We start from the raw sequence: 142,767 nt of genomic DNA, 5'->3' as shown, positions 1-142,767 counted from the left end.
ACTGGTGTCCTCTTCCTTCTGAAGTCAGTCAATAGTTCCTTGGTCTTGTCAACGTTCAGGAGCAGATGGTTTGCCTGTGATCACTCCACAGAGTTTGCAATCAGTGTCCTGTACTCCAGCTCCTGTCCATCTCTGATACACCCAACCACTGCAGAGTCATCAGAGAACTTCTGTATGTGACAGGACCCGGAGCTGTACTGGAAATCAGAACTAACGCTCACAAGTGTGAAGTGGGGTACACTGTTTGCCAACTGCTAATTATTTAACAGTGTAATTTTAGAGTTTATTCCTACATTATTGTTAGTATTTTATTAACACACAGAGGCGCAGCAGCAGTGAGCAGACACAGCCAAGCCTTGAAAATGGTGCACCTGAATCCCATCGAGCGATTCATCACTGGAGTGTGCACCTGTGTCTGACAAGTGGAGACGTCTGCCATGAGCGCGCTGCAGACAGTCCACAGAAATACACAGTGTAATGGGCTTTATGCTGCAGAGACAGTCGTGCTAATCAGGCTAATTTATAAGGAAAACAAAGACAACACCTGGCTCCACACGTAATTAACCTTGTATGAACACAAGCGCCGCACCATTATTCTGTCTACAATTACAACGTGGCAAACTCATATTAAACTGTGCTGAAATTAATTAGCAAGTCAAATCCTTTACCTACATATAGAATACAATTATGCTGCTGTATTAGATTGCTCTGTTAAAACAATTTATCATACCTACCCACACCATTTAAAACTGAACATGGACTAAAAGCTAACTTGGATTTGTCTGTGTTAAACCACCTGCTTGTCTCCATGGAGATTACTGCTTTGCCTGAAATGGTTCACAATCAGATATAAAACTGTCTTGAAGAGAATTAGGTGACAATACTAGGCCAGGTTACAGGTCAGATCTGTGGTGAGGCGAGCTTACAGTAAGAATGGATGTTTTCAACATATTTTTGAGCGATAAAAGCACCCATATTGCAATATATTTAGGTCTAATGCCATACTATGGAACCTGCCAGACTACATGTGTAAAAACATCAAAATATCAATATATTGTATTGCTTAATGTGCTGATACAGTATGGATATCGTGGACTGCTGTATTGATATATCACCAAGAGTATTTTTTGGTATATTTTACTAAATGATTTTGTTTCAGCGCTACAGTTTTGTTGCTTGTTTAGAGGAAAGAAACTTGTTTATGCAACAAATTTGACATTTTTACTGTTTTGATGGTTAAAATGTTTGTGTATCATATGAACTTTGCACAAAAAAGTGGTTTAGACCTTTAGTATCACATCCATGATTTAGCTTTTATTTTTTATTGAATCGATTTGAAATATATCGTATCAAATCGAAAGTTCTCTGTATCGATATATGTATCGTGGCCGATATATCTCGGTATGTATTGTATCGGCAACTTCTTAATGATACCCAGCCTTATTCTAGACAAACAATAACACCAGCTTACCCTCAGTTGATAATTTGCAGTGACATCGCGCTGGGGGTGTTCTACATGTATGTGTATTGACAGAATGTTAATCAGTTTCCATGGAGCCACTGATGGTCTGAAAACTCAAGAAAAAGTGCAAAATGAATTTAAACATCACATTTTCAGGAGCCTAGCTTATGAACTGTAATTTTATGGACTTTTAGGGACTTGTTAAACTGCACATATCAGCTTACCTGCAGCTATTCCGACTCCAACTCTTTATCTTCACATTGTGTTGAAATAAATTGAATATTTGAATTGAATTGAATTAAAGCTCAGATTAAAGTCTAACAAGCCACAGACAGAGCAGTGCTTACAGTTATCATCACACCCCCAGGCATTGCCGAATATTATCAATATTAGAAATGTTACATACTGTTCCTTTAATGGCAAACCTATTGAAATGCAAGCCTCATTTGGATTAGTATACAACACTGTTCTATTTTCATACCATTGTATAAAGATCGCATCCTACATTTCCATAATTTCCATATTTTATGTGAAGAAAAAGAGACAGATGGTAAGACAGTTCAATCAGCGCCAATACAGATAATCTTTGTTTTGTCTTTGTTCTTAAGCGATATAATTAGCTTTTAAAGAATAGTGGGTTTTTAGACATTTAATGCATCGCCTGTCAAGCTGAGTATTACGTTTTGTTCCATATGTCCTATTATTCCCTATAGGCTTATCTCCACTGCCAGAGAGCTCCAGACAGTATATGTTTAAGAGGCTTGAATCTGCTGTTCAGTATGTAACACAATGCTTCTTTCAGCAGACCATTCAGAGTCAGGGAAAAGTAATAACCTTGTATAGAAGTCGAAAAGGTAATTTATGAATGCCACAATTTCATTCTGTCTGCCACTCATTTACATTCGAAAGAAAGAACGCAGCAAACCTCATTTCACCAGTTGCAGCTGTTGACATTAGATTTTCAAAGCAAATGTATCTGAAGTGCCTGAGTGACTGTTAGCTTAGCAGTGTAAGGACGCACAAATACTGTTCGCTTGTTTTGCATGTATTAAGAGCTTGATAGAAAATGTTCGAAAACTTTTTTGTTCTTCGTCCCTGAGTAGTTTTCCAATAGAATTTCATTTATTTTAACACGCTTTCTTTCAGTTGGGGAATGTGGGTGGTTGTGGCCGCAGAGAACTGTGCTTGTGTTTTTAAATTGCCTGAAACAGTGAGAACAAGTCACTTCCACTTAGTCCAATTTGTTGTGCGTCTACTCCAAGTTTTCTACCTCAAGGATAATGGAACTTGACTAACCAAGCTCAACGGGCAGTAAGTGTGTAATATAAAGAGTAAAATAAAAAATACAAAAATAAAAACTACATATATACAAAGAGTTCATGTGCAAAGATGAGTGTCTCATTAAAGGTGCACTGTGTAACTTTTCTGGTAGAGGTTCCACCACCTGTTTGTCTCCACTGGTGGGTGATTGTTTGCTTGCAGTTTTTCACAGTACGCCAGTGGTCCCCAACCCCTGGTCCGGAAACTGGTAAACTGGTACCAAGCCGTGGGTCGTCTGGTACCTGGCCCCCCCCCCTCTAAACTATAACTTAAACCAGACCTAAAACCAGACATAAACCAAGACTAAACTAGGTCTAAACCAGGTCTAAACAAGGTCTAAACAAGGTCTAAACCAGGTCTAAACCAGGATTAAACCAGGTCTAAACCAGGTCTAAACCAAGACTTAAAACGTGTCTAAAACAGGTCTAAAACAGGGTTTAAAGCCGGGTCTAAAACCGGTCTAAAACATGGTTTAAAACCAGTCTACAACAGGTCTAAAACCAGGACTAAAAAAGGACTAAAACAAGATTTGGCCAGGACTTAACCCTGCTGCGGGACTGCACACCACGCCTCCTCCCATCCCCAACTCCCTGTGGTCCACGAAATATTGTCGGATATAAAACTAGTCCGTGGCGCAAAAAAGGTTGGGAACCACTGCAGTACACTATTAAACTTGTCTATTTTCTGTTTATTCCATTACAGGTGTTTTTATTGCTTAAAAATACCATGAAAAACAGGTGTTCTTACAATACTCTGAAATGCCTTTACATAGATCTGATCTGTATCTTGCCCTTATTGTGTTTCTGCTCATCTTCATGGAGATAGATGAGTTTAATATTTTACTATTGACCATTCCAGGCAAAACAATAACAGCTCCATGGAGACAAGCTGATGGCAGACCCTCCACCAGAAAAGTTACACAGTGCACCTTTAAAAAGTAATTGGAGTATTGCAGTTTTCTCTTTGTATAGCAATGTTTTCAAAAGCCAAATATATTTTACAGGAATTAAAAATCATTCCATCCCTCCTTGGTAAAATCCACTCAACATAATTTTCATTCATAATAACTGCTGAAGATGAGTGCTTATAATGGATGTTAATGGGAATGTTTGTAGGTTTTTATGCCATGGGAAAGCAACACAATTTGGCATTTTTCCTGCAGTCACTAATGGCAGTGTTGGACGGAACTTTCAAACTGTGATCTATGGCGTTTCTGTAGGCTCATCAGAAGAACCAGCATGAAACCCCACGGGCCATCCACTGCCTTTCACATCTAACACCTGTGCTGGTTCACTACTAATGGGAACTGACCACTGCAAGAGCTGGAGATATTTAGATCCAGTTGTGTAACCATGACGCACTGAAATAATGTAGATTCCAGCTTTTAACTCATTATCTGAGTTGAAACTTTTCACCTCAATTAATACAATATGTGCTGTGTTGTGTATTAGGGCTGGCAAAAATTGAAGTTGTGTTATTAAACTCTTCTTTTCCAAAATTACACCATAATGCAAATAGCAAACTGTTAAAGGTCCTGTATTACACAAAATTGACTCTTGAGACCATTAAGCCATTTTAGAATGTTATTATCACCAAAAAATAACCTGGAGTTATGTTTTGTTTGAGTAACCTTTTATTATTTGTCTGTTTACATCTCCAAAAGGCTCTGTTCCACCTTGTAATGTCATGAAGCAGTAATTTTCAAGTTTAACAGATAATTTTTACCATAGAGATGGGCAATTCCAGGGTTTAAATCATCTAAATGTTTGTAGTGAAAGTGTATAGACTTTAAAAACACATTGTAGCACACAGGTGATCACACGGTGGAACAAAGTATTGTGAAAAACTCAGCCTAAATATGCAGATGTATGTGTCAAACATATGTGAATGAAACAAAACTCTCCAGGTATGTTTTTGATGAGAAGACATTATAATTATAATTAATCGGAAAAGAGCAGAATATGGACTCTAAGCAATGCTATTATAGTCTAAGGTCACCACAAGAATTTCTCTGTTACGGCAATGATTTCAAGTGAATTTTGTTTTGTTTTTTGTTTACACACCCTTATTATTTACAATATAGCATAATCCCTCCTTTGTACAGGCATGGTCCATAGAGACATAAACAGACCTACTGACCCACGAGTTGGCGATGTGATTCCAGTTCCCACAGATGAATGCTGTTGTTGTGTCCTTTAGCAAGACACTTAACCCACCTTGCCTTAAGAGTGAAGCTGCCCTGCTGTTGTTATTATTTATAGGCCTATAACTCTTTTGCCTGAAGTCATGTGATTGCAGTGACTGTAAAAGTGGATATTCAACCATTTGTTTTTGTTTTTGTTGTTTTTTGTTGTCTGCCAAGCACCAGATGTGAGATGTGTACTGCTGCCTCTTCTTTTTTCTAATATACTTTTTATTGTACATTCTTATAACTGTATCAGACCCTCTAAACTTCTGCTTTCTCAAATAACATAACAGTAATTTTTCATTTTGTTCTTTGCCATTGGTCTTTTTAAATTGACACCGTCTGTGAGCTTTTCTATACACTATTATTGACTCCCCTCCCATTTCAGTGCGCTCTCGAGTATATTCCCTCTGGACAAAACTGAGCATGTGAAAGTAGGCCCTTGATCTTCTGATGTTTGGGTTTCATTCTCCTCCACCGCACAGTAAATACAATGCCTGTTTGACTTACCTTAACGTACCGTAATAATCCATCTTGCTTTGACAGTCGGAGTTCAATCCGTTGCCCTTATCATATTTTCTCCTTTCCGTAATTGCCTTTTCTTTCTATTTCTCAGCCTCCGAAGAGGGAATTGATTAAATTGCGAATCTCGGGCGGCAAAGAAGATGGAAAAAAACTCAAGTGAAAGAAAAATACGGTAATGCCCCAGAGGCTGTGTATGTCTGGAATAATGTATCTTTATCTGTGACTAATGGCACAACTTCTTTGAAACTCTCATTACTGCAGTGGCCTTTGCTTTGTCTCCCATAGGACAGATATTTGAGTGGGACTGTACAAACGTATATAAAAACCTACATCCTATTGGCAGAACATCCTTTCAGATAGAGCTGTGTAATTAATCCAATTTGAATCAATTCAGTCATCTCTAATTGTCGATGCTTGGATCTTTTTAAGGTCCACAGCCAATCCTCTGTCAGTATAAGTATATGATTTAGAAATATTTAGATAGCTTTAGTTTTAAAGGTGTACTATGCATGGTGGATGGTCCTTCACATAGATGGACATATCTAGCTCGTCAGATTCCAAATAGGAAGTGTTCATGGAGGTGTTTCCCCCGACACTGACTCTGCCTTCACAGTATCCTGGTCTTTTAATAGCACTATTTTGAATGTAAAATCCTACACCTATGGACCTGGCTCCAACCACAAGCATCTTCATTTGACTGGAGCTGAACACTGTGAGTGATGTCACACTCCCTTAGTCCACTTTTTATACAGTCTGTGGTCCATCACGCGCTTGTATCCTTGGAGATGTTGGTTTAAATGGAATGTTTCACAGTACGGCATTAAACGTTCAATCCTCACCTAAAGAAGCAAGTGACAAAGCCAGGTCAAGTTACATGTCATGGAGAGGTGAGCCCTCACAGTAAGAATATGTGATTTTTTTCAAGGTATTTTTAGCAACAAAGACACTTGAACTTGAATATCATACTGAGAAACTTTCTAGGCAAACTACAGAATTTCTATGGAGACAGGCAGGTAGGGGTAGTCTGATTCATCAGCCGGTTTCACTTCATGGAAACTGTCTGACCTCACAGCATTAGGATTAATTTGCTCGACGGTACTTATTTATTTAACCAATCACTGCTATTTGGTCGTGACATATGCAATACCCCAAATCCCATAGGAAGAAGGACAATAGTGTCTTTCCCGTTGATAAAATTCACCAAACATTCTCTTTGTTTGGCTCCTCCTTGATCCTCGATCTTGGGAATCATTGCAAACACAGAATGTAGGGCTTCATCTACATCCATCCTGACCGCTTTATTTACTGTTGGGCTCTGCCACAAAAGGGACACAGACAGGTGCTTGGGTTTGACGTCATGGCTTCACAACTCTTCAATGACTGGCTGGTGCGCGGTTTACAACTTCTGAGGTTCTTGCAAACCATCTAGTGTATTCCGATTCCTGACCTAGTCACTGGAGAGAAATGAAATTGAGCAGAAGCACTAGGTGGCTCCTGCCTGGCAAAGGTAGCGGACCCTCCAACTGAAAATGTAGATAGTGCACCTTTAAATGGCAATTATATATTGTCTTCTTCAGGAAATGTATATCGCTACTTTTATCTGTTGTTAGTAAGATAAGATAGAAAATCGTGATTGATCAATATACAGTATATATCCAGTCCAAATTTCAGGCTCAGTGCCCTTTGACCTCTAAATGTTGAAACCCCTAAATAGAGTTAAAAACAAATGGCGTTTATGGAATACTAGGAGCTGTAATTGGCTGGAGTGGCTTTTTAACGATCAAGGAAAAAACGAATCCCAAGTACTTTCGACTACTTCTTCTACAAGCTACTTCTTGGCTCACCCCTGCTCGCCCCCGCCGCCCTTCTGGAGGCTCTCGCAACCTATTTCCCCAGCATAAAATCAATCAATTAGAGGTGTGTTCCAAGAGGAGGGGAAAATCGAATAATTAAGGGTGGCAAGGGGGGCCTAGCCACAGAGATGAGCCTGTCCAATCACTTAACAACTTGTCTTCTTAATATTCCTTGGAGGTGGTCCTGTGTCACGGTACAGATAACCTTTTAAAACAGCAATTTACTTTTCACAATAATTTAGGCCTTGCTCTATTAGCTAAATTACCGTCTTGGAGTGATCTGGCTGCACACCTTGTAAGCTATAGTATCGGCCATGCATGCAAATTAGTTTTTTAAGTGGTGATATTGAGAAAACGTCTGATGTATTTAAGGCAATGTTTGGACATGAAGTAGCAGAAGGTACACCAGCGCTATACATAACCCATATTTATTTTTTTTCTCGTCAACAGATTGGGAACAGATGCATCAAATATTTCTTCCAATTGGTGACATCTGGAACCTGAGAGAGTAAAATTGCTGCGCCTTGGACTTTTCCCTCTATCTGTTCTGCCAGGCTTCGTGAGTAATGGTGTAAGCAGGTCCCCAGAGAAATGACATCCATCTTGACATTTCCGAGGTAACACCAAACATTTCAGAAACACCATTTTGTTCTGTGTCCTTTCAGTTGTACCCTGAATTATGTACCTGAACTGATGTACCCCCTAGACTGATATTGCTTTGGTAAAGTTGTTGTTGGTAAAGTTTATTAGACTTAGACAAACTTTACTGATCCACAAGGGAAATTATTTGGACACAGTAGCTGACAAATCACATCACATCAATGTATTATAATAACAAAGAATAAAATAAAATAAATGGTGATAATGCATTCAAAATAAGTAGCACAAATAATGAAAACTGGTGTCAATAAGGCATAATTATATGAATGTATGTGTATAAGTGAAAATAAAAAATATAGAAATCTAGTAATACAAATATAACTCAGCTGTATATAAGAGGTCATAAAAAAAGCAGCACAAAGGTGATATAATGATTGACAGGACATAGGGTTATCTGTTATATAAGGGTGAGTTGTTGTACAGTTGTATGGAGTATGATATGAACGTAGTCCTCCATCTCTCTGTTTGAGCGGAGCTGTAGGAGCCTGTTTGAGAATTAGAAGATCATTGCAAATACCACTCATGAAATTACTTACAGCAACAAAAAATAATCGCGTTTCTTTCCTTGTATTGATCAACCACAAATTTGGATCCAGTGTTGTTTGGTTTTTATTCAAAACAAATAATTATGGCTTTCAATCTTTATTTCAAAACAGGCTTTTAATCAGTTGCCATTTAACACTTAAATCACATTTTCCTCCCAAAATCCAAACTCCTAACCAAACAACATGGGTTTACTGACAAAGAAATGGTTTCAAAGAGACCTATTATGCAAAATCAATTCAGCGCTTTTAACTATTATACCATTATAATTGTTTTCCCTTCTAATTTACCCACTCAAAGTTGTATTTGAGTGATTCATGCATGTTTGAGTAATCTTTGTTCTCCTGCATCAAGGCGTCATTGCTCTAATCTATCCCCTTTTTCACCAATACCGGTACACGCCCAGTCCTATTTTTATTTCCTTAATCAGTGATACATTTAAGCTTCAGCACTGTCACATAGCCAGTCTAGCTCAAATGAAAAATTCTGCTGCTTCCTAGCATAATCTGTAGCTAAACATAGGTCCAACAGCATACAGCACTTTGTTGTGATGACTGTAAGTGCCTATGACATGTTAGACTACTTATTTAACTAAAACATAGCCAAGATCATTATATTTTTGCAAAAACATTCAAATTCATTTTTCTCAATTTCGCAGTTTTTTTTAGGTTTAAAACTTCTCTTCCTGGTTGGAAATTGTGACATCACACAGGGGGATTATATAACTGTTACCAAGCAAAACTCCTCTAATGTACAGAGACGCTATTATCTGACAAATTTAAAACATATTTATGCTGTTGAAATCATGTTTTAAGCATCAGGAAAAAAAAATTTCTTGTAACTGTGCCGAATTGTTCGATATATTTCTCCCTAGTATGACAACATCAGTGTGTTTTAGATTCAACATATTTTTCTACTTTTCTTCGCAAATTGCTTCTTGATTGTGTAAAACTGTTATTTATATTTACAACAGGTATTTCCCCACCATATTAAATCAAAATGAGAGAACCATAAAAATCTGTCATATGCAATATACACTGACGAATTGTAAAGGGGCAGGCAAAAATCAGCTCACATTGGGCTTCTTTTCTTTCCAACACAGCAGTCATCGTGCTTCTTTCATTTATTTATCTATTTATTTTGTATTAATTTGAACATTTAGCAAAACAATATAAAAGACAGAACAAAAACAAAACCCTTCCACCCCTCTCTGCACACATGATATTTCAAAAGTCCAGTCTCAGCCGTATGGCCAAGAAAGAAGTCCATATATGTTCGAAGTCTTGTTGTTTCTCCTTCACAAAGTGCAGATTCTTTTCTGAAGTACAGTAAGATAATAAATTGTTCATTATTCCAATTTGTCTGACTGGGAGGAGCAGAGACTTTCCAATTTTTAAGATACTTCTTTCTTTTATTAAGTAGTTTTAGATATATTGCAATTTAGCAGACAAAAGCACAATATGTCTTCTTTAAATGTCTAAGCCAGATTTCTTGTGAGATTGATGAAATAGCTAAAGTCTACCTCATTTATATGTATCACTTTTCACTGTGTTCTCATTGTAACAAATCATCCTTTTTACTGCTCTTGCTCCTACTCGCTCATTTCAGTCAGCCAAAAGTAAAAACTATTAAAGGGCCCATATTACACAATTTTTTTAATCTATGTTGTATGTTGTTTCCTCATCATAAACATATCTGGAACTGTGTTTTGTTTCATTCACACATGCTGAACACGTGGTAATACTGGAAGTGCTCTAGAGTGTTTTTAAACTTCATACACATTCACTAGAATAATTTGGATAATTTCAGGTATGGAATTTACACTCTCTATACTGGATTAAAATCGAAAACTACCACTTCATGACATCACAAGGTAGAACAGAGCATGCTGAGCTTTGGAGATGTCAACAGACTAATAATAAAGGATTAATCAAAAATGTGTGAATGAAACAAAACACAACTCCAGGTATGTTTCTGAGGAGGTAAAATCATTCTAACATTGTTTAAAGCTCACAAGAGTAAATTTTGCATAATATAGGACCTTTAATGATTCCTATTTGAATATGCTAAAAGATTTAAAAACTGTTTTCCTCTGATCCAAGAAAAAAGTCATGTAGTTTAGCTTCAAGCCGCCTCTACATTATCGCAATAAATATGTAACTCTAATTTTAGAACAAGTCCGCTTTCCTCCCCTGCCCAAACACATCACCACAGGCTTTTGATGTGCAGTCAGCAGCTCGCCAGCCTCTTTGCACCAAATCTAATTGAAGCCAAGCGAAGAGTGCACAAGCCAACAGGGAAATGGACAAATCAAAGACTAATGAACAGAGCACAGGCCAATATGGACAAAACCGCAGCACCATACCAACAATACTGCCTCAAGTTTCAGGTCAGAGGAGGAGAGTTTTTTTTTTTTTTTATTTCTCCAGGGACAGTATTCGATCTGTTAATTTGCTTTGTTCTACGCTGCACACTTTAAAGTGCCTCCTTCACATAGCCCCAATGAGAAGGCTCCGCTCAAGGCTTGTCTTGCAGTAATTGTGTACTAACCTCAATGACGAATACTTGTAGGTAGCCTAACCTCAGCTATAACAATATTACATTTAAAGTGAAACTAAACACTAAATCAACTTTTATGCTCCTTTTATGCTTTGTATGTGATGTTTTAATAGCACTGTCTACTGTTCCTTGGAAATTCGAGTGCAAAGTAGATATATTTGCAGCTACCTGGTAAAAAAAAAACAAGCTAAAGACTGACTACCTCCAATGGCCACTGCAATTTCAAGTACTATGTGACATCATACAAGACTTGTTTGATTACGGGGGCAGAGTTTGACGTATGTTTACCTGTTGGACCAAGCACACTGTTCCTATACCCCCAGACCCTGCCCCTCATCTCCCCCTCTCTAGCAGTTCTATTTGAATTGTGATGAGGTGGAGTTTAGGTGTTTAGTCTCACTTTAAAGTGGTTGTATAATGCAAAATTTACTTTTATGTACTTTTTATCATTATAACAGTGTTCTGAGTCTTGAATTCAAGGCTTGATTGCTCAGAAAAATAACAATCTATGTGAAAAGGGGGTGTATTATAGAGGTTTTTTTTTTAGCTTTCTACCATGTTATATTGTTTTTCTCTAATCAAAAATATGCCTGAAGAGGTTATAGATGTCATCCATGCATGTGTGAATATTTTAGCGATCTCTCCTGGGCCTTGTTCCAACCCTTCTTACTGATTAGCTGTAAAATTGTGCAATGCTCAGCCCACAAGCCACGACATCCATGCTCCCACATGACAATTCTTGGTAATTACACAAAAGCATGATACAAAACTGTACACAACAACTTCAAAAACCTGATGTGATGTGCAGTAGTTTCATTAACGGGATGCACGCTGATTGTCATGTGACAGTCCTTTGAAGGGAGAGTGACTTATCGCATGGAGCTATATGTTGATCTAAATATGGTATGTGTTAGGAGTTAAAACCCCACAGAAGTAAAATACCCCTTCTTTAATTCTAAATACCCTGAATAAGCATAGTATGTCCTCTTTAATGGATTTCACACTGCAGTCACTTTTTATTTTTGCTGACAGTTGTGAATAGCACATTTCTCACAGCGCACACTCTTCGCTGAGGGGGCTTGTTGCAAAGATCTAAGAAGCGGCAGCATGGACACAGACATGTTGACAGACGCCCCAGATGTTTTTTCCACCATGTTTTTTTTTTTTTTTTTTGGTCAGATTTTCTCCTTCTATTTAAGATGCAGGCTTAATTGGAACAGTCTGTTCTCTGAGCTGCATTAAAGGGAAAATAAGTTAAGTAGAATATAGACAACGCGCTTCGCAATAGATGACAGTAGTGTTAGATATAATGCGTATGAAAAAGGAGTAACAAATTAACTATTAACTGTCATTTTTACAGCTTTAAAGGTGCACTATGTAACTTTTTGGTTCAGGGTCAGTGGCCTGCTTGTTTCTGTGGATATGTCATCTGCTCAGAATGTTCCACAGCATGACATTAAACAGCTTTACCTTACATTTATTAAATTACACTTTTATAACTCATTCTGACACTGAACGGGGTTGCCTCTCCACAGATCTGACCTGTAACTTGGTCTTATTTAGTTACATGATGATAAAAAGGTTTAATACCATTCTCTGAAACATTACAGACAAAGCAATAATTTGTCCATGGAGAAAAGCTTCTGACGCACACCCTCCACCAGAAAAGTTTCACACTGCAACTTTAAATGTGAAAAACAGAACAGTAATTAACAATTATTCCTTACTTAACTTATGAATGATCATCCTAATTATTCACCATGATGAGTTAATAAGTGCTTTTCACAATTTTTGGATACCAGTGCCAGACGGTAATGTCAACAACAACAAGCATACCAAGCATTTCCTTTACAATCAGGTACAGACAGTCCACAGCTGACTTATTTTGACCTCAAGAGCAGCTTATACAATATATATCTGTATTGGAGCAAGTCAAATTTTGCTCAAATACAGGGAAAAGAATCAGGTACAGGCCCTTTAAAACCTTATTCGTTTCAATGCACAAAAACACCATGAAAAGTAAATACCATCAAATTCCCCTGCCGCTAGTTATTTCCGGTTGCATATCAACAGAAGACTCAATAGCTTTTCTATCTCAAAGCAGATAAACAACTTGTTCCAGCAAATGAAGGGAGTCTGGATGTAATGAAAAACTGAAAGAAGCCGGCCACAGCGGCGAGACAAAATCAAAGGCAGAAACTCCATTAGGGACAGGTGCTCATATAAGCAAAAGGCATCTTCACCTTGGCGTTTTGCCCCCGCTCTGAGACTTCCATTTGGAGTGTGCCAGCACGTCTGTTGATACATTGCAACTGATGTCGTCAATATTCCCTGGGGGTGTGAAGCTAACTAAAAGCACTACTCTGTCTGAAGATGTGTCATTCAAGTTAGACTTTAATCAGATTTTTTTTCCCAACACAATCTGACCAGAAAGAGCTGATTTAACACATCAAATTACAATCTAGATAGCATTAGCCTACAGTCTTTCAGTTAGCCACGCTCACCTTTTTGTTGAAAATCAAACTCCTAATCAGGACCGTGATCGCTCGTATTGATCACAGGCTTCTGAAAATGTGCTGTTAAAATTCATTTTGCATTTCTTGTTTTCAGACAATATTAAAACTTTTTTGTTAACATGTACATTGTGTCACCATGGTACATTTACAGCTGAACATTCTGCCAATAGAGATACATGTAGAACACCTCCAGCATGGGGTATTGTACATGTGTTACATGTTCTGCACCCCAGCGTGGGAGATGTGTCGCCTCAGGAGTCACCTCTACTGGCAGAATGTTCATCTATTACCATGATGACGCAAAGCAACCAATAGCAAACACAGACAAAAATGTTTGAAAATTATTTGAAATTTTAAGAAAAACATACAAAATGGATTTAAACAAGACATTTTAGGAGCCTGTGATTCATGGCCCTGTTTAGGAGTGTGATTTTCAACAAAAATGGTGGTGGTGGGGACACTAGCTCTTCCTAGAATGGCCAGTGCTCTGCCATAGCTCCCTCAAAAATATCTGTTCAACTTTCATAGGACATCCAATCTCAACTAAAAATGTTCAAATGGGAACCACAGAGTGTTCAAAAAGACTCATTAGACAGCGCTAACTACATTTAAGCTTGTTTAAAACAGCAAAGCAAACATGGTAGGGAGTGGGCAGTGCACTCCATTGTTAAAAGTTAAAATTAACATGTTAAGTGAGCATCCCCATTGAAGACCTGAGCAACCCCTAAGCTCCTTCAACTAAAAAGGTCTGGCGTCACCCGCGGAGAGGGACTAACTGAAAAACTGTTAACTAAGGTAAAGATAAATCAGTTCTTTATGGTCAGATTGTGTTAAAATAAAGTTCAGATTAAAGTGTAACAGGCCTCAGATAGATCAGTGCTTACAGTTAGCGTCACACCCCAAAGGAATATTGATGACATCAGCTGCAAAGTATAAATTGTGAGAGTTTTCCAGCACATCTATAACCTCAGAGTCAGCCCAGAGACTTCTCCACGCCCGATTGGGAGATGTGTGTTGTTGTCAGGAGTCACCTCTGAGCCACAGTCTGCTCTGAGCTCAGATGCACACTTCAGCAATCTCCGGTCACATTTAGACATAGCCGCGCATTACATTTGGTGTTTCTGACTTGCACTAGGCCTGTGGGAGTTAAGATTCAACTTTTATTTATTCATGGATTTTAGCTTCCTTTTCTATGTAGCATTTTGAGGTTCTTTAAAAAATGTGTTCATGAAATAATTCAACATCTAATTCTTAAGTGGTCATCTGTTTAACATGGGTTGTACTATGGATAGTATTCTAGTTGGAACGTGTATTGGGAAAAGATTTCAGCTTTCAGAAATTCAAATTTAAGTTTTCAATAATAACTAGTTTGCTCACATTTCTGAGGACCCAAATAGTTCATTTTAAAGATGGGGTATTTTACTTCTATGGAGTATTATTAAGCATGTATTTTGCTATTTTCAGACCTATTGTATAACGTTGTTTTCTAGGGATGTAACAATTTCCAAATATCTCGGTATGATATTATCACAATAATGGATCTCACGGTACGATATTTATTGCGATATTTTGGAGAGGCAAATGTAAATACAGATAAGACACTTTTTTTGCTTTTAAAATATCTTTACAAGATTTTGGTGTGAATTATTTCTGTCATAATCCCAAGAATTCAAGTAAAAAACGTATCTTTTCATGTTGTCTGCACTGAAATAAATCATGGGATATGTAGTTTCCAATGTTCATAAGGTGGTGCTACTATAAAACCATGCATTTAAGCAAATGAACTTGTAATTTGATATATTGTGAGAGCCCACAATATTATTGTCACACTTTTAGCGATGGGACATCACGATATTTTGTTATTGTTACATCCCTATTGTTTACTCATCAAAAACCTACCTGGAGTTTTGTTTTGCTTCAGTCACATACAAACCCGACATATATTGTATAGGCTCAGTTCTTCTTTCAAACTGAAAACACTGTTCCACCTTGTGATGTCATGTGGTAATATAGGAACTCCATACACCTTCACAACAATCATTTGGATAATTTCAGCCCTGGAAAACTACCACTACAACATTTAACAACATTATAACATGGCTTAAAGCTCTCAAGAGTCAAGTTTGTGTAATATAGGACCTTTAACTGCTAACACATAACATAAATCACCATGTTACCTTTTATAGTTTTAAAAATGCTATAGTCAAGTCCTACAGCTAACCGTGGATGTTTCGAATAGGACCCAGGAGAGATCACACAAATACTCAAACATGCATGAATGACATCTTAAATCTCTTCATGTTTTTGATGATTGAACAACTTTATAACATGGTAAAAAGCTCAGAAAAGTCGACTTTGCATAATGCCCCTCTTACATTCATGGATTTCATTTTTCTCTTTCATCGAACATTTCAAGGACTTGTTCCCATTCAAAAGATATAATATTTTGTTTCAATGGTTGTAATTGATTATTCTGAAACCCACGGAAACGCAACATAAAACATGACATGACAGGGTAGATTTCATTTTCATATTTTAATCCTTTCAGAAATCACAAGCATAGACCTACCAAATTTATGGCTCATGCACACCTATCTTAGCAACCTGAACAACACATAATGATTTATACAGGGCTTGTATCCAACTGAGAGCCCACCAGACCAACAGAAAATCTTTAAACCTGTGATTTCAGATATTACAGCCTGCATCATGACTTTTGCTTCTCTTCATGCCTCTTGAGAAACACTGCATCTAGTTTGGATGAAAAAAATCCATAGTGTGGTATTTGGGAAAAGGTAGACAGCTAACCCCTTCTAATAACTTCTGATAGCTCAATTTGTTTGTGGTACAATCTGAATCTAAGGGAGGGCTTCTTTTTCTGTAGACTCTACTCCAGCTTTGAATCAGTGAGCAACATGTTTGTATAAGATAAATGGGGCATATAATTCAAAATGATGACCTTTTAACATTTTTGTAATAGTTTTCTCTCGTCAATAGCTTACTCAAGAGTTGTATTTTGATGCATGCATGTTTGAGTGATAGTACAGTATATTATCCTGCATTCAATTCTTCAAGGCTGTCTTCGCCCACTGTTGTGTTCTTACTTGTGGTATTAAAAAGAAAAACAGACTTCAAGTCATTCAGGTACATGGAGGATTAAAAAAATATCACAAAATTGTTAATATTGTCATTAATAGCTTGTTAATAGCAACACAAATAAATGAGAATTCACTGATTGCTATGGTACAATTTCAAAAAGAGGACAGTTTTTAATGGAGTGAAATCAATGGGCCAGTTTCAATATTGTGGTTCATAATGAAAACCGTAAAATGATTGTCTACAGATGTTAGAATTTAATTGTAAATACAGAAAAGCGCTGTATTTTTTTTTTTAAAGGTAACTGAAAGCTACGAGTCAATATTCAGTTGAATTCTAAATTAGTTTACCATTGCCAGCACTTCACAGGTGCTGTCTAAAATGGCACACCAAACCAAACAAGCCCAAACCAAAAAGAGATAAACAAAATATAGTGGATCTGGCAACCGCGCAGTCAGCGATGTTCAGTTTTCTTTAGCCTCTGTTGCTCTCCATCAGGGCAGATCAGGCCAAGCCCTGGACTCAAAAGACAGCAAAAAATACGGAGTTTTTCCCTTTCATAGCACAAAGAACAAAATGGATTGGAAAGCAGCTGCATTTATTTTAGTTAATATTACGGTTGGTACATTGGATAATGTGTTTTCTGCAGGTGGACAATTACTTTTAATAGATACTGCTACTCGAGTAAATGTTACTTGAATAGCTGTGCTCTTGAGAAGGGCTTACAGTGGGAAGAATAGTAACAAAAGTTCGCTCACAGGATGACCTTCATTGGATCCTACTGTGCTTTGATATATGAAATCTGAGTACCCAGTGGAAATCACCAGACACAAGTTGAACATGCAGCCACACATATAGTCGTGGGATCTTCTTGGTGTGAAGCGTGAGTGCTATCCACTCTATTTACATGTAGTTAAATAAACTTTATATTTGTGAGATTAATCACAATCAAATTGTTATTGTAATTTCATTGGTTAAGCTTTGTGTAGAATAAATCACAAAGCTTATTTGCAGTTATTTTCTTCTTATCACCTTTAAATCTTTTCTTGAGTAAAACCTGCTAATAATTTAGTTTTTAGCAAAAACTAGAGGTTCTAATATACATGTGGTTCTTGTATTAGATTAGCAGTTCATACAGTATTTCAGTCTTCTTAGTCTTAGTCTTTTAAGTATTAATGTTCCTGAACATGATAAAATGTGCGCACTGGAGTGAATCATGAAATATAAAATAATACATTGCAAAACAATTGCAATAAAAATAAATCCTATTAAGTACATTTCACAATGGTCTGGTTCTATTTAATATTCATAAACTAAGTATTCATAATTATACATTTTCTGACCACTGTACATCTAAAAACACGTTTTGTAATATTTTATGGTGTTGTGTTATGTGGGATAAGTTCTTTTGTACAATAATATTCTTGTAAGCACAAAGAGATGTAGTTTGGTGCATTGCGTTCAATAGTTCAAAATGACTTTTCTTGATACCACCACAGATAGAAAAAGAATAGTATTCAATAACAGTTGTGTGAGAAAGAGAGCCCTGTCACTCTGCCTTTGTGCTGGTCTCTAAATAGACTGTTCTGCAGACACACAGTGTTATTATCATGGCCAATAGAATCTATTGATCTCACTGCTGTTATGAAAGAACATTTCTGCCTTTTGGAGTCAGAGCTCTCAGCTCAGAGCTGGTTCCTTTTGCATTGCCTTGTCTCCATCTAGTGGTACAAATGTGCCACAGCACTCACAAGTTATCAGCAAATAAAACTAGTACACTCACCTTCACAGTGTCAGTCACAGCTTTACATTAACATATGAAACAAGTACACACATGTCTAAGGCATTTTTCTGATCTTTCACTGATAAGATTTTACTGTGTAGGCTTGTTCTTGTTCAGGGTAAAATGTTTTATGTAAAGGTCTCTCTAAAACTAATAAATAATTTCTAGACTGCTCCCTCGTGAACACAGTTCACATATTTTGTCCTCAAATATGTAAATCTTGTAATTTTTTTTCATATTTTTTGAATGATTATGAGTAGATAACATTGCTTGACCTGATTGTTCCGCATTATGTGATTATAACCTCATTAATAAGGTTACTCTACCAGACTAAGTTACAAGTCAGATCTGTGGAGAGGCAGCCCAACTCAGAATCAGGGATACATGTTTTTTTAATCAGCAATATTAACAGATGAATACATGCAACACTAGATGACTGGACTAGAAGATGATCAGTTTTTTTTTTAAAGTTACATGGTGCATCTTTAAAGGTGCACTGCCTCTCCACAGATCTGACATATAACTTGACCTTGCGGTGTCACGTGCTGTCTTCATAGAGATAAATAAGTGTAACCACCAGAAAAGTTACACGGTGCATCTTTAACATTACATAAGTTACAGTAACATTTGTACCATTCCAGTAAATTGCAACATGCGAATTGTGCAACCTGGAATGTAATTTATTTTACTTCTTTTAGACACCTCAATGTGTTTTATAATCTGTTTGTTTCTACTTGTCAGTTTGTCAGCTCATATTTCCAACACCTTCACCGATGATGTCACTTTAGCTTGAGCGTGTTTGTGCGTCTCCATAATGTGTTACATCGAGTGTGTAATGAAAATCTACATGCATCCTCCTCACTGAAGGGGCTGACTCATTCTCATATATCACATAAACACACCCTTATGTTCTGACACTGTTGCGCTCATGTTTTCTTGTTTTCATTCCATTAGCTTTGCCAGCGGGAGATGTCAGGGGGGCGGACCCGTCTGAAGAAGCGATGTATCACTGGCACGCTCACATGTCAGAGGAGTGAAGTAAATCCTCAGGTGAGTCACATTGTAAAAACAGCAGCTCGGAGAAGAGAATTCCTTTAAATAACAACGGCTTGCTCTGGCGGATTTGTCTGATATATGCAAGTGACCCTGAGTAAAAGGCCCTATATTACACAAAACTGACTGACCTTTAAGTCATGTTAAAATGTTGTTACCTCTTCAAAACATACCTGGAGTTGTGTTTTGTTTCATTCACACATGTTTTAGTAACTCTTTATTAATAGTATGGCTACTTCTCCAAAGCTCAAAATGCTCCTAGAATGCTCTTAAAATGCAGCTGCGTTTTAATTTTAATTCAGTAGAGATTGGCAATTCCAGGGCTGAAATTATCAAAATGATTTTATTGAAGGTGTATAGAGTTAAAAACACAGTACAGAGTACAGAGTACTTTCTGTATTACTATATGACATCACAAGGTGGAATAGAGTGTTTTCTGTTTGAGAGAAGAACTAAATATACAGGGTTTGTGTTAAATATGTGTGAATGAAACAAAACACAACTCCAAATATGTTTGTGATGAGGAAACAACATTATAACATGGATCAGAAAATAGCATAATAAATGTGTGGACAAAATGGATTGTAGGGAACATGCGGCATCAGTTATATGAAAAACTATTCTGCTCATTTGTCCATTGAGGTTAAAGGGCCCATATTACGCTATTGTCTGATCTATGCCATAATGTTGTTTCCTCATCACAGACATTCCTGGAGTTGTGTTTTGTTTCATTTACACATGTTTTATGCACAAACCTTGCATATTTTGAATATGCAATTCCAGTTTGATGTCATGTGGTAATACAGGAAGTGCTTCATTGTGTTTTTACCCTCCATACACCTTCACTAGAATCAGTTGGATGATTTCAGCCCTGGAATTACCTGTCTCTACTGAACTACAGAAAAAACATAGCTGTTAATTTACAAACTACCACTTCATGACATCACAAGGTACAACAATAGACAGACTAATAATAAAGGATTGCTCAGATATGTGTTAATGAAACAAAAAACAACACCAAATATGTTTTTGATAATGTAACACCATGGCTTAAAGCTCACACAAATCTATTTTGCGTAATATAGGACCTCTAAAGTAGTATTCAACTATGCTTCACTGTCCTTCTATGGAATTGTGTTCCCAGCATAGAGACAGAAATAGATACAATTTATATAAAATCAGTTAAATTTACTGTAGTAACTTAAGTTGTACTTAATTGCACTTCTCTATCAGAAAAATTACAGAGTGCTTCTTAAAGTAGGTCATAAGGTAAAAGTCTGGGACATGCTCAGGTCTGATCAAATTGGCTAATGCAACTTTAAGTATAGGTTCTTTGATACAAAAATGAGATCTCAAATGCCTGTATTGAGCTGTTTTGGTTATTCAAATTAAATGTTAAGTTAAAGCTGTTAATATACAGTTTGGTGTCATATTTTTATTACTGGAGAAACATTTACACTATTTAAATGTAAAATCTGCTGCTGAAACAAGCTTGCAAAAACGCACATAAACCAATACCTACGATAACAATAATTATGTACTATTATAAGTCTGAACATTAAGTAATTGCATAGCTCTACTGGTCCACTTTTACTCTGTATGTCCTTGAAGACCCAAACAAGTCCATAAACCGCCACAATACGACAAGAAGTGTGTGATCGAGCCAAAGAGGGAGGAGAGAGAGACATGCCGTCACAGAGCGCTGCCAGTCACTCTCATCTCTCACTATAGTGACTCAAGCTTTCCCACTGATTCATGTCTGTGAAAAGACCCCACCACCAGCTCTCCTCCTGGGGCTGCAAGATTAATCGCAATCGAATCAAATTCCAATTTGAATGAACACAATTAGCAAATCGCAAAGGATGCAGTTTTTGAAGTAGTGTAATTTCCTCCACAAACAACATATCCGGTCTTACATTGCATAAAAATAGCTTAGTCTGTAGTTTAGATCTGTACAAACATGTTCTGCAATATGATTCTTGTTCTAGTTTGCCAGTTCATATTTTAGCCTTTTTGTAATTGCTTCTGGATGTGTTTAAAATGTGAACAAAATTGTGTTATTAAAACAGAAATTGCAAATCTTAACCCACTTGCAATACTTATGGGTTATTTTGTCAGTGGCATAAAGCAGTTGGAAGATTATCCAAGCAAGAGTACTGTTACAGAATACAGAATACAGAATACTGAAAATTACAGAATAATGAATTCCTGGATTAAAATGTATTTTGTTAGATGTTGTATTACAATTACTATTATCTGGTACAATCAGAGTACTGTATCCTGAATACTTGCATTTAAATTATAATGCAAAAACACAACATAGGATTAAAACTATTCTGTTTGTTTTACCCTTTGTATTTAATTTGTGTATCACTAATTGGAGAAGGACAAATCACATGTAGACTCTCAACAAGAGTGGTGTTTTAATCACTTATTTGGTGCAATTTGAAGCCTGAATTACATGATCAAATGCCATGATGTATTCCTTTGATTTGAAAAGTAACTGTACTGGAGTACAGTTACTCAGAAATAGTATTCTTTATATGTATTTTCAGTACACGTAATCAGTTACTTCCCAGCACTGTCTATATATCTCACTTCAGAATCTGTTATTGTGACTGGCCTCTTTGCTGTGGACCTCCAGGATGTTCAAAAGTGGCTCAGGTTGTGGTGCACCTGCAGGCCCATGCTCACAGACAGGGGATTTCACCACCATGATGACGGGGCACACTCTTCCTTCCTGAGCCCACATAAATCTGTCGGTGGTTCTGTCCCGGGCTCTAATATTATACCTGTTTTCCATTACCTTTGGCCTGCAGGAGAGAGAAAGCTTTTGTTGATGTACAGGTTGTGTTTTTTTTACTCATTTGTGTGTAGTGTTGTTGACCAGACCTATGGGTAAATGTATACTGGATCTATACAACTGCCTTTGCTTTATATCACAGTCCCATGTGGATATGAGCATTAGGGCAGAACAATTTTGGAAAAATATTTAATAATAATTGCTATTAGATTTGTGATTTCTCTCGTAATAATAGATTCTGTTTGAAGTTCACATTTTCAATTGACAAAAGCAGAACTGACAAAAAGACTGAAATATGAACTAATAAACTAATTGAAGAATGACACTTCAGAACATTTTTCTGCAGATCTAAACTACAGGGTTAAGTTAACAGTTTTTTGTTTTTTTTTGCAGAATAATACACTGTTGTTTGTGGAGAAAATTATGGAGGTGACACTGCTCACAGTCAGTTTTAAGTGCATTTTATAAGTAATATAAATACCTACAAATGGACAAAAACATGATAAATAGATTAAACACCATGTGACATCATGGTCAAAAGCAATATCGTTTTCATAGATTCAAGCAGGAACCAGCCCTCCCCCCGAACAGTTACATGGTGATTCTGCAGTGATCATTGATTTTGCTGCACCAGGTAAGGCAGTGTTGTCCTTCCCCTAATGGGCTGTGTGTTTTATAGCTTTGTGTAAATAGCACCTTCTCTCCCCTCTCACAAAAATGACATGAATGGACTTGTAAGGACATTTCTCAACAGTGAAGGACCTCTGTCATCTCTGCAGCAGAGCGACCCAGGGCTATAATCAACCACACACCGCCCCTCACATGGACACATGCACTCTACACTACACTGCACTACACACTATTGTTGTTTGTTTGGCAAAACTTAAAATAGCAAAGACTCTAATATTATATTTTAAAGATTTATTTAAAATGCCATATATATTTAACAATACAATAAAAAACTGGAAATAATAAAATAATAAATACATTTACAAAACTTGGTGCCATAAGTCACATTTTAGTTTGTGCATTTTGATCAGTGTAATACAGTGGGGTTTTGTCAAGTGCAGGACCATATGTACAATGCATATTCATCATGTAGCATTTTAACAACATGAATGTTGTGTTTGTCATAACCACAATGAAACTATTCAGGAGATAAAAGAGACCGTCATCAGAGAACAACAGGCATTTCTGCAGTGTTTACAACATTCTGTGGTCTAGATGCCATCGCTCATTTACACGTTTTTGTACCATCACTCTGAGTTCAGTGGTTCACAGTCCAGCCCTGTGCTCCTCAGTGCATGCGCCTATAGCACACTGACAGGACACTGACAGGACTCTAGTAAGAGTTTGTGCAGTGCAGAGTCACAGTGTACACTCTGTTAAAGTATCTCTGTGCACAGTGACAGGCTGTGATCAGGCTCCTGCAGGTAGCCCACAGGCCAGTGAAGTCCCGGCGCTGGTTCTACAAACTGATCTATGTATCCTTGTGTACAGGAGGCCCAGACTGCAGACTGGTAGCCCAGGCCTTCCCCAGGTTGTGAGTACCTGAGGGGGCTGGGGGGGTGCTCATGGGGGCTTCCACAGTGTCCGTGTGTGGAGTAGAGCTGTGCCTCTGGAGGATAGCAGGGGTAGTGCGGGGATGGAGGGCACGAGGACCCTGAGGTGTCCATGTAGATGTGAGGCTCAGCAGATAACCTGTGCAGGTGAGACCCTGGCTGTGCCCTCTGATGGGGCATGGGCATGTGCCAGGGGACGTAATTCTGCTGCTCCACTCGGGGCCCAGGGGCCCGGCTCTGCTCCGTGCGAGGGGCCCCTGTGCCACGGTTACACTCACGGTGACTGCAGGGTTTACTCGGTGGATTGGAGCTTAAGGTACACAGACAGTGCAGAGATGCGGTTGATGGCTTTCTGTAGAGTGGCGATCTTGGATAGGCGTTTTCCACTGAGGTCATGGTTCAGGGCAACCCTGAGGGCGTTGAAGGCCTGGTTGTAGTCCATGATACGTTTACGCTCACGGACATTAGCTGCCATCCTCCGAGCTTTGGAGCGCACCGGGCGGTTGCGTTTCTTGGTCTGACCTTCTTCTGCTTCACTGGGGCTGGTGGAGCTCTCACTGTCCTGGAAGGATCCTTTAGGACTTCCCTCGTCTTCACCTTGGCCCAAAGTGCACAGTTCCAACTCTTCCTCAGAGAACTCTGAGCCGGCCACACTGCTGCAGCTCATGGTGCAAACAGTGACAAAACACCAGAAAAAAAGCCTTTAAAATAACAAAAATCTATTTAATGTTTGTGTCAGGTTATCTGGTCTTGTGTGATGGGCTGTCGGTGTGTCCCCTGTGCCGACAGCCCTGGTATTCTTCTACTCTGACTGCTCCTGTTGCTGTCTTGTGATTACTTGTAACTGAGCCGTCAGGTCGGCCTGCCTTTTAAAGCAGCTGTGGTCACATGACTCAGGTACCTGTGAGGATCTGTGCACTCTCTCCATCTCCTGGTTTATGAGAGCCCTCAGGCCAAATGGCACTGTCACCTCCTCCTCTGACTCTCTCTTCTATCTCTTACATGATCTAACACAATCACTTTAGTGTAATGTTGTATACAAAACACACTTAGTCAACTTCAAACTTACTTGATCTATTTGTGCATTTAAAAATTACATAAGTTTAAAGCCTTATAGTTATAGTCTAAATGAACCCATTACATAAATCTGGTTTGATACTGTATAATAATTATCAAGACTACCTTTGATAAGGAAATACTTCCTTTGACAGAAAATACTTGATTGAACTGAATGGACATCATACACATTCTAGGCCATGGCCATGTATCATGTGAGCTACAGTTGTTTGTGTTGTCCTTCTCAGGTGTGGGAAGAGAGGAACCTTCTTATCTGTGGTGGTTTAGATTTGTCCTTACAATTAGCTGTCTTCAGAATGTCCATTCTCCCCTGTGTATCTCTCTGCGCTTAGGCTTAAGGGCCATGTAATTTAGAGGAGCTCCGCTGGAACCTCTCCCATAAATCAGGCCTGGGCAGCACCTGAGGACAGAAGCCGAACAAACGCAAGACTTCAAAGACACTGAAAAACAAGGGCAAATATTTTACAATTAGGACCTACAATTGCTGCTGGCTTAAACCATCGATCTTTCATTGACAGGATATTAACATTACTAAGATGTTTTCATTTCATATTATGAAGCCCAGGTTAATGAATAAGGCATCATTAATCCATTGCTAATAGTAGTAGTCTGTAACATGACAGTGACTAAATATCAACATAAACAAATTGTCTAGATTAGAACTGAGAGGAGCCCAAATAATCACTAAATAATCACCAAATAATAGATATTGTAGGATTGAGGATGGGGAGATGTCACTGCACTGACCTTTAGCTAAGCTCCTGGCCAAGTGCAGCAGGTCAGGTAAGTAAACGTCCTTCTGTCAGATACTGAGCCAGGGGTCGTTCACAAGCATTGCTTCCTTCCTGCTCATGACTTTTTATTGTACGTGTTGCGGCTTTGAGACGCCAACCTTTAAAACAATTACAGCCCAGTGCTGCAGCTCTCAGAGTACAACTATTGATTTGAGGTCTAGCCATTTTACTGCTTTCTTCATGGGGTTAGCCTAACTGTGAGTTTTACTCATTATACTGCCCTTTTCCCACCCAGTGCAATGCTATTTTCTAATGCAAATGTATGCATGTTATAGAGATAAGTCCACAGTGCATTTTATGCAGCAAGCCTCTACTGAAACATGAAGGCAACTCCCAGGCTCTAATACATCTGCTCTACATGCATACAGACTAGTGTTAAGAGTAACAAAGGGTCTTTTTAGTGATCTGTCAGTTTCAATCAGAATGCTCATTACCTCATTAACACCTTTAACTTTCACTGATTAAAAAACTCAGTACATTGTAATGTGTTGTTTTAAGTGAGGTTTTGACTCTTTTCAAAGAAAATCTGATGTAACTAAAATAACTGTGGTCTGTACTTAAGTGCTCGCAAATCTCCCACTGATAACAGTGGCAATGATGGGGTTTGAGCTTTGAGCTTTGATGGACTTAGGGGAGACATTTTCTTATCTCTTTCACTCTAAAAGTATCACTTGGACATCTCCACTTGCACACCTTTGTGTCAGGCAGCCCTTCCTGTGTTGTTAGATCCATTTTAACAGTCTTTAACAGTATCAGGCGCAGCGCTGTGTTCAGAGGAGCTGTGATTTATGGCTTCACAAACATGTCAGATTTACTGCTGTGGTGTAAAGAGCACAGAGACTACAGCCTCGGACTCTCCCTGTCCATTCATTTTGACAGGTGACAAGACACCAGTAATTATCAGCCGCCAAGAATAAATCATACGATTTTATCACACGGTTCGGCGTGTCCTTGATGGGATAACCATTTTCAAGTGAGGGGGGGCTGTCCAACACCGCTGAACCCTAGATTTGTAAATCTCCTCCTCAAGCCCCCATAATGACTGGTTGTTAGCCACTTGTTATTAGAGGTCTGTGTGCCAAAAGTTATAGATGTATATTTCCAAAGGGGTAGTTAGGCCTAATAAGTGAGTAAGTTCGCTAACCTTGGCTTTGCAGTGGTATGTTAATGCATGTTTTTGGTGTCTGCTATGGAATTTTCTCACCTTGATAAAAGCTTCCACTTAGGACAAAGTTATTGATAATCTCACCTCACCAATATTGGTTATACCACCATTATGACTGGAGTAATCAACATTATCAGCTTTACTATTCCAATCTGTGGAGGGTTATTATTTTTTTCCATTTAGTGCTAAGGGATTACTACTGTACAGTGGGGTCACATTTAGCCAAATTTCACTCATCATTTGTGCATAATGTCATGTGACCCACCCAGGGGAGTTGACGGGGGACAAAGGGGTGTGTGTCCCTGGGCCCAAGTGTCTTAGGGCCCTCAATTGGACCCTCTTCCTATTAATTTATATTAGAGGGGGACCATGCGAGGATTCTTGCCCCAGACCCACAAATCTCTGTCGACTGTCCTGGACCAACCCATTTTTTCTTTTAAAGAAACAGTATGTAAAATTTTGTTAGCCTGTAAAATCCATAAATATGACCTAGCTGTGATTCTCTTATTTTGGTTGCCAGTTGCAATGCTGAAATACATCTAATCTCTCTGATCTGAATCCTCACTACCTAAACCCCAGCATCTGCAGTCAATCATTAGGCAGTGCTAGTGCAGCCTTTGCAGCTAAGTAAGGGAATTGTGGAGTTTTTGAGCTTTCCCATGAGGCATGGCCTGTCCATATACTGAGAATGAGAAAAACTTCTATGTGTCCTATTTGCAGGTTAAGGCACGAGCACCCCAGGTTCAGTTGTGATTGTAAACCTTTTATAAAACTGTAAGAGCACATACATTTTATTCATACGTTTCTTCTTTCGTTATTTCCACCTCTTGATGCAGAACCACAGACAGGTCATACACATGTTAACCTGTATTGTACAGCAGTATATATACACTTGGAGTGGAGATACAGTTTATAGGGTTTACAGTGCTCTTAAATTCCTGGTATTGTTCAAGCCTAGGCCTGTGATGTGATGTTTCTTGTTCTGACGCTTGTCTTGTGCTACATGAGGTTCTGTCGGCATCGTTGAAGGACACTCGTCTGTCCAGTGAGTCCATCTGTCAGTGTGATCTCTGCTGTCAGCGCTGGTGTCCGTCATGGCTCAATGTACCAGACATCTGCCTCTGAAGAAGGAGGCCTCTGCTTTGACTCATGCTTTCCTCTGAGCTACACTCAAACGCTGCATAAGAAGGATTTGTGTTGAGGGGTGAAAGTACCAAATTACGTATACTCCAGATACTGTAACTGAGTATATATTAAGTATATTTTAATTATTGATTATAATTCTACCCATGTGATTATATAGTTAGTTTTAAATCATAGGAGTTCCTGAGTGCGGCACAAATCCTTCACCACTCTTTGCTGTTAGTGCTCTTTCAGCACTGTGAGAGAAATTAGATTTTGTTCAAAATGATGAGTGACCAATGAGCTCTTTCATTTCACGTGTGTCACTGAAATAAACTAATCTGATTGCATGGCAGTGCTTAAGCCTTTCCTGGCAAACTTTTTATTTTTCATGTGTATGTTTTATATTTACGTAAAGAGTCTATGTTACACTAAATTGACTCTTATGAGCTTTAAGCCATGTTAGAATGTTATTACCTCATCAGAAACATGGAGTTGTGTTTCATTCACACATGTCTGAGTAACGTTTTATTATTAGTCTATTATTTTCAAGTTAACACCTGCCTCATAGCTTTAGTTCTGTAGAAACAATTCCAGGGCTGAAACCATCCAAATGATTCTAGTGAAGGTGCATGGACTTTAAAAACACAGTGGAGCACTTCCAGTATTACCACATGGCATCACAAGGTGGAACACAACCAAAATATGCAGGGTTTGTGTGGTAAACAAGTGTGAAAGTTCCAGGTATGTTTTTGACGAGGAAAGAACATTATAACAAAGATTAGAAAATAATGAAATTTGGGCCCTTTAAGTAAAATTTTGGCAGCATTATCTGTAATTTTACTGATGTGCAGATTTCCACCAGCACTCTTTCCACCACTTTATATTTCATTTGAATGCTTAGTTTACACAAGGCCAAACATGTGGCTTTGATATGAGGTACAGTCTAGCCTATCTTTTGTTGTTGTCTGTCACCATGCACCATGCACACAGGCACGCACGCACACACACACACACACACACACACTTGTAATACGTCTACATTGCTGTATGACTCCACATACACAAAAAGTGACAAGAGGAGACTCCTGACAGCACATTTGTGAATCATTCAGTCTGAAATTACTGGCACTTATTTGCTGTTGACTGCTGTAATACCTCTCCGTGTACGACCGCTATAAAACCTGTTGGTGAGAAACAGTGCCTCAGGTCCTACAGCAGATGCAGCTCGGCACAGAAAATGTTATTCACCAAATCTGTCGTAGTCCTGGCCGTTAATCATAGAGTTATTCTGCAGCATTAAAGGTGTCTCCAAAGGTTTACTGCGCTTGTGATTTATGAGGGGAAAAACAAGAGGTAAAACTGAAAAGATGAAAACACGAAAGCATAGTATTGGATTATGTTAATTTAGTTACTAGAGCCATTGTCGAGTCTGAATTGAGATCATTTCAAATCGGTAATAGTATGCTTTGGTATTTTTAATGGTATGTGGTTTAGAGTTCAAACTATTTTATGTATTTAAGGTACTATATAATGCAAAATGTACTCTTATGAGGTTTTAGCCATGTTATAATGTGGTTACGTGCCCAAAAACAGACCTGGAGTTGTATTTTATTTCATTCATACATGTTTCAGTAATCTTTTAATATTAGTCTGTCTACATATCCAAAGCTCAAAATGCTTTGTTCCACCTTGTGATGTCATGAAGTTCAAGTTAACTTTTTAGCTAACTTTTCTCTTTTATCTGTAGAGATAGGCAATTTACTGAAAGTATCCAAATTAATTCTAAATAGTGATGGTGTATGGAGTTTAAAAACACAGTGGAGCACTTCCTGTGTTACCACATAGCATCAGGTGGAGTGTTTTTAGTTTCAGCGTAAGTATGCAGGGTTTGTGTTAGACAGTGTTTTTGACAAGGAATCAACATTAGAACATGGATTTGAAAAGAGCATAAGATGGGCCCTTTAAATGGTAACGAGTTAAAGTCTATATTAAAATTCTAATGCTTAACTTTTTAGCCAAAAAAGTAGACTAATTTTGATTGTATGTATTGCATTGAAAAAGTATAAAAACATGCATCCTTACTGTGAGCGGGCTTGCATTTCCACAAACCTGACTCTAATTTGGGCTGGAGGAGGGCTCCCTCCTGCTTGTTTCTATGGAAATGTTATTAATTTGACTATAATCTAAACATAAAAATATAACATAAATTAAGTTGTGTTCAATCAATCAATATGAATAAAATGTATTAATAATTGATTATTGTTGTACTATAGCCCAATCCTATTTACATTTTAATTTACAGGAAGAATGAAAAATATTTTTGATTGACAGGTTTTATTGCCAAACTGTTGCTATGCAGAGAAAAACAGCATAGTTTTTGCCACTAACAATACTTTACCCTTTAATTTAGCCATATGCTGCTGAGCACTACTACTACTCCCCTTTAAGTGATTTATAAGTTGTAACCGAACCATGCAAATCTGTCAGTACATAATGTCATGACATGTCTAACTGTTTCCTTCACACCGGAATGTCTGCACACTTCCGCCCCTGCCCCAAAAATGTTAATTTTCTTTACAAACTGATCATTTTAAACCACTGTCAAATAATATTAAAGTGCATATAGACTACTCATTTAGGATTTCACCAAAAAAAAATGTGTAAAATTGTGTAATTTTACTTCCTGTTTGGACACATTCAGTAGATATGACATATGTAGAGGTTCATAACTTTTACCTACCAGCCCTAATGTTAACCAGGGTCTAAATTACACTGTAGTTATGATTATATTAATTAGATTATTTTTTCAGACCAAGGTTTAGTTTGTTTTGTTTGTTTGTTAGACATTTAGTGGTCTTCCTCAGAGTGGTCACATGATGTTGCTGTGACTGATTTAAATTTGGTTTTGACTTCTTACAGGTGGAAGCAGGATGACAGCGCCATCTGCAGTCCAACTTCTTCAAGAAAGTATCCCAGGTGTGTGAGCATAAAAAAGCCCCCTCCTCCCTGTTCATAATCCCATGGGCACATTTCTGTATTTCGATTGCCTCCTTAATCCAGTGACGGTGTTTGTTGTCCTGTCTGAACGTCCCAGTCCATAATGTGGTTCTCTTTTTAACAGTGGTCAAAAATGGCTGATATATGAGATACTCCTGTTCTGCTTCGTGTTATGTTGCTTGTGTTTATGCCTTTGGTGTTTCCTTCCTTCCTTATTTTTTATTGTTGTTTCATAGCGTTATTCATTTTAGAAATCACTGCTCCTGCTACTGTATTTTACTCACTAACTCACTAACTTTTTATGGGTGGAACAACAATTCCAAGGAACCAAACAGGTGAAGGCCAAATATGAATCAGGCCTGTGGAACTGCAAGCCCGATCAGAGTAAGGACACATGTTTTCTGAAGTTCTTACAGTGCAAAAAAACAACCAAAATGAAAAAAACATGCTTTTATTTTAGTCTATTTTAAGCGATAAGTATTTACCACAGATTTTCTCCCACCAAACCAAGTAGTAATTAGAAAAACATGAAAACCTCTCATATGCGCTTTAACCATAAAATCCATTATTGTGTAGGACAAATAGCCCACATATAGCTAATAGTTAAATGTATTGTAGTAAAAATGTAGCACAAATTCTGGGGTCGCACTGTACATTCATACCAGTGCATTCTTTCCAAAGAGAAGTCAGTCATTATACTATAGGTTGTCATTATAGGGTCCATTTGGGGTGTTGGGACATGTGACCAAGGTTAACTCGCCGTAGACTAGTTCCCACACAGCTCCCTACTGCTAAAATGATGTGACCATAGTCAAATGCTTCTAATAGGTTTACAGCCTCGCTAAAGACATGTTTGTGTAGGTTAAGATCTATAAAATAACAACTCAAACTGGTGCATTAAAGCAGCAGTAAATGACACAGTCTCATTGAAAATATACAACAGGATGGTCGGAAGCAGTGGTGGAAAATAAAGGAAAAAGGAAAGTTTGAAATCCCCAGTCATTCGTAATTATAGTGTTGTGGTTTAGATGGTGCCTCCAGCATCCTATGACTTCATAACCTTATGCTCGCTCTGGTCATTAACCCCTGCATCCCAGAAGAGAGAGGAGTTACTAGATATTATTGATTAACAAAGACTATTTAGGCATTTTTATTAACAGAGGGCTATGACTGCTAAAAACATGGCATCCTGAATATGTCATTTTTATTATGATTTATTCATTTTTTGGTACTCATACATACACGTTATTGTAAATTTGCAAGCAGTGGATCTTCCTTCATGATTTTTTTATCATTTCGAAAAATGGCTGCATGTAATGTTTTAACCCAATGACCTAGATTCAGATTTTTTAAATATGTTTTTTAATATTTTACATGAGAAGAGGGTAAGTGAAAACAGACATTTTCTCAGCACTCAAGCCTTACATGCATGACAATACTAGATTACTCAAACATGCATGAATCAATGGAAATATAACTATGAATGAGATAATGATGAAGGCACACTATGCATAGGGAAAACACTGCTTTTAAATATATCATCATTGCTTCTGTCACTCTCATCTTTTCAGTGTCAGCACCATCTGTATTGAGTTCATTCACTGTTTTGTTCTAGTTTTGTAAAACCTTTGATTTAATGTGGAAATATTGCCCTCTACTGACTGAAAAAAAATCCCCTATCTAACAAAAACAATTGTCATGTTGGTAGACTCATAGTAATCAATGGCATTTTATTTGGGTATCTTTTGGCAGAAATTGTACTTTTGAGAGTTGCTTAATTGTTTTTGTACTTAATAATGTTTTTGTACATAATAATAGTCTATATTTAAGTTTTTCTGACTTTGATAAAATGTTTGGTTTGTTTTCCCATATGAGTAACTCTTAAATGACAAAAGCTTTATGTTGGCATGATGTTAGGCTGTAGTTTTCTGTGTCAGATTACATCAACACTAAATCACATGTTTGGATAGTTAATAGTCACTTGAGTAGTATTAAGACCATCACTTGTCTTACTATAGTAATTTAGATAATTTCTACTTTGACTCAACAATTACATCCTCAACTTAAGGAACAAGGAGTACGATGTTTTGTCCTTAGTCATGCCAGTAAGAACTTTTTAATATAAAATCAAATTCTATTAAAAGAGAGCAAGTTGTTGATGGGGCATGTAGAGACAGATTTGTAAAATTTAAGATCATAACTGCAATAACACTGCATTATTTTCAGTTTTTTGGTCTTTATCAACTTGCAACATGCAGATAGAGATTAAAAACAAAAGGTGTCAACATAGACAATCAGTTCAGCCAAATTGCCTTGATTTCTTTACAAGGATAAAAAAAAAATCAAATGTTTTCTATATAAATTTTACTTTATATTGAATTCATTTGACTCCACTGAAAATATGACACATTCTCTAAAAACGTGGGATGAGAGGCAGAGACCCAAATAGCTGTGAAGGATAATCAAAACAGGGAGGAAGATTTTTGACCAGTGGATGAAGTACCTCAGTTTGTCCAGTAGAGGGTGTCAGCGTGCTGCATTAGCTTTTTGCTAGAAATGAGGGCGATTCCAATGGATATTCCTTATGGTGATGTCTCTGTTGTATCCGTGTATCCATGCTTTTTGTTTATATAATGTTAATGCAAATAGTCATAGATATTATGTGTTCAGAATCTGTTCTGAGGTGATAATGTATTGATTTTATTGATTGTAGGCTAGATATCCACTAGAGTTTTGTCAGTTACCAAGCACTCTACATCCTTTATTTGGTGATTAACCTATAGACTCTTTAAAATTTATTTTTATTTTTTCAGGTATTGTTTACTTTAGGGACCTCATATGTATTACTATCTACTACCAGTGTTTAAATATGTCTCTGTTAGTATTTATGAAGGACTTTTTTTCTTTTTAGTTTTCCGCCATTAACTATTTTTGGTCCATTACCTGTTCATTAACATTTTTAGCAAGATATGATTTTTACACTTTTCCTTTTGTACTAAATTAGGATGAATACTTGAATGCTTTTACGCGTACAACTAATAGCTGCTGAATAACCACTTACATACCACTTCCTTTAGTTAGCGACTAATATTTTTAATTTGTGATCTTTTCTTTATTGGGCAGAACAATTAGCAGTATGATGGCGTAATAAATGAGGTAATGAATGGAGAGAGACATTCAGCAAACTGGAATTAATTTCTGGACACCAAAGCCTGCACAAAGCTTGGAATATGTGCACTGATCCAACCCTGTGGCCAAAGGACTGTACAGGTATGCAATGTTGGAAATTATTCCCTGAGATTAGGTTGACAGGGATTTTACTGGAGTATTTAGTGTGATCTACTTAAATTAAGCATATGCCAAGAATAATCTACCATAACTAGCACCAGGTGGCACCAAATCCTCCTCTTTGCAACCTTCACACATCATTTATAAATCTGTAGTAGCATTTATGTAGCAGAGTTGTATTTACTGTAGTTGAGTCATTTTACAGTCAATTTTGAGAAAAACATAATATAGAATCAAATATAATGATTGTACTTATGTATTATTATTTGCATGTGGTGCTATGAAAATGTATTATTTTTATGTCATCCCTTTATTTACCAATGTAATTCAATTATTTTACACTTTCCTAATCACTATATTTAATACATATAGCCAATGTAAGAGTGGTCCTTCATTATCTCTGCAGATCATTTTTAGACCTCCTACAACATATTGCTTATATAAAAAAAAGGTATTGACTTGAAAACAAATTCTTCTTCTTTACATGTATGTATAATTCATGTGAAATGTAACCTAATAGTGGCTTCTCGTGCTTCTGTCCTCAGCTGTGTGAATCGTGTGGGGAGAACAGTGATCCGAATCAGTCAGCTGCACCGTGGACCATGTGCGCACACATCTTTTCCCCCCCTCTCATTCAGCTGTTTTAAAACGACACCTCCCCCCTTTCCTTCCTCCCTCCATCCCCCTTCCCTCCATCCCAAATCCTGCTCCTGCTCCGAGTGCAGTCATTTCTAGTGCAGAGAAATGTCCCTGGTGACACCGATGGATGACGCAGGCTCTCTCTTCTCTTTTTTGAATCCACTACCCCCAAAACAGCAACCCCATCTTTTCCTCCTCTTTTCACTTGCTCTATCTGCTTCCTTTTTTATTTATTTATTTATTTATTTTTTGTGCACACTCTCTTCTCCCTCTCTCCATTTCCTCTCCTCCTGGCTGTCCCCCTCCCCTCCCTCCTTCCTTCTTTCCCTCCCTCTCTCCCTCTCTCTCTCTCTCTCAGCCTCTCTGCTCCGGCACTGCAGTGCTGATTGTGATTGCACACACACACGTACACACACACGGCGTAGCTGAGAGGCAAGGACTGCAGCAGCATGCACCAAGCACCGCTGAGCTGTTCGGGGACACGGGGAAGGGGAGCTGAGGAGAGGAAATAGTGTAAGATCTCACAGCATCCAGCGCCGCATCTTTGGAACATGGGAACAATGCTTTTGAGGAGAGGATAGCTTATGTTATCCGGCCTTCACTGCACTGCCTCTGCATCCTGGGCGCCCTGCTCCTCCCACTCCAACTCTTCCTCCTCCTCCTGTCTACGGCATCATTAGACTGGACTACAGATTGACCTGGGCTGGCTAGTACTGGACAGTCCTGGTCACCCTGGCTCGATCATTCTTCGTGGCTATGCTACATTGCCACCGTTCCTAATGGATGGATTGTAATTGACATTTGGTGCTAGAAGAAAACCCACAACCCACTGGGCATCTTGGATTCTAGTGTCATTCTTTAGCGGTGTTGTCATTGGTGCATTTCCTCTATTTGGCTGCTTGTTTTTTGCCTTCTCCCAGACTGGCTAGCAGGCACTGCAGCATCAGGACCGCAAGACCCATGAAGCGGTAGGGCATGAGGACCCAGGGGCGACTGAGTGGAAGGGCTTGAGTTCTTCCATTGCTACCACTGCTGTTGAGGTGCTTATCTTGATTTTTTCTCCCAGAAAAGGGTGTCTGGTGGGGGTGAGGGTGGGTGGTGACAGCACAGGTACCCAGGCCCCTACTGAGAGGAGCTGGTGGGCCTAGCGTAGAAGAGGCAGGCAGGACGTCCTGTGGGAAAGGGGGGGAGAGCATTGGGCTCCTGATGGTGGCTATTTTTGTCTCCCCTAGCTGAGTGAGTGGGACAGCAGGAGCAGGAGAAGATGCTTATGGCCCGAGACACGGCGCGGGATGAGGCCCAGAAGCTGCACAGGAAGTGGCTGAAGCACCAGGCCTTTATGGCAGAGCTGGCCCGCAACAAGGAATGGCTGGCCAAGATAGAACAGGTGAGTGGAGGTGAGCGGGGCAAGAGGGGGGTGTACAGAAGAGGGGGTCACGGAGGAGCACAGCAGGTGAGTATGGTGTGAAAGGTGTCATCCCTCTGTTTTCATTTCATCACTTTGCTTGGGGACATCCTGAATTACACAGTCAAGGTTACTGCTGAGGTGGATGTGTTGTTTTCAGTCACAGATGATGAGATCCATGTGCTATCAAGGTTTTTTCTGTCCCATTTCCTTATATTTGAGAAACACCTATGTGGCCTATTGCTAATAGCTGTGCTTGTATTTTTGCTGTCGATATCTTCACACACGTTTCTCCCAGGACACTCATAATGCTTTGCTGGTTTGATAGAGCATCTAGTCATAGATATAGTACTTATGAGGTACGCACATGGTATGTTTCTGGATTCATTAATAATTGCACATACAACATACTAGCCTTTAGCCATATACTGCATACTGTACTTGGGTTATTGGCTAAATGGAAGACTCTAACAAAATACATTTGTCTTTAATCAATTATATTCCCAAAGGATTAATTTAAGCAATTTAATAAACTCTCCTTGTTGCCAGTGATTTCTTATGGGAGTATTAAGGCAGTTCACAATAGCCACGTTGTAATGTCATAATTTATACATAATATTAACATTTCATAGCTCCATATAGAATAGAAGTGGATTTTAATTGGAGGGAATTTACTACACATTTCACTTGACATCTGCTATTTGATCAACTATTATGAAATCTATCTTTAACAAATGTTCATATCAGGTTTTAGGTCACTGTCTTAATCTTGCTTGATTTAATCCTGTATCAAATGACTCTGCATGTTCATCAAGGATTATAGATGTTGGCACTTTGTGAATAAGATCAAATATGTTCTTGCTTGTGTTTCTAATTATTATATTGCTTTATATGCCCTATTGAATACAGAGAGGCTAGTAATTCTGGAAATAGCTATGATTATGAGAAAGGGCACTCATAGTTGGTCAGGTATTTCACATATGTTAGTAATGTGATTCTTTATTCTGCTGTTTGTGAATTATTGTGGAGTTTGACTGTACTGACATAGTAAGTTAGTGTCTTTTTACAACATTGCCAAACAAAAAAAAATGTCACTGTTTAAAAGTATACAAATTGGAATGCTGTGGGTCACGTTTGATTGTCTTAAATTTCATTATAAGTAAAGTTTTGATGAGGTCTCTGTTAGCTCTTATCTTTTGGTCTTGTTTTAAATCTGCTACATGACTATAGCTCTAATATATTGATGGACACTTTTACGTGATTTTGTGCTACGATATAGAAATCATGGTGTCACCTAAGAGTTACTAACTATTCATTTGTTGGGTAATAGTGTCAAATTGGTTTGTGGTCTGCACCAGTTTGTACAAATACTTATTAATGTACATGAAGAGAGTATAGTTGTAGTACATGGGTGTTTGTGAGCAGATAAAGCATTAATGTGTTTTAGATTCTTAGTTACATTTATTTGCATGCAAATTTTAGACCGTTTTGAATGTAGTAGTAAACATAACATTAATTCAACCTTGTTATGTGGCTGGAAACCATAAAACTCATCGATAAATGCTGTGGCTATAACATTTGTAGTCGCGAATAATGCAGCTAGTTTATGTACATGTGTAAAACAGAGAGAGGCTATCGGCCAAGAATAACATCTCAGCTTGAAATGAAAATGAACTGAAACAGGATCCTGCTTCTTTTCTGAATGATCAGCGCATTTGTATAACCTCCTGCCTAATACCAGATGAAAAAAGCAAAGGCACTGACACTGTGAGCTGAAGATGGCTGCTCGCTGTAGCTGGGCCCGTGTGCTGACTGGCAGGATTTTCCTTAAGTTCCTGTGTGTAGCTCAATGCAGCGTCTCAGAAGGGCCTTTATAGCCATAACACTAGCAGCTCCTCTGTGTTTTTAAGTCTGTCACGTTAATAACTGTATAGACTTATCATTCAATACATAATTTATTTTTTCACATGTACCTTTTCTTTGCACTAGTTATTTTTGTAGTTTTAAGCCTATAACACTGTTTTTAATGTCTCATGGTGCACTTGAAGCTTTTTGCCCATGTTATTCCTGTGTGGTTTTTAACTACAAATGACAAATAAACTTACCTTTTTAACTACTTATGGCAAATAAACATACCTAAACCTAAACTTGAGGTGTAGTTGGGTTAATAATTGACGTCTATGAAATATTATAGACACTCAAACTAGCATCTCAAGTGTTGAATTATGCTATTTATTTATTGCTGGACAAATTTGTACAATATAGTTTGCTTAGAAAAAGGTTCACTGGTATACTCCTGTTTAGGTTTATTGTATAGTGGTATAAATGAGTTTCAAAATGATTCTGTATCATGATATTTTTCTGTAGTAATATATCGCACTTCAAATTGTGTTGTGGTGAAAGGTCTATGGTTACCAGAGTAACACGGGGGGCACATGACACTGCGTCCCAGAACTCGGCGTCCTTTTGGAAGGGTTCCCACTCCGGCCCCTTCCCTCGATAATCTCAGTCCTTACTCAGCACATGAAGCTCCTCACGCCTGTCTCTGCTCTGTGCACTGTGGTGCTCTGTGCTCTGATCTGAGCTGCTCTCTGCTAGGGATGGGACAATAAACCAGAAAATTGTTTATTCTGATAAAAAGTATACACGATAAACATTCATGGCACATTTTATATAATCGTGATAATCGCCAACAAAGATAATGGCCATTTTTATCAGCAAAATGCGCAGAAAAAAGCTACTTACCATTGAAGTTCTCTTCTGTCATTATTGTTCATTTCACTTATTGTTGTTGTTTTCACTTATAACAGTGGATTTTTAAACAGCAACTATAATCATTATTGTGATACAGTCGTTAATCGCAGTTATTTTGGCTGTGATAATCGTGACGCCAGATTTCAGTATCATCCCACGCTTTGTTCTCTGTGCTCTGTCTCTGTGCTGCTCATAAACGGTATATATAAATGGACATAGCTAAGCCGCTAGCCGCTGCGTTCCAGATAGGAAGTTTGCATGTGGGTGCTTCTGGCTCCTTCTGACCCTGGCTCCCATTGACTTACACTTGACTATTGTCACCCCTCTCTTTGTAACTGCTGCTGTGAGCCTCGTCATTTTGGTCTTAAAATGTTTGTATTAACCTGCTCTACATGATCCTGGCATTTTTCTTCCACTATTTTGTCTGTTAAAAAGCCTATTTATAATATAGAACCCAGCTCCAAATTTGCTACTGTAACCACTAGCATCAAAAGCTTCATTTGACTAGAGCCAAACACTATGGGTGACATGGCACTCGCTAAGTCCACTTCTTTATTTATTGCTTTGTGCTGCTCTCTACTCTGTACCCTGTGCTGCTCTGTGCTCCTCTGTGCTCTATGCTGCTCTGTGTTGCTGCTCTCTGCTCTGTGCTCCTCTGTGCTCTGTGCTGCTCTGTACTCTGTGCTCTGCTCTGGACTCTGTGCTGCTTTGTGTTCATTTCTCTACTTTGTGCTGCTCTGTGCTCTGTGCTGCTCTGTGTAGTTCTGTGCTGCTCTGTGTAGTTCTGTGCTGCTCTGTGTAGTTCTGTGCTCTGTGCTGCTCTGTGTTCTGTGCTCTACTCTGTGCTCCTCTGTCCTCTATGCTCTATGATGCTTTGTATTCAGTGCTCTACTTTGTGCTGCTCTGTGCTCTGTGCTGTTCTGTGCTGCTCTGTGGTGCTCTGTGCCCTCTGATGCTCTGTAGTCTGTGCTCAGTGCTGCTCTGTACGCTGCTGCTCTGTGATGCTCTGTATGCACTCTGTGCTGTTCTATGCTGCTCTGTGCTGCTCTGTGCTGCTCTGTGCTGCTCTGTGCTGCTCTGTGCTGCTCTGTGCTGCTCTGTGCCCTGTGGTGCTCTGTGCTGCTCTGGGTGTGTTAGAGGAGCTGTCCTTGTGCCAAGCCTTACACAGGCTCAGGGGTCAGGCCTTTGTAAACAAACACATTAGACTAGAACACACTATAATTCACCAAATGCGCAGATGTATTTACAAGAAGATACTGGAAAATTAGCCAGTGAAATCTGGTAAATATTTATTGAAATACAAAATGAAGGAGGAGATAAAATACCATATTAGACATTGGGATTGTTTCATCACATCTCAGAGAATTTTCATTTAGCTTAATGTCAAACCAATAAAGCTTATAAGATGCTAAATACTAAACTAAGCTTTCATTCAAAACACTATAGTGTGTTAAATGTATTTACCAGTATTAATCCAACAGGTTAAGAGGTTTTTTGATAACTTTTAGTTAACTTTTTAAATATTGTTTTTATTAATGCATCTGGACTTCTGGCACATCCTGCTAGTAATGTTGTTTTTACATTCATTTATTTATGTTGTAGAATTTAATGTTGTTATAATTACAGAAGGAGGGCAGTAACCTATATAACTCTGTGGGTGATTTACTGTCATATCAACAAATCCACAAATGTTGAACCATGTTTTTGTCTGGGACCGGCTTGAATAATTTGAATAATGGCACTACATTCTGAAGCCAGTGTGTAAAATTATTTCTATTTTATTAATATTAAGATGACAGAGGAGACATTGAACTTTGTGCAGTTTTTTTTCTTGTGGATAATCCCAAACCAGGTCAGAAAATCTGCAAACCTGACGGTTAAATAAACAATTTACCACCATAGAATTCTGACTTGTCATCCAGCTCAATGTTAAACTTCTTGAATTCTTGTATTTTGTGATGTTGCATGAATGCAACCAATAATAGCTTGTAATTCCTTTTGATACTTGTAGTATTTAGGATTTTGCTTTATTAAGACTGTTTTATAGTCCCCAGTAATAACAAAACACACATCAAGTCCATAGACTTTGCAGAATGCAGTTCCATGTGTCTGGCACTATTTTGTGTTTTATACAATCCAGTTTTACTTAAATCTTTAGGGAGAGTGCAATTAAAACAGGCTGATTGTAAAATATCACTCAAACATATATCATCAGAATCAAACACTCCTAAGGTTAAGTACATAGATCGCCATTGGACACGAGTACAAGACTGAATAGTGGTAGCACTAATACCCAAAATGATTAATTGTGAAAGTTAATTTATTTGCAAGTGCCATACATTGATTCTCTTTGGACTCTCAAGAAACAACATTAGCACTGAGATGCCAATTAGATATTAGACAAATTATACAGTATAGATATATATAGTAGTATACTATACAGTAGTTTAAGACCAGTAAATTGTCGTTTGTCTATTTTATCAACAATCTTTCAGTTTTGACCTTGCATGAATTGTAAAAGCAAAAACTAAAACAATTTGGTAGAATTTAGAGATGTCAAGATTATTTGGTTAATCGATCACTATTCTGGTCACAACACAATCGCAAGACCTAAACCAATAATAATATTTAATCAAATGTATACTCCTTTTCATCTGACTGTTCAGGTCAGATTATCTTTACTTGTTTCATTTAGAAAGTTTGTTTTGTGAAGGCAATAGTAATGAAAAAAAGGATTTTTATAACACTAAAATTTGCTATCTTGATATCTCTTAAGACATTCTTCACCCTCATTGCCCAGTCTAGTCACATTAATGCGGCTGGCTGTGACAGGAAGGGCATCTGGCTTAAGTATCTGCTAAATCATGTGCAACTGAACTCTAATCAAAATGAGAGAAAGCAAAAAAAGGACAAAACAACATAATTCTGTGTTTTGATAAAATTAGTCATGTCATTTGTTGGTTACAGAAAGCTGAAATCTGCTCAGTCAGTTACATAACATAACTTCTGAATGTGCACCAGTTGTCTAGAGTTTTTATTTTTATTTTTTACTATACAGGCCCGTCGTCAGAAATTTGGCAGTTCCAGTTTTGGCAATTCCTCACATGGGTCCCTCTCTTATATAAATTAACAGAAAGAGGGTCCAGTTCTGGGCCAATTAAACTTTGGGGCCAAGGACTACAGACCCCTTTCTCACCCCCTGTCTACTGCCTTTTAGAAACACGTTGAAAATTGATGTGCTTCTTTTCAGAACCTGTAATATTGCTTTACTTAATAAATATCACTTTCATATTTTCCATCATGTTTGTGATGTTGTTGCAAACAACACCTTTGTTTTTCTTTGTAATTATGTTCTCATAATATTGATAGTTAATTATAACAATACCTGCAGAATAGAATTAAACTTGCATTGCAAAGAGCATGTGGTCATTTTCTTGCCTAGGCAGTAGAAAGCATGCTACTGTAGTGGGGTTCTGCAGATTTTGCGTAGTGCAGTGCTACTTTCTAGTGTACTGTGTGAACACATTTTGTTTGTGTCAGTACTATAAAGCCAGGCAGTCAATCCCTCCCACTATTTCACTATGCTGCATCAGCATTACTGGCCTGCAGATTTTGGGAACACAAAGCAGCCATTACAGCATAATTCATACGTGGTCATGTGATAAAAATACACTGCACATTTTACCAGCCAGCTTTAACCAGGAACCATGACTTACAGAAGCCCCTCAGATCTCTCCATTGCCTGTCTTTTGAATGTTTGAATCCATCCCCTCTCTCTCCCCCTCTCTCCACCCCCTCTCTGGTTTCTTCTTAGGCCATTCTGTGTGTCAGTAAAGCCAAGCAGGAGAGAGAGAGAGGCCTGCTTTCTGCTGGCTCTGCATTATGGGAGGGAGAGTGAGGCTGAGGGGAGATAGGAGCACCGGGATGGGAGAGTGAGCACTAGCAGCAGTTAAGCAGCAGGCCCGTGCCAAGAGGAGAAACGCAACACTGCATTATGAAAGCCATAGGATATACACAGGGTCCGAGTCTGTCAAGAGCTGTGTTGAGAAGTAACTGAATACATATACAGAGAATACAAATTTTGAGTAACTGTATTCAGGTACAGTTATTTTTTATTTGGTGGTATTCAGATTACAGTTACTTCTAAAATCAAAGGAGTACATGGCAGTCTTTTATCATGCAATTTAGGCTTCAAACTGCACAAAATTACTGAGAAAAAACAGAAAACATTGCTCTTATAGTGTGTGCCTGTGGGATTTTTTCTGTTTAGTGAGATGAAATGCAGATCAAATGATGAAACAAATATAAAGCTGTTTTTTAATGCTATGTTGCGTCTTTACTCTATAATTTAAATGCAACTCCAAGTATTCACAATACTGTACTCTGATTAGCCCATGTATCAAAATACTAGTACATTACAAAATACATTTTAAAGCAGGTATTCAGTATTCTGTAACTAAATACATTTTCAAAGTATTCTTCTCTTCACTGGTCAAGAGATGGAAGAGGAGCAGGGATTACAAGAATTTTGAATCGTCTCATGCTTTATGTGAACAAATATAGGTATTTCCTGTTGTCCATGAATATTGTATCCATCTCCCACTGTCAGTTGTAGCAAATGTGAACCCTGTACATCAGTGCCATAATAACTGCAAACCTCTTCCCTTATGTACCTAATATTGAAAGGAGGCTCCATATATGAGATATTGTACTTATATATAAATGAAATGCTATAATAAAACAAATTGTGGTTACAGATGATAGTGTACAAGTAAGGCAGTGGACTGAGCTGTTCCGTAACTTTCTTTTTATTAATGTGACATCATCTGGTGCTAATCCATTTTGGGCTTCTCTGTGTTTTTAAGTTCATGCCCCTTCTTCAAAGTGCCTTCACAACCACACATCTCTGAGAATTTGAATAGCATGGAGTTTGTTGTTTTTGCAGCTTCAGTCTCTTTGTCAAATTATTTTAGTTTAAACAAATCCATGTGCTCAGTCAGATCAGAGGGTATAGAAGCGCCAAAGGCTTTGATATGGGCATCAGCTGTTCCTGAACGCCTCATGGAGAAAGGCTGAGATACTCAAGAGGAGATGGAGACTGAAGAACAGAACAAAGCTCTATTAGAGTTACTATGTATGATTTTAGGTCAGCCCCAGGCCACGCTCTGCTTGTACACCTGCCCCATACCCTGTACAAGGCTTACACAGTCACACAAATATGTCTTGTCCCAAGTTATTTTTGGATGCACAGTGCAATAATTTATTTTCTTTTGCACCAAAAATGACACAATATGCTCACATACCACATCTCTGAAGGAGGCTTGTTTTTATGTAAATAATGTATTTCATTCAGGTCACAGGTTTCTTGTATTGAGTATTATATTTTAACCAATAAGAGCTGCCCCTTCAAGCAAAGACTGGCATTAAAGTGTGCACAAATGAGCAATCGCAAGTCACTCGAGCGGCAAATAACAGTCCAATGCACAGTCAGAGGAGTTAGATAAAGCAGGTGGTCCTCACTAACACCAACATGGGGGTGTCCTGATGTGTGTGCAGGAAGGGCAGGAGCTGATCCAGGAGAAGCCAGAGCTGCGCTCTGTGGTGCAGCAGAAGCTAGAGGAGATCAGGGAGTGCTGGTCTGATCTGGAGAACACCACAAAGGCCAAAGCTCGGCAGCTGTTTGAGAACAACAAGCCTGAGCCGGCTGTCAAGAGCTACTCAGATCTGGACAGTCAGCTCTCCCACCTGGAGCAGCAGCCCCCTCAGCTGGAGCAGGCCCACCACCTGCCCACCTTCAACCAGCAGCTGCAGAAGTTCCAGGTGAGCCTTCATCCTGGGAAACCTTAAGACAAGGTTTAATGCATAACATCAACTTTGTCTTACTGTCTATCACTGTATCAGTGAACAATGTTTAGAAATATGCAGGCACATCCCTCAAATTTTTTCTCCTTTTATGTCAGTTTTTCTCAACTGCATTTAAATGTTCTCTAAGTTGGTCCCACATCACATGTCATGGTGGTGTGTAACGTTTTGCAATGTAGAAATTGGCATGAAACAATTCAAGGAACATTTATTTCCTTTGTCAGTGGCTATAATATGTCCTTGTCCTTGTCCACTCCTCTGACACAGGCAATGGAGTCTCAGATTGGGGACTTCTATAAAGACGTGGGGGACCTGGGGGCCTTACAGGGGGTGTGCCTCCCGCAGAGAGGCCTGATGTCAGGAGAGCAGGAGGGAGCGGAGCAGCCCGGGATGGTTGAGACACGCATCGTCCGCCTCATCGAGCCCCTGAAGGAACGCCGCCGCATCCTGCTGGCCTCAAAGGAGATGCACCAAGTAGCACAGGACCTGGAGGATGAGATAGTGGGTGTTTTTCTCCCATTTACACTCACTGTGTTACTGCATATTCTAATGTTTAACCTCTTTTCAGTAGCTTCTGTATTTCTGTCCTCAGCCTATGCTGTCCTAATACGAGTGAAATGATTTTAACATGTCTTGTTGTTTGATAGCTGTGGATTCAGGAGAGACTTCCTTTGGCGTCATCTAAGGATTTTGGAAACAACCTGCAGAGTGTCCAGCAGCTTGTTAAGAAACACCAGGTACATGGGCTCTAAACAGCTGATCTCCTCTCTGCTCTCATATCTGTGAACTGTGTTCTCATCTGTTGCCTCTGCTTCACAGACCCTCCAGAGGGAGCTCACAGGGCGGCGTGCGCGGGTTGAGGAGGTGCTAGACCGTGCGGGCATCATCGCGTCGCTCCGGACGCCGGAGGTGGAGTTTGTGCGCGAGGGGGCGGGGCATGTGCGGCAGCTGTGGGAGGTGCTGCAGCTGGAAACAGAGAGGAGGGCTGTGCTCCTGGACGCCACGCTCCAGGCTCAGCAGTATTACACAGAGGCTGCCAAAGTGGAGTCCTGGCTCTCTGAGCAGAAGCTGCAGCTGGCCAATGAGGAGAAGGGCACGGTAAAACACTAATACACTGTACTCCGTATGTAGTCGCTTAAATGCAGATTTTACAGATTCTCTACTTTTCCAGGATGAGGCCAGCACGCTGCAGCTGTTGAAGGCTCATCTGGCTCTGGAGCAGACAGTGGAGACATACGCAGAGACAGTGGGCATGCTCTCCCAGCAGTGCCAGTGCCTTTTGGGCCTGGGACATCCTGACAGGTCAGCCATAGGGTGACATATATATGTACACAGTGAATTTCAGTAATACAGGAAAGATAACTCTCTTTCTTCAAACAGTGAGCAGATCACCAAACAACAGTCCCACATAGACCGGCTATACGTGTCTCTGAAGGACATGGTAGAACACAGGAAGACCAAGCTGGAGCAGCAGTACTGGCTCTATCAGCTCAATAAGGAGGTGGAGGAGCTGGAGAAGTGGATCACAGAACGGGAGACAGTGGCCAGCTCTACAGATCTCGGCAATGATCTAGAGGAAGTCACAGTATGTACAATATGAATGTGTAGTGTATGTAGTAATTACAAGAACAACAACAGGATATAGTGTGGAAAGAGTGTGGTTATCTGGCAACCTTCAACTTATAGGTCAACTGCTCTGCCATATAAGGCACTATTGTTTTGATTTGTAGAATGATTGGAATAAATGTTATCTTATTCAAATTTTATTTTACAAGCTACTATTACCTGAAGCTGATCTTTATGTTTCCAGTGGCGTCAGTGGCTTAGAGTAGAGTGTAGATGTACTTTGGTGTATAAATAATTATTTTTGCATATGAATAAACTCTAATATTTTGCACAGATCAAATGAACAGTTCGTAATAATATAACCCAAAAGTTAATTCACTTTTGTATCTAAAATGCTCAGAATTAAGTAATACATGATTTTTTTTTTTAAAGCATTCTGCTTTCGTGTTTTTTGTTTGTTTTTTTTACTTTTTTTTTTTTTTTACTTTTTTGCAGGTCCTTCAGGAGAAATTTACCAAATTTGCCACAGAAACTAACAATATTGGGCAGCAGCGGTTGGAACAGGTGAACAAAATGGTGAATGAGATGATAGACTGTGGGCACTCTGACGCTGCCACCATCGCCGAGTGGAAGGACGGCCTGAATGAGTCCTGGGCCGACCTCCTGGAGCTGATGGAGACCCGCAGACAAATGCTCGCTGCCTCACACCAACTACACAAGTTCTTCACTGACTGCAAAGAGGTATCTGTAAATTACCAATGTTTTCAAATACAGACACACACAAGAAAATTGACTTGATTTAGATGTTTCATTATTTCACAATGCTATTTTTACAGTGACATATGTAAGTGTACTTAAATTACTTAAACTCAAAAATATACTCTTCTACAATACAAGTTGTGCGTTTGGTCACTGGTTGTAGATAGGTGTGATTGACAGATAGATTAGCCAATGAGAAACATGTATAGTCTGTCTGTATCAAAACAAATATGACTGCTTATGGGGAAAAAAGAAAGGAAAAAAATAACATAGGTGACTGAAAAACATTGCAGATTTCTTTAGAATCAATGAATGAAGCACTAAACTCTTTGATTTAGTTAGATTTTTCTGTTCAAAATTATAGATGACCAATGAGTTAATTAAAGATGTGCTATGCAACTTTTTTGTTGGGAGACCGTTACCTGTTTCTTTCTATGGGTATGTCATTGCTCTGCCTGAAATGTTCCACAGTATGACTTTAAGTATCTCTTCCTTACATTTATGAATTTACAGGTAGTTTTATAGATCAAAAATAGACCAAAAAACAGACATTCTGGCTGTGAGCGGTTCCCTATTCACAGATCTGACCGGTAATTTAGGTCTGGTTTTGTCTCCATGAAGATAGAAAGGTTTAATGCCTTACTGGGAAACATTCCAGACAAAGCAATAACATCTCCACAGAGAAAAGCATTTGACAGACCCTTCACCACAAAAGTTACACAATGTACTTTTCTTTTTTTTTTTTTTTTTTTTTTACATGCGTCACTGAAATAGACAAATCTGATTGCACAGTACTGTCTGCTGAATCTGGCTTAAGGCGAATTGGGGGGGGGCTTTGACCAAGCTGATTCTGTTTAAAATCAAAATGAAACAATGTTGCTATATTTTGTTGGTGCCTGTGACGACGTTGCTGTCCTGTGTTGTAGATTTTGGCTCAAATCATGGGGAAGATGAAGCAGTTGCCAGAGGTGAGGGCGTGCCAAGCCAATATCACCAACCCAGCCACCCTGCAGAGACTCATGCACTCCTTTGAGCACGCCCTTCAACTCTTAGTTGCACAGGTATGCCACAGTGTACAATCTATCCACAACAAATCTGGTTAATAGAGTTTATGACTTTGCTGTGTTGGTTTTTTACAGTCTTACCAACTTGCTAGTTAGACTTTTAATAGTCTAGTAAAATTCTGGGTATATTATTCATACCCTAGCCCTAACTTCTAACCCTAACCAATAATAAACTAGTCATAATTAATTAAGTCTTTGTTCTTGCTTTATTACGGCTTCTTAAGGTGTGCTTATTATAAATTGGTACCAACTTGATATGAAAAATATTTCCCTTGCAGTGTTTCCTTCAGGTTTACTGACATTACAAGTGGCACAAGTTATCCATGTTTGAATCATTTTATTTTTAGAGTCACTTATTGTCTTACTGACTATAAAAGCACTGAGTTGCAGATTAAATATAGATTATGTCTATCCATGGGTTTCAGAATGATGACAAATTAGGACCATTGCAAACAATTTTAAAACTAAATATTATATCTTGAACGGGAAAAAGTCTTCAAAATTTTGCATGAAACAGTATGCTATGAAATGCTTATAACAATATTACAAGCTTAATTGATCATTTGCTGTACCCTTGTTTTGTTTTCCTCTGTATAAATAGGAATCACTGCCATGGTCCATCTAAACAATAATAAATAATAATGAATTCAATTTATATAGCACTTTTTGAACACTGAAAGATCTTTGACAGTGCATTATATCTACGAATGAATGACTGTGTTCAGATCCTTTCTGAAACCTCCATGTTTCTGGTGTTCAGGTGAGGCAGATGCAGGAGAACGCAGCCCAGCTCCGAACCATCTATGCTGGGGAGAAGGCAGAGGCCATCATGGTCAAAGAGCAGCAGATCATGGAGGCCTGGAGAGAGCTGCTGAGCTCCTGTGAGGCCAGCCGTGTCCAAGTCACCTCCGTCACCGACAAAGTCCAGTTCTTCTCTCTGGTCCGAGAACACCTCATGTGGATGGAAGGCGTCATGGGACAGATTATGTGGGATGAGCCAAGGTACAACACTGTGTACATAGAATCACGTCTGAGCAGTTAATTAAATTAAATTTTTTCCTCAGTCTGTGCTGTGGAGACAAGCAGATGACAGACCTTCCACTGGAAATGTTGTGCAGTGCATCTTTAACCAAAAGAAAATTTGAATGTCAAATAGTGTTTGCTTTATTGCTCAATCAAATAAAAGCTGATGAGCTGTAAAACCTTACTATATTAGAACTATGGATGAGCAATAAACTTTAGCTAATATCAATATAGGCCAATATCTGTATTTTTTATGTATCGATCAGATATGCTCCAGTTTCTATATGCCCTCATCTTGTCCTTTGTGCATCAGATTCTTCCTTTTAAACAGCTGAAATGGCTAAAAATCCACAGATTTAAAGGTCCTGTATTACACAAAATTGAGCTTTAAGACTCGTTATTGTGTTGTTACCTCATCAAAAACATACCTGGAGTTGTGTTTTATTTCATTCACATGTTTTGAGTATTATTGGTCTGTCTACATCTCCAAAGCTCAAAATGTGGCTTGCATACATCTTGTGATGTCATCAAGTTAACAGCTACCTTTTACCTTTTGTTAAGTGAACATTGGCAGTTCCAGGGCTCAAATTATCAAAAAATATTCTAATGAAGGTGTATGGAGTTTAAAAACATAGTGGACCACCTCCTGTATCACCACATGAGTTCACAAGGTGGAACAGAGTGTTTTCTGCTTGAGAGCCAGTCCTGCAAATTTGCATGAAGTGTGTGTTAAACATGTGTGAATGAAACAAAACACAACTTCAGGTATGTTTTTGATGAAGAAACAACATAAAACCAGATCAGTATTTAGCATAATATGGTCCCTTAAAAGATATGGTTGTATTATTTGTAGATAGATAGTGGTTCTGATTGATGTGGTTTGTGTATACTTTCTTAGGGATCAGACATCTTTGGAGCTAATGATGAGACAACACCAGGAACAAAAAGCCAAAATAGAAAACCGCAGCAAGACCATACAGCAATGTGCAGATCTGGGCAAAATCCTCATCGCTGCAGGCAATCCGGCATCTGAGGAGGTTAGTCTGTCAAGTTAACATTATCTTTACTGAGATAGGCAAGAATGCTATGTTGTGTACAAATGGGTCTAGTTATGATAGAAAACTACTATATTAACCATATTTTCATTACAGATCAAGGAGAAGTTGGACAGTCTTCTGGCAAAACAAAACGCTCTGAATGAGAAGTGGGAAAAACATCAAGAAAGATTGCTATGTAGTAAGTAGTCCCTGTTAAACATGTATCACTGCAGTCTCATGTAAATAATTAGTACATAGGCCTGTCGTGATAATTACTAAATTAGATTGCAAAAGGCCTGTGAATTTGAGATTATTGCTAAATTTGTCTCAGATGAAAAAGTGATCCGCCTGAAAGACATCCTCATGGAATATATCTCCAATTTTTTTTTCCATCAAAAACACAAACTCTATATGTTTCCTGTGTAATTTTTAAGTCAATCAAAAAACCTGATACCCAGGGACATGGCAGGTTTTAGAGTCTGTGTATAGTGCTGAAACAATTATTCGATTACTAAATGAATTAATGATTATCTGATTAATTGATTAACTTGTTTCACCCTTAGTCTTTTTTTTTTCCAGCAACATATCACACTTCAAAATGCATTATTGCGACAGGCCTAGCAGTGCACAGATACACAGTCACACATAACTGCAACATGTTGTTGTTGTGTCCATACAGAGCAGGAGCACTTCCAGTTTGCGCAGGAAACAGTGAAGGCAGAGGCGTGGCTAAAGGCCAAAGAGCCACTGATCACGTCCCGGGAGGAGGAGGGGGGGCAGGCCCAGGCCCAGACAGACGAGGTGGAGCAGCTCATCCTCCGTCATGAAGCCTTCCGCAAGGCTGCTGTAACCTGGAAAGAACGCTTCAGCTCCCTCCGCCAGCTTTCTGCAGTAAGCTTGACTGGAGATAAATGTTTAATCAGTTTGTGTTGGAGTCAAACTTTAATGGCCTTAAAAGAAAAAAGTGACCCAAGAAAATGCTTAGTAGGCGCGCTTTAGCATGCCATGACTTCACTACAGCTGTTTTGTCTTCTGCATGTGCTGCATTCACTGAACCTATTATTTATACATAACCATTACTTCCATAACCGCAAATTAAAAATATTGTAATTTTAAGATCCATCCATTGATGTGTACATTGATCAAATACAAATATTGATCAAAACATATATAGTAATAAATCGTTTTTTTAGGCTGAGAAGAAAAAGGAAGAGGAGAAGAAGATGCCTCTGTCCAGCCGTAGAATGTTCCCATTGTCCTGTCTGACTCCTGGTGCTTCCTCTTCTTCTACCTCTCCTTTCCTGAGGCAGACGGTACAGGCCCACATTGAACCCAAACCTTTACAGAGTGCTCTAGAGCTGGGAGCCACCCCTGCGTCCCAGAGACTGTCCGCAGCCCTGAGCGGCTACAACCCAGTCCTGAACGGATCAGGCTTCCACTCACTCGACCAGCAGGGAAGCGTCAAGATCAGCAGCTCCTCATATTTGGGGATGAACCACCTCACACCTGCCTCTGCCGTGGACACGGGTCTGTCTGCACTGACTGCTCATTGTGCAACAGCTGACGTCCCGTCTTATCTTGGATCAAACCATCAAACGGGAGCCATCGGGGAGACCTCTGGGTACTTTGGACTGACTGCTGCTGGTGGTTCTATCCAAAACCATTTAGGCAGTGGGAGACTGGGAAGCTCTGGAAATCTAGCCCAGCCTCCTGGAGGTGGAGGACTATCCAGTCCAGGCTTTCTCTCTCAGCCACAGAGCATGGGCAGTTCTGGATATCTGGCACAAACACAAAACATAGGAGGTTCTGGATATGTGGCTCAGCAGCCCAATTTAGGGAGTTCGGGATTCTTGGCACAACAGTCTCATTTGGGGAGTTCTGGATTCTTAGCACAGAATTATCAGGGCAGTGGGAGCTTGGGCAGCTCAGGCTTTCTGGCACAAAATCACTACAGCAGTGGCAGTCTGGGCAGTTCTGGTTACCTGGCCCAAAGCGGGGGCATTATGGACCCTAAAATGGCCTACGCGTGGCAGCACCTGAAGGCTGACTTCATGCAGCCCAGAATCAACCACATACACAAGGCAGTGAACCCGCTCCTGGAGGCCAGCAGGATCCAGCGTGAGCAGTATGGAGACATCCCCATGGCTGACATGGGCCCAGAGTCTGGGCTGGAGTTACTACACGGACGTCTGCAGAGGGACCCCCGTGGCAGCCGCTCTGACCCCCAGATGGACCATCTGCGGCGGGAGCGGGAGTACAAGCTGGGCCGTCAAACCTCCAGTGAGCAGGAGATTCAAGCCAGGCTCAACGAACTGCCCATGATTGTGCGACAGGAGCGCTACCGCAGACGATTAGAGAGGCAGTCGTCCAGTGAGCAAGAGGGGAGCGGCAAACAGCGGATACCGAGGCAAGACTCCAGCGACCTGGAGGGATCAGGGAAGGAGGGGTCTGACAAACGCTCAGGGTAGGGTGAACCTCATTGCAACATTCAGCTCATAATGTTTTAGACAGCAGTGTCCAGCACTAATGATTTAAAAATGACTTCAAATGATAAAAGTGACTCATGTGTGATGTCTCTGCAGAGAGAAGAGATCCACCATGGCAGAGATCGTAGAGCAGGTTCAGGAGCGAGAAGCTGCACATGTAAATATCCTCACAATACAAACACACAGTCTCATTTTGCCCTTGTTCATCATGTCCCTGTGTTTATTCTTCAGGCACGTGGGGAGCCTTATCGGCCTCCCAGCAGCCTCTCTGCTCCTGTCACCAGATTTGACGGGCGTCCTAGAGCCAGAGACCGGCCCAAACCCAGAAGAAGGCCCCGCCCAAAAGAACCAGAGGAGCCCAGGCGGTCCCGATCTGCTCCAGCCACCGGTGCACCCACTACGCCTCAGCCCCCCTCTCACACTGCCCAAAATGAAGGCTTCCTCTACCGCAAGAAAGCCACCACTGCTGAGCTAGAAGCTACGCAGAGGAGCCCCAACAGGTACTCAAGAATTTGATATATTCATTGAATTAATTTGGAGACTTATTTTATCTACATTTTATCTACATTTATCTAAATAGCAAATATAATATTAGTATAAATGTCTAATATACGTATGACCATGTTGGATCTAAATCAAATGCAATCACAAATGTTGTCTGAACTAAAAGGACATTATTTTTTAATTCTAGTAAGACCTGGGTGAATGTCTACTGTGTGCTGAAAGATGGGAAGTTGAGCTTCTACAAAGATGCAAGAAATCACAATACAACTTACAATGAAGAGCCATCTGTGGACATGTGCAACTGCACGTTTGACCCGTCCATGGGATACAAGAAGAAGAAGAACGTCTTCATCGTGCAGTAAGAGCTAGTTTGCCTTTTTAGAAATATCCAGCATTTCAAATAGTGTGTACATGAATCCATTACTTAAGCTAAAAGTGGTTATTGTTTTGTTATTTTTGTACCAGAGTGAACGATGGAAACAACTTTATATTCCATGCGAAAGATGAGGTGAGTGATCATTCTGATTTTTAACTTGTTTTTACAAGTGTAACTAGACAAATAGATACCTTTATGAATAACTTGTACATCGTCACATTGTTTACAATTTTAACATTATTAATTATTAACACTATTCATTGTGTTTGTGTAGGAGGACCTTAAGGCCTGGACATCTAACATCACCGCCGCTATATCAGAGCATGAGACCATGGCTAAGTGGGACCAGCCTGGTACCTCTGGTCTGGAGGCAGATCGCTCGGAGCGAAAGGAGAAATCGGAGGGTGACGCTGATGCCCGCTCAGAGCGCTCAGAACTGGTGGAGGGAGAGGAGCGTTCCGAGAAGGAGAGGTCAGAGAAAGGAGACGGCTCGGAGAAGCTAGACACATCAGAAATTGCAGATAAATATGAGGGTGGGGCTGGGGGCTCTAGCACCTCTGGAAAGAGCAAATGAGGAGTCCCAGTGACTTCACTAACTAAAGGTGTGGAGCTTTGGGTGGATTCACGGATGGATGTTGAGATGGACGGGGAGCATGCGCAGCTAGGTTTTAAGAGCCTCAGTGACTCTGGAACACACTGAGGCCATTGAACTGACTCAACTGTGACAGACTCATCTCAGCCCCTCCCCTTCACCCAGGCAATACAGGAGCGCCACCTGCTGGTAGAGAGGAGGTGGGCCGAGACACACAGTCAGACTCCAACATTTGTTCCAGGAATTAGTCACTGTCACGTCTCATTGTTGATAGTTTAATCTCTTGGATTCACAGCATTTTTCTGTATGTATCTTTGACTGATAATGTAATGCTCTGTCTATCTAGACAACTTGAGAAGTGGTGAATGACATTTCACAATATTTAAAAAAAAGTTTTTTGAAGCAATATACTTTTTTATTTATTCTCTTTGTTAGAGTGAGAAAATGGAAAGGAAACAAGAATTACTTGCAAATGTAAACTGATTTGTCACACCCACATAAGCAGTGGGGCACCTTAACACAGACCTGTGTAAAGTAAACATGTAATCCCATTGCACCACTAGCTTTGAGTGATGTTAATATAACGGAATGCTGGTGTAACTCTCTGAGCTCATCATGTCAGTAAATAGTCATGGCCACTATTCACTTTAAGTTCTGTTACTATCATCAAGATCTTTATAATTCTTATTTTCCTAATGCCAGGCGAAGAGTCTCTATCAAATTCAAATTTAATACATGAGGTGTGAAGTGACAATGCTCAAAGTAACAGTAAGCTTACGTAACACAATGCCTTTGTATACATGATGAAAACCCAAGCATTGCATGAAATAGTTTATTAGTGCTCCCGTTTAACTTGCTTTTATTTTACGTTATTGAAACCATTTGGGCAGAACAGAGCAGAACTGCAATAAGAGAATGTGAGGCGGAGAGTCTGTGCGCTGTTTGCAGTCGCTATTCAGAGGAGTGGGATGTATGGTCAGACCAGAGAAAAGTCTTTGATCTGTGACTTCTAGGCCAAAATGGCCACCTTATTGTTTGTAATATTGACTTTTATTCACAGAATGTAAAGAGTTCAGCTGTAAAATGTTGCACCACAGCTGATGCAGTGGTGCCCAAAATGGTAAACCACTAAACAACATAGAATGGACCACTCTGTGTTTGAATCCAGACATTCAGCAGATCGAAAAACTCTCCGCGAAAGACTAGTTTAAGTGTCATAAATTGTATATACTTATCTTTGTATTTATACCAATAAATCCTGTGCTCTAATAAAACAATACTCTGAAATGAAATGGATACAATTTAACATTTGTATTAATCCACAAAACTCAAAAGAAACAATCACTCTAATCTCCTAACGTTTATCACATAAAAATATGCAAATTAGGATTATGAAATTATACAGTGTATATAAGTACCCAATTATTACATTGTATGAAACATTTTACCAGGAAGACCAGCAGGCCATACTGTACTGTAGGTATGCTTGTTCTATTTTTATATGTCTATATATAATAACATCAGGTCTGTCAGATCCAGGAGTTTCCCTGTAGCCCCAATAAGATCACTATTAGTCAGTGTGTGTCTGTGACAAGATAGATGTATGTTACAAGTACAATAGTACATGTCCTCCTATACAAAGAAACATAACCAAATGTTTGAGGATTACTGAGTCTAGACAACTGTCTGCACAGGTGAAACAGCATTTTTCTTTGGCATAAAATTTCTAATTTTTGCAAAATGGTGCCATTCTTTTAAAAGACCGAATTCCAGCTGAGAAAGTGGCAAACCTTTTCTGATTGTAATGTGTTTTATGTTTAGTTTTTCCAGGCGAATGATCAGTCTCATACTTGTTTACAGTCTTCCTCTCTTAAAACACCAAAAGTACTTTGTGGACGTGAGTGCAATGGATGCTGCAGTGTTGAAATTCACTGTCATGAAGAGTGTTCTGATTCTGCCTGCATTAATGCTGTCTTATTTCAAATCTAAATAAGCTATGTTTTAATCGAAATGTTTTCATTTATTGCATTCATTTTTAACATAAGTGCCATGTCATGCAGTCTGCAAAAGTCTGAGAGTTTGGAAGAGAAAGTTATAGGTTTCTTGACAGTGGAACTAATTTGAGTAAACCAATCAAAACATTTGTCACTGCAATACATGTTTTTACCATAAGAGCTTAAGTATTTTCATGTGGCTGTGATTGTTCCTACTCATTGCTCATGGCAGATATTTAGCCTGCACCACTGTGTGTGTTTGAACTGTTTGCTTCTCATCACTTTTTCTGAGACACACAGGGCAATTTCAACTATGTTATAATGAACATAGTTATAACCAACGTAAATAAGAAGAGTAAACCGTGACCGAAGAAAAAATATTGTGAAACCTTTGTTTCCTTCATTGATTATCTTACAGTGTGTATGTCTTTGTTACTTTACAACTTGCTGCTATGACATTAAATAAACCTCCAAACTTGCTAATGCAAACTTGATGTCAAGTTAATGGTGACACATTTATCTCTGACACTTTTATACACCAACCTGAAACTGAAAATGATCAGTGCAAATAAGACTGTAATAAGATGAAATGATGATTATAGCTTTAGTCCAAGCTTTAAGACCTCTGAGTTATAATTGGTAACTTCTAATTCATCTGAGACATAGACTGTATAAAGAATGTACAGTCTATGATCTGAGACTAAAGATTAAATTCTTAATGTAGCTTCTCTGGTACAAGTCCAGCACCTGTTTGTGTCCATGGGTATATGTTAGGGAGATTGCTTTCCCTGGAATATACCACAGTAGGGAAATAAACTTGCTTGCTATTATTTGCTATTATTTAATTATACAGATTTGTAAATTGGCATGGTGCTTGATGATAAGTTTAATATCATACTGTGAAAAATTCTTGGTAACATCGTTTCCATGGCGGAAAGTTACACAGTGCACCTTTAAATGTTTTTTTTTTTTTTTTATGTATTTATTTTAAAAAGCCTTAGTGTTTTCTTTCTTTTTTTTAATTTGTTTTATTTAGTTGTAGTTTACATTGAGACCTGACTGTGGCCGTGCGTGCAGGTCTGGTGCAGTTGTCCGTTACGGAAGTGTTGGGTTGGGCTGCTGCTGTTAGCACGTCTGGTCTGCTGTTAGCTCTTTAGAAATGGCCAGCTGGGGAAGGGTCGCCTCTCTTTTTAGGGGGCTTTTACGTTCTCCTCGGAGCATTAAAGCTTTAGGTCTCCGTCGTGTTGTCGGCCCTGGTGTGCTGGGGTCTTTGGTTGGAGCCGGAGTCGTTTGTTATTACCAATATTTCCAAAGCAGCCGGACGCTTCCCTGCAGCGTGTACGCTAAGGAGGAGGAACAAAAAGTAGGCTAAGTATCTTACTAAAGTTGGTTAAACACTTCAAAGCGAGTAACTACTTTTATGCATTGTTTGTTTACGTAAAACAATGGCTGTTTATTACTAAAGTGTTTTAAATTATGTTCTAGTTAGTAAGTCATAGATGAGTAAGCAGTAACCCCGCCCCATTGCAGCTGTCAGCCTGAGCAGACATAAACAAACATTGCCATTGTATGTTGCATGTTGTATGTTGTATGTTGGTATTCATCTCGTAATATTTTTATGCTGTTGCTGTTTCAGGATGCTCTCGGTTCAAATCTGTCGGCGAGGAGGCTCCGTTTTATCCAGTTTGCCTCTGTGGTGTATCAGGGCGAGCCTTACATGACACCTAGGGACTTCCTGTACTCTGTGATGCTGGAGAATGTGGACAGTAAGCAACAGTCACTATCAGCACTAATACAACAATACTACTTTATCAGCTGGGGAAGAGTGAGCAGGTTTTCAACATTCAGAACTGGGACACACTAGGTTGGGATGGTTGGCCAGACGTCGCTATTTACCCAGGATAGTCCCAGTTTTGAGACCTGTGTCCCCTGTCCTAGTGGATTTATACAAAACCACTGATTTGTCCCAGTTTTATACAAGAAATGTCCCTGGTGTGCCTATTTTTGACCAATTTGATACTTGCCAACAGTAAAGAGAGGCATAAATTGTCTAGTTTTTTTTGTTTTAGGTTTTTGTTTAGGTAAAATTACAGAAAACAAAAAGAAAATATGACTATACTGCCTCACATGCTATCTTGAATAATTCGTGAACAGTTTTCTTTAATTGCGCACTCAACCACAACCAACTCGGGGTATCCCAGTTTTGGATTTTGAAAATGTGGTAACACTAGTATAAATAAAATTGTGAAAAGAGTGCGTAACATTGTCCATTCTCGACGCACTTGTGGATCAGTCATAACTTGAGGTACTTCTGTAAGTGCATTTTTGCTTTATGGTAATTTTCAAGCATGGTTTTCTGTATTTTAGCTAAACAAATTACAATATATTCCCCTCTTTACTGTTGGTGGGTTTCACATTGGTCAAAATAAGGACACCTGGGACATTTCTTGTATAAAACTGGGACAAATCAATGAAATGTGACCTGTGATTATAAAAACAACATTGGAACCACATACTTTGAACTATAGCCTACTTGACCATTCATAATCAGTGATGGCGAATTTAAGGTACAACAACTTTTTAGTGAGAAGTTGTTGCTTTTCCTGGAATGTTCCTCACTATGGCATTAATTTAATTTAATCAGTTACAGATGTTTTTATAGCTGAGAATGAGAAAGATGCCTAAACACATGCATTCTTATGTTGAGTGGGGTCACCGCTACAAAGATCTGATCTGTAACTTGCGCCTAATGGCGTCACCTGCTTGTTTCCGTAGAGATGGATATGTTTAATGTCCTAGTGTGGAACAACTCCATGGAAACAATAGATGACTGACCCTTTGCCAGAAAAGTTACATAGTGCAGCTTTAAATGTGGGGTTACATTTTAGTAGGCCCACTATTAAAGGTGCACTACATGGGCTAATATTTCTAACTTTTTATATCCATGGAGACATTATTGCTTTGCCTGGAATGTTCCACCGTGGCATTAAACTCTTATATCTCCATGGAGACAAGCAAGATGCTCTACCAGGGCAAGATACACGTCAGATGTGTGGAGAGGCGATCCTGCTTAAAGTAAGAATGATTTTGGGGCCATAAAAAAGGGAATTTAATTGAATATATTTGCGAGATAAATAAGTTCAACGCCATACTGTGGAACATTCTTGGAAAAGCCATAACATCTTCCTGGAGACAAACAGGTGGCATATGCTCCATCAGAAAGGTTGCACAGTGCACCTTTAAGTTATGGGTTATAAATCGACAACCATTTTAATGTTAAAGTAGACATGTAGCATCACATTATTCTGGTGGAGACTCATAATATTGGCTACTTAATAAGATGTCAGCTAATGTGAAGTTTGTCATAAGAACCATCCTTCCTGCGATATGGAAAGGAAAAACAAAAATAACCTCCTATAAACTATTGTCATTCACCAGTGGCTTCTGTGTGTTTTGCTTTTACAGGAAAGCTGCAGAAGAGGATTTTAACAGAACAGGTATGGATTCAAATATATTTATGTCATTACTCATTAGCCTAACCATTACAATTAAAGTGTCCATATTATACTATTTACAAACATCTAGAGTTGTGTTTTGTTGAACACACAAATATTTAGGTTATTTTCTTAAACAGAAAACACTCTGTTCCACCTTGTGATTTCATGTGGTAGTACTGGAAATGCTACAGTGTGTTTTTAAACACTATACTCTTTTACTAGAATAATTTGGATAATTTCAGCCTTGGAGTTTGCAATCTCTACTGAACAAGAGGTACAAGGTAGCTGTTACTTTGAAAACTACCTCTTCATGACATCACACAGTGGAACAGAGCATTTTGAGCTTTGGAGTTGTACATAGACTAAAAATAAAGGGTTACTCATGTGTGAATGAAACAAAATACAACTCCAAATGTGTTTTAGATGAGGTAACAACATTATTGTGTCCTGTAGGAGGTACAAAAAATGTTGACAGCAGCCTCCAAAGCCAGAGCAGGGGATTCTCTGTTTCGGAGCCTGGGGGACAATGGTAAGTTAAGTTCTAGTGTCTTTATTTTATTAGATTTTTTTTTACTGTGTTTTACTGTGGTCATCTATATAAGCTCTGAGCTAAATCTGTGTGTTTTCAGGTCTGATATCCTACACAGAGTATCTCTTTCTATTGACAATCCTCACAAGTACGTTTCTTTTTTTACTAAATCAATATACTTGTTTTATTTTGCTGCACTGAATTAAGGTGAAAGGGACATAAACATCACCTCTTTAAGTAGCACATAAACTAAACTTGCCACTCTATTACTCAACAAGATTTTTAAGGATTGTACAGAAGGTTTGTTTATTTCTCATTCTAAGATTGATTTTACGTCTAAAGAATTAGGCAAAATTTGAATTTTTACATCAATTAGTTTACTCAAAATGTAAATACGATATCCACAATCCCCTGTTTTTTATCTAATATGTCAAGAGACTGAACCCTGGCTCAAAATTTTTTTTTCAGATTTATATGTCCCAAATAAACGTAAATTCTATAATCTATGCTGTTTTTAGAGCCACGCACCGGATTTCACATTGCTTTCAAAATGCTGGATGTGGACGGCAATGAACACGTGGACAAAAAGGAATTCTTAAAGGTGAGAAATGAAACCTTACATCTGATAACAGAGCATAAATAGTAAAAATGTCCTTAATTTCCAATTGTTGCTATTCTTAACGCTGCCTAAGTCCAGATGCTACATTGTAGTATCTTGACTGTTGTGACTTCAGTCCCAGTGAAAGGTGAGGGACATGTGCCTGTTACGTGTTTGCATTAGTTTGTCTCTCCTCTTCACATTTGAGCCCTTGCTTCAGCCAGACTCCCATGTCAAGAGGAAACCTGTTTAAATAGATCAGGTTGAGGCTAGTTTTATTTCTTTATGACGCATGTTGGTACCTGCCTTGTTGCTACAGGTTTTGACTTGGTTCAACAAAACGCGTTCAGTGATCAAAACAAGTACAGATGCATGGTTGCCATTATTAAATATTTTGCTTAATTTCATTGATTTAAGTCTGGTATTCTAAGTTTTCTATGCTATTGAATAAATCTAATTCATAAACAATTTAATTTTGATAATTTTTGCCCATTTTCTTTTTGTTACTAAAGCTCAAGAAAATAATTGCAAAAAGCAGAAAAGTGCCACGGCCAGTGGCCAAGGAAAATGTTGAGGTGGGTACATTCATCCTTGTCATAAAAACAGATTTGTCACTCCATTAACATTTGGAAAATGCTTATATTAATATTATATTCAGACATTCCTTTAGTCTATTTGTGTCCTCTCACCAGAGCCCAGCAGAGGAAGTGGTTGTGAACACCACGCTTCAGGTGCATTTCTTTGGTCAGAAAGGACAAAACAAGTTGCAGTATCAGGACTTCCACAGGTAATGTATAGTAACAAAATGTAAATGTAACCAGTTTCCAATTGAATCTGCCAGAGACAACTGAACCAAACAGTATAATATTATTGCTTACTTAAACATTATTGGCATTTGGGAGTATGTTCTTGAATCTTTGGTATCTACAGGTTCATGGAGAACCTCCAGGCTGAAGTCCAGGAGATGGAGTTCCTGCAGTTCTCCAAAGGAATGGACACTATGAGACGAGAGGACTTTGCTGAGTGGCTGTTGCACTACACCAATGAGGAAGACAATGAGGTTTACTGGCAGAACATGAGGAAGAAGATCCCTGCTGGACAAGTAACCCACTTCTTAGCTTCTGTTCACAGTTCTGTAAACTATTTTGTGACTAAAGAATACATTTGCGTTGTCTTTTTAGAGTATCACTTTTGAAGAGTTCAGAGCCTTCTGTCTTTTCACAAATAATCTGGAGGATTTTGCCGTTTCTATGAAAATGGTCACAGAAGCAAATCGTCCAGTTGGGATGGGTAAGATGGTTATTTGAATGATATAGCCACATGTGTAATGTTGTTAAGGTAGTTTTCTAACATGTTAAATGCAGCTCAGTTCAAGCGGGCAGTCCGAATCGCCACAGGACATGATCTGTCCGATAATGTCCTGGACACTGTGTTCAAACTCTTCGACATGGATGGAGACAACTGCTTGAGCCATAAAGAGTTTATTAATGTGATGACGGACAGAGTGCTGCGTGGTCTCAAGGTAAACTGCTCAGAGAACATTTTGACTTTAATATTTTGATCAAACCTCTATCTTTGAATCACATAGGTTCAGCCTCAGACTGGCATCTCTGGCTACTGGAAGTGTGTGAAACGAGAGACACTGAAGGGCGCTAAGGAGGCTCTTACCGACAGGTGCCCCATTTAGAACCAGTGTGATGATGATTATGAAGATACACCAATCACTGCCTGTACAGTGGAACACAAGACATGAATGTTTGAAATGTGAGCACTAGTTAAGAACCACTTTATCCTAATAGTGTTTACACTAATGCTGTGGCAATCGATTACTGGGTTTGATATTAAATAAGGACTAAATCCAGCTTTTTTACTACTTTAAATTGGAATAGTGAATTGTGATTTCGAATGATCTGTGGTCTGTACAAATGTAAGAAATGTCATATGAATTCACTGCCTGTATCATGCTTTTTAAAAATAAAATAACTCCCAACAAAATAAAACCAGCTATACCTATTTATCTTTTATTATAGAGCTGACCAAGTACGATCACGAGTGTGGGTTAACCATTTGAAGTTACCATACATATAATTCAAAAAGTAAATAAAGACAAAGCAAGCTTACATCTGTGATGAACAAATTAGTGACAAATGCCAAGGTTGACAGTAAATACAAGATACACAGCTACAATACAGAAATTACATTGAGCATGAAGCCATCTTTGGTCTTCTCGAAACTATAAACAAATGCATATAAATTTGTATTGTATCAAAAATAGAAATTACAGAGCCATATTGAAAGTAAATTCACATTTTTGATATATAATAAAAGACAGACAATGGGGGTATAGCTCACACGTTGATGTTTAAGGACCTCATGGTTTTGCCACATTTTGGACATTCATCTTCTTACTTTTAGAGAAGTGTATTGTGTCAGGCCGTTTATCAGTGTCATCTGTCAGTATAGGACAATATGCAAAAGTATATGTTAACACAAAAAGATTGTCATTCATAAAAGAAGCATGTGCTTTTGTTCCTGGGTGTTTGAAATGACCAGCCTCTGCAACTCCTGATGGAGGTTTAGACGGAAACATTCAGGGGCACTGCACCAGGTGAGCGCCGCCCTCGAGTGAGTGGGCCGTAGATTCTGTTCTCCTGGATATAAAGGCCCACAGCACCGCAGCCACAGCGCACCTCTGCTTGACGATATGGGAAGTGCTTTCAGTTTACGCTCCGCTGTAAAACAGGCATTTTTAGGCAATGTGCAAATAGCCAACCATTAACAAACATTGTAGCAGTGTAAATATACATGGCTCTTACCAGTGACCACACGTCAAGGGTCACTCTCCTTTTTAACCGTCACATCTGCGTCAGCTGCCAGGATGGTGGAGATCTCTCCTTGCATGAATGCCCAGGGCACGTTGGAGCCCACTAGGGGACAGCGCTCTCCGCTGGGGCAGTACACTTCGTTGCCCTGGCCTTGGCTCCGGATGAATCCGCGTGTGCATGGGAAACAGAACTTATGGTGTGGCACAGAGGGACACTGGACAAAGTGTGTGTCCTCCAGGCGCTCTCGACACAGAGTGCAGCAGAGCAGAGCGGGCTGGGCTCCACTGCTCGACTCGCCCGCTGTAGTGTTACTGGAAGCTCCAGAGGCGGAGCCTTGGCCCATAGCGGCCTGGGACACAGACGTGGAGGCTGTGGAAGGGCTGCTGCTGGGGGGGCGACCCACTGAGGAGGTGTGCCCAGCAGACATGTTGGGACTGTCCCGGGCGAGCTGGCTGGAGCTCAGGCTGTCTGCTACTCCCATGAGTGCTGAGATGGGTGAAGGCTGGCTGTGAAGGCGAGGGGGACCGTCAGGAGGATGGGTATCCATGCCAGGGTATCCTCCCCTGGGCCAGGCCTCTCTGCCCAAGTGCTCTGGGCGCCCTTCACTCTCACCATTCTCTGAGCCCGGAGAGGCCTTGCGACGCCGACTAGCACTTTTAGATGACACAGGGCGTCCGGTGGCGGCCATGGAAAGAACTGGGTCTGGCTGAGGCAAAACTTCAGGAATAGGGGGCTCTTTGAAGAGACGCACACCATCGTTCAGGAGCTCAGATAAGCCGCGCCAATCCCCACTGTTGTGTCTCTTTTCATATTCCACATAACGCAGCCCAGAGTTCACTGCTTTCCCAGCATCCTTTGCTGAATCCCGAAACATCTGCCTTACCAGGTCTGGCACTCCAGAAAAGACCATCCCAGAGCCACAGGGGTACTCCACAAACACTTTGAGCTCAAACTCTGGAGTGGATGTGGAATCAAAGCCCAGGACTTTGCCCATTAGGTTGTGATCTTTCCTAAAGCGCACAGTGAACGGGACACAGCTGTTGAGTGCTACAAGTACATCCCGCACTGCTTTAGGACGATTCGGCCAACCTTCCACACGATTTCGTGCAATCTCATTGAGTTCAGCCATAACTTCATTATTTCTCCACACGGCTGGATCTATACCCATAGCAGAGGTGCTAGCCCCGACCCCCAGGGGCACAGGCTGCCTTCTGGCACCATCACCCATTATAGGACCCGCAGATACAGCTATGGGAGCACTCCCTGCTCTAGAACCTGATAAGGGGGCTAATAGGCCATGAGGAGCAGCGACCAGGCCCTGGGCTATGAGAGCATGAGCAGGTAGAGCCCCGTGGAGACTCGGCATTGTCCCAACAATGGCCCGCCGAGTATTTGGGCTCTGGCGGCTTCCCTCTGACAAAGCCACATCTTCTGCTCTATGGAGGCCGTTGGGGAGACGTGAAGATGTCCCGTAGTCCCCCCTCCCCCTGTCTGTGCGCTCCCCGTGCTGCCTACCCGCTTCAATGGGTCCAGAGGAGCTGGGTTTGCTCTGTTGTGGACCGGGAGACCTGCCGTCTAAAACACCATGTGAGCTTTTTAACTGGCGCGCGGTCTCAATCAGCAGCTCTATCCTGTCCGCGCCGTCGTAGTTGACACAGCCCCGGCACACAGCCTCGCTAAACTCCCACAGCATGGCCCATGGCATCTTGGGCAGGTCGCAGAGGTAGCACCACTGCCGTCTAGAGGAAGACTGCGAGGCGGAGGACATGTTGTTTACAGGGCCGCGACCAAACTTTCTTCGGAGGCCTTCGCGCTAGAGTCTACTTTTACCAACAATTCTTCGGTACGTAGCCACTACTTACCACATTCTGTAATGTTTATGGTAAGAAACTGGGCAAAATGAAGTAGAATACACGCGTGTTGACAACAGCATTGGAAAGTTAACGATGTCTTCTTTTTTGGTTTGTTCGTGTCGGTCTGTGTAGAAGGAAGTAAAATGTTAAAAGACACCGGAAACACCTACGCCACTCGGGTCACGCAGCATTGTGGGATTTGTAGTTTAAAAAAAAAACATGATGAACGTAACATTAGAAACATATATGTAGATGACAGATGATCGTATATAGATCCTCTTTCCACTCATTGATCAAACCACAAATGCCAAATCATGGCTAGCGATTTAAAGCAAATAAATAATACTTCATTATTTATTTGAGCATGCGTCTGGTTCATGGTCTGGCTGTAAGTGCGCCCTCTCATGATTGGTTGAAGCTCCAGACCTACGGATAAACGTTTAATAACTAAATTTCAAGAAGTGGTTTATGTATGTATGAATGCATATATGTATGTATATGTGTGTGTATATCTATCTTATCTCTATCTCTATATAGTCAGTTTAAATCCATTTGGCTAGCTATAACCTTAATCTAATACAACACTTAACCAGTCTTTTCTTTTCATAAAGCAATCTTTTTTTAAATTTATGGCGATTTAGATTTTTATTGAGAGGAAAAAAAACATTAACTAAACCAGCAGTATTAATCAAGACAATTTGTATATAGCATTAATATCCATGAAACTATAAGGGTACTGTCCACTTTATTTAAAAATACAAGACTTGGGTGCACATTACATGTTAATTTACATAACAATGCAATACTTCGCTGAACAATTGTAAAAACTCAAATTGTACATGAATGATATAAAACTTGTGGAAACACATTAAAGCAGTTATTCCTAAACTTTGTAGATAGATTGCCATGTGGGAAGCAACAGTCCAACACTCAACACAAAAATCAAATACAGTATTATAGTTAGGAGTCTGGAGACGATTCTTTAGTTGGCATGATGTGTGGTAGAGAAGCAGAGCTTCAGTGTATAGGGATAAGGTCCACCTGAATCAAATTTAAAAGTAAGACAAATGCATTTGAATAAATTATAATTTTGGTTTAGGGTGGCTTACTTGAATTTTTCATGAGATAATGGTTCAGCAAAGCAAGGGCTTCCATGGCATCATTGATTGATTCCCACTCAAGCAAACCAGATGAACTCCGCTCACCTATTTGGGTAAAATGGAAAAGGTACTTTCAATTGGCACAATTTTTGAAATATAAAGAATGTCCCATTTTAGAACATGAACTTTTACAAAACTTACTTTTACCAGAAAACACTTTCACACTTGAGGGACTTTTGACCCCTAGCTCTTCACAGACCTGTCAGAAACAAAATGTGCGATACCGACAGATAAGAAATGGGTATATTTTTAAAAATGTGTTTTTTGGTGATTATTTAAATTTACCTGTGTGAAGAACTCCTCAGTAATATCTGGTGCTGCGTTAAAAAAGTGCAGGACATTGCTGGGGTGCTGGATGCGGTTTTTCGCTGCCTGCTCTGGAGATGTGAAGCGATTGTTGCGTGAGCCATGGAAATCTTTGAAGCTGCTGGTGTTGTCATCCAACTGATAGCACTGGCCTGGCACAATTGCCTGCTGCTTTGAGACACTATAATGTCAACATACAAAAATACATTCAGTTAGATTTCAATTTGCACAGTCTGTGTGTGTAGACCCTAACATGTTTTGCAGTTTGTACCAAACATTGAGCTTCTGTCCAAAAAGAAAGGTGTTGTTGAGATGAGTGATGGCTCTGTCCACTGCATAACAGTCTCCCATCTCCACCATTGCAGCTCCAGGCTTACTCTTCATGAACTTGACCTTCAACAGAAAATCAAAAGGAAACATTTGAGTTGGGGTAGAGCGCAGGCTCAATCTCACGTGTTCAATCTGACTCACCCTTTCTACGTTGCCATAGAGACAGAATATGTTAAAAACTTTGTCTGCATTGATTTTAGTTGATTCAAGGCCATAAACCATGAGAACTGGTGATTCAGCATGGGGTCCATACTCAGGGGGCGGGGGTCCATACCCTGGACCATAGCGCTGACTTCCACGGCCCCGGCTCCCCATGCCCGCACCCATACGGTGAGGAGGGGGAGGCCCATAGCTATCATCACCATAGCCATGATAACCACTTTGAGGACCTCCTAAAAGCAAAATATAATGTATAATTCACACATGCACATACTCTACGTTAACTAAGGAGGAAGCTTTACCATAATCTGGAGGATGATCTCCCAGGAGAGCTGGCTGTCTCTGGCGTTTGTTAGGGTTGGCGTTAGGATCTAAAACCACAAAGACATTGCCAATCAAACTGTATTTCTGTTTCCATTCCTATCAGTCAAGATAAAGAGGGTCCTAAAAACATTCACATGAAATAAGTGAAAAAAAACAAACAAAAAAAACATGTTTTTGATTGGCATGCAACAGGGGCTAATATGAAATTGGATTTAGTCTGCCTTCTTCCAGTTACATAATGGAGATTTATATACCAGAAGTCAACCTTTTCATACAAAATCTTATTTATGTACCATCTTTGTATTTCCACACACACCTTGTGAATTGTTCCAATTGCCTTCACCATCAGCATCTGTGCAGGACGGTACACATACACATGTCAAAACCAAAACAGACAAACTGTCCTATATTGAACTACACACAATGCTTTGCATTATAAGCAGATAGGTCACTACCAGGCAGAGGTTTTATTTAAATAAAACCAGTTAAATTCATCAGTTTTTTTTTCATTGGAGCATATTTATTATACTGTTAAAACATTTGAAAAACTACCCTACGCCGGAGTTCCAAAAAAGATTACATGACAATAAGTGACAACCCAATCATTCAGAATGCGTTTGGATGTGGCTGTGCAGTTTTGTGTCATGTCTCAGAAATACTTACAGCACCACACATGAAGCACAGGACACAGTGGGCAGGCAGGGGGCAGTCTTCTGCAAGGATGCCTCCAGCCAACCTTTTCACTGGATCTTCAACTCATTCTCTTGCTTCAAATTTGTCGTCTTTTCTTGCTTTCTCACCACCAGATAGCATAGTCTGACCACAAGTTCATACTTGCTTTTCACTTTCTTCTTGGGGTTTTCAAAGTTTCCATCTTACCATGCTCTGACCACTTAGCAGGACATTTGCACCGTTTAGAGAGCGGGCTGTCTGTCCACAGAAACACTGAGCCAAACCTGCATCACACGGGAGGTGTTAAGGCATCACTATGGGCCAGTGCAAAAAGGGAAAATGAAACAAGAACAACACAAGAAAAGCACAGAGGAGGGAGGTGGAGAAAGGGGACAGGAAATACAGAATAGAAGAGAGTCCATAAGAGGGAGCTTTGGGAAACATATCTGATCTGTTTGAGTCTGTGCTGTATGCTTGGCTCGTGTCTCTTCATAGGCCCCCCTGTGGATGTTTCTTCTTTGTGTAACACTGGCCTCTCATGGACGTAGTGCTTACATTTTAGTGCAAAGTGAAAAAGGAGTCTAGTGCAGAGGAGTAAGACATCTGGAATATCTGCGTGTGGATGTGCAGTAGAGCTCAGCTCTATGCATGTAGTTTCTCATGTTGTGTTCGGCACTGGAGGCAGGAGGAGAGCTGTATTGAGAGCGTATGTGTCCACGTCTGTTGCCTGGACAACAGTGTGTTTGAAATGTCCTTTGTTGCTTCCTGTGGCTGTGTTAAGGCAGTCACTTCCCAAAGGCTAGGAGGCATGGTCACAAAGACCACACACCTGACTCCCGCCCATCATCAGTGTGTTGTGATTCCTCAGAGGTGGTGGAAGGTGGCTTTAGCTTAGAGTTTGCTCTGTGTTGTATATGAAAGTATTTGTCTCTGAAATGACAGCTACTGTCCGTCAGGAAATGACTTTCCTTGCCACATGCTGGAGTGATGATGCACTTGAATACCCAGGTACTGAGTTGAGGATGTGTTCCAGTGTCTGCTGCCCCACTGTGTCCGATGTTTTGACGAGGTTTGGGTTTGTTGTAGCTGTAGGTGCAGTGATGCTGTAGAACGCGGTAGAAGGCAGTGTGTCTTTGACAGCATGTGTCTGCCTGCAGGTTGAGGTAAGCCTGTATAGGTTTTGCAAAGTGAGGACAAAAGGAGTACCAGTGGTATCTAAGCCAGCCAAGTTTAACAGACTGAATTGTAAAAGAATCTTTGGAATAAAACTGTTAGACAAATCAAGTCATTCATTACAGAACTGTCCTATACCAATTTCACGTAAAAAAAAAAAAAAAAAAGCTACAGTACATGATGATGTAGACAGACTTAGCCATTGACTGGCCAAACCTGGCTGTGTGTTTTGTGCCATCCGACTCTCCTAAAGAGGGTGCAAATTCTAATCGTCTAAATCTCCACCATGTTTGAAAGAAAGCCAAAAGTGCTTTAGTTTACAGTGACTGTGGCTCGGCCGTGACATGCTCTATCAGGAAGGTGAATCTACGTGTAACGGTGGTGCATTCAAAAGGTTCTTACATGCATTAGTTTGATACTTGGCTGCAAATAACTTAGGGTGGCTCCTCCTGCCCTTACTTTAAGCATGAAGACTGTGATAATAGGAATATTGCCTCTGACATCAAACAGCAGCTACAAGAGCAGTGTAATTAATTAATGCGATCAAAGGCAATATCCCCAGGAACGGTGAGCCCTATAACCCGTACAGTGTCATGAGAGAAGAGGAGAAGAAAAAGGGGGCTCTACTGGGAAGCTGCGTGTTACCTTGGCCGCTCAGATTGGGGTTGGTATAGTCCCAAGTGTCCTGGTCATTCTTGAAGACATTGAGGCGTGTTGGCTGTGGACAGTTTTCATGATTAGGACAGTGACAGGTAGAATATTACTATTAATAATAATAATACATTTTATTCATATAGTGCTTTTTCTTAAACACTCAAAGACACAATGAATACAATTAGAGAACAAATAAAAAACAATGATCTTCTGAATACCTTAGCATACTCGATCTTCAGAGTACAACATCCAGAATAGATATCAGCTCCATTGAGAGATGCTTTAGCCCTCTGAGCACTTTGGACAGAGTCAAATGTGGAACTTTATGTTAAGGAGGTAATTTAAAAGGTGCACTGTGTGAGGGTCCGCCACCTGCTTGTCTCTATGGAAATACCTTGATTCTTTCACAGTATGGAAATAAACTTGGTAATCACAATGGAGGCAGGTCAATGGTCAAATCTATGGAGAAGCCAAGCCTGCACATGGTAATAATTCATATTTTTAAAGGTATTCTGCAGTTATAAAACACCTGTAAGTTGAATAAATGCAGGAGAGATACATTTAATGCCCTACTGTTCGACATTCATCTTTTGGGGGACATGCAAGTAGTGGACCTTCCACTTTAAAAGTTACACAGTGCATCTTTAATAAGTTAATAAAGGAAAAAACACTTCTATAATTTGAGTGGCCAAAAAACAAATGAGAAGGATATTCAACCATGGACTGAACACCATTCTTCCTAAAGATGACAATCCTTTGGACAGGACCACAGTTGTTGCATATTGTGTACAGCACATCCTGCAAAAGGCAACATCTGAACACTGTCAACAAGAGGGCACTTGTGTTTCCACAATAATACAAAATAGAGAGTCTTGTACCGTGGTGATTGGATAGATGGGGTTTATGATGGTGAGCAGCAGCACATTGTTAACACTCCGGGTATCATCAGAATCGCCTGGACGGGAGATCTTTTGGCTGGTAGAGTAGTTGATGAACGCGGGGTGACCAGCTATATACACCTGGTTCTCTGCAGCATATGTGACTGCGTTACAGGAGCCATTCATGTCCTCGAATTCCACCAACGCCTGTCGCTTCTTGGGCATCATGACAGCAAAACTAGGAAGGGGGGAAAAAAAAAGTGTAATCCCCCAGTTTTCCAGGTACGGTACATTCAGTCAACCAGGCAAAGAATTTGTCCAGTTCACTGACTAAAATTTTCTTCTGCTATAAAGAAAGGATTATTATAACAATGTATCTGTGCTCATAGGCTGTATATTTGAAGGGCATTCATAGGTTTCAGCTTCCCGTTTCTCTCTCAAAAGATATATAATAATATTTTGCCAAAGTCTCTTGCTGTAGCGTTACCTGATAGTGCCAAACTCCTGCAGGGCTTCCATCAGGTCCGCCTCCATCACTCCGTCCACGAGGCCCCTGATGTGCACCACCGGGGAGGGCAGGGGTTTGTGCGGGTCATCGTAGCCCTCCTGAAGACGGTACAAAACAGTATCGATTTTGTTAGCAATGGAAAAGTAATATGAGTTAAGCACGCATTTTTTTAATTTTTTTTTTACTATGACTTGCCCATCGAAAACACACATGCACAAAATAAATAAAATGAAATGAAATAAACTTTCTTGGAGAAGAGAATCCGTGCATACACAAGTAAACAATTGATTTTGTAATATTTAGAGTAAGTAATAATGCGAAGTCAACAGCAGTAGCTCCAACAATGCTGTTAGCTATAGCCTAATTGCTAATGTTAAGACACTTGATTTCCACGACAACTTTAAACATGCATCTGGTCCAAGGCTCGTTCTTACAACAACAATAGACACGAATACGTTTTAATGCATGAACGCAATGCAGATCTCACCGTTGTCATCCCTCCTTCGTCGGTTTTCTGTCTTTTCGTTGCCCTGCCTCCTTCCCCGTAGAGTCGGCCTGCAGCGGCAGCCATGTTGTCCTGTGCTCCGCTCTGCTCCGGTGCTGCGTTCATGGCACTCTGGTCATTTTCACACCGCACCTACATTTTATAAGACTGTCAGCTGACACGACAACTAGATGATTTTCAATGAAAGCAATTGAAAGACACATTCTACTTTTACTTTAAACAAATATTGAAAGTGATTATTTGATTTGGAGTGCAAGCTTTTCCATTTTAATCAAGTTTCAGCAATGTGACTGCTGCCACTTATTTAATAGTACCATAAAACATATGATCATAAATGTGAATGTTGCAATTAGTGTAATATTGAGCGTATTGAGGCCAATTTGGGCACGTTTCTAAACATAAATGTTAAGCTAGATCTGCTCTAATTTGTCCAAATGGTTGCCTTCTACAGAATGTACATAACAAAATCAAAATCCAGAACAGAAACCACTGTGTTTCATTATGGCTGATTAATAGTTAATTAATATTAGGGCCTGTAGGAGATAATATGGATAGATAGATAGATAGATCAAATATAGATTAAAAGTATAATAGCCTGCATATAGTCTACTTTACTTTTTTAATGTACACACTTTTTGAATATTCATAAAACTCATTATTACTTTTGTTCATGTTTATGAGTCGCCACAAAAACACTTGGCACATTTCAGCAGGCTCTGGCACTCTAACCTTGGCTTCCCTGTTAATTGACAACACCTCTGCTCCTTAAGTTTTGAACTAAGCATTCCAGTTAAGCTGACAACGCACGTTACAAGATTTTAGTATCTGGCTATCCTATTGTAGATTTGTTGACCTTGTTTATTGTTAATATCTATGTAATTACTGGGCCAGTTCTGACAACGTATATGGTCTTTCCACATGAGAAAACTGGCAGTTAAACAAATAAAGGGACATTGTATAAATTTTTTTCACAATAACGATCAGAAAGTGGTGCCAATATAAATCAGATTTCTTTAGAATCTGTGTCCAGAAATATCTTCACTTTGTAGAGAATTGGTCTAGATGTAGAATTGTTTTCCTAAATATGACAGGCCTATCTCTAAACTTTTAGACAGGGTTCATTCATTGTTTTATTGTTACAGTCACGGACCAGGTCCAATTCATAATTATAATACCATAAAACTGTTAAAAATACGTAAGTGCAAAAGAAGACACAGTAAGTTTACATTTGATTGTATTGATACTTTACAACTGAATATAATAAATCTATATACTTGCCACAATATACAGTGCATTTTTTTACAAAGACAGTACAGCATCAATAAACATGACTTTGAACTTTGTCTTCTCACACTTCATGATTTCTGGAAAGAATTTCATTTAAATATTTTCATACACAATAGGGTAAATGATCAACGGGCTGTGAAGATAACACTGAGGTGCAGTAATCTTAGCAGATTACTTGTAGATATTTTAGTCAATTTCCCACTTACACAAAATTACATTATTATACTATAACAAAGTTAAGAATTGTCCAAAAATAGAGGACACTAGGGCAATGGCATTTCTATTTGTGTCTTAAATACAGGAGAGCTACATGAAGTGAATCTTTAAAAATAAAGTAATAAATAAGAGGTAAGTTTGTATTTTTATGCCATTCATTGTACATTGCAGCCTTCCATATTCAGGTGCTTAAAATAGGTGAAGGTGCAATTGTTCAATTACTGTCGGTAATTCTATTCAAACTTAAAGTTTACTCAATCACTTGTCCTGGTTTGGTCCTTGTTTGAGCTCGGTTTAGTCCTGGTGTAGTTCTGGATTTAGTTCTACTTTAATCCTAATTTGATTTGTTGTTTGTGTGCATGAGCATGCCCTCACAGTTGAAAATTAAACTAACTGGAAACCTACTCCCCACAATTTGTCTCAATGATTGTGTTTCTGTGGTACAATGTCACTCAAGTCTTTTGACAAATGCCTCTGATTTAATCATTTAGCAAAACGTTTGCTACTGATGGATTATGGCTATTGTTTAAAATGGCAGACTCAAAGCTCCAAACCTGATTCCAGTTGAGGTTCTATGACTGTGGAGACAGCAGACACCGATGCAACAATGAATTACAGGGACAAGGGTTTCCATTAGACCAAATCCATCACATACTAAATAGAGGTAAACATGCAAAGGGATTCAAATGAATACAGAGCAGTTATATTTACTGATTATCTATAAAATTGTTGTATTTCTTATTATCATTTATACATTTAATAACTGTCATTAAAGTGTGATGAAATAAATAATGTTTTACTGTATGTGTAATAATCATACAAATAGTAGTTGCCTTTTAAAAAAATCAAATGCTAACAGAACAATGTCATTATAGTGTTTTGGTACTGACTGACTAGCACCTGTAATTGTCTTTATAATGTTGCTTGTTTCCTGTGACACAATAGCATTCAGTAGATGGACAGACTGTATAAAAACATTACATTCTCCAGCTGACTTGAGCTCGCCTGCAGTGCAGACATGCATGTCTCTTTAAGAAAACCATGGCAGCATTTGAAGCGTTAGATTTCTTCTCCACTGACAGTTTAGGCAGGTTACATTAATGTCCTGCACATGTGTATCAGTGTCCGTCGACAGTTACAGTACTCAACTGTGTTTCCTCAGAAGCCTTGAATATGGCAGTAGGCCTCCAAGCTGGAGAAGAGAACATACAAGAACCACAATCCAAACAAAAGTAGTGTTGTGAGGATTTTGGGAATCTTAGGTCCTCCTAGTTCGCCACCTATGGATGGCCTGCGGCGTAACATCAACAGTCCCATACTGAAGAATGCAAAGATAGTGAATAATGTGACAGAGAAGGCGAGGGAGCCAGGATCCACATAAAAGGCCTTCCCCTTGATCTCCCAGTATACAGCTGCTATAGACCAGGCCACTCCGATTCCCAAGAACACATTAACGGCATTACTTCCAGTCACGTTTCCCACCGAAGCATCAGCATACTGGTCTTGAGTGGCCGCTACTTTACTGGCAAATGTATCTAGGAGAAAACATCATAAGTAATACAAAGCTATGTCGTAAATATCTGTTCATTCCAAACAGTAGAAACTCACCAGGAAGTGAGGTCCCCAAAGCAACAAACACCACTGCAGTGACACTGTCCCTGAGGCCTACAGTGCATCCAAAATGAGAGGCCAAGTCTCCGATAATGGCTGTTAATAAACCAATGACACTGATGGACACGATGAAGCACGCCCAACCATTCCAGTATTCAGTTGGAGGAACAAAAGCAAACAGAATCTTCCAAAAAAGACACAAAATGTGCATGAAATAATCAAAGCAGGACGGCACTCGCTGCTCCTCTCCTTCCTCTTCATCCCCTATTAAAAGCAAAACATGGGTTTGTTTAGTTTTGAATAAAAAAAAGACGAATATGATTACTAATTAATATAACTATTAATCATACCAACCTGCACTGACAGTTACTGCTTCAATGAACTGCTCTCTCCAAGAATGCGTCCCAAGCACATCTGCTAGATTAGTGTCTTTTATAAGTTTATCCACAGTGTTCTGTTGAAACAGAGACCTCGTAAATGCATTATGGAAATCCTTATCAATCCTCTAGCCATGTCTAATTGAATTCTCTGAAAACAGTTTGCAGCGAAGTAAGGCAGAAGTAGCAGACGTAACATGCACACACAGCATTCCAAACACTGTTACCTGGTCTATTACTCCGTTTGGAGTCTGATGCAAAATGATTACAAACCAAACAAACACATGTTTTAGATGCATACATTTTACATATTTATACCCAGAAATCATTAAAAACATTTTAATAATGAACACCACAAATACCTTAAATTCACAAGACTCCTCGATGATAATTTCAAGTCTACTATGCTCTCCTAAAATGGGTTTGCCCATTTCAGAAATCCTCCTGGCCTCTTCCTCTTCAGGGGTTGGGTTACCTGTCAACAGACAGTTTGAAATATTCTGTAAATCCAACTGAAGTAAGACAAGGAGAGATAATGTGAACAAACAAGCAAAGGTACTGTTATTGCCAAGACAGCATGCTCATGTAGTTATGCAATGTCTGATGTTAAATACACAATACAGCATTTAGTAGCAGAGTCTCTTCTGAATGCTATTTGAATACACATCAAACCAAAAGAACAAACCAAAGAAAACATATTTCTTCAAATTACAAATGAAGTGTTTTAGTAGTAGAGTAGTAGAGAAGAAATCCATGCAACAGTCAGCAGTGTGTTGTAGCAAAATCATACTTTCTTACCCTGGTTCAGCAGCAAGGCTATGAACAAATACAAAATACAAAATACAATTTACAGTTTTTAAGTTAACATGTACTTATTCCTTTTATTTCAAGTGATAAGTATTAAGTTAAAGAGAATTATACCATGAAAAATATAGTGTAGTAGTGAGTAGCCTACTACTTCATCTTATGTTACTGTTTGGTTTAGATAGTTTCAGGCGTTGTGGACTGAGTATATACCATGTTTTGGTTTATACATACCTCATAATGATATAACGATATAATGATATTAATTAAAAAAAATAATAACAATTTACTTACAGTTTCTTTAATGATAAATACTAAGGGCCATACTAAAGCAATAAAGTGACGGGGCCAACAGAGGGAGGAGTCAAATCTTGTGTTACACTTGGGGCTCATGTGTTGCTGTGTTACTGGAGTTATTGTTTTGATACTTGATCTTAAGCCACCTACTGTACCTGTCGTGCGCAGTTCTGTACTATGCTAGTGTAAAGACACCCTCATTACTTAACATGCTATGACACATCTATTATAAATACATATTATCTATATGATCTAAAACTTGAATTATGCATGAACTCACCCGAAATACCACGTTTCAGCCATTTGGGTTCCTCCAACACAATGAAAAAGTTTTCCTGCTTCTCGTACTCGGACACATTTATGATGTGCACCTGAAGTGTTTGACTGGAAATATGCAAGCATGAAAAAACAAACAAGCATTTACACACTGATTTGTATTTAGACAGCAAACATGGCATTAAGTGCTACAAGAAACAGCAACAGTGACCTAAATAATTCATGAGATTTAAATAATTCAGTACTAAACATTTGGCTCCTCTTCTTATCAGCATGTTCAGTTAAAATAATTGGACTATTTAACCAGGTTTGTGAATGTTGTATGGCGATGCCACTAATTATTATGAGCATATTCAATAAAAATCTAATCAATAAATAGAAAATGTCCCTTATAAATTCTTAAAACAATTGAGTGCAACACACTTGTTTTAATATCTAGAAAGCAACATAAAAAACAGGAAAGGTCTGACCTGTTACATAACAGACATTTCCTTAAGTGCACAATTAGTCCATGTACACACACACACCTTATATGAGCTGAAATTTTAATGGTAAAAGGATCTGACAGAATCCATGTGGGCCAGTGGTTCCCACACCTGACCACAAAGGGGGATTATCTTAGAGTCAAGTCAGCAGCTAATTCACCTGCTGACAAAAAGCTCTCATATATTCAAGGGAGGCCAGAGCTGCCCCATGATGCACCCCCTATACACAGGGCTGTATGTTTATGGAAAAAAATAATAACAATTATTTAAAATATTATTTGCTTAGAGAAAAGGTGGGGCCCCTGTGCACCTAAATTGAAAAGAACAAACAGATGAATGGAAGGTGATGTACCCCTCACTGAAATACAGACAGTACTCTACAAATAGAAATGTAACATGTATGTGCACACTGACTGCACTTAAAAGTTAATCATCTAAATTACAATCAATTAGGGCAATAATGATAATCTATCACTATCATAATGGTAATTGAAATTTGATCAATTTAATGTAAATGACTAACAAGAAAACCATAACTTCACACAAATCTGACAGGACTCACGTGGTCTGTTCATTGGGGAACTCCAGTTCTCCTTTGGTCTCCTCGTAGTCCACTCCGGCCTTCGCTGTACCGTCCTCTGTGTGGAAGGGCACAGACACAGTCCCCCTGGAGCCAGAGTTTCTGGCTACAGTCACTGTGAGGATCCCTGTGCTCTCACTGACCCTCAGCACCTGCTGCCCAAAGCTGAAGATGCCAGCGTGGTCATCATCTAAGATGGTGATGGTTGCCACGTGAGGCTCTGCCAGGCGACCCTTTGGAGGAGACCCTAAACCCTCTGAGCCCCCGTCGTCTAAGCGCAGGTTCTGGAGACGCACAAAGAAGTGCTCATCCTCCTCAAAGATGTCATCATCTAGTATTCCCACCTGTAGGTACACAGATGAACATATTTTATATCCACAATCATGTAAATAATGTTGGGGAAAATTAGTATGCAGCATATTTATACAATATGACTCTCTACCTTGATCTCTTTTCGGGTTTCCCCTGGTTTAAACAGGAGGGTGCCTTCAGCAAACTCATAGTCGGCCCCAGCATTTGCAGAGCCATTTTCAGTGCAATAATCAACAAGGAAGGTGTTCTGTCCAGTGCCTCCTTCCAGGACCACCCAGAGGCTGAGCTGTCCACAGTTCTCTGTGCACTGGTATTGGGCATTCTCAAAGCAGATGTGTGAGCATGTGGCCAGGTCGGCCTCTGTGGCTGCAGCATTGCGCCGCGCGTGGTCTGCCGCGTGTTTCCTTAGAATGTTCCCCGCACCGATCATCATGCGAGTGGCCTGCACGCGGTAGAAGGCACGGCTCTTCTTCTGATGAACCAGAGCCGAGTAGTTGGCCATTTCAATTAACTGATCTATGTCTTTGTCAGGGTGTTTCTCCTTCAAGTCCTTCAGGATTCGGACTACCTGCCAACAAGAATCCAGAATCAAAAGTAGGCTACATTATAAATATTGTGTTGTATTATCTTATATGTTTTCATTAGTATCATGAAATATCCTACAGATTTGTCTAGAGACTATTAAGATAGCGGGTGTCTAGACTTTTGCCATTCAAACCCGTCCTGGGGCACATTCAAGTCTAATATTTCCTTCATTTCAAATATAGAACTTTACAAGTATCATTTATGGGCTGTGTGTGGTAGTTTTTAGGTCTCAAGTTTATGGAAAATAATAGTGTGTTGAATCAAATCCTTTACTGAATGTTAAATTGTAAGCCTGTCTACATAATATATTCTCAAAACTAAAAGTTAAATTAAAATCTAGAAATCATGCTGACCAGTAGATCAAATTATGCTGACCAGCAGATCAAATATAAAATGTGGTTTTCCAAGTCATGCATTTACCTCATCTTTGTTCTGATCTAATTCATTTCCTGTCTGCACAGAGACTGTCACACTGGAGGAGTTTCCAGGGTCACAGAATTTTCCATCCATGATCACATCAACACCTTTGGGTGCCAAATCGCCCTCCATTTCCACTACAATGCCATGTCGCTTGTCGGCGCGGTAACGTTTATGCATGTATTTGTAAAAAAGTAGTCTACGGTCGGCAATCCACGCCAAGATCACACACACGGGGAAGTAACACAGTGTAACTATGGCCTCCCAGACCTGCAGAATACAAGACAATCATTAGTGGATTAGAGATTACAGTTTAAAGTGCATAGGACAGGTTTAACTACTCTTTCACTCACTATTTCATTAAAACATGGTTAGCATCATTATATTTGGGTTTTATTGAAAATCTTGTCTAGTTTTGTCTAGTTTATATTTTTATTTTGGTGAAATTTAGCATTATATTTCATGGTTAGACACGAGCAGCAGATATGACATATGTAGAGGTAATTCAATACCTGTTATCTAGCAGCCTTAATGTTAACAAGGGAACTTGTCCAAATGACATAATAGTTATGATTAGTCTACTAAAAATAAATTGATTCTTTTGCCTACGTTTTGTGAAATCAATTGTTCCTTGCTCAAAAATGTTGGGTTAAATTTGATTAAAATGTATTCCTTTTTAAAACGCTACTTCTTCCTGTATTTTACTTTACTTTACTTTACAACTTTTTTCACTTAACTGATAAAAGTATGACAAGTATTTACTAAAGGCACTATCCCACTAAACCAAATAATAATTAGAACAACATTACAACCTGTTAACCTGGAAACACATACCTCTACAATCCCAGGTGAGATGACAGCCAGAATGAGATAAAGCCAAATATATGCAAAGATACTCCAAAAAGACGTGATAAAAAACACACGTAGGTGCTTAATTTTGCGAGATTCTCCAACTGGGATCACCCACACACAAATACCAATAATCACAAACATATTAAAGGCTGCACTGCCGACTATGGTGCCAGGCCCGAGCTCTCCTGCATCAAAGTTATGCCCACACACCTAAGAAACAAGAAAGCAACATTAATTTTGCAGATCTTAAATTAAATGTTTAAATAATATATAAATACTTTATAATAACTACACTACTACAGCTTTAATAAAGCATGAAGAATATTTAATTTTAAATTATTCAGGCTCAGTAACTAATTTCTGGTGAGTTATTAAATGTATTCAACAGTGCATTTTATATTCTTCTACCTACTGCCACATAATGCAACATTTTATCAACATGTTTTCTCCCATCTCTATGGTATTGTCTAATCTAAGTTATAATGATGTTTGCTAAACGAAAATATATCTGGAGTTGTGTTTTTTTTTCATTCACACATGTTTAACACACAAATCCTGCATACTTACGCTGAGTTCTTCTCTCAAACGGAAAACGCACTGTTCCACTTTGTGATGTCATGTGGCAATACAAGAATCTCTCAACTGTGTTTATAAATTCCATACACCTAGAATAATATGGACAATTTCAGCCCTGGAATTGCCGCTCTCCACTGAACAAAAGGTAAAAGGAAAACTACCTCTTCATGACATCAGAAGGTGGAACTGAGCATTTTGAGCTTTGGCGAAGTAGACACAGACTAATAATAAAAGATTACTCAAACATGTTACTCAGACACATTGTTTTGATGAGACAGGGGTGTCAAACATAAGGCCTGGGGACCGGATTCGGCCCACCAAGACCTTTACTCTGGCCATTGTCTGATTTTCTACTAGAATATTTTAATTATATTTTCTATTAAAATATTGGTAATTTTTTGTGCCGTTTAGCATAGCAGCGTCTCCAGCGCCTCTGTGCGTGGCCCCTCCCACCAGAGCAGCACAAATGAAGACTTGTCTCTTTCCAAACGCTCTTAAAGGACAATCGTTTTGACAGTTGACCCTGACACCCTCATCAGCAAAATGTCAAAAATGAGAAAAATGGACACAGAGTACAGGATTTTCCAAGAAAAATTGACTTATTCCTATTTACATACAAGTTAAAGTTAAAACATTGTGTTGAAATTGCATTTTTCTTAAAGTTTCAGGTTGTTCATAATATTATAATATTTTGTAAAAGAAAGAGTTCATCAATTAATAAAGATTTCTGTAATAGATTTGCATTTCTCTGCACAAATATTTGAACTTATCACTTTTTTTGGGATATATATGCTTTCTATATATGCTTTCTATATATGCTACTTTAATCCCTTTGGGATTAAAGTAGGTTGGATACGGCCCCTGGACCAAAATTAGTTTGACACCCCTGGGTTACAACATTATAACATGACTAAAATCTCATAAGAATCCATTGAGTGTAATATAGGACCTTTAACAATGTGGTCTTAAGAAACAGTACAACAACAAAATGATACACACATGGTTACTGATAAGGCTTAGTAGGTTTGGGGTATTGATTAAGTAGTTACTAAGCCTCAGTCATTCCTAATAAACTGTTCATTATGAATTGAGTCTTCATGCTTTATCAAGGCTAATTAAGATGTGGTAACAAGTAATAACAACTACATCATTTACTCAGCACTCCTCCTACCTCAATGACAGACAGCAGGATCTCTGGTGCAGACGAGCCCAGAGCCATTAATGTGAGGTTGGACACAGTCTCGTTCCAAATGCGCACTGTAGTGACTGTAGTTTCCCCATTGGGTTTTGTAATAGTCACCTCCTTTTCCTATAAAATATTTGTTACGTACAGTATATGAGGACTTTTAAAGCTGCATTACGTAACTTTTCTGGTGGAGGTCATGCCACCTGCTTGTCTGGAAATGTTATTGTTTTGCCTGGAATGTTCCATAGTATAGCATTAAATTTTATTTTTTTTGTTTCATGGAGAGAATGTTGTGATACAATCAAGCCATGTTACAGGTCAGATATGTGGGAGAGGCATGCATGCTTTTCTTTAGAAATCAATCACGGATGATTATAAAAAAAAAAGTATAGTTATAATTATAAATCAGACAAACAGATGGCAAACAATCATCAGAAAGGTTAAATAGTACTCATTTAAAATAAAATCATGCAAAAATGACAGATAAATTCAATTGTATACCTGAGAGGTGATGACTTCTATAGAAGCCATAAAGCGGTCCGCAATAATGGATACACCCAGGAAGATGTACATGAGACTGAGGAAGTAAACTATAGCCCTCCCTGCCTGCTCCCCCACTGGAGGGTTGAGTGGCATCCAAACAGGGAGCAGGATCCCAGGTTTACACACCACTTTGCCAGCGCAGTTCCGTTTGCCTGGGCCTGAAGTGTTCCCCAAAGGCTGAGACTGTGGGGGACCAGAGGCTCTCTCCACAATCTGTGGCTTCATGGAGGTGCAGGGGAGAGGGAGGAGGAAGAGGAGGCAGAGAAGGCCGATGAAGAATCTCATGGTGATCAGTGCAGAGTGAGCGGTCAGACACTGGGAAGAGATTCCTGGAAGCAACACAAATGAGGCACCATGTTAAACCAGCAAAGCATAAACGACATCAACATCATTCTAGAAGTAAATTAACCATTCATTTTCCCCATAAACTTTTTGAAAAATGAAAATGGAGCTTATAAATCATGTCAAAATCTCATTCACCGAATCTTGTGTCTCGTCTTGTGGCTTCTGGTTCTGGTTAATTAAACTCCAAACGGATATTATCCCAATGAAAGGAAATTCATCTATTGCTGATTTATCTTGTCTCATCTTCACTGAATATTATTACAGTTTCAAAGTTTATGGGGAAAAATATGTGAGTTTTACTTCCAAAACTCAAGAAGTGTGTGTAGGGGTGTCAGCTGTCAGCCTGCAAGAGTTCATTATTCATTTCATGAAATCAGTGTTTAAGTCTGATTACTAGTTCTATAAAATAGTTGCATGTAATTAGCCAGAGTCAATAAAGAATAGATCGAAAGATATGGATTTGTTGTTGTTGTTGTGGGGTCCCGTGAGCAGGTGGGCTGTGTCATGCTCCAGTGCACTGCAGTTCAATGAAAGCTCTGGGTCCTCTCTCTCAGAACCCATCACCTCCACTCCTCTGTACAGGTGACACTCCACTGTTGTACATTGTGGACTGAAACAGATACTCGGTGCTGCATCTTTGATGGTGCCTGAGCTCTGCCAGCTCATTATGGAGTTGTGATTCAGAAACACAGCCCAGAGGTCCACAGTGTCGCATTTCACTTTCCAAGGTCTGCTATGGTTACCACGGCCTCAGACAGCGGGCCATGTTACACCAGGCTGCTCTAAGAGGATGGCAGCACCAAAAATAACTTACTTGGTCTTAGTAAAGAGATAATAGCATCAACATGACTGTTTTAGGGATGCATTGTTAATATCTATCTATTTATCTAAAATATGAATATGCACATTAAACAGCATAATATGGTCAACAGCAAGATGGAACCACAGGATTAAAGCCTGAGAGGAAAACAAACATGTAGAGGCAAATCAAAAGTCTGTGGTGGAAGAGTGGAGGAATACATTATTCATTAATGCATTCATCTAAATATAGTTATAGGATATTTCCTCCTTAATGGCTCCTAGACACAAAACATCATTTAAACAAGATGAACTGACAGCGCACTATCCACTTAGAAGAATAACCAGATGGAATAAACAGAGGAGGACATTATTTTAAAGTCTGTCTCTTAGTAAAACCCCTTTATTGTTTCTCTTCATTTTTTTCTTGCATCTTATAAAATGCACCACACTTCACACTCCACACACTGTTTGAAACACACTGAGGTCTTTGAGCTGGGTGCTTTGAGCAGGGCGCCCTTCACTGCGCAGGCTCACAGGTGGGAGGGGCTTAGGTGTTGATGGGACTGTGGTCTCTATTGCCACTTAGCGCATACGAACAGTGAGCTGGCTGACAGCTCTTCTCCTATTACTGTCTGTGACACAGCCACGATCTGTCAGCACCACAGATAAGTGATTGCCTGGGATAGGCTTACCCTGATAGGAGTGCCAGCAAAAAAGGGAGTTAACACCTTTAACAGGTTACGGTTTCCTGCTTGTACCCTGTAGTTGGGATAAGGGGTGATGTAGTCTAGCGCAATACATTTACATTATCATTTATACAGCTACTGTATTTCTCAGTGGTACTTACATGAACACTTTCGAAGAAAGCACTTAGGAACCATGCCTCTTTTTGTAATTAATTATTTCCGCTGTGGAATTAGAGTGAAGATGTGCAATGTGCAGTGTGCATTCATAGCAAGCTTTAACATAAACCTGCTTTTAGATCAACCAATATCACCTTTCCAGTATGGTAACTCCAATGCACAATTAAACCATTAACAGTTAAGTATCAATTTCACAGGTAGACAATTAGATCTTGGGTTGCTCTTAATCTGAAAAATACTGTCCCGTTTTGAGACCAGTGTCCTGTGCAGAGGTCATCTGAGAAGATGTACAGTGTACTTAAAGGATAAAGCCCAATGTGAAAACATGCCATTTGTGAGTGGAGTGACATTTCACGTGATTATAATATATAAATGTGCAATCAAATCATCATTCACGTAATAAGTAATGAAATTCTAATGTATTTCCACACAGTTAAACCAAACTCCAAATATGCTGCGGTGAAGTCAAGTTCTGTAATCCACGGCCAGCAGAGTCACCTTTGTGTAAGAAAAGACAAGTAAATCACACTCTTGATTTCCGTTGGTAGTCGAACCAATTAATTACCACTTCCACCCACATTCAGCCAGGAAGTCAAAGTCCATCTTTCTGTTTGCAGCAAGTAAAGAAAGCAAGAAGATACATCCTTTTAATAAGTAACACTAGCGTTGGCACCGTGATGTGCACTTGTCAGTGAAGCTGAATCAGAGTGAAAGATAATCCCAGTGGCCATGGCAGACAGATGCACGGGCAGATAGGCAATGGGTCAAACCACTAATGTGCTCTACACCTTTTATGCAATCTGCTCTAAACTATGCAGATGTAGCAGGTTTTACAAACAATTTGTGTTCAGGCCAAGTCCACAAAACCAACATTAAACTAGAGGCAACTTTTACTCACAGACATCCAGATCAATACACACTTTTAGATCACTATCACTGCAGCTTCATTTGAGTTATACATTATGCATGACACAAAACAAAAGGATGAGTGTGCTGTGAGCATTGGTTATGAGGAGCTGCAGAAGATTTTGGTCGACAAAAGGTGCCAATGGTATTTCAATAGAATAATATAACTACAGAGCTCCTGACATTAACTGCGTTAATGTGTATTGTACAGTCATATAAGTACTATACTTCCTGCTGTAACAGTGAAATCTAATAGATGCACAAATCCTGTTGATTCTTGAATTTCATTTGGATATGTTACCTAAACTAGATGAATATCCAAATAAAACTGTAAGAGTTAATTGGAAAAACTGTCTATTTTGATAGCCATTAATGTTAACAGGAGAATATGTTATAAATCAAAAATAAAAATGTCACTTTTTTAATGAAAAAAGGGCCACTAAAATAATGATCAATAATTTGCATGCAACACCGACAGTGCAATTAATGAAAAAAAAAAAAAGTGTGATACGTCTCAATGTCTCAATCAGTCCCCTGCACTTTGTAATTGGTTTTTGCCTGGTCAAGTAGGAGATATGGAAGGTGAAAGCTAACCCTACCTAGTCTCATACAGTCTCTGCTTGCTCTGTGTCCACCAGGTCAACATTAGCATCAATCTGAACAGCAGCAGTGCAAGCTTGGCTAAACACAGGCTTAGCTTACAGCGCGGTGGGCACACTGCCACACAGTCCAGCTCCTCCAGCAATCTACTTTCAAACACTGTCTCTGAATATTGACTCTTTATCCTGCTGCAGACAGGGAATCACACTGCACATTTCATATGTGCAAATACTAAATGATCCATTAAAATATGTGTACTTTAAAAACATGAAAAACTGTTAAATCAAGAGAATTGTCATATTAGACCTGATACTTAAGCTTTGGTATCAATGCATTTAGCTAACCACAGAACAACATAACAAACTAAGCTCTGCAGGATGTGACCCCAACAGGCCTTTGCTGAGACTGATAGTAGTATTAAAAACCGCATGATATCTGGACCTCACTGGGCCCTGTCAAGGTCGCGGGGTGGTTACAGAGGTCAGCAGGTCTCCTCTTGCCTTGTCAGGTTAACCCTGAGGTACAGTATCCACTTGACATCTCTCATTGCTCAATGTGTTTAATTCTACTGAATATTTCCTTACAACTTTACTTTCCTCCATTCTTATGTTAAATAGCAATAGCACTACAGTAAAGGTACACACAAGCAGAGTCAGGCTGCAAGGGTCTGGAGGTGACCATGATGAACTGAGGTTAGACGCACTGACAACAGCAGACAGATCCTAGGGTTTCCATTACCAGAGACACTCTGCCCAGCGGGCAGCCCTGTCATCTTAGAAGGAGCAGTATTCTCAGCTTCGGCAGGGACCCAGACGGTGACAGCAATTATGCAATATTCAGTGTAGGCCTAAAAAATACTAATAAAATACAAAATATGTAATCTGAAAAGATAAACTGAGAGATCTGAAAAGATAACACTGGAGATCAACTGGAAATAGTGACACAATGCTTGGAAGAGAGACAAAAAGCTTACGATTTATTATCAAGACAGAGTTAACGATTCCCCTCCAAACGGGACAGTGAAGCAACCTAAAGAGTAACAGGTCCAGTGGAAAGACAACAAAACACTAACCCATATTTCCAACTGAATGCTGCTGTTTTTTCTCTCCAGTTTAAACAGCAAAATGTTAACCTAATGTGCAGCGGCAGCCAGCGGGCCGGCACACAAAGGGCTGGGGCAGTCAATGAAAACAAAACAGGCTCAGTCTCCCACAGCCACACAGGAGACTGCTCAATACTATGCTATGCACAACCCACACATCCGGGCTCAACAGTCTATCGCAAATTAAATGAATAAACAATTTTTTAAAAATAAGCTTACTGTATTGAAATAATAAACAGAACTTCTCTTTGTTGAGTTAACTGGAGTGATGAGTAAATATTACGGTCTGTGTTTATGTCAGTGCTGTTGTTCAAGCTGTGACCACTTCACCCCCAAAGTCTAAAAAAGGCACAGGTTATAGAGAGAAGTAGAAGATTGATATATAACACAATACAATTTTACTAGTACCTTAACTTTACCTTTAAAGACATATTATTAATACTAAATACCATAAAAAAGCATATGTAGATAAATATTTTATATTCTGTTGTGTTATTACCCAGTAGCAGAAATGGGGTCAATTGACTTCTATTCAAAATAGCAGAACTTATTCTCTTTTGCTGGCCAGAATCTAACTCTTTCAAAGAACTATAAGGAAGTACAGCAGGATAGGTGCGTCAAATATGAGTGAAAAATACAAATCTGTGTAAACTAATGATAAAACAAAGCCATTATAACACAGCTCATATAGTTGGACCATACTATATCTCCTTGTGAATTGTGCATCCCAATTGTTTTATTTAGAAAAAAAATCTAAAAGGCAACAATGGACATGGTGCTCCCTACGACTGGGCAACATATATGCTTAAAACTGTCTTTTTGCAGTACAATTTTACAACATTGTTAAAGGGAATAAAGCTCAAGATTCACTGAGCACTTCAGGCCTCTGTACTAAAACTGCCAGACATTTTGTTCCAGAGTATGATATGACATTACTCCATTAAAAATATTTTCTAAAAACATTTAACATGGAGCAGCGGATCTGGCTCACTTGTAGATCACAAAAGCAATGCACTCTAAAACATGCGTAACTGTGTGTGCATGTAATCGCACGCTCCCTGTTTCAATGAAGGGGACTTAATCAGTGTAACATTAATGACAAAGGAGGAGAAAGTGATCTGGATGCGTCAGGGTAAAGGAGAAGGCTCTATAGGTCTTGGCTTCTGTGGCTCTTGGGATGAAAAGGTTTCAGGAGGCCATGTGGGTGAGTGTGCAGGTTTACTGATTGATCTCGGGGGGAGAAACGTGAGAGAAACGTGAGGTGTAGTATGGCCCTTTGTCCAGTGGCACCTGTGATGGCGCACATGTCTCTGCTGCATACAATGTGGAAGCATTGGTTTACCTGAGCGCTACTAAGTGCAGCCTGCTAGCATTTCAGAAGACTGTGTAGCAGTGTAGACAGGGTTTAGATACGCAAACATGTGTACTATGGATTCTATGAATGAATAGGAATTGGGCCTGTAAGTCATTAGAAATTTAACTAGGGATGCAACAATATCAAAATGACTTGATACGATATTTTCACAATATTGCAATGCTACTTTTTACTTTTAAAATGCCTTAACAAGCCTTTGGTTCTGTCATAATCCAAATAATTAAGATTTCAAAGGGCTTATAACATTATTTCTTCATGTAGTATGCATTGAAACAGAGCAAAGGATCATGGTCTATGTAGTTCCCTCAATTTTCAGGTACTCCTGTGCCATTACAGTTAATTTAAGCAAGAGACTTACAATATTTTGTTTATTGTTACATCCCTAGTAAATATCCCAAGATTAAAATACAGATCACAAATGAATCAACCAAAAAATATCTGTATTGGTAGTATTACTTGCATGTCACAATTAATCTTCTTTTTTTTTCATTCAGTATTAATATATTTCTATATTTCTTCTAAATGTGTGTTGTTGGTTTTTTTATTGTTGATGTGAAGTTTACGCCAAAGTTCAGCACTGGCGAACGAGTGGAGGGATAGCTCATTAGGTAAGACAAAGGGTTTGAATGTGGGAGGCTGATGTTAGACTCACCTGCCCCAATTGTATATGTATTCACTTTGGCCGAAGTCTTTTCATGAGTTTTTACTCTTTATGTGATTGGAAAAAAAAAAAAAAAGCTGTTACTGCAAAGAAAAAAAATTAAAAATAAATTAGTAAATCTTAGAAAATAGAGCCTCCTTTTTTAATCGCTTGCCGCTCAAGGCTTCCGTAGTAATCTAGTGAAATGTGAATTTAAAAAAAAATCTATGTATCTGCTTTGAAAGCCTAAAAACAACTGCTACCAGATCTCACCAGTGTCAACTAGGTAACTCAGATTTTTTAATTGAGTCTCTGGGAAGCATTATCCAGTTGATGTGTTACCCAGCTGAGATTTTGTAACATTTTTAGGATATTGTGCTACATGAGATTACTCCCACATTACAAGACCCATTGTTGCTATTAAGCTCATTCCATAACTGTTAGCAAATCTAAAATCTAATGCAATTCTCCAAAAAAATGGGTTTGCAGTAAAACAGGATGATTCCTCCAAAGAAGCAGGTAAAACTTGAGCTGTGTTTTTTAAAAATCACACTCCAGGAAGGCTGAGGCTTCACTGTGGTGTTGAGTTTGTGACATTAGAGTGAACCATTGCAGTTTAATGAGGGATTATCCAAGCCGTTACCCAGCTGACAAAAATTTGATATATAATGAAAGTATTCAATATACAAGTAACGGGCATAAAAGTTTCAAAACATTAAAATCAGTCTAACATGTAGGATATAGAAGTCAAAATATTCCAATCAAATATGGATTTTGGGGCTGATAATTTAAGCAAAACTTTTAATTTCAAAAAGCTGACAAGCAAAAAAAGGCTCTCTACAGGCTATAAAATGATGGATACAGCAATAATAAAATTTTGTCCAGAGGGGCTAATGGATCAAAGTAAAAACTAGTATTGTTTCCAGGAAATAATTGTACAATTCAAAATATTGTAAGATGACATGAAATGTAACACTAATTATAGAATTGCCCATTTGTACTTGCATATATACATTTATATAATTACGCCTTATTTGGCATTAGTTTCTTGTTATTTTTGCTATTTTTTTTATTATTACCTTTTATATTTTTGTTCTTTTTTATTGTAATATATTGTTGATGTGTGAAATGCTGTGTTCCAAATAATTTCCCCTGTGAATCAATAAAGTTTGTCTAAATCCAAGTCTGACTGAATTGAATTAACTTACTCATCCAATATTGCAAAAACTAAATGGTATATGAACACATTTATATTGCGCTTTTCTGCCCTCAGTGCACTCAGAGCTGACTGTGACTGTCAAACACACAAGACAATGGGAGGTGAAGTGTCTTGCTCAAGGACACAGCAACAGTATTCATCTGTGGGACCGCGCAACCATTGATGTTTACGCCAGGAGTTGGATTCAAAGCTAAACTAGTTTTGTGTAACAGGATGAGCACTAACTGAGCTACTAACTGAACTAGCAATGTTATGATCTTCAGCAATTGAAAATTAAGAATAAAAATGAGACTTTCACATAGAAATTTAAATACTGTGATCAAGATGAAGGCCTTGCCAAAACAACAATTATTTCATTAAAAGTTTTTTATGCAAGCTTATTTCCAAGATCTTTAATATTTTGTTGTGGCATTGCAATGCGTCACAACTTAGTTAGAAGATTAAATCATACTTTTATAGTTAATGTTACGACAAGCATAATCACTTCCTTCTATACAGTATCTCCTACACTGCAGTTTCAGATCCTTATGGCCACTTTAGTTTAAGGAAACAACACTTTTAATGCAGTAAGGCCAATCTACTACATGAATGATACATAAATGGTACTTTTATGCCAGTTAAATGTCAGCTCTGAAGTTCATGCCTCATCAGGAAATGTCAGGGAGGAAAACATGAGAGAACTTTCCCAGAATAAAATCAATACAGAAGCCGAAGTAAAAAATAAAACATCAATACACTTAAAACTCTAGGTCTATACGACCTTGAAGTCTTAAATTTAGACTTATTATTGCAGGGGTTTGTAAATAATGAATGCATTGCAGGTGCCTTGTTGAGGATTTCTGACAATTCAAAAGATTTTAATTTTGAATTACTTGCTATGGGAGCAGACTTAATTTTTCATCCTTTGACAGAAACTACATGAACAGAACTTTCCCTCATATAATTGACACTTCTATAATCTTTGACCATGTTACAAATTATCTTGGCAGGTGGTTAGTTTAAGCTGCAATTAATGTATTTTGTCCTGTGTTGTATGGAGATATCTGGGGTTCTTGGTTGGTATCCAAGAGCACTTTAAGTTACCTTTCCAATGTAAATCTAGTAAAACCTAAAGTAAACTAGCGTACAATGGTAGCAGCTGTGGTTGCACATAATTGCAAACATTTTATTTTCATATGAGAATTACGGGATACAGATTGTGATCATTCAAATGCCTTTGCTCTTAGGTCATCCTACATGTGGTTCTTTTTACTTTTTACGCAACACTGCACGCAGCTCGTACAAAGATGGATTAGAGGAGCAACTGGTAAAATTATCTCATTTAGAATTTAAAATGTAACCTGGACGCTACTTTACTTTATGGTTCAACATATTCAATCCAAGTTTGGCTATCTGATGCAAATCTTAGAAGAGAGCGATGAATATAGCGAAACCAACTTCACGCGCGACTTTCTCTCATACTACTCATATTGGCTGAGACCCACCTGCTTAAAACTTACCTTACAGTTTATGGCACAGCTCCAAAGCAGACTGACATCGCCTCTGAAGCTTGAGGAGTCGACTCGTGTCTAACTATCCCCCGGGCTGGTCTGTCCACGCCGCTGAACCCAGTAGCGGAGGGTTTTCCCGTTGTCCTCACATTGCCGTGGCCACTGGCTGCACTGATGCTCTTGAGTCCAAGCCAAACCGGGGATGGTGACGTGCCGGCTTCACTGACCCCTCCCAAAGTTCACCAAATGACATATGCTAATTGGTAACGGAGTTTGTTAATATTTTTTTCCACATGAGTTACATTTGGCATTAAAATAGATGCAGTGGTGTGAAGCAACAGGTAAATAGCTTCCTGAATTTCCATAAAATATTTAAAGAGCAAAGAGGTTCAAAGAAATGATTAGCCATTAAGGACTTTTCCGAAAAACGTGAAAGCAGCACTTCAATTGAATCGCTACTACGCAGATTCATGACTTAATTATTGGCATATTAAACATTCAACTAAGACACCGATTTCACTGTCATATATACAAGTGAAAGTAAGAAGCAATTTCTAATTATTAATAAAGTTGTCGCTCCAAAACTTGACCATATGTGCTTAACATAAATGCTCAAATTACACACAAAACACAATAAAATACTTTGGACGTATATTTTAATAGTGCAAGTCTGAGTAGTTACAGTTCATGCAATGTTGAGCAAGAAAAGTCTATAATTTGTAAATTGCTATTACCTGAAATAATGCAGGACATGTTTTTTTTTTAATACAGCATATAAAATATTTTTTTAAAGTCAAAATCCTGGTGTAAACACAAAGCTGGTTTAGTAGGTAGTTTTAACAGATTTATAGTCTTTGGTATGGGATGTGTAACTTTTGTACCTTCCAGACTTTAATACAGTTGATACCTTTCAATGAGATTTAACTGGTCTCACAATAACTGAGCTGCCACTGGATGCTGTGGTGTAAAATCCATTCAGAAACTGGTTCTTCAGTCTGTGCAAAAAATGAACTTGTCTCACTCCAGGACCATACCCGGAGAACACGTGCGACACCTACAGGCCATTAGAGACAACAACAGTTAGTGTGTTCTGGGAGCAGAGAGTTTGGTAGTGTTTTATAATAAATACAAATTAACTAGCCTTAATAGAGCATGAAAAAATATATATAATTCATAATGAAAAAATAATCAATTGAAATTTTAATGCGTTAACTGAAATGACAGGTATGAAATGACAACTTCTATCAGGAAGACATGCATGAAACCATTAGGACAAATGACTAATTATACGTGGAGATGTGTTTTGTTTCATTCACATGTTTGGGTAACCCTTTATTGTTAGTCTGTCTACATCTCCAAACCTCAAAATGCTCCACCTTGTGATGTCAAGTAGTGGTAGTTTTCAAATGAACTGCTACATTTTGCCTTTTGCTCAGTAAAGATTGGCAATTCTAGGGCTAAAATGATCCAAATGATTAGTCAAGGTATATGAAGTTTAAAAACATAGTAGAGAGCTTCCTGTATTACCACACAACATCACAATGAGGAGTGTTTTCCATTTGAGAGAAGAACTATGCAGGGTTTGTGTGTTAAACATGTGTGAAAGAAACAAAACACATTTGTTAATTATGAGATGAGTGAGGTCAAGCTGGACCAAAAGCTTCAGTAATGGACCACAAACTCACTTCCTTCCATTTGTGATTGCGAGAGTAAACACCGCGCTCCTCAGTGGGGTTGTATGTGTGCTCAGCAATGACACTAGTTTTGTCTGCTCCGAGTAACCTCACATGGAGCTGATATATGAACTCATGAAGACAACTTTCCTCATACCTAAAAATAAAAATATACTTTTAGAAATCAAAAGTGCATATTGAAATACTCTGTTTATTAACACACCACTCTTGGATAAAAATCTCAGGTTGGAATTCATCAAGTAGTTCCTCCCACAGACCTTCAGCCTTCAAGTCCACAGTCTGCTCCATAGTATACCAGCTGAGAAGAGGAGAATAAAGATTGGCCTTATTTATAGACTGTATAAAGAAGTGGACTAAGGGAGTGTGACGTTCGGCTCCACTCAATTTGGAATATGGAGCAGAGTTACATACTGGTATTAGGAATTTATTTATGGACAAAATAGCAAAATAAAACACCAAAAAGGTTCACTGCAGCAGTTACAGAGAGAGGGGTGACAATTTTTCAGTCAGTGGAGCCGGATGCTACCCCATGAACACTTCCTGCTTGGAAATGGCAGCATGTGGGTTAGCTATATCCATTAATTTATACAGTCTATGGCCTTATTACACAGAGCAAAACAAAACACCGATGGCAAACAGGTAACTAACTACCAGTAAAAAAGAAATAGACAAAGCTAACAAATATTAGCCAGGCTGGCGTCACCTAGTGCCTCTGCTCAATTTCATTTCTCTCCAGCAACTAGGTCAGGAATCAGAACACACTAGACGGTTCACAAAAACCCTGGAAGTGTGAGTTTGGGCTCCAGTCAATCAGAGAAGAGCCATATATTCAGTGTTGTCAATGATTCCCGAGATCGAGGATTTAAAGCCGGAACAAAGAGAATGTTTGGTGAATTTCATCAAGGGGAAAGACGTTATTGCCCTTCTTCCTACAGGATTTGGGAAAAGCTTAATAGACCAGTTAGCCCCATTAGCGAAGCATTACATACGTGACTACCAAATAGCAGCGATTGGTTAAATGATAAAAAGTACTTGCCTACCATTGAGCGAACTAATTCACCGCACGAATGAAAACACTGCAAGGTCAGATGGTTTCTAGGAAGTGAAACAGGCTGATGAATCAGGCTAAACACACTGGGAGAGACACTTTTCTGACGGAGGGCATGCCACTTGTTAATGTCTATGGAGATATTATTGCTTTGTACAGGCATATTTACTGGTCAAGTCTTTGGGAAGATTACCAGCAAGAACAGCACAGCAAGAACACCTGTTTTTAAGTTATTTCTGAGCAATAAACAATCCTGTAGTTGAATAATGTGAGAAAGAAAAGTTTAATGCTGTACTGTGGAACATTTGAGGCAAAGCAATATCGTTTCCATGAGGCAAGCAGATGATGAAGTCGGCAGATCCTACGCCAGAAAAGTTACATAGTGCCAGTGGTGGAATGGAATGAAGTAAAAGTAATAAAGTACTGTACTTATGTATACATTTTATATAGCTGTACTTTACTTTAATACATTTTAAAGTGGACAAGTTTTACTTGTACTTCACTACATTTGAGAGCAGGTATACTTTAGTTTCTACTCCACTACATTTTGAACAGGACGGAAGTATTTGTTATCTGCTAAATTGGCTGACAAGTTTATTTTTAATACATTTATAGCAAACAAAGCAAAACAAAAAAGTTTCTGTTGAATAAACTTCATCATTTATCAAACTAAAAACTACTACATTTGAAGTTTTATTAGATTTCAAAATCTGTGGGAAATACTTTAATTTTTACTCTTCATTTTTACAGTTCAAGTACATTTTTACAAAGGTACTTTAATACTTTTACTTAGTGCATATTTTCATGTGATACTTTTACTTTTATTTGGGTATTTTTTGCTCTGGTATCTGTACTTCTTCCTCCATTGCATAGTGCGTCGTTATGATACACTTTATTATCCCCATAGAGACACTCATTAAATGTTGAATGGCTTCTAATTGAGTCATAATAAACCAACCTATATTTAGGCACAGCACAGACTACAGCTCCTTTGGGGATTCCACTCAAGTCAGAAGGAATATCCTCTGTGCTTGTGGTCCAGTCACTGAAATCTCCTACAAAAAATAAAAAGGTACAAGTGTTTTTCTTGAATATTTCTTCCATGTACTCCCTTACCTTCAATAAATCCAGGAATACAGAGGCCCCGGCGAGCAGGCACTTCAGACAGGCCCCCTTCACCTGTCCCGCTGTCATGACGAACCACTGTGCACAAGGAGAGATAGGGAGGACTTAGTGAACATAGACAAGTGCGCGGGATAAATTTTCAGCATTATAGTTACTTAATTTTATAATTTCATTTGAGAAGACCACCTATCTTTGCTCCATGTAGCTGTTAAAGGGCCTATATTATACTATTTTCTAGTCTATATTTAAATGTTTCCACATCAAAAATACATCTGAAGTTGGGTTTGTTTCATTCACACATGTTAAACAGAAACAACCTGCATATTTAGGCTGTGTTATTGTTTCAAAACAGAAAATACTCTGTTCCATCTTGTGATGTCATATGGTAATACAGGAAGCCTTCTATTGTGTTTATAAACTCCACACAACTTCACTAGAATCATTTGGATAATTTCAGATCTGGAATGGTCCATTTCTACTGAACTAAAGGTAAAGGGTAGCTGTTAACTTGAAAACTACCACTACATGACATCACAAGGTGGATCAGAGCATTTTAAGCTTTGGAAAGGCAGACAGCCTAATAATGCAGGACTACACAAACCTGCATGAATGAAACAAAATACAACTCTGGTTATGTTTTTGATGAGGTAACAACATTCTAACATGGCCAAAAGATCACAATTTGGGTCATTTTGGGTAACACAGGATCTTTAAATGCTTCGCAGTGTTAACATTGCTTCACATGGATTCATTCAAGACATTGCTGGACTGGCCAGTGCAATGTTTATTGAGTTGACAATTGTTTGGTCCAAGTTGAACTCAGACTTCTACCAGCTGGTAACACTCACCACCAGTAGGCCTAAAGCAGTTATGCAAGCTGCAACTAATAGTAGGATTGAAAAAATGCATTAATAGCTTTACTTAAAAGTGTCTATAATATGTTTTTTGACAGTAAATGCCTATATACACATGCATAAGTATATGACCCCAAAACTAAGAACATTCAGTACTCAATAAAAAAAAAAAAAAAAGTTATCCAGATGTGCATAGCATAGTGGTCACTGCATGTCCTCTAGAAAGTACCGTAGGGAGATGGATTCTTCAGTAAGTTTCTGTTGAAAGGTTTGGCTTCATACACAGATCTCCAGTCCACGCTGTCGGGCATCGGCGCGCCCTCCAGACCCCACTCATCCTCGCACCTTTTCTTCCATTCTCCGGAGGACATGCTGTTATGAGTTATTCACACAAATACACTCTTGATCGGGGCTTTTTTTTTTTCTTTTCACTCTTTTATCCTGAAATTTACTGCGCCACACGCCACGCCCATTATCAAAACCTAAACATGGAATCGCTCCTGATCACTCTTAAAGGAACAGTGGTCTCTTTATTATTTTATTACAAGCTTTGTAATCATGCAACGGTCCTACTGTAGGAAAAGGTAGATGCAGTTGGAATATATCTAAATATTTTGTACTTCTTTTTTCAATTTTTCACCTGACCTAGTTTTTTTTTTCTTTTTTAACTATTACAGAGATAGGTTTAACATTTGATTTCGACTTTGCCAACATGTAAAAGTATGCTATATTTGTAACTGATAACTTCTCTACTCTTGGTGGAATGTATGTCAATGTTTTTTTACTGCTCTGGTTGGATAAAAGTTGTAGGCTTAGCAAATGTGCTCAAATGGTAAAAACCTGTTGGTATCAAAGTTGTAGCAAATCCATACCATATATTAAAATGCACTACATGTGAGAATGGACCACATCTGATTGGAGCTACAGTAGATTCACCCAACTCATTCAGCGTAGTCCTACAGCATGATGTTTCATAGTGAAGGTTTAGTTTAATTAAAAGGTATATATATGAACTTTTCTAGCGGTGAGTCCTTCTTCTCTCCTTGAAGATGTTATTGCTTTGCCTGGAATGTTCCACAACAGTTCACAATACCCACCTCAACATCGAACATGACACAATTTTAATGCAACTTGTATTTTCTTAATGATGAATTTTTAAAATACATTTGGCTTTACAAAGTGCAGCATACTAATCAAACTAAACCATCTGTGGCATGTAGCAGCTCATTTTTTTGGGATGATCGTCACTGAGCTCCCCGTGACCACCGTGTTCCAAAATCCATTGAGAAAATGGTTCTTCAAACGGTGCAAAAATTGGACATATCTGACACCAGGTCCATAACCAGAAAACACATGAGACACCTAGAGGCCAAAAGACAGAAATTCAGTATATACATGATAATTACTTAAGGTATCCTCAGAAATAAGGTAAAAGGTACAGGGTTACTTTTGAAATGAATCTTGCAACATATGTTGTGTTGTGTTTATCTAAAGAAGCTAGTGTTACAGGTGCAATATGTAATTTTTCTGCTGGTAGGTGCCCCATCCTTTTCCATGGAGATGCTATTGCTTTGCCTGGAATGTTCCACTGTATGGTGACAGTGGCCAAATCGTTAAGACGACAATTAAGGCTTAATTGTCGTTAAGGCTCAACAATCAGAGGATCAAACTCCACTCAGATCAAGTTCTGTTCTTGTGGCCATAGGCAAGACACTCACCTTCATCTACATTTCCTAGTATGAAAGTGGTGAGTGCATGAATGACTGGTGGTGGTCAGAGAGGCCAGTGGCACAGCCACTACAGTTTACCAGTAGCAGAGCTATCACAAATTACTTGCTTGGATTTTGGTCTCTTGATCTGTTGATTTGTTCTTTTGTTTCACAATATACAGATTTCTATAGAGATTAAAGTACACGTTTATATTCTGAATGGGACTGGATGGGACTCACCTCTTTCCAGTTATGTGAATAAATGCTAAGGTCTTCCTCGGGGTTCACTGTGTGCTCATCAATCACTGTAGTTTTGTCTGCTCCCAGTAACTTCACATGGAGCTGGTAAATAAACTTATGCAACTGGCTCTCCTCATACCTGAACAATTACAGACATTAGTACAGTTTATTCAGCTCATATGAATTGTGCTATCATAAACCAGGTAACAGAACTCCAAGTTTGTTTTTTACTAAGTAAATAGACACTTTCTTTGGTGTCAGTGTGTGTAAAATGTGTGACACACCAATCTTGGATCATGATTTCAGGCTGAAATTCATCAAGCAGCTCCTCCCACAGTCCTTCAGCTTTCAAGTCCACCATTTGCTCCATTGTAAACCAGCTGAAAAGGGAAGAAAGATTTTAAAAAATTAAGTCAGAATATGGAATACAAATGATCACAAAATGCAGGCAGTTATAGTGACATCTTCTGGTGAATCTCTCTCATTGTTGAGAAAAAAATAAATGTGTCTGGGAGACATAGTATGTGTAGTAGACAGATCTATTTTCCTAAACTGTTTATTGAAAAACTTCCATCACTGAAGCTGAAGACCACACCTGAGATAGTAAGTGCACTTGCCTGGCCTGAGGAAGATGACAGATCACAGCTCCTGCTGGGATGCCACTTGAATCATAAGGGAGGACCTCTGAGCTGGTGGTCCAGCCGCTAAAGTCACCTGTCCAATATTATTATGATTATTATGATGTTTTATAACAATGTTTTTATAATAATAACAAATATAATTTTATATGTATTGCATAATTCATGTGTGAAAATTCCTTGCAAGGCAAAATGTTTTGTTTACCTTCAGGTATAAAGCGTGGAGGACCGTGGTCAGGTTGTTCAGGCAAATCAGGTTCAGGTGGTGGGACATCCTTGGTTAACCCTGTGTGTAAATCAGAAAAAAATCTGTTAGATTAAAATAATTTAAAATTTAAAACAAAATTGAACCCTCCCTCTTGATTGCAGACAGGTTTCTTCATCCTTTCTCAGAAGTCTTTAACTTCCCAACGCTGTACTTAAGTGACACTCCAGTAACAGGCTGACTCTTGTAGGTGAATCATGAGAACTGATGAGCTTGGGAGGTTTGCCTAAGCTGATAAGACTGTGCAATAACCAGCCACTGACTCAAAACTGCTACTGCTACTACTGACTCATTTTAAAAATAAAGAACTTTTTGTCTTAGGCATACACCCTTTTTCCACCACAAAAAAACAAAAAAAAGTAACTTCTCTAAATTAGTGGGGCTATTGTAAAATCCACTTTCATGAGTTAAAACAGGCTAAATATTCTAAAGTTCAGTACATGTGGCCTACTAAAATGATATTAATAGTTTAGACACCATAGACAGTGGTAAAAAATAAATAAATAAATCACGCCCCTTTATGGCTTTATGGTTATTTATGATTTTAAAAGTACCATAGGGAGATGGATTTTTCAGTAAGTTTCTGTTGAAAGGTTTGGCTTCATACACAGATCTCCAGTCCACGCTGTCGGGCATCGGCGCGCCCCCCAGACCCCACTCATCCTCGCACCGCTGCTTCCACTCCCCGGACGACATGCTGCTGCTCGGTGAAGTGCAATGGGCGATAGTTACAATCAGGAAGTAAAGGTACATTTTGACTGGAGCCTGGAGCGTCAATCCCACGGTCAACGTGCGTACCTCCGTAGCCGTGATCCAGCCTCTTAAAGAAACAGGACATTGTAACTGATGATAATACAGATGTGTAAACTGTCACGTTATGGAAATTTTAGGGGTGTAACGATATTTATTGCGATATCATGGGAAAGTTCATGTTATGGTGGGGAGGCTCACGATTAGGGATGTAACAACATCCAAATCTCTCAGTACGATATTTTCACGGTATACATCTCACAGTACAGCTAAAACTATTAATATGCCCCTTTTTCCTCTTAAAATGCCTTATCGACAAGACTTAATCCAAAGAACTAAGACTTAAAAATGCTTAGAACTGTTATTTCTTCTTCATCATTTCTTTCTTTTTAGCTATTGCTGCACCATAATTTAAGCAAAGAGACTTGTAATTCGATATATTCGTGATGGTCCATGATATTACTGTGAGAACTTTGATGATACAATATCACAATATTTTAGTTATTGTTACATCCCTAGAAAATGCATCTGTGTGCAAAGGCTTACATAGGCCTAAAACATTAGCCTCGCTCTTTATGGGTAATTATTTATACAATTAAGAAATAAAATGGCCATAATTATCTACATTTACGTTTAATTTACATATTTAGGTCATTTCTTCGCGAAGTAGGGTTTGAGGACTACAAGGGCCCCTAAAGATTGTATACATGTACACTTGTACATAAGTTTAAATATTAGGTCTATTATTTTTTGGTATTATCCATATCCACATTTTACAAACAAAGCAGCAAAGTTTCCAAAGTGCTGCACAGAGATCATAAAATGAAGATCACAAAAGGTAAATTGCTGAAATTTGGTCATACTAGTCCTAAAACAATAAATACGAACAAATAAAAGCAAATAAAAGCAAAAAACAATAAAAATCATAGAAAAGCAGTAAATAGTAAAATAAATAAAATAAATAAAAGACACAGAGGACCACACAACTTACGGGTGTTAAAGCCAGAGAATAAAAGTGGGTTTTAAGATGAGACTTAAAATACTCCACTGTGGGGATTGTCTGGACTTGGGGGGGCAGAGCGTTCCAGAGCTTAGGGCTGACCACAGAGAAGGCCCTGTCCCCCCTGGTTTTAGGTCTTATCATAGGCACCAAGAGCTGGAGCTGGCTGATGACTAAATATTAGTCATATAGTGAATTTTAAGATTTGTGTAAAAGGAGGAAAAACTTTACAGATTATTTTGTGAGTGTGCAGACTTTATTTATTTCCATGGTTACCAATCCTTTTTGTTAATTTTCATTTGTTGGTTAGACTACTGGAGTAGGAGACAGACACACCTGTAAGAAAAATGCTACAGTTTTATCAGTTTCTGTCTTTACATTGTACTTTGACCCTTTACTGCAGTGTTACCATGGAAATTTACACACCGCATGTAAATCGTATATATTTTACAATCTACATGGGTGTACTTTACTGCCTTCAATGACACAGACAGGTTTCAGTTTGTAGGTCTTTTTTTAAATTACAGAAACACAACATGACAAAACTGCAAAATTAGATACAGTATAAAGTGCAGATGGGGTTGTTGTGCATCAATACAAAGTCTAGTTCACAGTTATGTGTTATATCTAAACTTAAACTGAGGCAGATAATGTGAACTAAGAAATCAATACAAGAAACTGAGTAAGTGGTTAAAACTAAAATCCTAATTATTTTGTAATTTTTTGTGTTTTGATAGATTTAATCTTAGAAATACTGTTTAGTGTTTGAAGATAAGTCTTGAGGTCTAGGAGAATGATTTTATAAAAGAGGTCTGGAATTGGAGAATTTGGATTTATGGATATGAAACTTCCCCAACAGAATGAACAGGTTTGCGGCCTTTAACCCAGTGTAACAGTATATCCCATGTTATGTGTAATTTACAGTAGTGAGCAGTATTTAATTTAAAAATGTCTCCCCCAAGTGGATTCTTTTGGTATAGACAGCATTGTTAGATTCAAAGGTATTGGACATGCAAATTAATGCAAAGTAAATTCTAAAGGGGGTTAAAACTTACCCCACATTTAGTTTTACTTAATAAACTAAAATAGGATAGTATTCAATATTAGTGACACCCTAATCACAGGCTCCATTTTCGTGTTTTTATGTGCAAATTTGATTACTTTTCGCCATTCAAAACATACAAAATACCTTGTTTTGAGTTCTTAATTGCTATGGCAACAGTGCTAATTTTTTATCCCTCTGAAACCCATGTGACATCAGAACAACAGTTACATGTTCATAGGTTAGACCCAAAGTCATGTGAGCAACAGGGGGCAGTATATAGCCCTTTAAGTGTCACTAAAGTCAATAATGGGCCTATGTTCCTTTTACTACTCAGTCTATATGTTTTGAATAAGGGCATTGTTTGGCAGGAGCTACAGTTATGTAACAGGGTGGCAGTTGTCGGTCATGTGCTGATTTATTGACAGATGCTTGCAACAGCTTGTCTATGATAGTACAATAAGACTGTCTCTAGGGAGAAATCTGCTCTCAAGTGTGTCATTGGCACTTCAAATGAACCAACACTCATTTGTACAAAGTGCTAAAATGTTGTAATGCTCCTATTTAAAAACAAAAAAAAAAATGTCTCAACTCTGGTCTCCCATGCAGCAGAAACCTTGGTCGTCATAAGCACTGCACACCTGTTGTCAGTACTAGAGTAGCTCACACCTGTCATGGCACCATGCCCCTTTGCATTGTGGGTATTGGGCTGACTTTTGAGTTGGATCACAAATCAAATAGGTTAATCTATTGTAATCAGTGAAGCCACTGGAGGAAAGAAAAACTCATTACAGGAGTAGAGGGATCAGATATGATCTGCAACACTAGTCAGCCAATTTTTTTTATTTATTTTTTTTATTACTAGTCAAACAATTATTTCTATTGTTGATCAAGATTTATGAAATACATTTGAAATAAAATATGGTGACTAAATGCTTCTAGTTACAGGATATTCATGGGTGATATGGATAAAGAAATTGGGAATTCTTATTGATTTAATAATGCAGCAATATTTTGGCATGTGTTTTAGAGTTTGCATTATAGTCCGGATAACAGTTACTTAGATAATCATACAATTACAATTTCATAGTGAACTCTAATGTATGAAAGCCTCACATGTTTATGTTGCTAGGCTTCATTCAAGTTTGTTCAGTAAATTTCGCTTTTATAGAATGCAACAATAGGAAAATGCAAAGGTACAGTTCATATAATTGACATATAAGTTAAAAAGTGCCTGCTCTGATAAGAAAAGACTACAAAAAACTGACTCGATGAAATTGAATCTCATGAGCAGAGGCTCCTGTGTGACAGGCTGCAGATGGAGGGCAAATATAGCCTCGACTGGACCACTCCAAGCACACGTGACCCCAGAGCTTTAGTTTCAATGGAGAGTCTGCAGACTGTAGCAAGCACAGCACTGCCACTAGTATTCACCATCATGAAAAACATGAGGGGAGGGATGGGATTTCTGTTGGATAAAATCAGAGGCAAATTATATGATGGTAGAAGCATTAAATATAGATTCCCATAAAGTTTATTATTATCCACACTGTACGTCATTGTTTTGTTGCCAAGTACACAATGTTACTTTCCAAAACACAGTGGAATTCATAAGCATCTCTGTAAACTGAACAGTTCCTGTGTGAACTAACTGAACATTTCCTCTGACATAATTTTCTTATGCAATGAATAGAACACAGTGTGGTCACAGCTGCAGCGGGACACTGAGCTATTCTCAAACAGGTCAGGGCAGTTGGCACAAATTCCTCTCAAGGGTCAGCCTGTTAATGTTTCAAGAAGGTGTTCTGCAATACTACAAACTAATATCCTCCTCCTGGGACCTTCTCTGTGGGGCAGACAGATTCAATACTACTGCCAGTGTAATACAACACAACCAAAACAGTCCATTCCCTGTGCACACAGTACAGATAGTACAGTGCACATTTACTTGCTTTCATTTGTGGTATTTCTATGAGACAGGGCATGTAGAGCCCTGAGATCGAGACTAGAGAGCAGCTACAGTACGGTGCTTCCTCATATACTCATATCACATCTCTGTTGCATAAGTGTACACTGATATTTTTGGTAGTGTCTCTAACCTTTACTCTCTGGTATGAAACAGGTTAGACTACACAGAGATACTTCTACTCTAAATGATCCAAAAGTTGTGTTTACCTCAGAAACGGTCCTGACACCAATTTGGCACCCACCATTTTAAGGACAGACAGCAAACAGCTGTGTAACAGGAGACATGGCCTGACTGAGGAGAGGGCAGGAGCTATGGACATTAAACCTGCTTTGGACACAGCTAGAGGACAAACAGTGACGTGGATGTGTAGTACAAAGTGGATGGCTGATATTTAAGGGAGGGGACCACACTATGCTATTGGCAGAACAGACAGTGGTAATCATATAAGCGACTGTAAGAAGGTGTGATCTGGGCACGCCCGCTCTGAGCTGGGACATCCCATAGGCGAGCGGGTGCATGGGGTACCCTAGAGTTGGAAAGCTTCCAATGTTCACACTCAAGGAACCATTACAGACAATGATGTAACATTACACATTATACATAACATTATACATAAAACAGACTTTTTATAATGAACAAGCATTTTTGCATGATGCATATTTTGATGCTACAAAGAAGGTACAGTATATTACATGTGTAATTTTTATTTTTATTCTCTGCTGCAGAAAAAAAAGGGCCTGATAATGTTATTTAAGTGGAAAGAATTTTTATAGCTCCCTGTGACATATATCTTAGCCAGAAAGCATTGCTGCAATGAAGCATTGTTAAATAGAGTGAACCATCAATGAGGTGAGTTAGTGAGAGGTGAGCTGGAGAGTGTCAAATATGGCGTAATTTTCCATCTTAATCGTTCCACCTGTCACTTAATCTCCCATGGAGGGCGTGATATCTGTTAATGAGCTCAACAAATTGAGCAAGCCTTAAAGTGTTTAAAGGTTAGAAAATAACACAACAATATAAAATAAACAAAAAAATATAGAAGTACTAAAAGTGTCAAGGTAAAATTTTTGAATGTCTGTGACAAATAAGTAAGAAAGTAACTATTATTTATATGGTACTGGTATGTGTTATATGAAGAGATAAGAGGTGAATTTAATTTAGTTATTTATTTCAAAATTTCAAATTAATTGTTCCTCTGATAGCTTTGCTCACAGCACTTTTAATTTGACTTGATGTATTATGTTGAATCAACAATACTCTTGAAGAAAGGACTACTCCTCCCACTGTAAGGGCAAGTTTTTATGATTTGTTGTTTTTTCCCCCTCTTTTAATTTTTCTTATGATACTCTAACCTTCTTTCTCTATTATTTATAGTTTTAAAATGTAATTTTTTTTTCTCTCTCCCTATGATTATACCAACAGGAGAACATCAATCCAATGCCCAAACAGCTCTCAAGTAGTAAGTGAAATTATAAGGGTTATTACATGACTATTATAATTTTAAAGTAGTATAACTCTCAGTTGGGTACAATCTCTGCTCATGTTAAAATAAATAAATAAAAATAATGTAAATTCCCCAAACCAGTGTGCACTCCCTTTCACATTAACGTAGTGGTGCTATGTATGGGCCACAGTGGGTGAGTGAGGGGGGTGGGGGTCAGCTGTAGCCCCCTTCTTAGATGACTGAAATGCAAGTGTGGCCCTTCATAAACTGTTCCCACTCTGAGTACATTGGTACCAGCCAATGAGGGGCCAGCAGGCACTAAAATGGCCAGGCCAATGGCTGCACATGGCCGAGTATATAAAGAAGAAACAGTGGCCAACACATTTGGGTGACCCCTATTTTGGCTGTGGTGAACAGGATCTGATCCCAAGGACTGTTACCTCTGTTCTTGTCTGGTGTGAAGGTAAAGTCATGTCAAATATATTATTTAGTAAAAATCCTTAGACTCCAGAGGCATAGATGCAGATATCAGGGTGGAAAGAGTGCTTTTTAACTTACTGAATAGCTATTGTAGATTAAGTTTCTGTTGGCGGGTACAGATTTCTGCTGTAAATGCTTCTGTTGTGCTTAACCATATTATGCATTATAACATTCAATATGCTATTTTATAATGGTTTATTTTATAATATTTCATGATTATAAGAAGATTGACAGTGATAATGCATTTGTGACATTGTAGTCTAAAGGGCTGCTGCATTTAATTGAGACATTTCTATGTTGGAGTGTGTTTCAAGAGGTGTAAAGAATGGTTCAATGAGAAAACTCAGCTTGAACATGATGGGGAACATAAGTGTGAACCAGAGACGTGGAGATGTGTGGTGCCAGCAAAACTGAAATGCTGCACATACATGTTAGGGACATTTTGCAGAAAGGGTACATAGTCAGGCGCACTGCTGCTAAAGATAGTCCCTCCACATGGGCTCCTCCCTCATCTATTTCAGCTCGATATTTGAGCCTTCACCAATTGAGCGACACTTGTTACCAAAATTCTTCTGCACCGACTCAGCAGCTGTCTTGCATAATGTCCCCTGTACCTAAAATCTTAGATAATATGATTTCAATTATTCAATTATTACAAGTTCCTACAAAAGCAGTATTAGCAGTATTAATGTATTGATACATTTTCAGTTATTTATAATTCAAACTTACCAAAATTCTGTTTCCACTGCAGTGTAAGAAAAGCAAACATGCCTTTCGGAAACACCCACAACAACTTCAAACTCAACTACAAAGTTGAGGACGAGTTCCCCGACCTGTCCAAGCACAACAACCATATGGCCAAGGTCCTGACCAAGGAGCTGTATGGAAAGCTTAGGGACAAGCAGACCCCCAGCGGCTACACTCTGGATGATGTCATCCAGACTGGAGTTGACAACCCTGGTGAGAAAATCACAGATACCTTCAAAATAATTACAACTTTAAATACATCTTTAACAAGATGCAGTTCTCTCATATGTTAAGTATGTCTCACCATCATGTCTTTCTCATTGTTCAGGTCACCCCTTCATCATGACAGTAGGCTGTGTCGCTGGTGATGAGGAGTCCTACACAGTCTTCAAGGATCTGCTGGACCCCGTCATCTCTGACCGTCATGGTGGATACAAGCCTGATGACAAGCACAAGACCGACCTGAACTTCGAGAACCTGAAGGTGCAGAATACACACTGTTGTGAACAGACTCATGAAAATACAAAACATCTAACCAGGCTTACCTTGTACTAACATTTGATCAATCTGTTCTCAGGGCGGTGACGACCTGGACCCCAACTACGTCCTGTCCAGCCGTGTGCGTACCGGCCGCAGCATCAAGGGATTCACCCTGCCCCCCCACAACAGCCGCGGCGAGCGTAGGATCATTGAGAGGCTCTCCGTTGAGGGTAAGTTCAAAAATCTACTCAGAACCACACCAAGAATGTGACTGACTGAAGTCTGGCCCTGCAGCTCTTACCAGCCTAGATGGTGAGTTCAAGGGAAAGTACTACCCCCTTAAATCCATGACCGATGCCGAGCAGGAGCAGCTGATCGCTGACCACTTCCTGTTTGACAAGCCCGTCTCCCCCCTGCTGACCTGCGCTGGTATGGCCCGTGACTGGCCCGACGCCAGAGGCATCTGGTGAGGAACTCTTTTAAAAAAAATCACAGTTTTGTAGATGTAACTTTAGTAGATTTAACTTGAGATTTAAAATAATCTTCACCTCTTGTCAGGCACAACGATAACAAGACCTTCCTGGTCTGGGTGAACGAGGAGGATCACCTGCGTGTCATCTCCATGCAGAAGGGTGGCAACATGAGGGAGGTGTTCAGACGCTTCTGCGTTGGTCTGACCAAGGTACACACTCGCATCACAGATAACATAATGAAAACATTTAAGTTTTCTCCCCTAAAATAATGCTACTTCGTCTAGATTGAGGATATCTTCAAGAAGCACAACCACGGCTTCATGTGGAACGAGCATCTTGGCTACATCCTGACCTGCCCCTCCAACCTGGGCACTGGCCTGCGTGGTGGCGTGCACGTCAAGCTGCCCAAGCTCAGCACACACCCCAAATTCGAGGAGATCTTGACCAGGCTGCGTCTGCAGAAGCGTGGCACAGGTCTGTACAGTTTCATAGATATATGTGAAATAGCATATGTGTATTATGTGCTCAGTGTACCTTAACTTAACCTTTATTCCAGGTGGTGTGGACACTGCCTCCGTCGGTGGTGTGTTCGACATCTCCAACGCTGATCGTCTGGGCTCCTCTGAGGTGGAGCAGGTGCAGATGGTGGTTGATGGTGTGAAGCTCATGGTTGAGATGGAGAAGAAGCTGGAGAAGGGCGAGGCCATCGACAGCATGATCCCTGCCCAGAAGTAAACTGGACACTGCTCCAGAGGATTCACGTCTCCCTAGGCGTGCAGAGGAAACCGCTGCTCTCAGAGACTCTTGACTCTGCTCTCCTGTTTTACTTCCTTTCAGCCTTGTTTACCGTCCTGTGTCCTTTTTCACGTTCTTGTGTTGGTTGGTAACATCCTGGGATCAGCCTCCACTGAGCTAGGTTTGCCTGGCATAAGTGGCATCACCACCAAGTTTTTGTTGTAAAAAATACTGATTATTGAAGCTGTTCATATTGCTCAATAAAATGTACCCCAAGTAACAACACAACAAACCATTTGAGAGTTGTCTGTGTGGAATTATAAAATGCTATACAAAATTTTCCAAATCATGAGACAAGGATAACAAAGAACTGCCAACATCAGTGAGTTTTATTCAACTTCAGCTCCACACTTCCCGCATTTACCACAACCACTCAATATCGGTTTAAAGTTTGTTTTTGAGGGGAGGAATTGAACAGTACAACAGTGTAAAATTACTCATACAGGTCAAACTGTCAGTGTTCTTCAGTCTTTTTGCATATAACATAAACCTCTTTCAAAAACAGATTCAAAATGACAATGCATGTTAAATACTGAGCCCACTGGGTCATAATACTGTACCCGAAAGCAGCCAGACCAGTAACACTCTGTCTCCCAAGCAGCTATACATCAAGCCATCCATCATTGCAACTCATATCCACAATAGTTCACAGTAGATTTGACATATTCTTCCATATTGTACTAAGAATAGATTGTTCTACTAGTTTAAGTACCTTGTGACAGACTTCAATGCTTTTCACTCAGTTGATGAACAGGAGACAGCCCAGTAATATTTTTATGGCTTAACTGGAACCCAGAATCTGCGGTTCTCTTGAGACATTTAGAGAGATATTTAAATTCAAGTGTATTTATGACATACTGTCCCTCAATACTTTAAAACCCATATAATGAACAAACAATCTTTCCACTTACAATTGAGATGAAGTACGTTTACCAACTTGAATCCAGCCCTCATTTTTGTTTAGTTATTGAATAAGAGAAGGGTGTGGCGCTCAAACCTGCACCAGTTTGACAGTAATAATTCATGTCTCTAAACGTTTTGTGCAATTCACAAAGCTTCCAATCCTAGATGTGCGTCTTTTTTAAAACCTCAAACTCTGAAGTCATGCAGGATTGCAGGTTGATTTGTTGCCCGTTGTCACTGACAGAGACTGCTTTAAACTAGAAGTACTTCCCTTGCTCTAGCTATAAATAAACCTTGAGCTCTAATATATATACTATATTCATATATTTTATATACAGCCATCAACTGACTGATATAAATCCTGTTTTAATGATATTATTCTAAAAAATAAATAAAGTACCTGTGCAAATATCCACAAATTGTAGTGTTTCACATTTAAGACATTGGCGCCCTCCAGTGGCTAGTTCTCGGTATTACCTATACAGGTACACTGGAAGGAGCTGATTCAAGTCAAAGCAAAGTGCATTGAGGTCTATATTACCTAATGCTAATATACACCACAATGAAAAACGTCCAAGGAGAGGACATGGACAGACACTTTTCTGCCCATATTTTCTTGATGGGGCCAAAAAAACGACAAATACCAGCTGTGCCAGTTGAGATGCCACAGATGGTCGTACAACGTATGTGAGAGATGGATGAATGATTTTCCCTGCCAAACAAAAGCACGGCCTCGAAGAGCAAAGGAAACAAACTCCAGTGCTCATAGTTGTGACAATAGAAAAAGTCAGTGATACATAGGCCTACAACGTGATGGACACCAAAGCTCCCTGGCAAATGTCGGGACAGTGTATGACAAGGAGCAAAGCCACAACTAAGAGATAGTATTAACAGTAACTCAGCAGCCAAACAACATGACCTCTGTAGCCTACGTAAATATCACAGTACATTATTCACTAAAAATAGGGAGGGACAGTTGTAGACTTTCTCACTTTTTTTCGGCCTCTTTTTAAGGCGCTGGGGGTAGTTCACTTTAAAGGCAACTGGACAAACAAGTAAAGAAACCACGTCCATACTATGCCAGGCCACTCCCCACAATCCTACAGCCCACAGTCATCAATAATAGACGGAGCGGTATATGGGACAGGGCCACGAGAGGAACAAGAAACTGTGCGCTAGTGTTGAAACAGGAGTGTGTCATCTGAGAGGTGTTGCAACTTGGCTTATCCGCTTTTGGTGCTTGCCATCAATGAACTGAGAAGAGGCCTGAGGGGAGATCACATGGCACCCAATAGAAAGAAATTAATTGCATTGTACATGAGTATGTCCATTATTACAATAGTCACAACTAACTGAAAAACTGGGATCTCCCACACTTGATTTTTAAAGTGACGACAGTGTTGACAGACTTCTTTAAGCCAAGAGGGTAGCAGTGAAATTGTCACAGAAGCCATTTTGTGTGCTGCTAGAATATTTTATTAACTAGCACTTTATAAATTAACAGTATTAAAACCAATAGAGTCGTTGAAATGTACCAATGGCTTTCATATTTATATTAGCAACATAACACCAGATACAAAGCTCCCCAGCAAACATGCTAGCAGGTTGCAAAGTTTGAAGTTAGCGTAAACTATATTATTTAGTGCATAATACATTTCTTGGCTAGTTAAATTCCACATCTGCTTTTCATTGGCTTTTTAATAAGTCAGGTCTGGTGGTGTTTTCCAGTTGGTCTGTCAACCCTGCTCCCACTGAACCTAATTTAATGCAACCATCATAAGCCTCTATTGTTGCTTATGAGACTACGATTTCACAATGTTGTCCCAATACAATAGAAGTCAGGAGATAATCACTTAATATTTGTCAACAGGAATGTGGGGGTATTATGGAAAAGTGACATAAAATTAGTTAAAAAGGGAGACTGGCTGGTCAGTGGCATCCAGTATACGAGATGATATTCCTCTGGTGAAAGTGACACTCATGTAAAACTATGATCAGGTCAATAAATAACAAAATAAAGAGTCATTATGGCTAGAGTAGCAATAAAAAATATTCAAACTAAATTCCCTCTGATGCAGGTCCAGTGGTACATCGCTGGAGGGGCTGAGATGGAGGGGTAGCCTCAGTCTGAGAATACACAGTCAGGTGTGTGTGTGTGTGTGTGTGTGCGCGCGCATACGGGGGATGGGACATCAGCATGAAAGAGACAGAAGGAGAAGTCTTTGTCCTGGGTCCAGCCCCTCGCCCCTTCTCGGATATTTTTCTTCAGTAGTTGCTACCGCCCAGCCCTCTTTAGCACACACACAAGTACACACAAGCACCTGCTCACACAAAACACACACTCTCACATACTAATGCACGCTCAGAGTTCAAGGTCCTTGGAGATTTGAGTGGCAATGTCCCGAAAAGCTAACGGTGCCCCCCAAAGTCGAGTGTAGCGCACCCCATTAGAAGTCTCTGAGCCGCTCGTGGAAAGATGGCACACCTCAGCCTCAAAGGCCACGCGGCCGCCCGCCACACCGTGGGTGCATGAGAGCAGAAAGGGGCCGGCATGGTGGACCTGGCAGCCACAGCCCACAGCTGCCTCCCGCAGAGCCAGTACCACCTCCGCAGGGTCCCGCCGCCCGCCTCCTCTCAGATCCCAGCCACGTCCGACGGCCCTGGGCTCGGCCGCTTTTTGATACCCAGGTAGATGGCAACTGAAAGAGGAACAGGAAGTGTTTATGTTTATTCAATGGGACTAGAGGATAGGGCTTTAGAGTGTGTGTCAGGAGTCTAGCAGCACTGACCTTGTGACCGCAAATCTCCTGATTCCCTCAGATTCATTTGTGACCCTGCAGGACAAACAGGCAGCGTAAGAGGTAATCCACTCCACACAATGAGATTTGACCAATGCAACGTCAGAACACATTCTGCATTAGAACTGCAGTGAACCAAAACAAGCACATGATGTGGACTGTGCCCTGTGTAAGAGACCGTAAACACAGAAGCACCTTCCATGCAAAATCAAAAACACTACTATGAAGAATTCACATACCACATGTAATGTTTCTGAACATACACAGATATTACTTTAGATGAATCTCACTTACAAAAAATAAAAAGAATATAACAAAATAATCTATAAAAGGTGGCAAATAGAAATCTTAAATTCATAAACAAAAAAAACTTAAATGTCTTAAATGCGCTCATGCTGAAAATAGTGAACAGTGAACAGGTCATGCAGATCGTAAAAAGTAAAGTGTGTGATTTTGCCGATGATGAGTTTGTGGCAGACAGGCGGGGCAGAGCGGGCAGACGAGAAAGAAGCAAGAGACATGGGAACTTACTAACTGTTTTTGATCCTTGTGGGAGGGTACAACCCGAGACTGATTTGTTTGAGCCCTGGCGCTTGGAGGGGTCAAGGTTGACCCTGGTGCCATGACAGTGGAAAGCAGAACAGATTAAGATAAAGAGGGGGGAATGAAGAGTACATGTTGGAGGGGTGGTTGGGGGAGGGGAAAAATAACTAAGACAGGAGCAAGTGACAGGAGCTGATTGGCAGGGATAAAGCTGAGGTTTGATAAGATTAGACACATGTGATTATGATGAGTGCTAAGAGAGGGAAGCACAGGCTAATCCAGAGCTGGACAGGTGCTAGCCAAAAGGGCTGAGACAGGAACCAGGTCTGATCAGCCCAGACCAAAACTCCACTCCAAGTCTACAAGGGCACGACTGCTACCACACTGCTACATTATCTCTTTATTAGCCTTTGTTGGTGACATTGATATGGACAATATATTTGCAACTAACGATAGTATCACAATAATAATTAAAGTTGACAGTTTAAAATATTATGGATATTAACAATTATAATAAGTTCCATTAAACAACTATTATAGTACTATATACAGTAATATAATAGTACTAAGTAGAGCATTGTTTCCCAGTATTTATATGAAGATTATGGTGGCATAAGGGATCCATATTTGAATCATTTTATTTTGGTGTATAAATGTTACTTATTGTCTCTAACGTTGGTGATTCCATTTAAAAATTGTTATGAACTTTGAAGGTTAGATTTTCCCCCCTTTTTTGGACATGTACTAAACAGAAATTCTCTACAGTTTGTAAAATGTGTTTGCGTGTGATGCTTTGTGGATACATACCATACTGTTCAAAGGCTGTTAAAATTTTATCAATTTGAACTAGAGTTATCAAAAGTACAGAAAATCTGATGCTAATTTATATTAAAACTACTATTGAATCTCAATAAATACTAGATAATATTTGAGCAAGTATAGATAGAAACAGTAAAACACAACAGGCCCAAATGTGACCTTTCCTTGACAGTAAAGACATAAGAAAAATACAATCATTGTGGTATCAGTATCAGGGATCAAATCTATTCCCTGTTAGATAGACCTTGAAATTTTAAGTGTCATGACAACAGAAATTTGAACTTTGACATATCAGAAAGTGTACCAACCTGCGTGTGAGTTTGGAGGTCAGTTTGGTGAAGAGGTTGGATGTGGCCCTGGTGCGTGCATGCGGCAGGGGGCTGGGCTCATGGTGGGACAGAGTGGGAGATGTGGGCGGAGCTGAGTACACAGGGGCACCGCGGTCCCTCAGCTGACCCCCATGAAAAGTGGAGCGAATAGTGGAGCCCCTGGTCAAACGGCAGCGCTCCGACGAAGAGGACGACGCCGCTCCTGCTCCAGAGATGCTCAGCGTGGAGGGAGACGCCTGAGTCATACGGTGGCCCAAGGAGCTGAGAGACCCGAGATTATAGTTTTAGGAAGGAAAGTTGTTTCCCCTTCTGATATATTATTATTATTAAAGTATATAGTAATTATGTTATTATGTTTATGTTATGCCATGTTTTTGTTACTTTTTAACCTCATCCATGCAGCCCCCAAGTCACCCACTTACGATAACATCAGATGTGTATGCATGAGTTTAATTCTTAATCCAATAATTTCCTTCTGTACTGTTCCAACAATAAACAAAAACATCTAACTGCCACATGCCCAATGTCTTCTATGAAGTCACCGTTAAGGAAGCCAAAATAGGCTGCATCGACAGCCTCCTGGCAAGGTAGTAGTAATATTAATAGTAATATAGTGTGCAGGTCCCAACAAAAGATCATTAACATCAGACAAGATGTCACTTGAAAGCTGTGAATTAAATCTGACCTATAAACTATACCTGATGTGCATGTGTGCTGTTACCTGTTGTCTTTTCCATTCTGCAGAAGAGAGTGGCGGTCAGCACCTGAGCGATCTGTGCACACATACGTATTTCTGCGTGTCATAGCGCTTCCTGGGATGTTATTCTGTTCAAAAAAAAAAAGGAAGACTGGTCACTTTCATATTTTTTTTCTTGTACATATACATACTATTTTATATATACAGACCGTTGTGGCAGTCATGTCTTTGCGGCGGTCGGGGATCTCCGACTTGTTGGGGTTGTTGGCACTGCTAACCATGGGACTGGAGGGGGGGAGGCTGTGGCTGCCCATGACGCTGCAGCTGGCCTTACGTGAGGGCATACGCCCCTCCCTCAGCTCCCGCTCACCCGTGCTGGTCGGGCTCCTCTTTGGGTGCATGACCGGCATGGACGGCCCGCCTTTGTTGTGGAGGACAACAGGGCAAAGAAAGGCAAAGTCGAATATAAGGTACAGTCTGTGGAAAACCGGTCAGCCAGGAACAATGACAAAAAGCTTTCTGTTTAATGTGTGTATACAAAACACAACACTTAGTAGTTTTTATTGCATGGCAGTAATAACAAACATCAAACCCCCACAGGTGATTTCTTTATGTAGAGCACTGGTATCAACATGTATACCATTGCAGCATTAAAGTGCAATGTGCTAAAGGCAATGTACCCCAGTGCACAAAATAAAAGCATGTTTTCTTTCATTTGGGTTGTTTTTATTGCCCTGAAAAACATAGAAAAACATGTACCTTACTGTGAGCAGGCTTGCATCTCCACAAGCCTGACTCTTACTTGCCCTGGAGAAAAGACTCCTCTCGCTTGTTTCCATCGAAAGGTCGTTCCTTTGGCTGCTCCACAATATGTTATAAAACTTCTCCATCTCCATAGAGAATGTTCTGAATGTTGTATGTTTATGTGGTTGTATGGTGTTTACTTCATATTTTCATGGAACCATGCAGGTGATGTGTCACTTCCAAAAATTTGCATACTGTTACTTCAAATGCGGTCTAAAATGTCCCCAACGGCGCTGTCAAAAACTAGCCCAACTTGAATAGCTGATGTACACAAGGTGACTTATTGAATGTTATCAGTGCATGTATAATTGCTGCCCTCGGGGTGGTTCATGTGAGAATAGATACTTACAGAAGTCACTGTGCCGCCGTTGCCTGTGGTAGGTGGAGGCACTGCGCTGAGTCTTGCTGTGGGAGGAGGAGGTGGAGGAGGAGGACGAGCCTGTGGCAGACGAGTGCTTGTTGGTTCCGTTGGTGATGGGGCTGGGTCGTACCCGCGCCAGAGACAAGCTACTGGCACTGCGGGCCTCACCATCCTGAACACAAGAAACATGTGCCAAATATGACCTCTTCCACATTAAAATGTAAAAAGGTGCACATTGTTTTTCATTTTATTATGGTTAGATTGTTAAATCATGAAGAAAGGGGAACAGATTGTGACAGTCACCAATTCTGTAAAAGAAGATATGAATAACATGCAGGGATTTGTTTGATTTAATTTTCTTTTTTAACTTTAAAATTAGGGCTGGTAATGTCATGTACCTCATGATACAATATATTCCAATACAGGGTCTACAATATGATGACAATGTGGATACATGTATATTACTAAAAGAAAAACTTAAAAGTTTATCAACTTCGTGTATTTACTATGTAGAATACACAATGCATTGGAATTTCATATCTGCCTCTGATATCAGGATACAAACGAAGTCTGCAATTTATAATAATTTTCAGGATTTTTTTGTTAAAAGTATCATAATACAGCATCTCATTTTGATATGTGTGTTTCCAAGAAGTCCATTATTATACATTGCAGTATCAATATTTTGTGTACAGCCCTAGCAGTTTTTCATTTTCTTCCATAGACTATTTGACACATGTGGACAGTGGTAGTAAAATAGAGTAAATCTTACCTCGCCTTTTCGCCCCAACAGTAGGTAGGTGGCGGTCACCTCATTGTATTTCTTATTTAGAAGAGAGTCCTTGATTTCCTCTGGAGTGAAGCCCATTCCAACCATCACCTCTGAAAACCCAAAACAAAAGAATTAATAAAAAGCCCCAGATATAAGTATAAGCAGCTCTTGAGGTCGAAATAAGTCTGCTGTGTACTGCCTACAACTACGGTAATTCAGCTACTGATGTGGACATTTTAAAAGCTATCTTATATCTAGAGCTGATTCACTCACTGATAAGCAAAAGAATACCATATATGAAAACACTGGCCAACAGCATAAGCAGCTGAAGTACAAGTATCATTAAATATCTCACCGATGCGTGCTGGGTCACTGTAGTCCTCCACAGGCTCTATATGTGGCTTAAGCTCCTCGCCCTCATATCCACAGTTTATCCACTTGTCTTTCATGACTTGCTGTTGAGCAGAAACACACCCGTTGCCATGGTTACATATTACAATATACATACTACAATATATATATTTTTTTATTTTCTAAAACGTGGACTATGTAACTTTTCAGGTATAATGTCCAATTCGCCATTCGATGTGCCAGAAAAGTTACAGAGCATGGCATTAAACATGTATATATAAGGCTATTTCCATAGAGATGAACAAGTGACGCCACCAAGCCAAATTACAGGTCAGATCTATGCAGTGGCTAACCTGCTCAAATTAAAAATGAATGTTTTACAAGATATTTTTAGCAATAAATGCAAGATAGATCAGTTTAATTAGCTTTTGCTGAGGACGACTCCAGGTATAGCAATCATATCATCAGCTGACAGATCTCTCAGAAAAGTTACATAGTGCATCTTTAAAGCACTCTGCAGTCTTACCTCCAGTGTGCAGCGTTTGGTTGGGTTGAGCACCAGAAACCTGCGCAGGATCCCCTCACAGTCTGTGGACATGTAGAAGGGCACGCGGTACTTCCCCCTCAGCACACGCTCCCTCAGCTCCTGCACAATCACAAATCAGTTTACAGTATATTAGGAATAAATATTAGCAAGAACTGTCAAACCTCTCGCAAAGTGGTGAGAGTTATATTGAAAAATGTAGGTATAATATCACAATTGTTGTTTTGGAGATATGCAAAATTAGAATATTGAGTATATTGTCTATAATTAAAACTAATAAAAGGGCCTAAAAAGAGAGAGAGAGAGAGATCTAGTGTAAAGAGAAAAAAGTTAGATTTCTAACCCTTTTTCCATATGCGATACTTGAACCTCAACCAAGACATTTACAGGCTCATTGTGGCACATTCCTGGTACACTGCTGAAATATAGTATATAAATAATATAGAATATCACAGACTCCTACTCCTTCATTCATATTTATTTATTTATTGCCATTTTTATTAAGTTTATTGCCACAGACAGTGAACAAAAGTCAACTAGGAATTTACTTCGATGATGTGACGCAACATAAAACAATGAATAATAGTAAAAATATATACATCCACTATGATGAAATAATTTGTATCTTTCAAACATGAAAAAATCTAGTTCAAAGCTCACACAATGTCTCATTTTGACTGTGTAGATGCAGAACAAAAAACTTGGTGTAGAAATATTGACATATTTAAAATGTTAATGCCCTCCACATGTTGACTCACATTGATAACGCTGAATTTGCTGTTTGGATTCAAATATTCAAATCAAATTAAACCACTGCATAAAAACTGACTTGAAAAATGACTGAAGATAAATACAAGAGCAGTTATTAAAAAAGATGTTGAATATTTCAGATGGTAGAGTGCAGCAGTCAAATCAAGTGGAGGTTAAATACACAGTTGTCTTCCCCCTCTGGTAAAGCCTTAGGGGGGCATTTAAAGCCATCTGCTGAATTTTGGAGAAAACATACTATTCTTAGTTATTTTTAACTGCTCTTGTAGAATACACAAAAGACAGAGGCATACTGCTTTCAAAACAGGATTCACAAAGATGGAGTTTTTTAATTGAATAAAGGAACAAAAGTCAACAAGCTCCCTATACCCAAAATCAAACTACTAGTAGACACCCCCATGCTCTACCACTACCCCAACAACAAAAAAAGTAAGAATACATGGTAATTTCTGGTATACAAGCAATGCCTATCTATATAACCAAAAGAACACATATGGTATTTACAAATTTTGACAGACTTCCACAAAAATCCACAAGGGAAAACTTTTTGGACACAGTAGCGCACACATCACAAGAAATATAAGAACAAAGACCAAAAACATAAATGGTAAAATTAAATTAAAAATAAGAAGCAAAAATAGCAAAAGACTTGTGTCATGTAATTATAAAAAAACACAATTATAAAAAGTGTGTGTAAAAATATACACAATTAATGTTTTCTGTCTCACCGTCTATTAATCCAACTGGAAATTTCCTTGGCAGAAATATAAACATCAGTTTATGTAGCAATGAAGTTTAGTTAGTATGTATATGATTGATTATCTACAAGCTGTCAAAGCAATCCCTCCTACCATGTAACTCACCCCCACTTTTGTTGTTTGACCAGGGATTTGCTAAACTGTATATATATTTTGTATCTGACATTGAAAAATAAGTTATTAAGTTATTATTCTATCAATTACATTAAAAGCCCCGTTACAGCGAAATGTTGAGATAAGCAGTACTATAGTCAGTACCTATTACTTTCTAACTGACTACAACTTTGTACAATATAACCATGGATTTAAACAATTTTATTTATTGTGTAACCTTAAGTTTTTTATTGACCTTAACTTTATATAAAACAAGAACAAAACTTTAATAAAAACAAACCCCTCCACACAGACCCCTCTCTTTACACCCAGATGTCCAGTCTCACCAAAATGGTCAAGAAATTAGCGCAAAGACCTGCTGCTTCCCCTTCAAAGTGCTATAATCTTAATTTTAACTTTCTTTGGGAAATCACACAATACTAGAGATCCGCCATGAATGTAAAAAGTGTAGTTGACTCAATCGAGGAATTCTCACAGTACACGTCAGGACAAGTTGGTTAAGAGCAGAATGAGAGCCAGTACAGACAGGGTAAGTAAAGGGGTCAACAGGAAATGTACATTAACGCTGTAATTATGGAAAAGTACTCACTAATTTTAAACCCAAGTGCCAAACCACACCCCCAGCTGCTCAACACTGTCACTAGTAGGCCTGTCACATAGTTCTCGAGTACGGCATTTCTTCTTATTTTTGTAGTATTAGGAAACACTTAAAAGGTGTACTGTGTAACATTTCTAGTGAAAGGTCCGCCACATGCTTGTCTCCATGGAAATGTTATTGCTTTGTCTAGAATGTTCCACAGTATAGATCAAACCTATCTATCATGACGGAGATAAGCAGGTTACAGCACTACGCTACATTACAATTCAGATCTGTGGAATTAATGTATTTTTGAATAAATGAAACATACATAATTAACAGGGGTGTAACGATATCCAAGTCTCACGATACGATAATGTCACAGTATGAACCCCACGGTACAATATTTATTGCGATATCGTGGGAAAGCTCACAATATGGTGGGGAGGCTCATGATTAGGGATGTAACAATATCCAAATCTCTCCGTACAATGTTTTCACAATATACATCTCACAGTACAATATTTATTGCAATATTTTAAACAAAACTGTGAATATGCTATGTTTTTCCTCTTAAAATGCCTTGACAAGACTTAATCCAAAGAACTAAGACTTAAAAGTGCTTAGAACTGTTATTTCTTCTTGTAGTTTGCACTAAAATGGAGCAAAAGATCATGGTCTATGTAGTTCCCTCTGTCTTTTTTAGCTATTGCTGCACCATAACTCTTAATTTAAGCAAAGAGACTTGTAATTGGATATATTGTGATGGTCCACGATATTACTCTGAGAACTCTGACGATACAGTATCACCATATTTCGGTTATTGTTACATCCCTAATAATTAATAAATGCATACATATGTTTAATGTCATGCCACGGAACTTTCCAGGCAAAGCAATAACGACTCATACATACAAAAAGGTAGCGGACCCTCCACAAGAAAAGTTGCACAGTGCACCTTTAAGTTGTAGTTGTTTGGATAATTAAGATCTATGACACATTATACCTACTAGAAGTAACTACTGTGTCAATTGTGCTATTTGTTTATTGTTGTCTTATTTTATTACAATGTGGTTCTCATAGAAAAATGTTCACTGGTATTATCCTGGTTTAGGGCTATTGCATCAGTCCACTCCACCAGACTACAGAGGGACAGAGAAGCTCCTCTTCAACTACAGCTCCACTCCCAGAATGAAACAGCCAGAGGACTACAGGTACAACTCACCCTTATGTAATAGAAAACCCTATGTCATGTCAAATTACCACCTCATCTATGCACTGTATCTCTTTACCCCATCACCTCTTGTATCAAGCCTAGACATACTTTATATTTACTATATTTTATTTTATTCAATTCTATTTGTTCATATTTAAATCATATACAAATTTGGCATTTACCATTTTGAGTCTTTGTAGCTTTAATCATGTTGTAATTTGAATTCTCTTAACATTTGTTTTTTTGCTCTTTGTCATCATATTGTAATGCAATGGGGCTGTGTCCAAGCAATTTCCCTTATGGATCAATAGGGTGTGTCAAACTCTAAGTATGGATTAATTCCAGTACAATAAAGCAACAGCAATATATCATGCTTCAAAATCTGTTACTGTGTCAGGCTGCGTCTTTGGCCCAATTCACTCACCTTCAGATTCTGTCCATCGAAAGGCAGAGACCCGCTGACCAGAGTGTACAGGATGACCCCCAGGCTCCACACGTCCACCTCCGGACCGTCGTACTTCTTTCCCTGGAAAAGCTCCGGAGCGGCATACGGGGGAGAGCCACAGAACGTGTCCAGTTTATTGCCCAGCGTGAACTCGTTACTAAAGCCAAAGTCTGCGATCTTTATGTTGGAGTCGGCGTCCAGCAGAAGGTTTTCCGCCTGAGTCATACAAACAGGAGATGTAGTGAGAGGACCGGCACAGGGAGCGTCTCAGTAGGGCTGCATAATTATCACAATCAAACTGAAATTGCAGTTTGAGGTAGTGAAATCAAATCGCAAATCCTGCAGTTATTTAGATAATAGAATATTTTCTGCAAGATACAACATGTCTAGAAAAATCGTGTTGTACCCATAGACTGTAAATATAAATGAATATAGGTAATCCGCTAGATACTACTTCAAATAGGAAGTATGCATGGGGGCGCTTTTGGCTCCATCAAATCTTGGCTTTACATTGAAAAGTTGTCACAGTTCTCTCTCTGTAACTGTTGCAGTGAGTCTTGTCATTTTGATCTTAAAATGTTCTTAACCCACTCCACATGATCCTGGTGTTTTTATTTAGCTACTCTGTTCACAAATAAATTCACATTCCTAATCTTGAAGTCCGCTCCAAATTTGCCCCGATAACTGCTAGACTTGTGAGCTTCATTTGACTGGAGACGACCGTGGTGGGTGTCATCATACTCCCTTAGTCCACTTCTTTATACAGTCTATGGTTGTACTTGTGGCTTAGACTTCTTTAAACATGTTTTGAAATGCATGACTTTGGATTAGTTTATCAGTTCATATTTCCGTAGTCTCTCAGATGTTGCTCATGGAGTTGTGTTTACAATGTGCTCTTTGAACAGAATCCAGAAACAAATATCACAAACTTAATTGCAATTCTTTTCAGAAAAATCACAATAACTTTTTTTTTTCCAAAATCGTGCTGCTTGAGATGCCAGATTTTTGGAGAGAAACAACCAACCAAGCCAAGCAACTAGTTAAACTTTGTGCACTATGGCTGACCAAGGGCAAATGACAGGTGCACATTTCAGTGAAATATTTTAGATATATTTTACATTTATAATATTAAAAGGTGCATTGTGCAACTTTTCGAATGAAGGGTCCGCTACCTTCTTGTCTCCATGGAGATGTAATTGCTTTGCCTGGAATGTTCCCTGATATGACATTACACATATACATCTAGATTCATTCTAGACAATGAAAAAATATTTCCATAGAGACAAACAGGTGGTGGACCATCAACTAAACATGTTACACAGTGTACCTTTAATAACGTGCTAGACCCGATCAATCCTGAGATTATTACTATGAAACAAAACTGAATCTCTTACATGACATGACATTGAGCAAGCCCAAAAAATGCAACCAGTGTCAAAATATGCAAGAGAAAAAAAAAAAGAAACCCAAAGTTGCTATAAAGCAGTGTACTTGGCAACGCTGGTCACAGGCAGGGGCGCGTGGGGCAGTTGTTGTGTACAGAAAACAGGACATTGGGGTGTATGGGAGGGGTGAAATAGTTGAGTGGGGGAGGAGACAGACGAAGGGAAAGTAGGAGCACACAAGAGCGGGAATTGTGGTGAAGGAGAAAAAACAAAGAGACAGATGGGGAGAGGGGAGGAGCTTGAGCCGTCCAACAGAGATACTGGACATGACTCATTCTGTATATATGTCAGTGGAGCCATGTTATAATGTATCTGAACACAAACCAGGTCTGCATTAAGCCTGCACGATATTGGAAAAGATAACGGTTTGTCTCTTCTGAAATTAGTCTTTCAATATTGATATAATCACAATATCTAAATTTACTTGTTGATATAATAATTTAAATGCCTTATATCCAATTTTTTCCATGTATTTGACCAAAAAATAAATAAAAAAATCCCCAGTACAGAAATATTGTATGTGCAGTTCTTGAGATCAAAATAAATATGTTGTGTCTTCTTGTGCACTATCTGCATCTAATCAGAAAGTGCTTTATTGTGCGATAACCAGGAAGTGCGAGTTAGCATGCTAGTTATTAGATTTACCATGATGGCAAAACTAAGGTGCTCAGATTGCATAAAGTAAGTGAAGAATAACTTTGGATCACTGTGAACCATTTAAAAACTAATGAATTCTGTTTTTCATGTTTTTAAGACATTAAAAATCTGGTACAGATCCTTCAGTGAGGGAAGCAATTAATAAAATCTGCCTTCTTAAAGCATTTTACATTTTTAAAACGGTATATTTCTATCATGCGGAGAACCTTGGAGTCATTGCGAGACATTTTGTTTGTAGCTACAGTATATTGATTATTGTGTAAACCAATTGCAAAATCAAAACAGTTCTGCATACACACACCCCTGTCATCATCACCACACAGGGCCCTTCATATTACCAGATTAAGATTAGTCAGAGATTAGCAACTTTCAGTTTAGTAAATAGTGACTAATCTGCCAAGAAAGGATATTTGCAACTCTTGGACTAGCCTTAATCCTGCACTTCTGAAACCGACCCAAGTATTGAGAATATTTTTTACCTTCAGGTCTCTGTGCACAATGTTCTTAGTGTGGCAGTAGTGGACGGCAGAAACAATCTGTCAACAGAAGGAAACATAAACATAGATTAGAGCACAACTGGAACTAAGGGTCTGTCAGATGCTTGTCTCCATAAAGATGTGATTGCTTTATCTGGAATGTTTCACAGTATGACATTAAACCTTTCTATCTACACCAAATCTGGCTCACAGTCAGAATGCCTGTTTTGTAGGTATTTTTGAGCTATAGTATAGTAATAGAACCTGTAATTTAATAAATGTGAGGTACAGCTGTTTAATGTCATAATGTGGAACATTCAAGGCAGAGCAATGACGTCTCCATAGAAACAAGCAGGTGGCAGACCCCTAACCAAAAAGTTACATAGCGCACTTTTAAAGTGGTGATGTTATAATAAAATTCTTCATTAAAATTCAGGATTTGCATTGTTACCTGACGAAATTTTGCTCGGGCTTCAACTTCCTTCATTCTCCCATGAGACACGAGGTAGTCAAACACTTCACCTGAAGAAAAAAATTACAAAAAGGTCTTAATCAGGACTGAGTGACATGGTGATATAAATCCAGTTGTGTGACGATATGCTATTCTGTAAATTGGCATATCATGATTCACAGCTTTTTTGTTTAAAGGGCCCATATTACACTGTTTTCTGATCTATGTTATAATGTTGTTTCCTCAAAAACTTGCCTGGAGTTGTGTTTTGTTTTTATTTACACATATTTTACACACAAATCCTGGATATTTAGGGTGAGTTTTTTGTGGAATGTGGAACAGAGCATGTTGGGCTTTAGAGATGTTTGCAGTGTTAAGGTTACTCGGTTACTCAAACATGTGTGAATGAAAGAAAACACACCACCAGGTATATTTTGATGAGTTGTGTAATATAGGACCTATATGTAGCTATATGGTCAAAAGTAAAACTTTTTCACCACTCACTGCCCTATTGGTCAGCCTTTAACATGCTCCATGTGAATGACAAATGAATATGACCAATCACAGTGAAGAGTAAATTTTCATAAACAACTGATAGTTTTAGTAACCTCTTAAAAAAGTGTATAAAACATACAAAAAAAACATGACTCATGATAAAATATTGAAAATTGTAATATTATTTTTTGGGTATACTCCTCCCTCTCTTTTACTGTATTACTAGTGTAGAATTATAAGTACAAGTATGATATGCTATACTGAGGATCTCCAGTCCAGTTTATCTACAGGAAACATAGTTTGGACAATATGTCACACTGAAACAGCTGTTTCTATTACCAGTGTCTCTTACTCATCAAGACAACTCTATGAGAAGTTAGTCTGTTTCTGCATTTTAATGAAGCTTCATCAAAAACATACCTGGAGCTGTTTTGTTTAATTTACACATGTTTGAGCAATCCTTTATTATTAGTCTATCTATATCTCTAAAGCTCAAAATGCTCTGTTCCACCTTGTGATGTCGTGAAGACGTGGTTTTCACTTTCACAGCTCCCTTTACCTTGTGTTTAGTAGAGATCAGCAATTCCAGAGCTGAAATTATAGAATATATGGAATATGAAATAAACGTGTGAATGAAACAATCATAACTATGTTATGATTTTGTATGTTTTTGATGAGGAAACATTACAACATAGCTCAGAAAATGTGTAATATAGGACCTTTAAACTAGTGTTTTTGAATCCAAATTATGAAAATATGAAACGCCAAAACAGTAAGGCAGAACAGGCTACTACACGTCTACAGTACAGCAAATACCAAAAAACTGTAGTGGAAGATTTTGGGTGCAATTGTGAGCAGAACTATATTATTAAACTAATGCTGAAACTGCTTTAGTGGCATTCTTTAGTAAATGCTCAAGATATTTAGGTCTACAGTCCCACATGTCAGAGCAAACCCTTTATTATTAGTCTGTCTACATCTCCAAAGCTCAAAATGCTCTCTTCCACCTTGTGATGTCATAAAGCAGTAGTTTTCTATTTAATATGTGACCTTTGAAGCATAGGCAGATATTTTGTTGACAATGAAAACTTGACTAGAGGAAATATTTGAGTCTTTGTATGAACACATTTGTATAAAGAAGGCACTGGTCTAAATGTTTCATGTGGTTTAGAAAGAGAAATGTAAATAGAAAAGAACTGCTTCTGTATATTGGCAGGATTTTAAAGACTGTATCTGCATCAGTCATGGAAAAAACACACTGTACTTGTGTTGTCATGATACTAATTTCAATACTATTTATTAGTAGTGGAAGGTCATTTACAAAATTAAATAACTGTATTTTCTTTTATATTACCATCTTATATCTGTTTTTCAGTCATCCAGGTATGTTCCATATGTGTTCATGGGTGTATAATAACTCATTCTAAAGCTATTCAGGATAGGTTAATTTGTGTCCTGTGAAGGTGATTTTTTAATATTGAAACCTATTCAAATTAGTATCTATTTTCAATACTAGTTTTAGTGGTATCAAGTGGTATCTGATTTTCAATACTTTGACAACCCCACTGTTGAAAATACACTTTAATAAACTGAATCTTGTACCAGGCCCAGTATGTAACCTATTGTATAATTCCCCTTGTTAACATCTGAGTGGACATGACAGTTCATGCACCTACCTCCACTAGCGTACTCCATGACAAGGTAAAGGGTCTTATCCGTCTCGATCACCTCAAACAACTGCACTGTGGACCAAAGGAGAATATGATTAACATTACTGTGTGTATAAACAGATCATCATGTGACATAGTAAATAATAACACAGCTGTCTGCTTAGTCTTAATACAGAAGAACCTGCAGCTAATACCATGAGGAGTTTTGATCCATATGACATTTCAGCTTGAGAAAATCCAACCCCGTGACCTCTATATGAAGCCTGAGATGAGGCATGCTGCTCGGTCAATGGCTGCTCTAAAGCCTTTTCAGAGCATTATATCTGTCTGAACACACTTGAACACATGAACAAAACTATAACATGTTGGGTTTCCATGCTTCTTCTTGGGGATATTACAATAATTTATCATTATTTTTCATTTTCTGGAGACTGGGGACTGATCCTAACCTTAGCCATAGTCACTACTTGCCTAAGCTTAACCTAAATGCACAGCCTTAATATTTTCACTCATAACTCAACTTTAAATCATGTTGCTGATCAACTAATAGAGGATTTACATCATGGGGACTAGGTTTCTGTTTTTATAAAAGGACTAATTTCAGTTAAAATGTGTATGTTATTACTCAGAACATATACAAAACTAGATTACATTGATAATTTAGGGCTATAAGAAAGTACTAAACAAAATCTGCTTTCTCCATTTGAAAACACACATTTCATTAAACAAAATTTCTTAGATGGAGATACTTAGTATTATTGCAATGTATTTAATATATATATTATTATGTCAGCCAATATTGCAACACTGATAGTTTTGCGATAAGTAAAGCCCTAGTCTGTATACAGATTTTAGATGTCACAATGTAATATATAACCGCCCACTCACTCTTGCTTCAAAACACAAACAGAATTGGCATTTTGGCTTGTAGTAGTCTATAGCTTACCTATGTTTGGGTGATTTAAGCCTTTCATTATTCGGACTTCCCGAAAGAGCTGCAAAGACAAACACAGTGTCATTCAATGAAGGATGTGAGGTAACATTATTAGTGGTGCATTGTTATATTGTCCTACAAAAAGAGCACAGGAAGTTATAAGGTTTAAGTAAGAAAGGTCAGTGTATTATAATAATTATGAAGTAGAAGATAGAACAAAATATGAGGCCTGGTCGGTTAAAAAAAATAAAAAGGAGTGTTGTGTTTAAAGGTTCTAAACTAAGCAAAATTGACTCTTGTGAATTTTTAGCCAGATTATAATGCTGTTACCTCATCAAAAACATACCTGGAGTTGTGTTTTGATTCATTCACACATGTTTGAGCAATCCTTTATTATTAGTCTGTCTAGATCTCCAAAGCCCAAAATGCTTGTTATGTCATGAAGTGGTAGTTTTCAGTTTAATAGCTACCTTTTTAGTTCAGTAGAGACTGGCAATTCCAGGGCTGAAATTATCCAAATAATTCTTGTGAAAGTGTATGGAGTTTAAAAACTAAGTGGAGCACTTCCTGTATCACGACATGACATCATAAAGTTTAACAGTATTTTCTGTTTGAGAGAAGAACATATTCAGTTTTTTATTCCAAGTTTGTGTGGTAAACGTGTGAATGAAACAAAACAACTCCATGTATGTTTTTAAATGTAGAAACAACACTATAACATAGACCAGAAAACAGAATAATATGGGACATTTAATGTAAAAACCAAAACATAAAAGTACATCGGGCAGAACCGCACATTTGAAATATAAATCATGGCTATACTCTGATTAAAATGGGCTTGTTATGAGTTTATTACCTTTATGTACATATACTTTAAGTTATTCAGATGAGGAGGATCAATCAATATAAGCCTAAGTATGCACTATAAGTAAAGAGACTGAATGTATGTTTATAAAGAGCCTCTTCTGGTGTTCACACTGTAGACAACTCAATAAAGTTCTTGTTGTTAATATATGTTCAGTGAAAATCGTGTGTCATTGAGACTTTTTTGGTGTTCTGCAATCTAAAAGATTATTCTTGATATGAGATACAATTAATAATTTACTTAGGTGAGATAATGCTAAATGATTTTGATAGTGAGGAAAAGGCTGTTTTGGTGCCTCAGTAACAACAAAAAATACTTTCTTTAACATTCTGCTGGTTTTGATTCCGATCAAATTAAACCCTGTCTGTCTATGTGATTTTTACTAGTACTTATATGTCTAATTGCAAATATTGTTTGCGAGCATTGTTTTTCATTTATAAATTTGCAATATATGTTTTAATAAAATGATTCTGGTCAAAGTTCACCTTTTAAGTACTGTATGTTCATAAGAATTGATAAAAATACTGAAATATGATAAGAAAACCTAATCCAAGAATTACATTTCAGAGCATGTTTGTACAGTTCTACTACAGGGTCAGTATTTTTTATGTAGAATAAGAATAAGATATTTTGTTGTCTGTGGATATATTCATGGTACTAAAACATTGCAGTCTTTGCGATTTGCTAATTGCATCTATTCAAATTATAATTTTTATTCAATCACAATTAATCTTGCAGCACTACATGAGGCCTGTCATTATAATTACTATATTGACTTATAGTTCAGTATATGAAAGCTGGAACAATATTTTTTGTGTGTAAAATTTCTTTGCACTACTGGTCAATTTTTAGTTATATTTAGTCATTACTTTTGGCAATACAATAAGATTTAAGGTGTAAAGGGTTTATTTATTTATTTATTGCAGCTCATGTTTTAGAAAATACTATAGTTTTAGAATAGCTTTTAATTTAAGTCTGCAAATTATCATATAAAACTTGTTATCGTGACAGGCCTACCTAGTACTAATATTCTGACGTCCTTCTAATGAAATAGTTTGGCAATAGCTGTCCACATACACCCCCTTTAAAACAAGCACCTATTTATATATACAGTATACACAGATTTATACAGAAATCTCACTTTCTGTGGCTGCAAAAAGGTGTCATCGACTGACAAACCGGGCTTGATTAAAACATTTTAAATGACAACAAATGGCCCACGCATCAATGCTTAGGAGTGTGAGAAGCGTGTAAGCACTTCCCAGCATGTGAGATGTGTTTGTCGAAGTGGAGAGGGGATTAATCTGCACCAGCTTTAATATGTTCACATACAGAGCTGCGCAGTCCTTTAACAAAAGCCCAACGCATCCAGAAAAAAAAAACAAAAAACACTGACCCTCCTCTGTGTGTCTTCAGATCCCAAATGGAAAACGAAAAAAGATGGTGCGATAAGATTTTTCTCTCCTCAGTCCTCCCCCTCTCTCCCCATTTCCACCATTGCCTCCTCCTTCATTCAATTCCTCTAGCTGTCTAGTGCCCCCCACGTCACTGTTGCCATAGCGACCCAGGTATTAAGACCGGGCCCTCTTTTTTCCCGGCTTTCTCCAGCTGTTCCAGAAAGGAATCTTGGGATATGTAGTCATGCAGATTGATCGCATCCGGGGAGGTTTTCTCCTTAAGTAAGCCGAATGGTCAGAGCGTAAAACAATCCTCCTCTGGCAACATGTCTGACCTCAATCTCCATATTCATGGGTTTCAAAATGAAGAAAAATGAGGACTGTTGCCATAGCAATTAACAATTCAAAACAAAATATTATATCTTGTGAATGGGAAAAGGTCCTGAAAATGTTGCATATAATTGGACGCTAAAGCCCACATAAAAAACAAACATACAGAACCATTTAGCAACAAGGCACCAAGCATTTTAGCAACAATATTCAAAAAAAGATAATATGTTGTTTTAAATAATTAATCACTATGGCAACGGTCTAAATTTTCCATTATTCTGATAGTCAGGGATGCACATCAGTCTTGTTATCAGCATTCAAAGGGTGCATTAAATGTTTTGTATTTTAATATCACTTCCTTTTTCCTGTACGGCACCTCTCCACTTGTTTTTTTTTTTCTTTTTTTCACCATTCTACACACATAACCAACCAGATTATGCTAATATGAGCTCTTTCATGTCTTCAGTACGGAGGATTTTCTGTAGCCCACGGGTATGTAAAGAAGGCTGCTATCATCACTGGCCAATTGTAGAATATTCTCTCCAATCAGGGGTAGATCCAGCTCCCTTCTCATCATATCTAACTGGCCTAAATGTAGCACCATTGTCTCTCACAGCAGCAGGTCCTGTCCATATGTCAGGATTAGGTTCTGCAAAGACAGCCCCACCAGGTAAGGCTACTATTTGAATAATATGTGTCCATTATTACATGTAGCAGAGCTGAATGATTTGGGAAAAATATCTAATTGTTTTCATTTTTATATGCTGTAGTATCGCAGTAAGATTTGTGATCTTTGATTTAATAATAGGAATCTGTTCACATTTTAGCACACCCAGAAGAATTGACAAAATAGATTTAAATATGAACTAACGATCAGATACGAGAATCACATTTCAGAACATATTTATACACATATTACCTATAGAGTAAGAATAACACAGGCTATTTTGTCATTTGTGGAGGAAATTATAGTATAGTAGGAAATTGTAGCCTTTGCTATTTGCTAATTGTGTCCATTCAAATTGCAATTTCTACTCAATTCAAGTTCATCTTGCAGCCCTAACATGTAACTATAACTAAAGGGTTACAAAGAGAGAAATACAAAATGAGCAACGTTTTTACACATCAAGGTCACTACTAGCGTTTTACCTTAATATAATTCTCTAAATCGCATTTTTGTAGAAAGACCCACAGTTCAAGGCCATCACAATTCAATTTTGTAATTTGTGGCTAAATTGGGAAAAAAGGCTCTTTAAATACAACAGTTGAAATCTTAGTCTCATGGTCCTTTAAATGTATTATCTCTGCTAAAAATAAGCAAGTTATATATACTTTAGAGTGTGCAGTGTAATAATGTTAAGTAATAAAATAAAAATAAACATCTCCTTTAAGAAAAACATAATACTTGATGAATCATCCATCATATGGCTTTAGTTCTATAATATGTGCTTTTCGTGCCCACCAGCAAAGGAGCTCTAGCAGACTGTGTGGGGTGTATATAAAGCTAATATGGAAACATGTAGGGCTGTAGGTCTTAGGTCTTTAGTCGTTTAGCTGATCAATTGGTCCATGGTGTCTTATTTTATTGAGATTATAAAGATTTATATGAAAAAACAACAGAAAGGAGAACATATGGAGTTTTCTGAATAATGTGAAGTGAATATTTCGTTTAATTTGCCTTTTTACATCCATGTATTTACTTCTATGTAAATATCTAGTACTTCTGTGTAAACTGTTGTTGTTGTATGAACTCCCATGCAGCTATAGTCTTAAGAGAGCAGTTTGGGTGAGATATATAAACATCAGCAGAGAAAAAATTATGTCCTACTCAAATTCACAATTTGCAAGTCAGACAGTGTGCAGGATTTTTCTCTGTTGATGTTCTTGGGCTCACTCTCCTCCAACGCACCTGTTTTTAAGAAATGGATGTGTGAAGTTCTTATTCACATCATTGGGTCAAATGAATAGAAACACTGCCACAATCCCCTTTTAATTGACTTATCAACTGGCAGGGCATGTTTAGTCAATCAAAAATGTCTTTAGTCAACAGCAGTGTATAGAAACATGAGACAGATGATAGCTTGGCTCATATCTGTTATTAGCTTGTCTGTACATTGTTTATTTATTTGTTTATTTAATAGCATCCCCATTAGCTCTACCCGAGGGCCAGCTAGTCTTCCTGTGGTCCTGTATTTAAAAGACACTTTACAGTTTTAATTTCATAAAGACATGTCTTAAAAACTATATAAAAAGTATAGTATGAATTAATAAACATGATTGATTGTTCCTAAACAAAAAGAAATGAACCACATGTAGGTTTGATGTCATTGTTTGAAAGTGAGTTGACTGTGTGGTCCACCAGCTCAAGACAAGCATAAAAAATGTGATTTGGTGATAACAGACTTACATCAGGGCATGGGACTTCAAGGCTTTTATGTGAACCATGTTGTGTCTACTCCACCTGATCTATGCTCCTGATGTCTACAGAAACTATTTTTGAGCAAAGAACACAACGCTAACTTCTTGGACAAAATACCAAATAAAGCTCATAGCTGTTTTAATAATATCAGGGCAGGTATTAAAAAAATGTTTAGCTCCAAGATTTCTTTAAAGGGACTCCAATCCCATATGTCATTTACAGTGTGTCCTCCTAAGTGCATCTAGTGAGAAACTAATGGAAACAGACGAGCGATGAAGTAAAGACGTTTTGTGAACTTTGCAACAAGTTTACTTCAATTTGGGGGCCTTGCAACAAATTTAACATTTTGATATCGGTAAATGTGTGTTAGCGACCTAAACAGCAAGACAAATCCTGAATATCTCTAAAGAATCAGACAAACCCTACTGAAAAAAGAAGAGATTGTTGCTTTTTGAGTTTGAGTTTTGCAGTTACAGATTTTGATCCTAGCAAAAAAATTTAGGGACAAATGATCTACAGAGCATAGTCTCCAGTGCAAGTTCAAGCACCTGCCAAATACCCCCTGTCTCCTCTCTCCACCCTCTCCCTGAGCATAACCTGGACAACTTCAAAATTCCTCATGTTTTTGCCAAAGAGATTGATTTATATACATTTACAGAGTGACAACATGATGCTAGGAGGTAAACATGCCATGCAGAAAATACACTCACCTTTTGTAAGCTGGTTGGATTCAACTGAGTTTTGTCAATGATTTTTATTGCAACCTGCAAAAGACAAGAAAATGGTATAAAATATTCTCATAATTCTTATTTTATTGTTGTATACATAATTATTTTTATGTGTTATTACAGTTTTTTTTTTTCAACTTGTGATGCAAAATAGAGTCTTATTTCATGTGAATTACTGTGCAGCACTTAAAAGAAGGTTGTAAGTGTGTAAAATGTGCTATATAAATGAAGGATTTTAGTGAAGTTTAGAATTGAAAGAGTTTTATTTTCATTTTTTTTGCCTACAAGTCTCCTACTCCATGCAGCACTACTGAGTTTTACATACATAAGGGCTATTTTGCACTGATTGATTTGATCTCTGTCCAAGATTCCCTTCAGATTTCCTCTTAAAAATCCACACAGACTGCAAGTGTATTTTCAGTCAAATCAAAGGGTCAGTGTGGAGTGGTGTCATGGCAAACTCCAGCAGACTATAGACAAAACGAGTGGGTTTAATCTTTATTGAGTTGGACTAGAATAGCCCACACAAACTGCACTCCTGAATTTGTGCTATCTTCAAACACAACAAACAGTCATGAGCAAATGTTTGGAAACTAGCAACCATGTCTGTGCCAAAATTATATATCTTATGCATCATCAAAAGATCACATATTACACACATTACAGGATAAGAGGTAGGATTTTCAATTAAAGATGATTAACAGAAGTTTGGCAGTAAATTCTTTTTATATTGTTGGTGCATGTTAATATCAGTGCTTGGCAATCTGTCTCCAGTTTGCACGAAGACAAGGAATATAACAACAGACTTTTGAGAACATGAAATACTTGTAATGCCAAGTACATTCATGTATTTTTCTTTGTAAGTGAGCATTTCAGACTAATAATCCAGGCCATAATACATATAAATATAGGACATTGTGGGTGAAATGACAAAAATAAACATAATGGCAATTAAAATTATTTTCTGTATATTGATTCATAAAAATTATTAGATTTTTACTAAAAACAACTTTGACTTTTAATGATAATGTAAGATGGACTTCAGACCTTTAAATATACTTTAGTCTAAACATGAAATGAATGCCTGCAACTCAAAAATCCAATTTATTCTTCCAAAGTCCAAACTTTGCTCCAAACAACAGGCCTTTACTGCCTCAGGATTGGCTGGCAGTAGACATGTTTTTGAAAAGTCCCAAACCAATAGTTGCAGTAGTTTGTTATCAACTCAATCACCATTTTGGTAAAAGTCTACATAAACATGTTACAGGCACATTCCTCAACCAATACTGTAATCATCAGATGCCTCATGTAGTATCACAGTACGTCAGTTTGTTGACCTAATGCTCTCACAGTTGACTTGACCCTAATCCACTCCTGACCCCAAGTACCAAGTCTCACCTCTCTGCCCGTCAGGATGTGGCGGGCCAGCTTGACCTTGGCGAAGTTGCCCTTGCCGATGGTCTTGAGCAGGCGGTAGTTGCCGATGTGCGGCTGCTCGTCGGAGCACGAGGCGATGGAGTTTCTGCAGCGGGCGCCCAGTGAGCGGCTCGACTGACTCGTGGACTTATCCGAGCGACTGGCCCCCAGAGACACGTGCTGCAAAGAACGTGAAGAGGGCAAAGGTGCATATGAGAGGGTTTCATGTTTTTCTAAATATTACTTGATTTGGTGAGATAGTATTATATAGTAGTAGTGGTGAATATTTGTCATAGTTTTACACCAGCTAAGTAGCAGTTTGTGGAAAAAGGTTTAGAAGAAAAGTACAAAAATACAAGACACAGTGAGTTCTAAAACTGCATACCTCTACCTATGTCATAAACACCAAAAATTCAATCCAGAAGGGACAATTTATGTACAAGAAAAGCAGTTTTTTCTGGCAGTGGAATGGTAAATTTAACAAAGGTGTTGTCATGCATTTGTATTAGTCTACATATAAGAGACAAGTTGTTAATATTATGGTTGCTAGGTAACAGGGTCAATTGTGCTGCCCATGTTCAACCAGGAAGTAGATTTATATACTTCCGCAACACTTAAAAAGTTAAAAAACTATTAATAAAATCACAGAAACAGTGAATGAACAGGGCTCTGGGTGTGAGGTAGCAGAGATGGGGCGAGATGACCACAGATCCCCACACCACGTTGTGTAATCTCTTGTGTGTTCCATTTTAGCAGCATTTTTGTGAATCTGCAGTTTGATAAATCTTCATGTAACTGTGAAAATGGAAGTAGAAATAGAGATGGGAGATCACACTTCAAACTAACTGCTATGAGGAGCTAAATGTTTTCATGCAGAAATCGTATTATTTCAGTGTGGTGACCGGCTAGTAACAACTGACTAACTAATATTGGTACTAAAGATGCTATGGATTTTGCCAAATTTATCGACCATCTGCTGGCATTCCCAAATACATTCTAGGAACAGTTCTGAAGATGGCTTGCAGCTGGCAGTCGAAACACGTCAACAAGGTAAACACTTCACCTATTGCACTGTCTTTAAAATAACCCAAGAAGTTAAAGTACAAAAGAAGACAAAAGGAACATTTTTGGATTACAATCTAAAAATTTTGTGCAACAGAGAACAAAACCCTAATTCAACCCAAGGAATGACGAAGACTCTCCATGTAGTGTCATCTCTTGTTTACTTAAGTTAGATCATAAGCTATACTTGTCTGGCCACGAAAAATAAATCTGAGCAGCTTAAAATACCCTGTGTGTGTGTTGGTATGGAAAAGTAAAGTGAAATGTGCCTCATCTCCAGATTCCCAGCAGATGTTAGTAAAACCAGTCAAGTTGAATTTAATGTGAATGCATGTCCTTCATTTGTGGGTTAACAGCTGCTCTTTGGAAGATGAACATTTCGGAACATACTGCTTCCATTTTGTTTTTTTGTCAACATAACAATAACATGCAATGTTCCCACGAAAATATATGATTTCTGAACAATGTACAGCATGTTCTAAAATGTGCTGCTGTATTTTTGTGAAAGTTTACTGATTGATGAAGTGGCAGAGGTGGAGTGAGGGAGTAAGAGAGAGACAGAGAGGAAGGTGGACAGAGAGAGAGAAATACAAAAAGAGAGAGATAGAGACAGAGAGAGAGAGAGAGGAAGAGAGAGAGACAGAGATACAGAGAGAGAGAGAAAGAGAGAGAGACAGAGAGAGAGACAGAGAGAGAGAGAGGAAGAGAGAGAGACAGAGATACAGAGAGAGAGAGAAAGAGAGAGAGACAGACAGAGAGAGAGAGTGAATGAGGGAGAGACAGAGACGCACAGAGAGAGAGACAGACATGCAGAGACAGACAGAGAGAGAGAAAGAGAGAGACAGACAGAGAAAGAAAGACAGACAGAGACAGAGAGAGAGACAGACATGCAGAGACAGACAGAGAGAGAGAAAGAGAGAGAGACAGACAGAGAAAGAAAGACAGACAGAGACAGAGAGAGAGACAGACATGCAGAGACAGACAGAGAGAAAGAGAGAGACAGACAGAGAAAGAAAGACAGACAGAGACAGAGAGAGAGACAGACAGAAAGAGAGAGAGACAGAGACAGATAGAGAGAGAGAGAGAGAGACAGAGCGAGAGAGGGAGCAAGGGAGGGAGAGAGAGACAGATGGACAAACAGGGAGTGTGTGTGAGAGAGAGAGAGAGACAGACAGAAGAGACAGACCAAGAGAGAGAAAGAGAGGGAGAGACAGAGACAGAGAGAGACAGCTAGATAGAGAGAGAGAGACAGCAAGAGAGAAAGAGAGTGAGTGAGCGAAAGACAGAGAGAGACAGTGAGACAGAAAGAGAAACAGAGAGAGACATAGAGACAGACAGAGAGAGAGGGAGGGAGGGAGGGAGGGAGAGGCAGCTACACAGAGAGAGAGGCAGAGACAGAGACAGAGAGAGACATTGAGACAGAAAGAGAAACAGAGAGAGAGCGAGAAAGAGACAGACACAGAGAGAGAGAGACAGAGAAATATACTTTAACTTGAAATTTTAACTAAGAAAAATTTACAAAAAAAGACAAAATGCAGTGTCCATCTGTATGTAAATTGTTCCGGCTGAAAACTATAAATCTATAATCATTAGAAATGGACGTAAAACAACAAGATGGAAACAATCCCACTTATGATGCTATAACACAATGGTAAATTGAGAAGAGAATGAAGCTTTATTAAAACCTAGAGCAGATGCCCGCACAGTGGTCCCTGGCTAGTCCCGAGCCTGGAGACATCACACTTCCACCCCCCCATAGTCACCCGCTCCCAGCCACACACGAACCCTCTGGCCCCACCTTCACTCTTTGGACACTCCCTCCTTCCATTGCATTGCCTTGGAGAACCACCCTTGGCCCCTGCTCCTCTCCTAAAACCACCAGTCTCACCTGTGCCAACGGTGAAGCCTCTACTATCCATTTGTCATCGTTGCCTAATGGTAGTACAACCGGATCAGATCATTTAAAAAGGGGAAAACGAGATCTGCATTCATAATCAATAATACAACCTCCTAACACACACTTCACATACATACTGATGGCTTAACCGTGCTTCTGTCTGTGTAGAAAGCTCTGCTAGCAAACAGATGGGGGGAGAGTATTGCCAGTCAGAAGTGTTCAGGGCACGCATAACGCTACGTCAATCAGACATGTCACCATTTTGAGCCCGTAAACCCATAAGGCAGCGGATATAGAAAGATGGTGGTGTGATTTCCAGTGCATAAACCCATGTACATGTGTGTAGAGGCCCCTAATGTTTGACACTGGATGTATGGCGCGGTCTGACACCCACTGACTGGGGCTGGGCGCTTTGTGCTGCGCAGCGACGGACTGCACATCATTTTACGCAGTAATCCTCTCGCCACAAACGAACGAACAACCTCAACCTGTCTGTGCCTTTATTTTGGCCCTCGGTGCGCTCTGTTCCCACCCACATTTCACAGCCAAGAAACAACGGTGGCAGAGGAGGCGAGGAGTATAATGTGACATCACTATTTCTCCATAGCTTTTTAATATAAGGCTGCTTTTCAGACTCCCTGCGCATATCAGTGGAGTGTATGCGGACGGGCTCATTCCTGCCTGCCATCAGCTCTTTCAGTGCGCGCACACACACTCAAGGTTAGCCCATATTCACACAGCATCCATCCAACAGCCTATGAGCGCAGCAGACCTACAGGGGGCAAACTGCACAATATGGCCCTGTGAAGTGACACGAGAGGAGAGCTTTGTGCTTGGTGGATGCATGAATTCACATCGCATGCACACAGATGCAGGCTGTACAGACTGGGCAGCACTTACATGGTCTCCAGTACTCCTGTCGTTCCCAGACGGTAATGCAGATCGCGAAGACATGTTGTTTTCTATTCTCCCTTGTTTCCCTGAGTGAGAATCACGGTGGAATTGCACGGCTGATATTTAAAGGCTCCCCCCGCACACAACGGACACCATCCACCGTCCCAGATCAATGTGGCTCTTCTCGAAGCGGCCCGAGTCCTCTGCCTGTCATGGCACCAATGAATATCAGCGGAGTGGGGGGTGTCCTCAAACGAGCTGCATTTTCCAGGGATGCACGTTACAAAAAGGCGTCCGTAGAGCGATGCAGCAGATGCAATTCAAGGCAAAGGCCAAGCACCGATGGAGATGGAGGAGCGCTAAAAAGCAGAGATGTTTGGCCGAAGCCCAGCGTCTCTGTGGCGACTCTCCACCCCCTGCCTCATTTCGCCATACAAAACAAACAGGGCTCCGGCTGGATATGTGTCAGCTCCTACTGTCATAATACTGAGCGACAGGACGCGCGAGCTTCAGGCCAAGCACACGACGCCGCTGCCCGCTCCTTTGCAGCAACGTGCAGCAAAACACGGCTTACGGTGCAGCGGTGGAGAGGCCCGTTGCTCACAGATCGGTATTCCCGGTCGGTGAGATGCGCACCACCGGTAAACCCAGGAAAGCGCAGCGCAGTGGGATGTTCCGGTCGTGCACTACAAAATTAAAGCTGTGCTCTTCCATGGTTCCATAAACACAACTTTTAATATGTGGACAGTTGGAGAAAAACAACGCAATTTGCTTCAACATAGGCCTAATGAATAAATAGCCTAATGCATGATAAGCGTTAGGCTGAATGTAGTATTTCATGTTTTTATCCTCCTATCAGATAACTAACTTTATTTCTAATTTATTACAATATGTAGGCTGCGAGCAGTGTGGGGATCCCCTTTGGTTAAACTATTAAATTATTAGTATAGTTTTGGCCTGTAGGCTATAAAACCCAGATTAAAGTACACTGAACTTGAATTCAATACAGTCTAAACGCGATCCATGTCATTTTTATTCTGAAAATCGGATATACTGTCTTGGAGTGTCTAGAAACAGCGGCACTTGACATTGTCGAGATGCGCCACATCAGATGCTGCCTGCTCCAGCAGAGCTCGATCCTTCGCCGGTTGCCAGCGTTGATGTCTGCGTAAATTAGCATAAACAGTCCAAAGATGGCCGATGTAGAAGACCGTTTTGTTTGCTTCCTTGGGTTGTTTTGATTTTTGCTCATTACCGTCGTTGTGGTGTAATGCGGTGGGTCTAGGCCGGGTGCTTGATCTGCTCCACACAGACGTCCTAAAGGTCCACCAAGGAAACAAGAAGTTACATATTCAGCAGAATTCATGCAACCATGAGATGATCCAAAACAAAAAAATAAACAAACTGCATGTAATGGGTGTTAAAAAGAACAGTGCAGACTATGGACTTATGAGCACATATTGTTCTAATTGAAAGGCCGTATTTCTCAGAGGGATTAAAGATAAACTGACACCAGCAAAAACACAGAAGAACATTTGATTCTGAGTATAATGTTATGTTGTAATTCACATACAACTGCATAAAGGTAATCGATCAGAGAACTAGAAAAATATTGACACGTGCATCTAAGTTATACTACTGCTTGTGTTCACATATTGGTTTGAAATAGGCTTAATGACATTTTATGCTCATTAATAGTCAGAAATTCAAGGACAAATAATCTGCTCCAGTCAATGTTACATTCTGCATGTTTTGCCTTCTTATCTACACTCCTTGTCTCAAATCATAATGGAGAAAATATGCTTAGTATCAGTGTTAATATTCTGCCTTCCAACAGAGGCATTGTTTTCAGGCACTTATTTCATATTTAATATTGGAGACAAATGTTCGTGGAAAGTTAACTATTGATCTTACTTTGTAAATCATTGTTTTAAATAATTTATTAATCTCGGAAAGTTCATATTGAGGATAGTTTTCTGGTGATTTTTTTTTTTTTTTTTTTTGTAAACCCTTAAATTTGTAATGTTCAAAAGTCACCACGTGATGGCAGCATTTGACAACTACAAGCAGTAGAACCCAATGTCCACACAAATAAGTGGAGGATATGTTACACTGTTATTTTAAGGTTTTATTGACTTAAGAAAGAATGTATGATTTAAATTGATAATGAGGCAGAATTCAAACCCAAGACACAGTGACCTGGTATATCTGCTGCACTTCTACAACTAAGCCATGCAGTTTATGACATGAAAGCCACTGTAACATGAGGCACGTTATAGAAGGAGGTGACACACAAATTATATAGATTTACATGCATATGATACACAGCAGTTTATTGAGTTTTTAAACTTATCTTGTATTATGTTTTACTTAAAACATGTCTGTGCAGTTTTGTAAATCCACTGACATTTACAGTACTGTCATTGAGATTGCAAAGATTGCTGGATAAATCTTAGTAATTGTGGTCCTTTCATAAAGCATTGTTAAAGGGACAAGATAGTTCTAGTTCTTTCCAGCTGCACTCCCTGATCTCTCTGTCCTCACCTTGTGTTACATATATGGACAGTCTGCTTCCCTTTAACCAAAATACCCATTGTGAGCTGTATTTAGGGAGATGACCCTTGTTGGTTTAACATGATTTACACTGGTTCCTCCCGTGGCTCTGTTGCGTAACTCAACGGAGACAGAACAGAGCAGTGTTCATGCAGAGACATGGACAGAGGGAAAAAGATGAGCCAGTGTCAGGAGTCAGGGCTGAGGGTCAAACGGAGCGATTGTTAAGTCCGAGGGGCCGATTGGGAGCGCTCTGTCAGCAGGAGGCTAGAGGATGTGGGCTCATTAGTCTCTGCAGCAGTACTCTGCACATGACAGATGTTTGTGGGTTCATGGTGGGGTGATCCACAGGCCACTTTGCACCCACTCAACTGCTCAACACAAGTCACAGTGTCACTGCCACATCCAAAGCTTCACTCAATAAATATTAAATCTGTCATTTATTTTACCTTCTATGAAGACAATGACAAAGTGGTTCACAGTGGTGCAATCAGAAGAAATGCCATGATAAAAGAAGGAAAAGGAGAGGCTGAAATTAGTACACTGATTATTAAAGGTGCACTATGTAACTTATTGGTTGGGGGTCTGTCACAGTCTTGCTTCTATGGGTATGTCATTGCTTTGGGATGGAATGTTCCATAGTATGATATTAAACAACCATTCTGACTGTGAGCGGGGTTGCCTCTCCACAGATCTGACTGGTAACTTGGTCTGGTTTGGTCTCCATGAAGACAGAAAGGCTTAATACTGTAATGTGACACACTGCAGACAAAGCAATAACATACAGACTCCACATAGAAAAATATCTGATGAACACTCCACCAGAAAAGTTACACAATGCACCTTTAAAACATATCTGCCCGACCTTCTCTTTTGATAAATCAGTAGCAAATGCCAGTAAAAGATATGTCCTGGTCAAAACACTACATTAATAAATGTAATCATGTTTTCAATACGTATTTTAATGAGATGAATGATTGTTGTAGAACAAATTGTGCATTAATTACTGGCTCCAAAATATAAATCAGAAAAGACCAAAATAGACTACTAGACAATAGTTTTCGAGTGAATAAGTGAAGACGTTATAAAAACACAGTATATGTGAAAACCACAAACTATAAACATGACTTTTTTATTTGTTGAGCTTGTTATGCAAAACTCCACTTGAAAAGCTTGTGGAGAGTCTGCCACCACCTCTCTATGGACAGTAAAAATGCATGCTTAACTTTTTTAAACCATAAATACACCTGTAATTAGAGTGGTCCAATATGGCACAAAAAGAAAATCTCGATTTGTTTTGCACATACTGGACGATCATGATTTTAACAGATTTTTATCACAGGGACTGCTAGTCTTTCACACAGGGGAAGCTCTTTACATTTT

The 142,767-nt window shown here is 38.9% G+C and overlaps 10 protein-coding genes across 13 annotated transcripts; 3 read left to right on the top strand and 7 right to left on the bottom strand.

Moving 5' to 3' along the window:
• Window positions 1-23,743: 23,743 nt before the first annotated feature.
• Window positions 23,744-24,587, bottom strand: bhlha9 (basic helix-loop-helix family, member a9). Its single transcript, XM_020934501.2, is given in 2 exon segments — window positions 23,744-24,235; window positions 24,237-24,587. Coding segments are annotated over 2 exon segments (843 nt in total).
• Window positions 24,588-35,958: 11,371 nt separating this feature from the next.
• On the top strand, window positions 35,959-55,616 carry sptbn4a (spectrin, beta, non-erythrocytic 4a). The gene is made up of 20 exons (XM_055148221.1): window positions 35,959-36,045; window positions 36,238-36,392; window positions 44,721-44,984; window positions 45,294-45,527; window positions 45,674-45,763; window positions 45,846-46,124; window positions 46,198-46,328; window positions 46,407-46,611; window positions 47,088-47,333; window positions 48,278-48,412; window positions 49,176-49,417; window positions 50,337-50,475; window positions 50,590-50,674; window positions 51,155-51,366; window positions 51,669-52,939; window positions 53,058-53,118; window positions 53,193-53,461; window positions 53,653-53,823; window positions 53,931-53,973; window positions 54,116-55,616. The coding sequence occupies exons 2-20, from the start codon at window positions 36,270-36,272 to the stop codon at window positions 54,413-54,415; spliced, it is 4,500 nt and encodes a 1,499-aa protein (XP_055004196.1). The 5' UTR covers window positions 35,959-36,045; window positions 36,238-36,269; the 3' UTR covers window positions 54,416-55,616.
• Window positions 55,617-57,517: 1,901 nt separating this feature from the next.
• On the top strand, window positions 57,518-63,051 carry micu2 (mitochondrial calcium uptake 2). Its single transcript, XM_020934553.2, has 12 exons — window positions 57,518-57,790; window positions 58,064-58,193; window positions 59,893-59,924; window positions 60,378-60,453; window positions 60,554-60,601; window positions 60,972-61,054; window positions 61,564-61,626; window positions 61,744-61,838; window positions 61,982-62,153; window positions 62,233-62,341; window positions 62,416-62,573; window positions 62,640-63,051. The coding sequence occupies exons 1-12, from the start codon at window positions 57,587-57,589 to the stop codon at window positions 62,736-62,738; spliced, it is 1,269 nt and encodes a 422-aa protein (XP_020790212.1). The 5' UTR covers window positions 57,518-57,586; the 3' UTR covers window positions 62,739-63,051.
• A 5-nt stretch (window positions 63,052-63,056) lies between these two features.
• On the bottom strand, window positions 63,057-65,891 carry LOC110169050 (interferon regulatory factor 2-binding protein 1). The gene is made up of 2 exons (XM_020934552.2): window positions 63,868-65,891; window positions 63,057-63,783 (listed from the first exon to the last, which is right to left on the bottom strand). The coding sequence occupies exon 1, from the start codon at window positions 65,642-65,644 to the stop codon at window positions 63,881-63,883; it is 1,764 nt and encodes a 587-aa protein (XP_020790211.1). The 5' UTR covers window positions 65,645-65,891; the 3' UTR covers window positions 63,057-63,783; window positions 63,868-63,880.
• Window positions 65,892-66,455: 564 nt separating this feature from the next.
• On the bottom strand, window positions 66,456-72,498 carry LOC110169006 (heterogeneous nuclear ribonucleoprotein L-like). Of its 2 annotated transcripts, XM_020934503.2 has the most exons (14): window positions 72,381-72,498; window positions 71,873-71,991; window positions 71,386-71,623; window positions 71,220-71,305; window positions 70,726-70,822; window positions 70,499-70,571; window positions 68,325-68,360; window positions 67,987-68,055; window positions 67,667-67,917; window positions 67,467-67,588; window positions 67,175-67,376; window positions 67,031-67,088; window positions 66,839-66,934; window positions 66,456-66,770 (listed from the first exon to the last, which is right to left on the bottom strand). In XM_020934503.2, the coding sequence occupies exons 1-14, from the start codon at window positions 72,462-72,464 to the stop codon at window positions 66,712-66,714; spliced, it is 1,590 nt and encodes a 529-aa protein (XP_020790162.1). In that variant the 5' UTR covers window positions 72,465-72,498; the 3' UTR covers window positions 66,456-66,711. The 2 variants fall into 2 exon arrangements, with proteins under 2 accessions (XP_020790162.1, XP_020790163.1); XM_020934504.2 differs by lacking the exon at window positions 68,325-68,360.
• A 1,117-nt stretch (window positions 72,499-73,615) lies between these two features.
• On the bottom strand, window positions 73,616-92,296 carry LOC110169045 (sodium/calcium exchanger 2-like). 2 transcript variants are annotated; one of them, XM_055148823.1, is made up of 13 exons: window positions 92,153-92,296; window positions 82,761-83,131; window positions 82,245-82,382; window positions 80,480-80,707; window positions 79,649-79,915; window positions 78,774-79,211; window positions 78,314-78,675; window positions 77,271-77,374; window positions 76,688-76,705; window positions 76,252-76,364; window positions 75,867-75,966; window positions 75,510-75,776; window positions 73,616-75,436 (listed from the first exon to the last, which is right to left on the bottom strand). In XM_055148823.1, exons 2-13 carry the CDS (start codon window positions 83,085-83,087, stop codon window positions 75,060-75,062), a joined length of 2,739 nt encoding a protein of 912 aa, XP_055004798.1. In that variant the 5' UTR covers window positions 83,088-83,131; window positions 92,153-92,296; the 3' UTR covers window positions 73,616-75,059. The 2 variants fall into 2 exon arrangements, with proteins under 2 accessions (XP_055004798.1, XP_020790205.1); XM_020934546.2 differs by lacking the exon at window positions 76,688-76,705.
• A 497-nt stretch (window positions 92,297-92,793) lies between these two features.
• On the bottom strand, window positions 92,794-97,810 carry LOC110169009 (F-box only protein 50-like). The gene is made up of 6 exons (XM_020934508.2): window positions 97,094-97,810; window positions 96,002-96,088; window positions 95,844-95,940; window positions 94,040-94,135; window positions 93,829-93,973; window positions 92,794-93,197 (listed from the first exon to the last, which is right to left on the bottom strand). The coding sequence occupies exons 1-6, from the start codon at window positions 97,233-97,235 to the stop codon at window positions 93,054-93,056; spliced, it is 711 nt and encodes a 236-aa protein (XP_020790167.1). The 5' UTR covers window positions 97,236-97,810; the 3' UTR covers window positions 92,794-93,053.
• Window positions 97,811-97,964: 154 nt separating this feature from the next.
• On the bottom strand, window positions 97,965-100,503 carry LOC110169008 (F-box only protein 50-like). The gene is made up of 6 exons (XM_020934506.2): window positions 100,271-100,503; window positions 99,657-99,737; window positions 99,431-99,527; window positions 99,098-99,193; window positions 98,814-98,952; window positions 97,965-98,226 (listed from the first exon to the last, which is right to left on the bottom strand). The coding sequence occupies exons 1-6, from the start codon at window positions 100,467-100,469 to the stop codon at window positions 98,089-98,091; spliced, it is 750 nt and encodes a 249-aa protein (XP_020790165.2). The 5' UTR covers window positions 100,470-100,503; the 3' UTR covers window positions 97,965-98,088.
• Window positions 100,504-106,304: 5,801 nt separating this feature from the next.
• ckma (creatine kinase, muscle a) lies at window positions 106,305-109,128 on the top strand. The gene is made up of 8 exons (XM_020934607.2): window positions 106,305-106,384; window positions 107,153-107,361; window positions 107,477-107,631; window positions 107,726-107,858; window positions 107,923-108,094; window positions 108,187-108,310; window positions 108,386-108,575; window positions 108,658-109,128. Exons 2-8 carry the CDS (start codon window positions 107,169-107,171, stop codon window positions 108,834-108,836), a joined length of 1,146 nt encoding a protein of 381 aa, XP_020790266.1. The 5' UTR covers window positions 106,305-106,384; window positions 107,153-107,168; the 3' UTR covers window positions 108,837-109,128.
• Window positions 109,129-109,207: 79 nt separating this feature from the next.
• On the bottom strand, window positions 109,208-139,429 carry mark4a (MAP/microtubule affinity-regulating kinase 4a). Of its 2 annotated transcripts, XM_055148517.1 has the most exons (18): window positions 138,838-139,429; window positions 134,961-135,158; window positions 133,545-133,598; window positions 127,836-127,884; window positions 126,896-126,961; window positions 124,725-124,795; window positions 124,277-124,333; window positions 121,675-121,911; window positions 117,800-117,919; window positions 117,278-117,377; window positions 116,923-117,032; window positions 116,139-116,322; window positions 115,195-115,406; window positions 115,010-115,113; window positions 114,268-114,549; window positions 113,129-113,211; window positions 112,589-112,633; window positions 112,434-112,498 (listed from the first exon to the last, which is right to left on the bottom strand). In XM_055148517.1, exons 1-18 carry the CDS (start codon window positions 138,889-138,891, stop codon window positions 112,434-112,436), a joined length of 2,091 nt encoding a protein of 696 aa, XP_055004492.1. In that variant the 5' UTR covers window positions 138,892-139,429. The 2 variants fall into 2 exon arrangements, with proteins under 2 accessions (XP_020790169.1, XP_055004492.1); XM_020934510.2 differs by lacking the exon at window positions 113,129-113,211 and having other exon boundaries at window positions 109,208-112,498.
• Window positions 139,430-142,767: the final 3,338 nt, after the last annotated feature.

This window comes from Boleophthalmus pectinirostris, unplaced genomic scaffold (assembly GCF_026225935.1).
Source record: "Boleophthalmus pectinirostris isolate CB_2022bp ecotype Guang Dong unplaced genomic scaffold, ASM2622593v1 HiC_scaffold_12, whole genome shotgun sequence".
Classification (NCBI taxonomy): Eukaryota; Metazoa; Chordata; class Actinopteri; order Gobiiformes; family Gobiidae; genus Boleophthalmus; species Boleophthalmus pectinirostris.
Note: the sequence above shows the minus strand (reverse complement) of the source record. Positions and strands in the feature narration are given on the sequence as shown.

What these genes read in the sequence shown, in the direction of transcription:
- sptbn4a (XM_055148221.1), top strand. Translation starts at nt 36,270, where the DNA reads ATGCTTATGGCCCGAGACACGGCGCGGGATGAGGCCCAGAAGCTGCAC. An exon ending in GCAATCCGGCATCTGAGGAG is followed by an intron (nt 50,476 to 50,589) that starts GTTAGTCTGTCA and finishes TTTTCATTACAG; the next exon opens with ATCAAGGAGAAGTTGGACAG. An exon ending in AGGAGCGAGAAGCTGCACAT is followed by an intron (nt 53,119 to 53,192) that starts GTAAATATCCTC and finishes TTTATTCTTCAG; the next exon opens with GCACGTGGGGAGCCTTATCG.
- micu2 (XM_020934553.2), top strand. Translation starts at nt 57,587, where the DNA reads ATGGCCAGCTGGGGAAGGGTCGCCTCTCTTTTTAGGGGGCTTTTACGT. An exon ending in AGAGGATTTTAACAGAACAG is followed by an intron (nt 59,925 to 60,377) that starts GTATGGATTCAA and finishes TGTGTCCTGTAG; the next exon opens with GAGGTACAAAAAATGTTGAC. An exon ending in TGGCCAAGGAAAATGTTGAG is followed by an intron (nt 61,627 to 61,743) that starts GTGGGTACATTC and finishes TCCTCTCACCAG; the next exon opens with AGCCCAGCAGAGGAAGTGGT.
- LOC110169050 (XM_020934552.2), bottom strand. Translation starts at nt 65,644, where the DNA reads ATGTCCTCCGCCTCGCAGTCTTCCTCTAGACGGCAGTGGTGCTACCTC.
- LOC110169006 (XM_020934503.2), bottom strand. Translation starts at nt 72,464, where the DNA reads ATGGCTGCCGCTGCAGGCCGACTCTACGGGGAAGGAGGCAGGGCAACG. An exon ending in AGATCATCCTCCAGATTATG is followed by an intron (nt 67,918 to 67,986) that starts GTAAAGCTTCCT and finishes TTTTGCTTTTAG; the next exon opens with GAGGTCCTCAAAGTGGTTAT. An exon ending in GAAAGTGTTTTCTGGTAAAA is followed by an intron (nt 66,935 to 67,030) that starts GTAAGTTTTGTA and finishes TTACCCAAATAG; the next exon opens with GTGAGCGGAGTTCATCTGGT.
- LOC110169045 (XM_055148823.1), bottom strand. Translation starts at nt 83,087, where the DNA reads ATGAGATTCTTCATCGGCCTTCTCTGCCTCCTCTTCCTCCTCCCTCTC. An exon ending in TTCCCCAATGAACAGACCAC is followed by an intron (nt 77,375 to 78,313) that starts GTGAGTCCTGTC and finishes GCATATTTCCAG; the next exon opens with TCAAACACTTCAGGTGCACA. An exon ending in AGCAGTAACTGTCAGTGCAG is followed by an intron (nt 75,777 to 75,866) that starts GTTGGTATGATT and finishes TGCTTTTAATAG; the next exon opens with GGGATGAAGAGGAAGGAGAG.
- LOC110169009 (XM_020934508.2), bottom strand. Translation starts at nt 97,235, where the DNA reads ATGTCCTCCGGAGAATGGAAGAAAAGGTGCGAGGATGAGTGGGGTCTG. An exon ending in TATTCCTGGATTTATTGAAG is followed by an intron (nt 95,941 to 96,001) that starts GTAAGGGAGTAC and finishes TATTTTTTGTAG; the next exon opens with GAGATTTCAGTGACTGGACC. An exon ending in GCAATCACAAATGGAAGGAA is followed by an intron (nt 93,198 to 93,828) that starts GTGAGTTTGTGG and finishes AATGGCCTGTAG; the next exon opens with GTGTCGCACGTGTTCTCCGG.
- LOC110169008 (XM_020934506.2), bottom strand. Translation starts at nt 100,469, where the DNA reads ATGTACCTTTACTTCCTGATTGTAACTATCGCCCATTGCACTTCACCG. An exon ending in TCCACGCTTTATACCTGAAG is followed by an intron (nt 99,528 to 99,656) that starts GTAAACAAAACA and finishes AATATTGGACAG; the next exon opens with GTGACTTTAGCGGCTGGACC. An exon ending in TGTCATCTTCCTCAGGCCAG is followed by an intron (nt 99,194 to 99,430) that starts GCAAGTGCACTT and finishes TTCCCTTTTCAG; the next exon opens with CTGGTTTACAATGGAGCAAA.
- ckma (XM_020934607.2), top strand. Translation starts at nt 107,169, where the DNA reads ATGCCTTTCGGAAACACCCACAACAACTTCAAACTCAACTACAAAGTT. An exon ending in GACTGGAGTTGACAACCCTG is followed by an intron (nt 107,362 to 107,476) that starts GTGAGAAAATCA and finishes CTCATTGTTCAG; the next exon opens with GTCACCCCTTCATCATGACA. An exon ending in TCTGCGTTGGTCTGACCAAG is followed by an intron (nt 108,311 to 108,385) that starts GTACACACTCGC and finishes TACTTCGTCTAG; the next exon opens with ATTGAGGATATCTTCAAGAA.
- mark4a (XM_020934510.2), bottom strand. Translation starts at nt 138,891, where the DNA reads ATGTCTTCGCGATCTGCATTACCGTCTGGGAACGACAGGAGTACTGGA. An exon ending in CCCGAGCAAAATTTCGTCAG is followed by an intron (nt 124,334 to 124,724) that starts GTAACAATGCAA and finishes TTCTGTTGACAG; the next exon opens with ATTGTTTCTGCCGTCCACTA. An exon ending in CAGTGACCCAGCACGCATCG is followed by an intron (nt 117,033 to 117,277) that starts GTGAGATATTTA and finishes TTGGGTTTTCAG; the next exon opens with AGGTGATGGTTGGAATGGGC.